At 40.2% G+C, this 144,179-nt stretch overlaps 6 protein-coding genes across 6 annotated transcripts; 4 read left to right on the forward strand and 2 right to left on the reverse strand.

Annotated features, from left to right (window-relative positions):
• Positions 1–13,018: 13,018 nt before the first annotated feature.
• On the forward strand, positions 13,019–20,848 carry skor2 (SKI family transcriptional corepressor 2). Its single transcript, XM_070850925.1, has 7 exons — positions 13,019–15,004; positions 15,752–15,815; positions 16,650–16,727; positions 19,035–19,100; positions 19,227–19,325; positions 19,584–19,651; positions 20,792–20,848. Exons 1-7 carry the CDS (start codon positions 13,019–13,021, stop codon positions 20,846–20,848), a joined length of 2,418 nt encoding a protein of 805 aa, XP_070707026.1.
• Positions 20,849–23,710: 2,862 nt separating this feature from the next.
• ier3ip1 (immediate early response 3 interacting protein 1) lies at positions 23,711–25,255 on the forward strand. The gene is made up of 3 exons (XM_070850633.1): positions 23,711–23,812; positions 24,182–24,283; positions 24,448–25,255. The coding sequence occupies exons 1-3, from the start codon at positions 23,722–23,724 to the stop codon at positions 24,501–24,503; spliced, it is 249 nt and encodes an 82-aa protein (XP_070706734.1). The 5' UTR covers positions 23,711–23,721; the 3' UTR covers positions 24,504–25,255.
• Positions 25,256–26,819: 1,564 nt separating this feature from the next.
• Positions 26,820–31,377, forward strand: hdhd2 (haloacid dehalogenase-like hydrolase domain containing 2). Its single transcript, XM_070850632.1, has 9 exons — positions 26,820–26,851; positions 28,568–28,677; positions 28,819–28,921; positions 29,423–29,528; positions 29,750–29,834; positions 30,062–30,227; positions 30,442–30,492; positions 30,822–30,885; positions 31,152–31,377. The coding sequence occupies exons 2-9, from the start codon at positions 28,577–28,579 to the stop codon at positions 31,253–31,255; spliced, it is 780 nt and encodes a 259-aa protein (XP_070706733.1). The 5' UTR covers positions 26,820–26,851; positions 28,568–28,576; the 3' UTR covers positions 31,256–31,377.
• Positions 31,378–31,962: 585 nt separating this feature from the next.
• On the reverse strand, positions 31,963–38,195 carry katnal2 (katanin p60 subunit A-like 2). Its single transcript, XM_070850507.1, has 16 exons — positions 38,142–38,195; positions 37,190–37,260; positions 36,469–36,635; positions 36,281–36,317; positions 35,991–36,097; positions 35,814–35,908; positions 35,424–35,495; positions 35,156–35,233; positions 34,690–34,788; positions 33,829–33,892; positions 33,542–33,660; positions 33,361–33,452; positions 32,889–32,999; positions 32,542–32,704; positions 32,234–32,336; positions 31,963–32,142 (listed from the first exon to the last, which is right to left on the reverse strand). The coding sequence occupies exons 1-16, from the start codon at positions 38,193–38,195 to the stop codon at positions 32,003–32,005; spliced, it is 1,572 nt and encodes a 523-aa protein (XP_070706608.1). The 3' UTR covers positions 31,963–32,002.
• Positions 38,196–41,414: 3,219 nt separating this feature from the next.
• sigmar1 (sigma non-opioid intracellular receptor 1) lies at positions 41,415–43,472 on the reverse strand. Its single transcript, XM_070850402.1, has 5 exons — positions 43,237–43,472; positions 43,039–43,090; positions 42,567–42,715; positions 42,132–42,224; positions 41,415–42,007 (listed from the first exon to the last, which is right to left on the reverse strand). The coding sequence occupies exons 1-5, from the start codon at positions 43,379–43,381 to the stop codon at positions 41,778–41,780; spliced, it is 669 nt and encodes a 222-aa protein (XP_070706503.1). The 5' UTR covers positions 43,382–43,472; the 3' UTR covers positions 41,415–41,777.
• A 384-nt stretch (positions 43,473–43,856) lies between these two features.
• galt (galactose-1-phosphate uridylyltransferase) lies at positions 43,857–70,056 on the forward strand. The gene is made up of 11 exons (XM_070850683.1): positions 43,857–43,921; positions 44,558–44,727; positions 44,941–45,016; positions 45,249–45,297; positions 49,928–50,057; positions 51,291–51,347; positions 56,429–56,551; positions 61,419–61,551; positions 63,441–63,524; positions 68,952–69,106; positions 69,432–70,056. The coding sequence occupies exons 1-11, from the start codon at positions 43,885–43,887 to the stop codon at positions 69,528–69,530; spliced, it is 1,113 nt and encodes a 370-aa protein (XP_070706784.1). The 5' UTR covers positions 43,857–43,884; the 3' UTR covers positions 69,531–70,056.
• The last annotated feature ends 74,123 nt before the right edge of the window (positions 70,057–144,179 follow it).

Genomic DNA, 144,179 nt, shown 5'->3' on the forward strand with positions numbered 1-144,179 from the left:
GGAGTTCAATCCTCTTTGACCCTTAAACCACAGAGTGTTCTAATGCTGCTTTTCCATTGCACTCAGCTTCACTCTTCTTGTTTGGAACTGTTCCTTTGTGGATAGATAGATTGTAGATAGATGTGCCTAATTTGTGCCTAATCTATTTAGTGGATGCCAAGTTATATCACTGAATGAAGCAAAAGTCTGAAGGTCTCCAAAGTCCTAAGGATTTATCCTCTTGGGACCATGAATGTCCATATAATTGTTGTTGACATATTTCTGCCAACAGACAAACAAATAGATATTCCAATCCCTAGGTCGCTAGATGTTGTACAGATTGTTGTGATTGATGGAACAGGACTAAATAACTAAGACTGACTTGACATTAGCTTCCAGCGTATGTTGTCATCGTATGTGTCAACTTTTAGACTTATGTTACACTGATGTGCAACAACAGGCTTACATCAAAATCCATTTTGATCAAAAGTACTGTATAAAAGATATTTAACTGGACTGATTATCCCTCTGAAATGTAATCAAACTCTAAAATAAGTCTTTTTGATAGTAATATTAATTATATAAGGATAATATACTACATAGGACTGAACCTCAGTAGGTGTCCAATGTAGGAATTAAAATTGTTTTTACGCTCCTCTTTATTCATAACATCTGTCACTGGGTTGTAAAAAATAGATTACATTAATGTTGAGGGAATGTTAATCCACCAAAAATAGATATGAAAAACATCTTGTAGAGTCTAATATTTGTGTATGTATTAAAATGGCACTGTGTGTGTGTGTGTGTGTGTGTGTGTGTACTTATATCAGCGTGCATGCGTTGTGTGCTTGTCAGTTTGCACATGCAGCTCAAGCTTGTTTGGAGATCACCATCAGAAACAGAGAGAATCATATTTCTGTCTCATCATTAGCACTGTCAGATCAGCGTCTCATATCCTGCATGTCTCTTTCTGCCCTGTTGTTAATCCCTTAGTTCACACACCGTTGTAGAAGGGTATTTATGCATCACTGGATCAGCAGTAATTCAGCAAGAGCTCAGGCAGAATAGTAATAACAATAATAACGATAAAAGCTGTTTTGATGTGGGGGATTAGCACATCAAAAACAATACAGATGTAAAATCCATCCATATGTGCTGCCTATGATCCTGTTTGTGAAGTGAAGCTGTTGTTCTGTCAAAGAAACAAGGTTTGTTTTGTTGAGCAAAGTCATCACAGATACATTTGGAGAGTTACTTCAGGGGAAGAAACGACAGTGAGAAATGTAAAAGGACATTTCATCAGTTCTAAAACTGTCAAAATGTTTGCTTACTCAAATGTGAATAATAATTTATATACCATATAAACTAAAACCAGTCAAAATACTTTGGTCCTTCAGTAATAAAAATGATTACATATTTGATAAGATAACATGCTGTTATTCTGCTAAACTTGCTGTGTGTGTTTTTGTGTGTGCGTCATTTTGCTTGCCTCTTGTGTCCCGCATCTGTGATTCAACTTAAGCCACCTCATCCTTTCTCACACACACACACACACACATGCACAGATTCACTGTTGTCTCACAGAGGGAAAAAAAAGACAGCTATTTAATACTTGTTGTTATTTAAACACCAGAGCAGATAGGCGGCTGAGCAATAATTATTTTCTGGAACAATAATTATTACCATTTAATTCTGTTGTTTACCATTTTGCCCGGTGGCCCCTCTTTAAAAGCCAACCTCTATCTATAATGGCCAGCCCTTCAGCAGAACTGCATTTAAGACAAATATCAAATAATTAAAAATCAAATAATTGAAAAATAAAAGTGCTGCTTTTTTATGTTTGAACTTTAATTGCCAGTGACATGTGTACATGTGGTTCTTCATAGAAAACTGTCCTCGTCCAGGTTTTGGTATCCTGTTTCATATTTGTTTATATTTTGTTTGTAAAATTTGGCATGTATTTGTCAAAAAAGCAACAGTTAGAGCTAAATTTCAAACCATAGTAATAAATCATTGTGTTCTACTATTAGATAATGGCTGACATTGTTGCTGCTATTAAAACAACCTACTATTAGATGTTAAGTTGGACCAGTGACTAGTTGTTGATCATCAAATTTGATTTTTCTGTCTGTTTTTAACAGCATGTAAACAATAAATAGAGATCAACTCTGCGCCGTATAATCTGGCAGAGATCTCTGATATTGTACTGTATGTTTGAGGGGATTACATGTCGGATCACGGGATTACACAATTACAGCTTGTCCAGGGTGAGGGGGCCACGCTTATGTGATACTGTGACAACACAAACAGCAGGTACACTCACAGTAACACATGCTGGGACTCAAGTCTGTGCTCCCTGACATTGTGAAAAAACATGCTGATGCAGGAATACACATGATATTTTGTTTTCATCTGTCTCTTACCTCACATTTGAATGATCATTGCCTATGAAGCCTATATTTGCTCGTTGTCTCTGGCTATATTGTGGGTTTGCAACCAAAAAAGAACCCCTCACTGGGCTTCAATGACCACAATGTGCACAGGCCTGTTAAAAATACCCCCCCTGCCTATGGGACGAATTTCTTTTTCACTCCATAATGTCAAAATAGAATAAACTATCCCCTTCAGAATGACCAATGTATGAACAACAAACATGATAGGAATGATAGGATGATAGGATAGAACTGACAATTTGTGGTGCGCAAAAGATGCTTTGACCTTTTAATGATTATTGAAGAATATTTTCACAGAAAGGCTTCCAGGTTTCATTTTCTAGAATCAAAGTTACTGCATGAACCGGGACCCTTTTTAACTAAAGGATGAGATGGAAACAGGGTGCGAATGGGATGAGCTCATGTTTTAACTAATCGTCTCGGGGACAATTAACAGAGGTTTTTATGCATTCACATTTGTGGACAAACACATGTTGACTGATATCATAGTCGATGAAGTCATCCATGCTTCTGCTCCCTCTTTCACCTCCTGTCGTTTCTATGGAAAATCAACTCTGTCCTTTTATTCACTCCCTCCATCCTTGTGTCTCTCCACCACTCTCTATGTTGCCAGGTGATGAAGCGGTAGATTAACCTCCAGTCCGCATTAATAATAGATGAATAGAAAAAGCCCTGCTTGTTCCGCTTCCTGTCTGCAGCACTAATAGAGCCCTTAACGTTCACATTAACATAGCTTTTGTTTACTTGGGCAGATCGACAGACGAGTCAGACACATGAAAAAGTGAAAAGATGAAACTCTATATGCAAAACATTTAGTCAACATGGTCGGTGTGTGAGCACACGAACTTTACACTCATGGACCATAGACAGTAACATGCTATCATACAGTCTCCACTCTCCTGAAAAGGCTTTTCACAAGATTTGGCGCCTGGCTGCAGGGCTTGTTCCCAGTCAGCCTCAAGAGTGTTGTTAGGCCATAAGGCCCGGCTCAACAAGTCGGTTTATCCTGTAGGTGTTGACTGGGTTTGAGGTCACATCAGTCAGATTCTTCTCCCCAGACCCCAGACCTAAAGCACACAAAAGTACACTAACAGGTGTATCTACATACTTTTGGCCATCTACTGCTTATTGCTGCTTGGTTTAGAGACGCTGAAAGCAAAGTAATCGTATAACCAACAGGTTGCTAGTTCAATCCCAAAAGTAGCCAGTATAGGTCCTGCTAATGTGCCCTTGAGTAACACACTCAGCGCTCTCACCTGTCAGTCGCTGCACATGAGCTCCAACATGTAAATGTACAAACACCCTTCGCAAAAACAGGAGAGGGACAATTACTTTCATGCCATTAATCATGCCTTTTCTTTTCAAATGTGCTCATATCATTTAGGAATTAAGCTCTTCACTTATGAGCACATGGTTAATAACAATTTTTTTTTTTTAGAATAAGCTTTCTCATGAACGCACACGCAAACACACACACACACACACACAGAGTGAGAAAATACTGTGTGCAGGCCTTATGGGACGACATTTGTGGTAATTCATTCAGAATCCATTTTAACGCATTGTGCAGGCCTAAGTGCCAATCTTCCTTTTTGGTGAGTTTCCATGATTTTATGTCCCATATAAAATGATGCAGTTTCCTCCGCAATGGCCTATTTAAGTTACATTACCACCGAATATTCCCCAGTAAAGAAAATTAAGCCGTGATACTGTGAGATGATCTCGGTTAGTTATCTTCTCCCCGCCGAGATGTGTCGCTTTGACACCCCGTGGAGAACTGAATGATTCTGTTGGACGAGAGATAATAGTCTTATACAGTGTGTGGCTCGCCCATGTTTCTCTTTTCCTCCCCTCACAAACCTGATCCAAAAAATAAGTTTAGTGTTGTATAATGCTGTTAACCATAATTAGGCACAAGCCTTGTCCGTATATGTGTGAGTGGTGCAGTAACTCATAACTCATAAAGCAGTTAATCTTGTAACAACAAGGTCACAGGGGCGAGGGCGGAAGAAGTCACTCTTTTTCTCTGTTGCCTCTTTATTTATCGTCTAATATTAAATTTGTGCTCCTTAACAGCATCAGATTATTCCTTAAAATGGAAACATTATGAACTCAGGTATTGCATTGCATTGTTATCTTAATTTCATTTGAGATTGTGCTACAGCACACAAACACACTGGTATAAATGTACCATGAATTCTATTGCCTGTTACTGCTTTAAAAGCAGCCTGCACCACAAACTTTCTTGAAGCATCAATCTGAGCAATATACAGGAGATAAAATCTTTAAAGAACCAAACCAGTGATTTAACATGTTTAAGCCCATTAACCTCAAATACGTTACATTACTGCCAGCAGCTTTCTATACCACCAAAATGCTTCACAGCTTAGACTGAGCTTTCCCACAGGCACTTGAACTTAGAAACAAGAAAGTGGTGTCAAAACATTTCAAGTCCATTATGAAAGGATGATAATAAAACTTTCACCACAAAATAAACAACTAAATACCCACTTGAACGGATTTGCTGTGTCAAATACCTTTTAAAGCCGGAATCTGTGTTGTCGTCTATGGGGTAGAAATTGTGGAACTCGTCCACTTGTTAAACCAACAAGTTTCCCGTCATGTCAGTGCTCTCACACTACAAGATTAAACACATGCATGTAGCAGTAGATGTAAAAACGTCACCATCTTCACCACTACTCACTTTTGTAAAACGTGCATAAATGCGTAAGAATAAAGTGATAAAAATATGTGTCCTGGAGTTAACAACCTGGAGTTATGAATTAATTGAATGAAATTCTTTCTTGTGTTTGCTTTACTTGACAAGTATAGAAAAGCACGGTCCAAGCAACAACAACACATGTTCTGTGCTCTCTCTCCTCACACACACACACACACACACACACACACACTGACCCAGCCCCCTCTGACCTTGCAGGCTCTCTGCTTGCCTTGAAAGCGCACTGTAGCGCCCAGCAGTCTGTCTGCACTGGAGCTAATTGGCTTCAGCTCAGTGTTCACTGTTAACGTCTCATTACTCATTCCACTTAGAATAACTTCCACAAGTTTGCTTGTGTTCAGGGGTCATTAAAAGTCAGGCAAGCCTTTAATTACGAGCTTGGATTGTTCAGTAAGTAAAGTTGCATCTCCCAGCAGCTCTGAATGTACAGTATCCTCACTCAGTCCCGTTCAAAATCACTCATGGAATACAACCACAGTGATCCCATGGTGATCGGGTCCAAATGTCACAGCAAATTCAAAGTGATCATGGGAAACATTAACTGATATCAAATTAAAACTACCACAGATACACTGTAGATTTCCAGGATTATTATTATAGTATTGTCAAAGCAATTGTAGAGCAGATAAAAAAACACAGCAAAGTGCAAAAAGGTAACAATAAACTTGCTCACACTAAAACTTCCTTTAGCTGCATTATATTGATATACTATACTATATAGTAACTGCACGACTGGTTGCATTTGACCTTTGACCCCTCAGTTTGCATCTTCAAATTTAAATGCTGAACAATCAAATATGATACAGAGGCAAATCTATTATGAGGATTTAAGTGTCTGCATATGAAGAAGGATAATATTATTGATTTCAGAATATGTTTCAACCCATTTCACTGAGTTTTACCAGTCTGCTCTGTTTACAGGGTGTGCAGAGACACACTGGAGCACCAGTTGCTGTCTCACAGGAGGATTTGTCTGTACTGGGGTCAGTTTGATTAAATTATGGAAGATGGTTTTTCCACATCTCAAAACACTGCAGAGGTAAGCTAACCTTCAGTGTTGTCAACCTACTCTCACATTAACCTGCAATCACTGTGTCTAGCCAGATTATAAACTGTTCTAGTCTATGTTATTTTTTATATATATATTTCTGTTGTAGGCTAATTTAGTTAATTTACTTTCTGCTAAACTGCTCCAGTTTTATTATTTTGATTTTTGTGCCTTCTGCCTTGTCTCAGTTACTTATTTACTTACACTTACTTAGGCTATCTATTTATTTATTTATCCATTTATTTATTTGTGGTGTCATTATGTAATGCCAACACCATTTGTATACTTGATGAGGAACCAGTGACACACACAAAACCACACACACCAATCAGCCCACAAGCAAAAATTCTGACCAGATGTCTGGATGTCATTAAAGGGATTTAAAAAACTAAACATAACCTAAGTCAATCTGTGGTCAATCGCTTCATGTATAGCTTGCCTCTATTACATCATGGTCAAATTAATTATTTTGCAGAAACCCGAGGAAAATACTAATTACTTTTTCTAAAATAAAAAACAATAAAAACAAAATGTAAATGAATAAAATCAGAAGGGGCGTTGGCACGATTAAAGGCGTGTAATGCAGTTATGGCTGATTAAAAAAAAAAAAAAAAAAACACTCAGCACCTCTGAACGTTGCATCATATGTTTTTTAGACTAATTCTGCAATAATTCACTCTGGCTAATGTTCCGGATCTTCGATGAAATGCGGGAATCTTTAGTGGTTGGTCTGCCGTGCTAATTGGTACAACCGCCCCAGGCGAGTTCACATCCAACAAACAGCGTGGGGACAGCAGCACCGTTCACAGCACTGCGCCTGTCTGCGTATGGGGACACTGTAAAAATAGAAACATGACAAATAAAAGCTCAATTAGAGCAGATGGCTCTACGTGCCCACCTTATGAATATTACACATTTGCTGCCTGTAACATTTAAAATAAGATTATAAATAAAACGAAAGTTGACCAAAAATATTCTTATAGAGGAAAAAAAAAACTATTAATAGTTAAGATTAACTAATATTGAGAACAAACCTTTTTTTTTTTTTTTTTTAGCATTTCTTTATCATTAATGTATTCATAAAACAGACGTATCGGGAGAGAGTAATGACCGGCATGCATTGTGGCACTGCACACACGCACGCGCGCACAACCCATTCCCCTCTCCAAATCCACAGAACGGTTTTTCCTCGTTGAGGGAAAAGGACGGACTTAAAACAACGGCAATGACAGTCATTATGTATTTCTCCAATTTGTGTAAGATGTGTGTAAATTGTGATGCACAGTAAATCTAAGACTCCCATTCAGTGAAAGACGAATTAAGTAAGGATTAAAACTGGGGCATGCAGGGCGACTGTGCACCATATTGTAGCCTACATCTGCTTTTAAATCCACAATAAATTAATAAAAGCACCGCTAAGGCAGGAGGGAATATGTCGCTTGGCACCGATTTGTGGTATTTTATATTATTATGTCTCATTTTAGAATAGAAGATAAGTGCAACCGTAGAAAAATAAGACATTTTGTTTTATTAAACCAATCACATATGGTTAAATATACTAGTTAAGATAAAAATTCATTTTGGGGAAATAATAATAAAAATGAAATCGATGCTGTGTAGTAAGTCAGGCTTGCTCCAGTGCGTTTTGAGAAAAGGAGGTGATGCATTTCACTATGGTAATCACTCACCCGGGGCATGTTTCATTTATTGACAGATTTGATGTTAAATGTCTCAAGCTCACTTAGTGTTGTAGCTCTTCATTTATTATGTTTTGAGCTCTCTCTCTCTCTCTCCCTCGTTCTCCCTGGTTTGACCCTGCGAGGTCACACAAGCAATTCTTTTTTTAAACGCATGATTAATTCCTCAGTAGGGCGACCGGCTAATGCATTATGAAAAAAGTGAAATGTATTCCAAAGGGGCTAATAGCGCTATTGTATTCCAATAAGCCTTTTCCTGCTTCACATGGTTTAGACATGCTCCGCTTTTGATAACACGTCAGAGACATCTCTCTCATGGACGAGGAAAGGTGTGCATTACTATGCTCTTTGCACACACACACACACACACACACAAAAAAGGTTTCATTGTTGTCGTTTGAAAAAGGGTGATTTATGGATTTATTAGAGGTGTCAGTGTAGAGCAGCTTTCTTCAGTAGGTTTTTATTATTATGATAGAAAAATCCACATTGCTCTGCGTGAGAGGATCCCAGCAAACGAATAAATAAATACATAAAACATACATCCATATTCAAATATAGATTAAAAAACTATTTTAAAAAAACTGCCCTGTGACTAAAGGTGTGATCCTCACTAACCTTTAAGTTACTGATCGGACATAAAAATCTAAAATTGACTAGAAACTCAGCCTTAACAAAATGGAACAACACATCCAACATGGATTATTCATACGGGGAAAAAAGAAAGATAGTTTATTGGCTTTTAAAGCTCCTCCACCTGCTTTTTGTGTCCTTTTATCATTTCCTCTCATCCCTCTATTGTGACGTCACTCGCCTCAGTCGCTGCGGCCCGTGCGTGCCTCGCGCCCGTGGGCCCCCCTCTCATCCCGTCGCAGCCGTAGTGTTCCCGTGGCGTCCGTCCGCGAGACAAAAGCACGCGCGCTGACAGCCTAAATTGGTTTGAAAAGCAGCAGATGGGGCTCGCGCTCTCTGCCGTGTCGCGTACGCACACACGCGAGCGGAAAGACACGAGCCTAAAAGTGACCCTGTCATGTTTATCGAGATGCAATTGAGAAAAGGAATAAATTACAGCCAGTCTGATACCCGACAGCCTTTTCACCAGATGGAGAATTGGATTTAGAATAAAAAAATAAAAAAAAACAAAGCAAAACAAGTTGGATCAAATACTTTTTTTTTTTCTCAACAGTCAATATTTTTTATTAATAAAAAGCAGCTTTTTTAAGATGAACATTTACAAAAGGAAGTTCTGACGGGCTTATAAATGAATGGCTGACATTGAACTCACCACAACCCTGCTGTTTTGAGTGGAATAAAAATCACATAATAAAAATAATAATAATAATAATAATACTGCAGTAACTTTTATTTAGAGGCTTCATCCTAATTTTTGCCAGTTTATCTCACCTTTAATCTGGGTGCACTGTTATACCTCAATAACAGCAGTGACAACATGCAAAGCTATTCTAACCTCAGCCCTTTATGTGAGCATAGATTTCATTAATAAGGTCCCTGCAGGTCCCAACATGTATTCACACTGTGAAACTGGCTTCCCATGTCAGCAGTGCCATTGCAGGTGTTTTGACGTTTCCTCTATCCTGGGCATGAAACATGGGCCACAGAAGAATTTGTCCTGAAAACAACTTCATTAAGTTGGTTTAATTAACAGGGAGAGGCAGTATTTGGGACACCACTTCACTGCATCCCCACGCAGACTTAAATGAGATCCTTTGCTGCATCCTTGAGACATTTGCTGATGACTGTGAGGCAGCTAATATCTGGGCTATAGACCTCATATTTAGGTCTGTGCCTCCATATCTGTAATTTGTCTGCATATTTTTAGTGGAAGGAGTAATTGAGCAGCAGGAGCAACATGCCTGGTTTAGGATCTTGGAGCAGGGGTGTAACAAGGCCCCCCTGACATCACCCCCCTCCCTTTTATGTTCAAAGAAATAATCTTACGCTGCAATTTTTGAGGATCCTCTTCAGGTGGATTGTCACTGCTTTTTTACAGAAGTGGGTGCTAGCAGGGAGCTCCTCTGACCCTCATCTCCACCACAGGACACAAGCTGCAGCATGCTGCCTGCCATCTCCTGGGAGCCACCTGCACAGGCATACAGAGTTAGTCCTTTGAAAAGCCTTCTCAGCTTTAAATGTTGGAAGGAGCTGTACTGACAGATAGGACTGTGATTCTGTCTGCTGTCTCAGCCTTTCCCTGTTTCCTCCTTGGCCCCCTGTGGTCAGGCTAGTGTCTCCATCCGCTCTGTGTCTGTGTTTAAAACACACATTTCTGATGCCTTTAACATCAGTTTGTTGGTAATTCAATTGCAACTCTTGTTGTATGTTAAAAGTTACACTCCTTCTTGTTTCTTCCAGGGTTTCCCAAACTACTGAATGTCAAATACCCCCCCTCTCTCTCTCACACACACACACCCAACCCTCCAGCATGTCCAGTGACCAGCAGACACCCTGTGATGGCGCCAGCTTGGTCTCCTGACTGCTTGTTGAGCTTTGTGCGGCGTCAAATTAATCCAGAATTAATATCCATTAAGTCACTAATGCAGTGCACAAATTAGGTAAAATTATGCTAATCTTAAATGGGGCTCTTTAGAGTCTCATCCTCTGGGACTTCAGGTGGGGTCATGTCGTGCACGCGCCAGTGTGTGCGCACGTAGTCCAGGCTCGTGGCGTCCTTCCGTGCGTCCGCGCCGTTAGTTTGACTTTTTCTGCATCTGAGTGTCAGCGAGCAGGACGGAGCAGCACGAGGTGTGTGTGTGTGTGTGTGTGTGTGTGTGTTTCCTGGATGGTGGGCTGAACTCGCGCTATACGCCAATCAAACCGGAGGCAGGTGCCTGGTCGAGAGAGAGTGAGAGAGAGAGAGAGGGGGGGAGAGAGAGAGAGAGGGATTAAGAGGGCGCGTGGTGTCTCTGAAAAGCGAATAAAGCCGGCGCGAGCGTCGCAGTGTACTCACATCTCACGAGCAGCGCGCACGAGAGACAAAAAAACCCTGAGTGTTTCCCGGATATAATTCAGTGAAATCTGCTAGTTTTCGCGGTTAAAACAATGAGTTTCTAAAGTTGTGCAGGATAAATCGATTTCTGTGGTGACGGGGATGTTTTTGGACGCCGTGACCGTTTCAGGATTATTGTCGGGACTCTGAGGTAAGGAGCATCTCTGCTGGCAAGTTCAGCTAAATGTTGGTGAAACTCACCTGCTAAAGGAAAATAGGAAAAAAAGATGTGATTTAAAGAGGAAAATGTTTGAGAAGATGTGTGTGAATAACTCCCATTCCGTTGCTTTAAACATAATTCAGAATTACTGTAGTCAGTAGCCATTTCTATTATTGTTATCATTATTATTATTATTATTATTATTATTATTATTATTATTATTATTATTATTATCTATTAGCATTGTCGTTACTAGATAAATAATCCTCTACTGTTCTGGCTGTCTCTCACTGGGATAAGTTAATCATGGTGCCTGACGAACTGACCCGTGAGGCCTGCACTGTTCCTTGGCTAGAAATTAAACTGGTACTGAACGGACATTAGAACAATGTGAATAGTTCGATATATTTTGTAACCTGAAGCGAAACTTTTGACTGGTGCTTCAGTGTTAGTTGGTTCATTGGCTCCTGCAGCCTCCTGCTCCTCTTGAGCCAAACAGGTTGCTGTTCGGCCCCACAATTTCACAATGTAAATCCATTTTGGGCTTTAAAACAGTTCAAATTCAAAACGCCACCTATTTGTTTGATTTAAACAACTTTAAATTCCGTATTATATTTTGCTATTATAATAATGTGTTCTTAATTATAATGTGTAAATCATTGGTTATATATGGAATTATCTATTTTTTAAAAACATTTCCTGGAATTAATTGTCTTATTTTATATTGTTTCTTTGTTTGTTCCTAAATCATATCACACAAATCACAAATGTGATGCACAAATAATGAATATTGATGTTCTGTAGGTAAAATGAGAATTTCTGAAATCTATATTTCTGAAGTTGTCACCTTAATGAAATACTGCATCCTATTTCTTATTTCCAAGCAATGTAACTTAGTCATTATATGCGTTTGACTTTCACTATAAAGTTAAAAATTGTGCTTAATATTGTCTAATCGAAACATCACTGTGTAATTGGTTGAAATAACTGATAATTCTTGCTGTCAGGCAGGAAAGGAAAATTTCCATGCTTTTTAAAATAGTATATTTATAGAAATTAATAGGAAGAATTTTTAAACAGATTAAGTGATTCAATATTTAGATTAGACAGCATGGAACCTGAATCTTTTTTGTAGGAAAATGTGGTTGACACAATTGTTTAACAAAATCCTAGTTACCAAAACTGACCGCCTAAACTGTGCCTGGAAATTCTGTCTGTGATTTTCCTTTTATCTAACACAAGTCATCAAGGATGAACTTTTAAGGTTACACCGTTTTTTAGATATTAGGAATATTTTTAAGACAAAACACAGAATTTAAACATTAACTTTCATGTATACATTTGGAGGTAAATCTGGATAATGTACTTAAATTTTAACAAATGTTTTCAGAGTGTGTAATGCTGAAAACACACACCAGCAAACACACAAATCACTTTAGAGCTATGAATGAAGAGCTATAAAATGCTACAGAGGCAATCATTTAGAGGAAATAAATTAATTCACTGATTTTCCTGGTTTAAAATGTTCTAAATGCACAAACTTGTATTTGCTGCCAACTTAGTGCCACAGAGCGATGATAATTCAGCAACATGATTCAGTTCTTCATTTTTCTGTGCCCTCAATAATTTTATAAAAGTAGTTCAGCATGTTGGAGACAGATCAAATTTTTGAATTTTGTAGCTTTGTATTTCCAAGTGTAGTAATTTCCTTAAAAGAAAAAAGGAAACATTTTGGTGCTTTTCCCTAAATTCGGAATCAGATGCATTTAATTTAAACACATTTTATTTAAAATAATTCTGTATTTCAGTATGCTATGAGAGAGTGTAAACTTTAACACAAGGTTTTTATTTTTATGTAAAGAAATACATTTGTGAATCTTTCTTTCTTTCTTTCTTTTCATGCAGGTCATTCTACAAACTGTTTTAATCCCAGTATGGACAAAACCCATCTTTCAGGCCCTAATGACATCATAATGACAAGTTCAACAGGCGCATACCAGCAGGAACCCCTGACGCCACCCAGACCCACCCATCTCCACTCCTCGTCTTCTTCCTTATCCTCCCCCTCTCCATCCTCTTCCTCCTCACCCCTCAAGCCCAACCAGGTTGGTCAGGTCATCCTGTACGGCGTTCCCATCGTATCGTTGGTCATTGATAACAATGAGAGACTTTGCCTGGCACAGATTTCCAACACACTCCTCAAGAACTACAGTTATAATGAGATTCATAATCGCCGCGTGGCGCTGGGCATCACCTGCGTCCAGTGCACTCCAGTTCAGTTGGAGATTCTTCGTCGGGCCGGTGCCATGCCCATCTCATCACGCCGCTGTGGCATGATCACCAAGCGCGAAGCAGAGCGCCTCTGCAAGTCCTTCCTGGGTGAGAACAATCCGCCAAAACTGCCTGACAACTTTGCCTTCGATGTGACACATGAGTGCGCTTGGGGTTGCCGTGGCAACTTCATTCCAGCACGCTACAACAGCTCCAGGGCCAAATGCATCAAGTGCTCCTTTTGCAACATGTATTTTTCCCCGAATAAGTTCATTTTCCATTCCCACCGCACGCCAGACGCCAAGTACACCCAGCCTGATGCTGCCAACTTTAACTCCTGGCGACGACACCTCAAACTCAGTGAGAAAGTCCCACCTGATGAGTTAGTTTTTGCATGGGAGGATGTCAAAGCTATGTTTAACGGAGGCAGCCGAAAAAGAGCGCTGCCTTCCTCGGCCCATTGTTCTTCCATGGGCCCTATGAAGACTCTTCCAGGTTCAGTGGTGCCTCACATGATGGGACCTGACCTGGGCGCTCAGAAAAGAGCCCGGTATGAAGATGACGATGATCTGGATGGAGGCAGTCTGTCTCCCCGTAAGGCACCACGTAGCTACCCTGTCATACCTGTCCCAAGCAAAGGCTTCGGCATGCTGCAGAAGTTCCCTCCCACGTCACTCTTCCCCTCGCCTTACCCCTTCCCAGCATTTGGCCTCTGCCAGCAGAAAAAAGATGACAGCGATGTTTCAGGTGGGCAGAAAGGAGCAGGGTTGTCAGGTCTTTTATGGCCTGGCCGCAAAGACACGTTTTATCCTCCTTTCTGTATGTTTTGGCCACCAAGAGCGGCAGGAGGAATCCCCGTCCCTACTTACCTCCAGCCACAGCCCAGCACCCTCTCCTCCCTGGCAGAAAACCCCTCTCTCAGGCAGGCCTTTTTAGATCTGTCTGACCCCAGCGAGTCTGGAGCTGTGGCTAGCAACGGAAACAGTGTCAGTGCAACCATGGCCCCCAGCAGTGGGGCTACCACACCCAGATCTGGGCTGTTTGACCCAGAGTGCACAACAGTAACCCCAGACCTTCGCCCTGTGACGTCAGAGGGATGGCTCAAACTCCTTGACACCCCAACCCTCCAAACCAGGAAGCCGAGCTACGGCTCGGCCTTCCGGCCAGTCATTAAGGATGCCGAGAGCATTTCCAAGCTCCACAGCAACAGCGGAGGAGTCACTGGGGCAGCAGAAGACGACTTTGGAGTTGTGATTGCCAGGTCAGACCGCCACCAGCGGCTATCGCCCAGCAGCAGCTGTAGTTATGGAAGTGAAAGTGGAGGCGACGGTGAGGCGGAGGGAGGGGAGAGTGAGGAAGAGGGAGAGGTGGATGTGGAGTCATCGAAGCAGGAAGACGAGGAGGAGGGGAGCTTCACCAACAGGCTGCCTCAGACTCAAACCAACCTGTACATCCCTCCAATGAGAGACTGTTCTGGAGAGGAGAGGGGGAAGGAGAGAGGGAGTGGTGCTATGTATCTCAGCACCTCCCCTCCTTCCTCCTCGGACCCCATCCAGCAGGAGTCCCCCAGCCTGCCTGCATCCCCCCCTGCGAGCCTGCCTCTCTCCAGCTCCACCCCACCTCACCGAGAGGACCCAGCTTACAAAAACGTAAATATCCCCTCAGGCCACTTAAGCTAATTATTATTTAAATGGTGCTGCAGTCAGGCGGTGATGTGATCTGCATAAGCAGATTGATAGGCTGGTTTCTCCCTGTAGAAATTGAAACAGTCACCCCACTCTGATCCTGGCTAATAGGCCCAGGTGTGGATTGTTTAATGGCCACGGCGTGTTTGTTCTCCCTCTGTCGCCTCAGCCTGTTAGGGCAACTCTAATCTTTAACCTGTCGACTCCCACATTAACCAGGCCTCAGAGAGAGCGGAGGAGGAGGAGAAGGGAGGCAGAGTTATGAGAAGCCTTTTAAACCAGAACAATTCAAATCATCCGTCGATTAACATCCTCCAAATACAGCACATCTCACTGATTTCGGAGACGATGAGGGAAAAAAAGGGTGTAACCGCATACTTCAAATTAGATCACTACAAATGAATGTTACTATTGGCTGATAAAAGGCACATTGGGAAGCAATGGAGATTATATTTGCCAAGATACGAGTTAAATCTTACACCAAAATTCCAGATTGATAAGAAAGTATAATAACATAAATATAAATGATATAAAAAGAAACCCATGTTGATTTAAACCATTACATCAAAAAATCAAATCACACAGCCATTAATCTACTTATGCCGCCTAAACTGTCCATTATGTGACTTTTCTTTTTTTCCCCTATTGTAATTGAACTATATGATCCATAACAGGTATATGAAATTCTAACCGACTACATGTTGTTTCCAGGTTCACAAAAACAGAGACGAAGGACTACCTGCATACGCAACCAAAGACAACCCCAACATTTCTGGTGAGCACACATATTCTAATCTTTTCTTTTTAAACCTTTTCTGTTCATATTTTCTGATGCACAGATTTAAAAAAAAGTTTTGAATGGTAGATTACACACTGGATAAAAGACAAAATAATTCTTAGAATATTGCTTTACACGATAGTGTTGTTTGCATCAAAAGTATAATGAAATATATCAGTTTTGTGCAAATTAGACTGCCTTTTTAAAACTGTAAAATGCTGTTCAAGTACATCATGCATTAGTAAGCAGTTTCAAAACCAAAATACAGTTTTTCTTCTTTCATATATAATCAATAAAAATCCCTTTGTTTGCTCTACTGTTTTTATGGGTGGATTGACACTACATCTTTCACCCTGCAGTTATTTTACTATGTCTGTGTTTCTTCAAATGTTTGAACAGGCTTTTACAGTGTTTCATCAAATAGCATTACACAATCTATTTTAGCAAAGTGTTACACACTATCTGTTCCATCAGACGTCTGAGTCGGTTGTATTATAGCATCTTTGTTTCATTTAGTGTCTGAATGAGTGGTTTTATAGTGTGTCTGTGTCCCTGCGAGGTTCATATTCCTGTGACGTTTCATTTGCTCCTCTCATCTCCCACTCTGACCCTTTCACTGAGCAAAATGTGTTGTGTGTGTTTCGTGCTGCCGTGCCCACAAACACACACACACACATAAACACACAGCCACATGGCCCGCTTACGCACGCACACGAAGGACACACACCATGCGCACACTTAGTTATCTCCATGTGTCCGGATAACCAGCTCAACCAATGGGCCTTACTGAAACTCTCTTCCTGTCTGTCTCTTTGTCTCGTTTTCTCTCAGATGAAAACAAAGAGCAGAATAGTTTCTTTGTACCAGAGAGTGAGACGTCAGCGCCCGACTACTGGAGGGAAAGCTCAGGTACAAATACTTGCTTATGTTCTTTTCCTAAGTGGTTGCAGAGCAGCTGCAGACAGTAAACAACAAGTTAATCAGTGAAGACAGCAACATTTTGAAATGGCATGTTAGGTACTCCCAAAAGTTTAATTATTTAGGTTGGCAAGGTTAATTTAATTTCTGCATTTGATTTTACTCTAACGTAATTTGAGGTCTTTCTGAAACTTCAGATTGAATCATGATCAAACATTTACATCCGCAATTAAAATAAAAAACACAATTGATACTAGCAAAGGCAGTTTTTGACTGTTAATGGAAATTAGCAAATGAGAACTACAATCTTAAATAACTTGCCTACACAGCAGGAATATAATTTATTTGCTGGTGGATATTAAAAAAAGTAAATCAAAATTAAAACATTGTTTTGGTTATAAAATTTGTATTATATAATGCCATCAAAAGCTACAGTTGGCCAGCTCTGTTGTCATTTTGATTGTAATGCTGATTAAAACCGTCTGTCACTTAGGAAAAAAACAAACTATATGGCTTCATGTGCCTAAGTTACTATGTCATTTCTTGTTATTTCACAAATGAGACTTAAAGCAGTGAGGGAAAGCTCCCCAGTCTTGAGCCTCATCCACCTCAATCTCCTCCTCCTCTGAGACGGTCAGTTAAGGGATTCATATAAATACACAGAGAGATGAAACAGCAGTGGATACCTGGTTCTGCTCTGCCACGGCTGCTCTCTTTAGCGGCATTGTCGACAGGGCCGTTACTCTTAGGGGGGCCGTTATATGTCAACAAGAAAACATCAGCTCAGAGATAAGCAGCCGTGCTGGCAATCTCCATCCTAGACCCATATCACCGCCGACATAATTGCCTTTTTTTCCCTTCCTCAGCGCAAAAAACTCTTTCCCGTTTGAAAAAGATCACAGCTTATTGCCTTTTTATATCTGTCAGGAAGACATTAAAAGTGCTTTATGACATCTGTGCCAACATTTATATCTACTCCCCCCACTCCCTCACCCCCTACACACACACACCGTAATGATCCCTGCGCATAATGTATAATGTATTTCGAAAAATTACACGAAACAAATTAAATGAGACCACCTTTCCCCTGATTGCCAAATGTCTCCCTGGGCGGTGGGAAGCTCTACGTGATTAGAAGGCCTGATTCCTCTGAGTCCCGCCACCCCCCCCTCCACTGTCTTTAAACTCTCCCTCTGTTTCTAGGGAGAAAAAATAATCTAATTTTCCATTTATGTAATGCAAACCGCCTTGGCTTTGACTATTCACGGTTAATTGACTGTCAAACGAGGTTGTTATCCTCGGGCACTGTCTGCAAATTTGCTTGTCAAATGAGACAGAGAGAGGAGAGGAAAGGAGAGAGGAGAGGAGAGCTCTCTCTCCCTGCTCCAAATGAGAGAGAGAGAGAAGCATAGGGAGGCTTAAGGAGCCAGGATGTGAAATGACTGGAGGAGAATATACATATCGAGACTGCTGGATCGCTTCATTTAAGGCGCACAATGCCTCATTGTCACAATTCAGACGTTAGCACAAACACATACATACACGCAGAACAATATAGAAACTTTCACACTGATGCATTTTCTATGATGAAGATGTTTGTTAAAACAGGGAAGATGGAACAGGGTGAAGTTTTAAAGCAACAAGTAGATTCTCTTCAGCAGTAACAAAGCTTAACAAAGTACAAAGATGACATACACATGAAATGCTGCATAATGCTGCATTGAATGAATTTGCAGTCATGCAGTTTTCATGGGCACTAGTAAATACAGGTCACCTACCAAAGAAATAACATTGCTGACATTATAATGCAGCAGTCTGAGTGAACAATAACTTACCATTTTTTAGCAAAATTAATGGAATGACCATCTAAACTTTCACATCTCTGCACAGACCGTCACTTCGGTTTTAAGAACCACAAATTTGCCTTACTCTAAACTATGTACATCAGGAGTGTTCTTTTGTTTTCTAAGTAGAAAGCAGTACAATCTGACAGCAAGGAGAGACTGAACATATCAGGGAACAAGTGCAGTAAAAGTCTCCATTGACAGAGCCGTCACATTATCACAAACTTGCACTGACACCTAGAGGCCGCAGAGTGAATAACAGTGCTCCGCTATGTACTGACGAGGTAGTTTGAGGATGAGGGGTCAGAGAAGGGGTCACACTGTTAATGCAAAAATAAAGAAAGGCTGTGTAAAACCAGAATCACACACACACAGTCCATACTGATACTGATATACCGTAACTGTGCCTGATATTTCCTGGTGATAAGTATGGCGTATCTCTCCATGATTTCAGGTGATCAAAACCAAGGTGCTACCTCTCCTGCGCCGCTAAAGAAGGACGTCGAGAACATGGAGAAAGGTAAAGATTGTTATTCCTAATAATAAAAAACTAACCCAGTCCTTTATATTGACGAGAACAACATATCTTTTACTGCATTTATCTCTAACAAACAATCCTCTATCATCTGTCTTTCTTCTTCTGCAGAGGAGCTCCAGAAGGTTCTGCTGGAGCAGATCGACTTCAGGAGGAGACTGGAGCAAGAGTTTCACGCTCTGAAGGGCACCTCACCATTTCCCGTCTTTCGTAAGTCTTTTTTTTTTCCTCCCTCACTTCGCTTTCTGTCTTCGTACCCTGAAGGGCAGCCTCTCCTTCTCTGTCTTCCTTTAGTTCTTTTTGATTTTCTCCTCTGTACCCTCTCTCTCTCTCTCTCTCTTTTCACCCCTTCTTACATTTTTCTTCCCCATTTTCTCCTTCATCAGAAGTTTTTTATAGCTGTTCTTGATCAGTTACTTAAATGATATTACTGCTCAGGCTAATCATAGGTTTTTACACTAATTTCAGATAATTTCCAAGACCACATGAAACGAGAGCTCGCCTACAGGGAGGAGATGGTCCAACAGTTACAGATGGTAAGACTAATGACACAATCAGTGCTGAACGCTGATGGAAAATAAATATCTATGCTACGCCTTTAAATGACAAATAAAACATCCCTTTATAGACACATGAATTTAAAAAAGCCTCACTTTTCGCTTTGAAAACCAGTCTTGGTAATGATTTTGAGATGGAATATAATTAAAACTAATTGTGAAGCATTTTGAAATAAGATCTAGTTACACAGTTTGAACGGGAAATGAACAAATCAAAAAGTCATGAGGAAACGTGACAATACCAACTCAATAAAGACTACAACTATAGTAGACCGTAGACATAAATATGAAATGTTAAGACACATCTTACAACTAAAGCAAAAATTAAATGAATAAATAAAGACATCAATTGGAGTCAACCGGACACTTGGGCTGTTGCTTATTTGTCCATCAAAAGACAAAGCCAATCATCTAGTTTGTCTTTCATGGGTGAGCAGCTCCTCTGCAGCCGTCTGACTGTTTCCATCCACATCAATCACCAGAGCAGCCGGCAAACAGGCTGACAGACGGCGTTTGTCTTTGCTTTCTGACACATGCAACAACTGCACGCGCTTGTACGCGCACGGTCGCATACGGCGCACACTGCACCAAAACACATTCACGAGCATGCTGCGTTCATGTAACCACAAAGGCAGTTGACTGAAGTGACGGGTATTCAGGCTCATTCGTGAGCATGCGTGTGTACATGCACACAAAAGTTGACGAATGTGTCTAGAATCAGCAGCATGGATCTGTCTGAGACTAATGACACATTCATTTCACACAGACATTCGAATGAACTTTGATTTATGTTGCTGCATTATATTTTAGAATTTTGTGACTTTCCACATCTTGCCTGAGACTTTTCCTTTCCATTTTATAACGTGTCGTTCATTTTTGAGACAAAACAACGTGTTACTCTTCACATAAAGCATTATTTTAAAGCTTTGAGTGCAGAGATGAATATCATAGTTAAACCATTTTACAATTTTATCTGTCACATAAGAGATTAAGATTTTACAGTTGCAGAACAAATACACTGTATGTATTAAATGCTATGTATAAGTATGTGTGAGAATCTTCTCTATTCTGGATCAACTTTAAATCTAACTTTTGTCTCTAATTTTCATTTCTTTCCAGATTCCCTACGCAAACATCATCAGAAAAGAAAAGATCAGCTCCCATCTCAACAAGTAGCTAAAAGGTGACTGTTTTTTTCTAAATTGATTTAGTAATGCAGCTTTTCTTAATTTTTAAAGATGGACCACATTTAGCCTAGATTTGAAAATCAAATTGGGGGTAAATATTCAGAGACGTATCTGCACATTAAACTTGTTTTCTGTGACTTAAGGTAGTGATTAAATGAAAAATAATGAAATTCAGTTTTACTTGCTTGTTCATCATGCTGGTCCAAAGCACGTTAGATTTCAACTAACTTTCACTAACTAACACACCAGTTTCTGGGCCAACTGTAACAGACTACCTAACTGTCAAGACCCACCAGTGTGTGGAAAACACTTAACCAGAACATGCACTAATGATGGGTTTTTATTCACTTCACAGGAGTCAACAACATCCCACCTAAGAGGAACAAGCTGCCTGGATTTCTGTGAATTGAAGTAAAAAATATAGACAAAAAGTGAGAAATACAGGAGAAAGACAAACTGGAAGGAATGTTATACTACATAGTATACATATACAGCTCCTCACTTCTCCTGGGACAATGACATTTTTTGCCTCTGCAGTACAAGCTCTGTTAATAGGCCTGCACTTAAACTGTGTCTGGTAAGAACACATTGGGAACAGTTTGTACTACCTTGGGGTAGCACGCTGGTAAAGGTTTCATCCCTGTTTCATTTTCCCTGGGTCCAGTGTATTTCCCTAAGTGGCTGAGGTGAAACGGACACTGAAGCTGGTGACGTCAGGTGAAACCAAATGACTCCTTCTCTCTCCTCATCGCTGCACCGACAGCCAGACTCAAAGCTTTACCCAACCAGGACCAAAGCAACTACAACCCTTCCTGTCTTTTGTGAATTTTCGGGCTGTTGAAGACCACCAGGACGGCGGTTAGCTGACTTTGTCAGAAAACTCTGAACTTTTCCAAGCTCTTAAAAGATAAAGAGCAAGAGGAGAGAGTCACAGACACAGTAAGACTGGACGTTATTGTCCATGACTGCCGCTGGCCCAACTGTACATACACCAAACTGTGGATGAGGACGGACTTCTCACAAAGATTGTTACTGTTGTTATTATTGTTGTTGCTGTGGAATCACCAGATGGGGACCCTAAAGAAAAAGCAAACATACCAACCTTTATTTAAGAGCAACATTTGATCCCAAAGGGATTCTCCTCATCTGTTCATTGTGACGTAACACAGACTTCACTGTGAACACAAATTATCATTATCATTCATTAATTATCACCTAAGAGATCATGCGCTGACTTGACGGACTGTTAGGCGTCCCTATATGCCAGATGAGGAACAAACTATGAATGAAGTATTGGTGTTTGAAACCTAACGATGCGATTCGACCAGTATTAATACAGGCTGCTATCTCAAGAAGGGATCATGGTTTATGCAAACTGTACAGCGGCAGAACGGTTTGTAGCTGTAGTTTTAGTATTCTGAGGTAATTTATGAATGTACAAAAACCTGCGGTGTTATGTTCACTGCAGATGTTGTTGCATCTGATTTTTTCACCTTTTATTTACACAGGAAAAGTCACCTGAAAACAGCATCCTGGCTCACAGCTACAGTGTATAGTTACAGCTAACAGTCTTGATCATGTCAAACAGCCGGAGAATCCTTTGCTCAAATGCACCCTCTAGGTATCTTTTTACCCTCTGCCCAAATGTTCTAACCACCAAGCTACAGGCCTCACCTCCACCCAGAGGAGAGGGTAGTGCTGCCACCATCAGCTAAATGTGTTTGGGGCCAAGGCCAATTCCACGTACTTGTTTGCTCTCCAGATGAGTGCCCGAGCCATGAGGAGCAAAAGACTGAAGTTTGTCAGTGTTGTATATGTACCTGTAAATGGTTTCACCTGACTGTATAAAATGTCATACGTGAGGATACAGAATCTCACAGTCACTCTATCTATATGTGTTTGTTTGTTTATTTATTTGAGTATAAGGGCCTAAGACCCTGATTGTGAAGATATAATTTATTATAATGTGAAAAGAAAAAGAACGAGACGTAATGATGACGATGATGACGATGATGATGGTGCAGTCAAGGGTACGTCAGAAAGAATTAAAAAATGAGAACTCGCCCATCTTGTTTGTAGAGTGAAATGAATGAATGAATAAAGTTCTCATTTACTGAGAGAAATGTTATCATTATAAACTGTTAATGCAGATGTATTTAAATATGTTCTTGTAGTTTCTCTACTATTTATGTGTAAATTAAAAGTCTATACAGTAACCAGAATGTGGTTTCATGATTCGGCCTATTTGCTGTTTATGGGAAACAATCCTCGTCACCAATGTTTTTAGTGAAGTTCCTAATTTGAATATTATGACACAGATTATACTTCTAACAATTTAGTGCTTTTGAAACCAAAACTAACCTGCAAAAACAGCTCACTTTGAATATCTCTCTATCTATCTATCTATCTATCTATACTGATTATGAAGGAGGTGACAGCTTTAAGTAATGCCACACTAGTTAAATAAAGATAATATAAAAATACATATACAATACAGCACAAACGAATAAATTAACAGGTACCACTGGTATTCTGACAATGATTAGTCAATAAGAATATGAAAACAGACCATAATAACAATTTTGAATATGGCTTTATCAGTCGATGCTCATTGAAAGAAAAGAAAATGCATGCCTTTTATGATATATTTCAGTATAGGCTTGTTTTATTCTTTGTTTTCCTCACATAGTGTGTAAACTGATTACCAATGAAAAAGAAAAGACTTTAAATTCTCGTGTTTGGCTCATGAGGCAGAGAGCCCTCTGACGTAAGTGTCGTGACGTCCTTCACCTGCGTGTTTCACGACGTCCGCCGCCTGTTTGCGGCAGCTGCATCTCTGGGAGTGGTGAAGAAGTTGCCAGCATGGCGTTTACACTGTACTCCCTCATCCAGACCGCTATTCTGTGCACTAATGCGGTCGCTGTGTTGCATGAGGAAAGGTTTCTCAGCAAGAGTAAGTGTTCTACCGTGTTTTCTACAACATGCATCTTGTTTTTTTTATCGAAATAAGGGCGTTTATGCAGCCAGAGGCAGCTAGCTAGATGTGCAACGTTACTTCCATATTAGCTGGACTCACAGTGAAAAATGTTTAATGACGACTTTTAGTGAGGAAACTGAGGTTCGTTCATTAGAGAGAAAGACACGGTGTGAAAACCAGATTATTTTTTCAAACGTAAAGCTACTAGAGTGGAAATGAAGAAGAAAACTGGATGTCAAAGGTTCATGTTTTCTTTCTCTCCACCTACCAACTGATCCCTCCTGTCTGCTTTCTCCCTTTTGTCCTCCTCCACATGTTGTCCTCCTCCTGTCCCTTCTCCTCCAGTCGGCTGGGGTGTTGAGCAGGGAGTCGGAGGTTTTGGAGATGATCCAGGAGTCAAAGCCCAGATCCTCAATCTCATCCGCTCAGTCCGGACTGTCATGAGAGGTTGGAAAGCCACTTTCCTTTTTTCTCCATAGAAGTAAATAGACTCCCAGGAAATGTTGAGTGAATATCAGAGTGAAAAAGCACTGAAGTTTCATACTCAGCTGAGTATTTAGAGGCTGACACTTTTGCAATATGTTTACTTTTTTCCTTTTTTGGTTTCACAGTTCCTTTAATAATAGTAAATTCAGCCTGCATCGTCCTGTTGCTACTGTTTGGTTGACACCGGTACGCCGAGAGCCAACATGAAGCAAGAGGACCAGACGTGCCGAGGAACAACACACACACTGTCAGATCATTCACAGGCCTCTGCCTTCGTCAGTGTTCTGCAGGGTGGAAACACATTAACCCGTCGCCACGCTGAAGATGTGGCTGGTGTGGACTTCCTAACCTGCTAGTCAGTGTGACATCTGCAGAGTGTCACACTATGATGATAGTTTTATCATTGTGTTACAAATGAGAAACTTGTGGGCTGGACAGTATGTAAGTATTTATTATTATGTGTTATTACATTTCTATCCAGGGATATAGCTCACAGTTTTTAGGAATTTTATTTTATTTGTTTTTTTACTAAAGACTGCCTCCAAATTTTTTGGGACCTCAGTGTTACTGTGTATTGTTTTGGCCTGAAATGTAAAATGATTTAGTATTTTCCCATCAGTGAAGCAACGCTGGGACCATTGGGTAGGATAATTCAAGTCACAGAAAGAATAATCAAACTGTTAACTTATAGTAAAATGTTCCAGTTTGAATAACAATTCAGTTTAATGTGATGGACGTCCAGTCGTCTTCACCAAAGCACACAGCTAAATACACATCTTTTGTATCATCATGTGTAAAAAATGTTTTGTGATTTATCTATTTGCAAGAATTTGGTTTCATGTGTATAATGTCAATTTTAAGCAGTATTGCCAAAAACAACTCAACACAATGTATATTTTTTACTGTTTACACACCAACACCCTCTCAATAACATCAATGGTGTCTTGAAATAAATGTATTAATCATTTTAATGAAATCCATAGTCTTGTTTTGCACTTTCTACATGTGCAGCAGCAGAAGAATAGAGAAAAATCCGTATAGATAAGAGTTTGGTTTGGCTGCTCCACTTCATTAATAATCCCCATATGTTGTGAATTATCACATGTCTTTCCCCACTACACCCCACAAATATTTTTATTAACACTACTATAGTTTTGATTCTAAATACCTGGGGCGGACTGAGTGGGAAAAGGGGATCTGCTGGAATTAGAAGCATATGTTTGTCAGGGAGATTTACACAGCAAAGCCACTTTGATCTGTGATTAGTCAGAGTTTAGCTGTGGGTTCACGCTGAAATCTGAAAGCGATCACAGGCGACTGTGCGTGATTATGTATCTGCATTTCACAGGTCAGGATGTTTGCTGTTTGGGTGTCTGGGTCGTCAGAAACAAATCATAAAAGTGTGTTTGATAAGTTAGTTTCCATCACTTTTCATTTTCATTGTTTAGATGTACAATTTTTCTTTTTTTTGTGCCACAATGAGTTTACTTTGACTTCAATACCAGAGAGACAGGTTCTCTGTTTGAAAATCTAACATCAACTCCAAAATAAAAAATCATATATATATTATGAAAAAAATGTACAATCTATATATTTACATGAAGGCTATCACATGAGAAGGATGTCTGTTACAACAATAGAGATGAATGGAAATAGCTGTATCTAACAATAGAGGACATTATAACAAATAGAAATACAGAATAGTTAAATAAAATTTTATTTAAATGACATTATTTGGTTCTTCACCCATCTGTAACCAAACAGTCCCAGGTTTGTTCAGAATAGCAAGGCCCAGTGAAAGCATCAACAAATAATGAAAGAGGGTGGTAAAAGGAATAAAACAGAATCAAAACATTATGTTAAAACACATTGTTTTGATAAAAAAGGGATTTAAAAGATTTTACTGATTCAAATATTTTGTCCAGACAACAGTTACAGTGTGAGATTAGTTTTCCGACATCATGTTTTTCATGGTTATGAGCTGCACAATATCTATGCGAAAACAAAAACTAAAAAACATCATTGGAAAACAGTGTTATTCACTGGAGGTATATATATGAAAAGAGGATTTGATCGATGTTGACTGGCATCATGCAGAGAGAAGGTTTTTATCGCTTCGATAATACCTCCCACCATATTAAATCTGAATGCCCTAAAAGACCCACTAATGCGATACATCTGTTGGTTGTTAGTGGGATGGGACACATATGTTTTTTTATTATTCTAATGAGTGATTAAGTGGTTAAGGATAAACCTCTTATCTGATTATAACATATAGGTTGAATTGGAAAAAAATATATATAGAGAAGAAGAGAGAGTCATATCAGAAAGAGAGAGTGATATTTAAAAAAAAAATGTTTTCCAAAAAAAAGGGACACGAAACAAAGTACTTAAATAAAATACAGTATTTGGAAGAAGTGTTTGAGCTGCAGGGGGCAGCACTGAGCTCACAGAGGCTAAAACCCACTTTAAACCAGCGAAGAAGAAAACGTTATCAGGAAGCAGGAAGAGAGGCTGCTGTTGTGAAAGGTTAGGTGTCCAGTTTCAGTCTGCTGACTTTCTGGGTTCCTTATTCAGTTATTGTGCAGTTTGTGTGAGTAAAAATGCAACATGTTGTAGCAGCAGTGAAGTCCCTCAGGGTGCAGAAGGGAAACGTTTAAGTTAGCAGCTAAATGGAAGCCACTTTAGTTAACTTTCAGTGATGTCGATGAGGAGCCTGAGTCACTGATAATAATTAACTTTGTCATACAGCTGGAATCTAAAATCTAATCTGTACGTGTATTAGCGTTTGACACGTATTTGCTTTAATAATCTCACTGCAATTCAAACCAGTCGCTAACATGTTTAGCCGGCTAAAGGTGCTAGCTAGCAGGCTAAATGTCACATGGTTACAGCTGAGCTTGATAGACATTTCAATAAAGTCATCATACAATCACTGCTGAGAGCCACAGAATCACCACAAGAATAGTGTAGTAACATAAAACTGTGCCGTGTATATCAGCTCCATGTCTGCTGTAAATATATATTGTTCACAGCAGACAGTTTGACTTGTGATAGCAGGGGAAGGCACAGGTGTGGTTAATGACAGCAACAATGGCTGCATCCCATTTAGGTGGCCCAGGTCCAGAGCCATGCTGCCACTTCAATGGAATGCAGCCATTGTGAATACTGATTGTTATACTTGTGTTCATGCTGCTGTGATAACTATGTTTGTTATGAGGAAGGTATCAAAAATGATGTTGTGGCTTCACCAGTGCATCAGTTAGAAATAAGTGTGTCTTTTTCTACACATTTCCCCTTAAATCTGCCTGACGATTCAGTGAATCATCCTTAATAAACACTTGATGAATTTTTATTTAAGTGACAAGTCATATGTACAATAAAGAGAGAGAGATAGATGAGCTCAGCTTGGCACTTTCCTGACAGCACAGTTCCCTGTTTTTAGCTGAGCTAAATACAAATAATAGGTACTTGACCTATCGGCTGTGTGCTTGTGTGTGTGTGTTTAGGGTGGGTATTAAGAGCATTAATTGTACCCTCACATTGATAACTACATGACAGAAATCCAAGCATGTCTAAATAATAGGGGATCACACAGTCAAATAGCAATAAAAAACAATCCCAAAATCTGTATTTTAGGCAGGAAGTCATAGATTCTCTGGACAAACTAGTCAATAATCCTCTCAGTTTGTCCCGATGCAGGTTTGAACAACGCAGTAATCTGATAAATTCTGCCACTGCCGATGTGAATTATGATTATAAATGTATCGTCTCTAAAATAATACATTATTATGAAAGAATAAGCTTTTTTAAACCGAGTTAAGCTCCATTTACAGCGGACCTTGGTCATATTTAGTAGTTTTGATCATCATAATCAGAGACTGTATTCTAAGCAGCTCTTATCTAACAGCGTACTTGGTGGTTGCATGTTTTTGTGAGGACTGAAACCTGTTGAAAATGTTCTCTGTTGATTATTTGGCTGTTTTATGTGAAAGTAGAATTACACCAACCAAATCCAAGGCGGTTTATTCTGAATTATTCTGAATTCCCACAAACAGCATAGCACAATCTCTGGCAGTAGACAAATCTGTTATCTCAAGGTATGAACTGACAATTTTCCAACACAATTCTTAAGAGTGTCTGAAGAAACGTGGGTCCGAAGCAGGACGCTTTGCAGACATCTGTGTCATCATGCATGCAACATTTTCTGAGCCCCAGATCTTGTCACCATGTCCTCCTCTGCAGGTCTTCAGCATGGCAGGCAGACGGGCTCTGAAGGCTGTGCTCATCGACCTGAGTGGAACGCTACACATCGAAGACACAGCGGTACCCGGGGCACAGGACGCACTAAACAGGTCGGAAACTGGCCCCAAGCCAGAAAAAGGCATAATATGAAACATCTTCTAGGATTATTGATCATCAGTGTTGTTATTTGTGCTTGTTAAAATCTGCTTTTAATCGAAATGTTTGCATGTGTGTTTCATGCTGCCTTTCAGGTTACGACAGGCGTCTGTAGCTGTGAAGTTTGTCACCAACACGACCAAGGAGAGTAAGAGGAACTTACTTGAGCGACTGCAACGTCTCAACTTCCAACTCCAGGTAAAACACCCAAAGTCCTATTAAACTGAGTGCAGATGCTTTTAGTCAAAGGGCCCTGCCCAGCGTCTGTAGAACTGAGCCACTGGTTGTCACACTACAATATGCCCCAACATAAAATATTCACAAGTCTGTTCATTCTGTATAGCAGGACAGTTTTATTGGCGTCATATTATGGCAAGCCACTGCTTACTGTAGCTAGTTCTCCTGTTATTCTGGGTAGCCATTTTCCCTCACTAGTTGCTCATATGATTCAGCTTGTCAACAGGAATTAGGGGGCATCCAAAAGACATGTGCCTACTGACCATGATCCAGACCAGAGGAAACAGGTGCACTTCTCTTACACTGAGATTCTGTTTGGAGGTACTCCAGAGGTCAAAATCAGCAGAGGGATTATCTCCTTAGATTAATAAATTCACCCAAAAGATCCACAGATGAAGTGATTCTTTTGGAGCCCCTTTTTTTCCCCTGATGTTGTCTTTGAAAATGAACTGAACTCGACAGGAGAAAGAGATCTTCACTTCACTGAGTGCAGCGAGGAGCTTGTTGGAGCAGAAACAACACAGACCGCTGCTGCTGGTGGAGGACGGCGCTCTGGAAGACTTCACTGGTACGGACCTGTGTGTGTGTGTGTGTGCGTGCATGCGCGTGTTCCAGTTGGAAGATGAATTCATTTAGATTATTTCCTTTTCTTTAAACCATTCAATTCAGAATAATATAATAACGCTCTGCAGTTGTTTGTTCTTAGGACATAACTTGCTAAATAGATAATCGTATCAAGATTAAAGCTGTTTGACTGAACCTACTGTATGTATGTCTTTCCATTTCCAGGTATTGATACTTCAGAGCCGAACGCTGTCGTTATCGGACTCGCTCCTGATCACTTCAGCTACCAAACACTCAACAAGGCTTTCAGGTGCTAAACTCATTCAGTCACTGAACGTTTCACTTCCAGATATTTTGTGAAACGTTACACGATGTCACAGTTTTCCTGGCTGCTATGAAAAAAATCAAGTCTTAAATTTGCCTTTTCTGTTTTCTCGTTCTGTGCCGTTTTGAAATAGCAGAAGTTTCCTCCTTTTTTCTGATTATCATTTTTGATAAATACAGTACAGCCTGTTGATCATGTGTTTTTCTCCCCAGAATGATTCTGGATGGAGCTCCTCTCATCGCCATCCATAAAGCCCGTTACTACAAACGTAAGGATGGCTTGGCCCTCGGCCCCGGACCCTTTGTGACCGGACTTGAGTACGCCACAGACTGTAAAGCTACTGTGGTGGGAAAGCCGGAAAATACTTTTTTCACTCAGGTTAGAACTTGATATTTTAATGTTGTTCCTACATTTTTATCAAGTGAAACAAGAGAAGAAGACTAATGGTTAACACACATTATTACTTGAAATGGATTGGACTGAACCCACCTCTTGATAAGCTTCTGTTTTAAGTTTCTGACCAACTGTCGAATCCATTTATAGATTTCTGTACTTGTGCTTTTTGTTCTAACTGGTCGTTTCCTTCCAACAGGCTTTGTCTGATTTAGGATGTAGCCCAAATGAAGCCGTCATGATAGGAGATGTAAGTATTTTGTCAATTGTGATTTATTAAGAGCAGGTTTATTGTTTTTAACATTTAGCAGAGGCCCTGAGAAGTAGAGACTGAGCAAGGAGTGGCCTAAGGAGTGTGGACTGTTGTTGGGAATCAAACCAGAGACTGTTCACTCCAAGTAGACATTTATTTAGCAGAATCATTGGATGTTAATTTGATAAAAAAAAATATTAAGCAGTTTGCAGAGAAGTTCTTTCTGTTGGAACACTAAATAAAGCTTGAGTTAACCATTTCATCAACATGAGTGTAGTAACTCCTGGACCAGTTATTAAGTCGGTTTGGCTGCTGTTTTCCACCAGGATGCCAGAGACGATGTGGGCGGGGCTCAGAACGCAGGAATGCTGGGAATTCTGGTCAGAACTGGTAAGAAGAAAATTCCTCCACCAGTTTCACTTCCTGTTCTTCCTTTGTGTGTCTCCACTTAAACTCACCTGGCAGCAACTGACTGCTGCATAGTGACAAGACCTCGTGTTTCTTCTCCATCTTCTTCTCTTCTTCCACTTTAATGTTAATCATCAGCATTGACATCATAACCTACAAGCTGTGGTGTTTTCCTTGGGATCTTATTTTTCTAGATACATATTATGATAGCTGTTTTCTGTGGTTGATGGTATTCCACCTTCTCTCAGGTAAATACAGAGAAGGAGATGAGAATAAAATCAACCCCCCTCCTCACCTGACATGTGACAGTTTCCCAGACGCTGTCGAACACATCCTGAAGAACCTGCTCTAAGTACCAACAAAACTCCACTCTTTCATTTTCTTATAGAACCTTTCACTTGCACGAGACAAACAGCCAGTTATCACTGTTGTAGACTATTAGTGATTTAACAGAAAGGGAAGGAAAGGACGATACTAAATGATTCCCCTCATCTAGCACATCTCAAAATAATTCATTCATCCTGGTTAAGGAAAATGTAACCTTATTATAATGAGTCTGACTGTCTCAAAATCAAAAAGTAAAAGTATAGCATGCATTTCAGGAGAACCCACCATCTATTGCTACAAAACTAGTAATAGTAAAACTATATCTGATAACTATTCTTTAACTATAACGATTTCTTTGTTTTTATGATCATTGCACAGATAAACAAACAGTAATACAGTAATATTGGCTCAGAATATCAAAGTGTTCAGAAGGTTTGTATTCATACATGAAAAAATGGTGAATGTTCCACCAGAGGTTATATCATGGGGACACATAGAGGTAATGCTAAATCATAATGTTAAACTTTTGTTTTTTTTTTAATTAATGATGGGGGCAGTGTTTTTGTAAGTCAGATTAGATATCTGGATGTGCCAAAATCCTAGAGCTTAATGTAAATGATGTATAGTAGTAAGTATAAGTATAATCCTGCCATGCCTCCAAGTGGAACAGCAGTAGGTTAATTTGCATACAGGAAAAAGTTACTTCTCATTCAGATATGCTGTCGTGTTTGTATGAATTTATTGTCTTCTCATGTTAAAATGTGCGTGTGTGTCAGACAGATTCGTACTCTCTCTCCCAGGCTGCATATCTGTCCATCAGGTTTCGGGCTGAGGGTTTGGTGTGTGCGATGACTTCCAGGAAGTCAGCAGTCCTCACAGTTTCCAGCTGGATGGCAGGCATGTCAGTGTCTCCTGAGAAGGAGAACCCCAGTGAGGCTACGGTGTTTTATTCAGGGTCTGGCCTCTGTGTCTGTGTGTGTGTGTGTGTCTGTGCTGTTGTTACCGTCCTGATGTGACTCCAGAGCATCAAAGATCTTGCGGACTGGTCTCATGGCGGCCTCCTTACACACCAGTCTGATATCAGAGCCAGAGTAACCCTCCATCCCCTGAAACACACACACAAATGAACCAGACCACACTGTGTTGTGATTGTACTGTATATTATATATATAGAGACACACGACAGGCAAGACAGGAGTATTTTTTTCCAGAGGACAAAAAACACATCTCAAACATGGCAGTTATTAATATATAGTTGACAAAGAGAAATGATTAAACACTTGAGAGATGACCTAAATGAGTCTCACTCACCTTCGCCAAAGTTTCGTAGTCCAGCTCAGTTCGTAGCTCCACCCCTCCTGTGCAGCTCAGAGGAGGCAGCCAATGGGAGATCATGGCTTGGCGAGCCGGCGACGATGGAAGACCAACTAGAATCCGCTTCTCTAACCTCCTCAGCATGGCATGGTCCAGTTCCCTGAGAGAGGACTTACTTGTAGTGGAGTATTTTCACAGCATTGTCTTTGTACAACACTGTTAGTAGTAAGTAGAGCATCTGAATACTTATTCCACCACTGGCTGTCGTTAACATCAGGAAAGATGAAATACTAGTGGCCATAGAGGTTCATGCATATACGTTTATGTGTTTGTTAAAATGTTACCATGGCAGGTTGGAGGCAGCCAGTACAAACACCAGGTCCTCTGATCTCGCCAGTCCGTCCATCTGAACCAGCAGCTCAGTCTTCATCCTGCGACTCCCCTCGTGCTCTCCTCTGAAAACAGACCTCAGACATCAAAACCTTATTCACCACCGCGATCCATCCAATGCTCTTCATGGTGCATAAGTAAATAATAACTAAAGGGTCAGCCTTGTCTGTCTTTGTGCAGTATTCTGCCCATTGTTTACCTTAGTTTTATTTTTATCATGTATTTTGTTCACAGTCTGAGAATAAATTTCCTTGGTTCACAATTTACAGACGTGTCACAGCGAGTTGTCTGTCTTACACAGGGACACTTTGTTCACCTAAAGCCATGTGTCCTGCTCGATACATTGGCTATTGTAAGGAGTGAACCGCGAACCCTCAGCTCTGGGAAAAAAACAATTCCATTACCCCACTTTGTGGTTCAGCTCACCCCATGCTGGTTCCTCTCTGGCTCATCACGGATTCCAGCTCATCCAGGAAGATGGTGGATGGGGCGTGGTATCTGGCCAGCTCAAACAGAACCTGCAGACACATCGATTTACACTTATTCAGACGGCAAAGTACAGGAAACTTTTTTCTTGTGTGTTGCATCTGTGTGAAGAATAACCCACCTTGACCAGTTTCTCAGAGTCTCCTCTCCACTTGCTGACGATGCTGGAGGCTGAGATGTTGAAGAAGGTAGTTTTACACTCTGTAGCCACGGCCTTGGCCAGCAGGGTCTTACCTGTACCTGTGTGTACATCAGTCAGACATTCACAAGAGGACATGACAGGAGAAATTCCAACATGGAAGAATCAGTGAAATACTTTAAAGCAGGCCACTGAGAAAGACCAAGCAAGCAAAATGCTTTTCTATCATCAGCGACCTTGACGAAGATTTACAGCACTGGAGGTCTCACCTGGGGGGCCGTAGAGCAGCAAGCCCTTCCACGGAGACAGGATGCCTGTAAACAGCTGGGGATACTGTGAAGAGAGAGGAGTAAAACATGAGAACTACAACAGCACAGACAACCCTCATATTATAATTCAACATAAGACGTACTGCAGACATCTTCCAGCAACAAAACATGCGTTTCTATTTTGTGCAGGCCAATCAGAAGCTGAGCTGTGTGCAAAGAGACCCATTCGCTTGATGTATCGCTGACACAGTACTGCAAATACCACACACTGCAAATTAGTCTGAATTTTAGGTGACAAACAGTCAAATCACCAAACTGACCTTATACCCCGCAGAATGAATAATAATGGAGACAGAAGTTGGGGATTGTGGGAAGGTGGAGGTGCGGTGTTATTCAATAAAACAGGCCAGCGGAATAGAAGATAGACACATCAGTCCTCATCTCTGTCTGTAAATGTCAAGAGGATGCAGACAACATGATTTGTTGTCATCATATCTATGAGAGAGGTCTGGATGATGATGATACCTACTTTGTGTGTGTGTGCCCTCTAATAGTGTGTTTGAATGGCAGGTTTTTATTTGTATGCGTCATGTCTGTATGCAGTGGCAAAATTGTGCAGAAATGGCTGTGTATGTAAATTCTACATGAAATTGCATGTGTGTATGTGTGTGTTCCAGCCTACCCATCCATCTGTGTATGTGTGTGTTACCATATTATCCCAGATATGGATTTAATGTCAGCCTAACAGACTGGCCTGACCCCGCTGCCCTCATTCTCTTTAAGCCCTTTAAAGGAGATGTATTCAGAATCGAAGACGGGCGACCGGAGCTGAAATACCAGCGTGCCCAGGCAGCGCCGCACCTTAATGGGATAGACGACGGCCTCTTTGACTAATCGCTTTGCGTCCTCCAGGCCGATGATGTCCTCCCACCTCACATTGGGGCTGTGCAAATAGATGTCCTTTAGGGGCGAACACACACAAACACACAGAGTGAGGGATGCATGTGGAGGATATCAGCTAGAAATGGACACACACACGCTTCCTGGTGCGATTATGCATGTGTAAATAGGTGTCCTTTAGAATGAAACATCAGATAAGGGAAATAAATAGAACCTGGGCCTTCATTAATACAACAGATCAATTCATTCCTAACAAAGCTCTTGACTGCCCTCTAGTGGACATATTTGGTATCATATAAATCACCTAAAGCACATTTTCAGTTAAGATAAAATCAGCTCCTCTACATGTGTGTTTTTGAACATGCGTGTTCCTTGTTTGTCAGTGATTGCAGCATAGCATGTAAGTGTGTGTGTGTGTGTGTAGTACCCTGCTGATGATTGCAGCCAATTCTCTCATCTCACCACTCATTCCAGAAAAGCCACTGAGGGGCTTCAGCAGCCGCTCCTACAATTCAAGCATAAAGTCATCATTATTAGGAGAAGTGTAATAATATTGGTAGTTCTGGTTTTGTTTGAGCTGTTCTCATTTATTCTGCACCAGTCAAATGTCTTAAAAATACTCAAAGACCAGATTAACTGCTAATCATGAGGATTATTATTTCCTCAGTGTTGTTCAGAGGCTCCATTGTAATTACCACGTAGTCTGAGTCACTGCCAGATCCTTTCACAGCTTCATGGACTGCACCCTTACCGTTAGTCAACTGGCCCTAAGACAGGCAATACAAGGTTTGTAAATATTTAGGTGAAAATAGGCATAATGAGAACAAAACTGACAGCAGTTGTTCATGTCTACTTCACAGCACGCAGAAGCAGGTTTAGGTAGTCAGAGACTTTAGAGTGAATCCATCCATTAAAACCACAAAACTGATTCTGTCACACATTTCAAAAATAAGTAAGTAAATAAAACATATGAGAGATCATTTGTATAAAATAATCACCTATGAAAGCTAATTCTAGTTTACTGATAAAGTCTGGAATGTAAACAAAATGTGTACTGATAAATAAAGGCAATCACTCCCCAGTACCTTTCCTCTCGTGGCCGCCTCCCCAGCTGATCCATTTCTGATGGAGGAAACATTGAGACCAAACTCTGATGACTCTGAAGGAACAGAGGAGCCATACTCCTGGAAAGTAAAACACAGTCATCAGGATGTCAGCATGGTGCCTTTTTGTTTTAATATTGTGATCTCAGTTGTTCTGTGTCTCATTTGTGTGTGAACTGACAACTGTCCTCTTGGCTCCACTTCCAGACTGTGGGTTCTGGGATGGATTGATTTTGGGAAGAGGCCTCACAGATGAAGAGGGACTCCTCAGGGACAGAGAGGCACAGATGACATCTTTAATTGGTTTTACATCGGCTCAGACAAATGTTCTGTAGTTTTAGTTCTGCAATTTACTCCTTTTGTTATTACTGTATGTGTGTATGGACAGTGTATGACTATAAAGTCCTGAAAAGGAAATAAAAAGAAATATGTGAGACATGGAGACTCACTTCTTCACTCCACCACTTCTTGCATGTCTGCTTTCACCTCGACATAAAAAGACAACAAAAATATTTATTGACCATAATTAAGACTTAATGAGTACGTCCCAATTATTCAGAATTTAGCAGCAAATCTATCCCACTGAGCACGAGATATGATTCTACTGTGTCTCAGTGTGTTGGCAGTGGTCACATACCTGGCTCTGCTGTTCTTCTGATAAGTTTGGGATATTTCTGGAACTTGACGTAGTGATAACTCTCGTACTCCATCAGCACCATCTCCAGATCGATGTTGTCACAGACCTCGAACCTCCTCGCACCTCCATTCGTCTCCTGGTCCAAGGCTACAGCTGCAGCCACATAGCTGGTGAATGAATGAATGAATGGACACACTAGAACTCGCACACACGCACACAGATTGCAGAGATCAAAAAGTAACATGAACAAGGTCGACTATGGCAGCTGTCTTGTGCAGTGAACTCGGGAGGGGGGGGGGCAAATGATTTACTGTTAATGTGTTTTGGTGATGAATTGCATGTAGCCAATAAAGCCAGAGACTTTCCGTACTGACACACATGTATGGCCTTCTGGGGGCTTGTTCTGTTGCTGTTGCTCACATAAGTGCATCTTCAGTAATGTGCATTATAAGTAATCATAAATCAATCCATACATATTTCATCATGTCTTTTCTTGAATTGCATTCTTTCATTTGCAGCTGTAAAATTTACGGTAACAGAGAATCAAAAATGCATTTGTGTGCATCAAACAAACCCACCTGTGCTTTTATTTTCTACCTGTTCTTAAAAAAACTCTGGGTAAGACCACCATCTGAATGCTGAAAAATGTACAAACACATTTTCTGGCCACATGCCACTGCACATCAAACGTACACGTGCCAGCACACAACTTAATACTGACCCTTGGCCCAGCAGGTGTTGGTAGATGAGGATGAGGAGGCTCTTCTTCCTCATCTCAGTCCTCAGCTCATCCTGTTGGACAGCGACACAGAACACACTCAGCACCAAGACTTAGTGGCACCTTAAACACAACTGCTGCACCGATCGATGTCAACAGCGATAATTAAAAAGTTTGGCTCAGTTGATGTGTGGTACTATCTGTGCTCTGATTGTAGGTGGAAATAAGTAACTAATAACATTAACATTGGCTGAGAAAGTGAGCCAGCATAAGCAATGCTCTTTTAAATAATACTTCACTGAGATAATACAATGGCAGAATTTACATACATGATTGAGAAGAAATCGATAAAAAGGGCACAGCCTATAATATTACAATAGTAACACAATACAAAAGCAGAGACATACAATGTAATCCAGTGCCACGGTATGAACCTCTTATCTGTTTAGTATTCTTTTTCTTGTTTTAGTTTATTATAATGTGGTACCCTTTCCTCCACTGCTGGTCTGAACACATGGAGTACTCTTAAGGGATGGGGACAAACAAAGCTCCAGTAGAGGGCGACAGATCGCCATAAATGATGAGCACTGACTGGGTATCTAGGCAACCAGTGGACGCTAAGAGTAATGGCGGCTGTAGATACAAACAAAACTAGCTTGATTAGCTCAACTGCTAACTGCTCAACGTTTAAATGTGACACTTTAACTGCTGTTCGCGGAGTAAAAGACGTGTCAAATACACTGGCTTGGCCCTGGACACATGTTTTGATCAGTACAACGTTACTTGTCACATAAGACGGTTAATTTGGCCATAAGCAGTTAGCTAAACACACGCCCCTCTCCCAACTATCACTGCTAGTGAACGTTAGCTAAAGTTGTTAGCTTTTAGCTTGCCAGCAGCTGCTCGTCATATCTACCTATAAAAGATAAAAACACAAAACCCCTTCTTCACTCACCGCCTCCCGGGCTTGATGGGCGATTTTCATCGATTGATATGAAAGCTCCATCATGATTCTGAAAGTTTTAATGTTTCTTGAAGTCTGTTGACCGTGTTTGTGCGCGTGGTCTTCTGCTTGTCTCCTCAGGGCCACCGTACATACGGGCCATGTGTGTTTGTGAAAGCCAAACAACTAAATACTGCTGTACTATTATTACTATGCATTATAGTAAGCTTGTTATCAATAATTAGCACTTCTGCTTGGAAATGTACAAAACAATTCTAATAAAAAAATAAAAAATAAATAAAGCCAGTAAGTACACCTCTAGCTGAATTAAAATGTTAAGTGACCAGTAATTAAAACTGCAGAGTCCTAATAATCTCTGATTAAGTAATTGAATAATTAATAAGGTTGTCCATAAATAATATTACATACAGAACACCAATTGCTAAATAAAACTACTGTTGTGATATTCCAGTTTTACTTCCTCTCACTCACAAATAGTACCATCAGTTTAATAATTAATTAATTTAATTTAGGGATCACATGATGTGCCTGCTGAGGTGATTTCTGCAGAAAAATACAAATGGTGTAACATTAAACATGCCCACTAGAGAGCAGAGAAGAGATATGTTGGGAGTAATTTAAAGCTAGTGATAATGGAGGCCCAGGGGCTCTGTCTCCTTTCTCTGATGCTTCATTCTAAAGGACACATATTTATGTAAGCCTAATTACACAAGGATGTGTGTGTGTGTGTGTGTGTGAGAGAGAGATGTACACACACAGTTTTGTATTATTTCCAATTGTTTGTATCCATCCTCTATACTTCTTTTGTGCTTGTATCTATAACTCTGTGTTTGCCTGTGTGTTCACCCCTAAAGGGACATCTATTCACACAGCCCGAGCGTGCAGTGGGAGGACATCATCAGCCTGGAAGACACCAAGCAATTAGTCAAAGAGGCTGTCATCTATCCCATGAGCGCACCCGCTGCCTGGGCACGCTGGTATTTCAGCTCCGGTCACCCGTCTTCGATTCTGAATGCATCTCTTTTAAAGGGCTTAAAGAGAAGGAGGGCAGTCTGTTAGGCTGACACTAAATCCATATCTGGGATAATATGATAACACACATACATGGATATAGAGTATATAGAGTTACCCATTGCTAGAGGGAATATACAGTATATAGTAAAAACACAGACAAACCTGCAGTATGCACGTGTACAACATACACCAGCATGTACACACAAATACAAGCAGGCACAAGAAAACACACACACCTACACGAAATAAACACGCCTCTACCATCACCTAGACCTCTCTCTTGGATGTGATGAAATCAGGTTGTTTGCATCCTCTTGACATTTACAGAGATGAGGACTGACGCGTCTATCCTTTATTCTGCTGGCCTGTTTTATTGAATAGCACCGTCTGTTCACACAGGATCTCTCCACCCCCACGCTATCCCTAACCTCATCTCTATTTTCATCAACTTTCCAGACTATATAAGGTCAGTTTTGTGATTTCACTCAGCTTGTGTGTTTACCACTTAAACTTAGTTTGGATGTTTATTTGTTTGTTTTGCAGCACAAGGGAATCTGTGATGGATTACACAATGAGATTATAAACCGCTGCAATGCAAAATGCATTGAGATGTAAGACTTCTGTGATAAATAAAGTAAACCTGATTCCAGCATCAAGTACAACACAATTGTTTCACAGCAGTGGACCTCTATGTGCCAGTGGTGCTATGACTTTAGTAAAGTAAAGAGTTCTATGAGATTGATTTGTATGTAATAAACAAAAAAACAAACTTGTATCATTTCAAAAACATTTATTTCTGTATTTATGTCAGTTTTCATCTATACCTTACAGTAAATTGCACATCTGCTCATCGTTTAAGGTACAGTGATGACGTTTTTTTCCTTTGTTTTCCACCCTTGAGACCACACTGGTAATGATGCTGACGTATAGAAACCAAATAACTCCAGTTTTCGGCTAGTTAAATAGTACAACTTCACGCTCACAGAAACCGTACGTTGTCCTTGATGTGTTCAGGAATCAGTCTGAAAATAAGGCCGTTTTATCTGAAACTGGGAGATTGTGGATTGAGCAGCAGTGATTTGCTTGGATAGTACTATTTCAGGCGAAATGCACAAATATTTCCAAAAGGCTTTGCTTTACCGTCTTGTTTTTGCCCTGCTGGGCTAGTGCAAACTTCCACACAATGAATGGAGGCTGAGGACACTGCAGCCAAATAGTCTCACTAGGTCAAGTTTATTACTACAGTTACATCTTAAGAGTGACACCAAGTCTATTCAAGCTCATAAAACTCCATCCACCCCAATAAATGAATGAATGAAACATGTGCAACTACAGTTTAACACAGCAGAGGTCTTAAGTACAGACCAGCTGTGTTTTGTTTCTATTCTCTTAGCCAAATATGAATTGCACAAACATTTCAAAGGGCTGTCAGACCCTTTCAGAAGATATATCTGTTGGCAGCCCCATGCAGTATGTAGTGTAAATTCTCTTCTTTATAATTTTTTTTAGAGTTACTTCCTTTTCATTGGGGCTTCAAGAGTGATTAGATTTAATGGGACACCTCTACCAGTTTTGAGAGAAAAAAGGATTGAACCCCATTACAAAATAATCAATAAAACATTGCTGTCTCCCAGCTGGTGTAAATCTGAAACGGGATCCTGCACACACATCGTTCAGGCAGTTTTCTTCAGCATATCCTCTCAGATTTCCAACATTTTCAAAAAATATTTAGAATTAACAGATCATTGATTGCGAGTGAGGAAATGGAGCCAAATGTCAAAACAGGCTTGATCTTTGGAGCAAATGTGCTACTTGGCTTGTTGAAGTTGGTTTCTGTAACTGGTTTCAGAAGTTAGACCTTGATAAAAGACCCTCATTTACCAAGAGTCCACATGCATATTTATGTGAAATGGGTATTTTACTAAGAAAATAGTGGCTTTGGCTTTGTATTATAAACATTTTTTTACGAGCAAAATTAAGCATTGCATATTTGTTTTGAAAGTAATTCCTTGGTCCCCAAATTTGATGGTTAATAACCAGCTTTTATAACACAGCTTCAGCATTTCATAGTCTTAGTTTTGAAAGTGGGTGTTCTCTACAAGAGTTAATAGTCAAAAGCCTGGTTACAAATATTGCCTTATTTTTCCCAGAGGAGCCCAAGATTCAGCAAGAGTAGAAACTACGTGTGAAAAAGCTCTTTGGACTCACTTCTTTAAGCCAGATTCTAAAAAAATAAAATAAAAAAAGATGTGGATGTCATATTTTTAATGGATGATTAAGACCTCACTGACTATGTAGGCATGCTTATAGTGTGTAACACTGAGGGATTCAGAGTAGCATGTGATGCAGTTAGAGTCCCTTCAGCTTTACCCTGTGACAGCAGACGCTTTCATTGAACAGCCTTAATGAGAGGCAAGAACCTGAATGCAGATGGGATCAACTGTACTGATGCAAATGCGGATTGTTTACAATTCCAGCTAAAGGTATTTGAACTTAGAGTGATCTGGCACAGAATTTTCCCCAGTGCTAAGTTAGTGGTAGAATGGTGTGTGATGACTAAGTGAACTTTTGATGCAATTGTCCCCGTGCGGGCGTCCGAGCCTCAGCCATACCTCAGAAAACTCCGGCCTCTGTAAGTAGTGTACCAGCCTCGAGCAGCAGACCCTTGACATAGACACGAACGGTGTAGAACATTGTAAGGAAGTCCTGGGTGCTGAACAGGGTGTCCGCCAGGGCAAATCCCAGCGTGGAGGGGATGAAACCTCGGCCGTACTCCACCATCCACGTCCCGGCGCTCCACTGGACCGATGTGGCCTCACCTACACCGTGCACGATGGTGTCACCTGAGACATAAAGGATTTGGAAGTAAGGGAAAGACACGTTTACTCCATTAATTTAAGTTAGACGGAACACAATTCAAATACAATATTAAAATTAAATTAGGATTTTTAAATATCAAGGTTTTACCAGGGTAGTATATTTCACTCTTGGTTGTCCCCTCCTTCCACTGTCTGAAGGTGCCTGATATGATGGTGTCAGATATCTCAGCCCAGTAACGACCTGACAGAAGAAGACAACCGTCACATTTCTATTGTTTCCTATACAGACTGAACACAAAATCCTCAGAATATAACAAACATTCAGTTTAAAACACAAGTGCTAAGAAAAAGGCTCCAAGTATTCATGTTGGCCTCTAAAGGCAAGAACAGTACTTTCCTTCACAGTGTGAAGATGGAAAAAGTAAAGTGTGTGTGTGTAGTCCACCTCCACAGTTCAGTAAAACCATGACACATTTCAATAACTCAACTATTACCACTGCTGGAACTGAACTTTGACACGGTACATGAAAAGTCCACGAAATACACGAGGACATGCAGACTTTCAGCCCTGTTCTTCCCTCACCCGAGTGTCCACCTGTGTCCACCGCAGTGCCGAACAGCAGCAGGTACTCTGTGAGTGAGGCGTGGAGGAGACACATGGAGCCCATCCAACCTCCAGCGTTCACAAACACCCACTGCAGGTCCTCGTCTGGCAGGATGTGGCCGGGATACCTGGTTCACATTTCATTAGCCGCTTTTCAAACACACACAACACAACGTGCAAGTGACTTTGCAGCACATACATGCATCGCAAAGTAAGACTAAATCATGACTTGGTTCTATTGAAAAAGTTGGAGGATAATAATTCATTTGATGCAGCTCTATCTGCAGGTGAGTGAGTGAGACAGTCTGGTCTGGCTCTTGCAACTGGCTCAACTCTGCAATACAACATGGCAGGAGTATGAGATCATTTTATGGTTGCAACTGTTTTAATAGTGGAAGTGCTCAGCTGCAGCTACATATGTATTTCTCATGCAAAACACTGTTATCATTACCTCTTCCTGAGCTCCACCACCACTTTGGAGAAGGCCTGCTCATGGTCTTGTCCTGAGAATACAGACATTTAGTTTATATGGAAGGCAGGGAGGGGGGACTACTTTGACTGGTTACATTCGTGGGGTTTTACTCTAAGCTGCAGCTTAGTCTCGACCTAATTTAACGTTAGACATAAAATTCTTCAGCACCAAACGCACCTGCGTACTGTTTGGCCAATTTGGCGACGTCTTCCTTGTTGAAAACGTACTGCTTGGTGGCCATCCAGTGCCGCAGCAGCAGCACGGCCAGGACGGTGGCTACGGCGAACACGAACAGCTTCAGACAGGCTCTGACTACACACATGGCGGAAACAAAACGGAACAGACAGGGACGCCGCAGCTGAGGTGACTACACGTGTAAACACAGACGGACAAGCTGCTCCAGGCACGCCATCAGCAGAGGAGGCGTGGACACCAACTGACGGCTTCTTCCTGGTCAGGTGGGGGCGGAAGGTGGCCGCTCAGCCAATCAGAGGACGACTCGGTGACGCAGCCGACAGCAACGTCAGGGTTGCCAGCAAACAGTAAAACCCCCCTCAGGTAGTTTTTAATTATGTACATATTAATGTAAAAAAATAGGCATCTTTGAAGATACATTTTAAAATGTTGTATTAAGTGCAAACATTTTATGTTTATGTTGTTATTATTTGGTCGCTCTCACCCTTATCTTAAGGTTTTTAGAGGTTTGTTGTCACATGCAGATTTATCCCAAAGAGCACGCTGTTTCTCGCCTGTCAAAAAACAGGAAGTGGCCCAAGACGTCAGTAGGCAGGGGATGATGGTTCAGAAGCTGTTTGTGGTTCAGACATGAGCGACACAACAGAAGTCAGTTTTGATCCTAAAGGTAGGGCAGCTGTGTACATTTACCGAAGTAAAACGCTAGTTTCATTCATCCAGCATGTCGGAAGTAATTCCAAGCTCCATTTACAGTCTGGCACTTTTACCTTTCTGTACCTTTCTATAACAGACCTTTCAACTACAACCAAACAGCTTAGGTCGATTCATTTGCTGTTCTACTTATATTTTAATCTTACTGTTTCCATACACTCATCATAAGGGGCATCACGCTTGCAATCGGTGTATTATTGCACGATTTAACTAATCAAAAGTGATGCTTCGTAGATTGTTTTACAAGCCGAACTTACTCGTAGATCCTTGTACTTCATGCTGTCTTTAGATATGTTCTGGTCCGCAGGTGGCTTTTTCAGTATGAGTGGAACCATAAAATTAGCATATTTTTCAGTGGAGTTCGGTGACAGTGTGCTTATTGCTTACACACAGCCAAGTGTGTAGTCTCGTGACTTGCAAGTTGCAGCAACAGCAAATAGTCATTCCTCTTGTGACAGATACACACCTTAATCACCGACCCCTGAATGTTTTTGGCTGTGACACTTTATAGACCAACCGATCTATTCTTTCAAAAAAAAAGTTTAAGTCACTTTATGTGTGTGTGTGTGTGTAAAATTCCTAAACCCTTCAGAGCACCAGCACCTCCGTTATAACCCTCTGCGGGACACCTGGGTGCTGGTGTCGGCCCATCGCATGAAGAGACCCTGGGCAGGTCAGGTAGAGAAACCTCCTGAGGAGCACATACCCAGACACGACCCCTGCAACCCTCTCTGTCCTGGGAACACACGTGCAAACGGAGAGGTAAGAGCAGGTAGATGCATGCATGCATACATAGGGCTCATGGGGATCCTCTGCAGTGAGTCACTACTGATGCTTTGGACATAAACTTTTTGATACAGGACACCTGCAGCTGGCAAACAACACACGCCAAATGGTGATCAATTTGCACGACAGAATATTTGTTGTGTTTTCTCTCCCATGTTTAAATATCTGTGTCTGCCTATTTGTCTCCAGGTAAATCCAGAGTACGACAGCACTTTTGTTTTTGGAAACGACTTCCCCGCTCTTCAGCCAGATGCTCCAGATCCTGGTGAGTTCCAATGTTGTCAAAATACAAACCGTAACAAGTTGTTGTACTGCATAATAAGTATTTAAGCCACTGACTGGAATATCAGAGTGTAAACATACCTTTTTAATGGCACAATAAACTGTTTGACAATGGGCTAATTGGTGCACATGGATCAGTGTAGTCCTGAATATAATTACAAAGAAAATACATTGTCGAAAATGGAACAACTAACATTTGCTGTTGTGTTTCTCAGGTTCAGATCAACATCCATTGTTCCAGTCTAAAGCTGCGAGGGGCGTCTGGTAAGAACAAAGCTTCATGTCACATCTTACCGGACCAATCAATGTCTTATTGTATGATGTGTGTATAGTATCTGTAAATGCCAAAATTATTATTTAAAATACATCAAATAGCAACATTTATGTTTGATATTGTATGCGGTCCTTTACCAATAGACTGTGTTCCAGTGTTAAAATGAGCTAAATATTAAACACATGCATATTACAAATAAAGATGTGGTTGGAAGGTTAGAATTTATTCAAGGATGCATCTTAATCAGCGTTCCTCTTAAAAATTATGATGCATTCAAATTTATGACCAATTTAATCTGAACTGATGAGTGCAATCAGAGCAGTCATGCTGAGGCAACTCTCACTCATTGTTGTGATCATCATCATCATCATAATCAGCTATTAGACAAAGCTAATTTTGGTAATCAACACTCTGCATGCCACCTGTTTTTGGAACATCTTGAGCCACGCAAAACAAAATCACAAATCCGTACCACCATATATATATATGTCCTGTGTATTTCCTGTAAAACACCAGCAGATGGGGATGTTCTCCCACCACTTCCTTTCACAGGAACTAGACCCTTTGATGCTACAATAACATGGATCTCAGTTCAGTGATATCTGCCTCAAACCTTCCGTGCTGGAAAAATAGGGAGTCTAGCTCAGTCCTGGGAGTGTGCTGTGTTCAGTCATGAAATGTGGACTCGAACCAGCTCTGTGGTCTCGAACCGACTTTTGGATTAATTCACTGTCAAAGTTAATAGACGGTCTGAATCCTTTGTTAGCGCTCACTTATCGAACATACAGAGTAGAGAATAATCACGACATCCAGAGGGAGATAAATTACACAAAATCTTTTAACCGTGCCATGGCTCAGTAAGTGAAGCGTCATGGCAGCAAGCACAGAACCAACCCACTCACATTTCATTTCTAAGACGTGTTTGTCAGTCTGTTTTCTTTTTTTTTTTTTTTATCTTTTTAAAGACGTTCCTGAATACTTGGATGATTCTGCCTGACAGCAGAGTTGCACAACAACTGAATAATAGATTAAATGAAAACACTGTTCTGCATGTGTTGCTTGAAAACTGAACTTGGTGTTTAAATCCCGTGTGTTGGCAGATGTTGAGGCTGTCAGTTATTTCTTGCCCACAAACTAACAGAGTAATGAAGCAGAGAAACTGCACTGATTGATGTGTTGCGCAGTCTTTGTATTGATTGTTAAATTTCGGGCTATTTTTCTTCCGTGCAGATTCAGTCTGAGTGAATCTGTGTGTTTTTCTTTTCACCATGCAGAGGTCGTACGCATGTTTGAATCGGTGCTGTTGTTGTTGTTGCGCGTTTGTGGTTCGCTCAGGCTGAAGAACTTGGAAACTGGACTAGTGCTTGTTGCCCTGCAGCAACATTTAGAGAGCCAATTAGAGGGAAAACAAAATGGGAAATGGGATTTTCGGGATTTGGGTCACGGGAGACAAAAAGAGAGATGGGGTGAGGGAAGAGTTCAGATGGTAATACCACCACTTCTCTGTCACGCAGAATGATCCTGAATCCTGCGACAAATTAACCCCATTACAAATGAACTTTTATGTGACTGTAATTTCACAGCAGGTTTACTGGATATGACTCCATAATGCGGTGCAAATTATAGGGAAAATGTATGTCCCTCTGGAAATCAACAACTGTCCAACGTCTCTCCAAGAGGCATTGTTTCCACGGCAATGGTTGTTATGAAATTAGTCTTTGAGACATTATTCAAACTGCATTAATAAAACAGGGCTCAAAAAGGAACACTAAATTCTGGGGTAACTTTGTGGCCTTTTGATTTTAACCATGCTATGATGGTGACTATGTAGATCAGCTGGTCTTTGGTCCAGACTTGGCACCGAAATTGCTGCCCTCCTCGGGATGAGTTGGAATAACTATTGCGATGCCCTGACTTTTCACATAGCACCATCATCAGGTCAAATATCCCAAACCAACATTAACAGTCTGTTTAGAGAGCAGGGCTGAAGGTTTTAAGTGTAATTCTTGTCTTGTTTTAAGTATCAAGGTCACATGATTTGGTTCACCACTGGCACCACAGTTAGCTGATTTTATTGCAAAAGAAAGGTGTGTAGTGTGAATGAGAGAGAACATATGAGTAATTGATGTCCCTGCAAGCTCTTCAGACTCCGGCTCAGACTCACTGATTCTGTGAATCAGGTGTATTGGAGCAGGTAAACATCCAAAACAGGGCAGGGCAGGGCAGGGACTGGGATTGAGACTTGTTTTTTACTAAGTTTGTTTCCTTTTAACAGTTCTTACTTACCCAGTGGGGGGGCATTCCCTTGTCCCATGACCTGGATCTCTGGGAGCTGAGGGCCTTCTCCACGGGGGCTTCATGGCTCAAAATTCCACCCTTTCTAACCTCATCCTCATCAATAACCCTAACCATGGCCACCCACCATCCCCATACACACCCCCAGCCTCTCCTTCCTGCTATAATCTACTCTAGCACTAATTCCCAGGGGGCCGGTAGCTCACAGACAGTCCATGGGGACTTGTGTAAAAGCTAAGCACGACTGAGTCTGGTCACAACCTGGAGGTGAAGCCAGAATAATAACACAATGAATGGGAGAAGCTGGGAAATATTGTTTTATTTCCATTCCACCATTAAGCCTAACTCACACTTTCTTTTTGTGATTTGTATAAGCATATGAAATCATCAGAGGAGTTTTCTATTAATCTCACCTGTTCCAGTGCACCTCCAGCTACAACTTCGGGCTGTAGACTGCAAGCTCTTAAACTTAACCTAAACTTTACCCTAACCTTAAACCAAGTCTTCACCCTCAAATTGAATGATTTATGTTTATGGGGACTTGCATTTTGCCCCCAAAGGTAAGTCTCCAAAATGTGACCATGTAAAGAGATTTATGTCCCCACAACATGAGTAATACATGGTGTACACACACACAAACACACATAGGAGTGCTGACAGCTTGTATAAAACTCATGAACAATTCATAAAAACGGTCATTCGGTTTTGCTCAGAGCATAAACACCAATGTCATGTTCAATTATTGATCATGTACTAGCTAGTTGGGCTCTAAGAAGAGTCTGTTTGTCAATGTTTTTCTGAGTCTGACAGCTGAGCTGGTACCCCCTGGGTACTATAAGTAAGGCTGAGAGCAAACATACACATGGACACGGTACCTTCTTGAACACACACACACACACACACTATACTCAAACAGACTGTGGACATTTGTAAACTCTGTACAAAGTGTTAGTATAATTACACCCTCCAGCCATGTTTTGGCCGTGCTCACGTTTACCAAAATGCTCAGGTATCACGAGTAAAGCTCTGACCATATAAACCGGATGTTCTGGCTTTAAGTCAGTCAATTCCTGTCCTGCCTGTCTCTTATCATTTTGCAAATGAATGTGGAAAAACATCAAATATCAATTTATTTGATAATTAAATCTCTCTTTGGGATTTTAAAGTACTGTACTGTGTTGTTATCATAGATGTGTCTGACTCCGGTCCCTTCATAGCGTCTGAGATAAGCTTTGGTTGCACAAACAAGGATTAAATGATAACCACTCCACTGATATTTTCGTTTTCCTTCACCTCTCATGACACAAGGAAAGGCAGGTATCTAATAGAAGTGTTTGTATTTGTTTAGTTCCGGCTTGCTTCTCCAGTTATACCTTTCACAGCATCACAAGAATGAATCAGTGAAATCTGGTTTAATGCTGAAGCTTGGTCACATTTTGTTATGACTTTTTCAGAGGAAAAAAAAAACATTCCTCTGAATCTGCAAGTTGTCGGTTGCTTGATCTACAGAGCACCGCCAACAAGAGCTCTGACAGCTAGTCCAAAGAAAAAGATGTCGCTGATCCTGACAAGTGGTTTCTAGGAAGCACAGAGTAGCAGTTTCACAGCATTCAGCACTCCATGCCACAGATACTAAAAAATACAATCTTTCACATCATCACTTTTACATTTATTACCAGGCCAGGCCTAAACACAGTAGATCAAGGCTCTTTTTAATGTATGTCATGGAAAAACCCAGGCAAGACAAGACATTAGCACATTCATGACTTATTAATCACAACCTGAACAACAAGACATCATAATAAATAATAGACACACAAAGAGAAATATAGAGCCAGACAGAGCGATGACCGAGTGAGAAGTGAAGAATGAACTTGTTTTGAAAAGCTTTTGCTTCCCTGGTTTAACACCTAGGATTGGTGCCAGACTAAAACACGAGAGAAAAGTAGTTTCACACACTCACACAGTTGCGACAGTCAAGATGCCCATTAGCAAAGCATTCAAACGCCAACTGTGTGGTTTCTACGAGAGCTGAGAAACAGAAGTTACTGTAGCATTTATATAATAAGCGCTGAGTGATCATTAGAGACACTTTATATCGAGCACTGCTTGGCACTATTTTTAGCCATGCTAGCGACGTGACTTTAAGAGTGGCAATGTGAATCTCTGACACACTGGAATATCTCAACTATTTATTAATTTAATTACTGACCAGTACATGGAATTGTTTGATTCACTGTGCATCTTAAAGTTTGTGAAATGAATTCTATGTACTATTACTGTCCTAACATCGTCCATCTCTCTTGATCTCCATCTCTTTTTCAGTAAGGTCATGTGTTTCCATCCCTGGTCAGACATCACCCTCCCTCTCATGAAGAAACAAGAAGTTGTCAAGGTGATTGACAAGTGGGTGGAGCTTGTTGAAGAACTCGGCACCACGTACCCCTGGGTTCAGGTATGTGAGTTACATAAAGTATACATTTCATCTGGTGTTTCCTTTATTTCCCCAGAAGTTATAGTAACTGGAGAATCTAAAGGGGTTATGATGCCAATGACGAGCGAAACATAAAATGTACCATTACTTTAAATAACATTACAGATTTCTCCATGTTTGAACATTGTAAGGCCAAGCATTTGGAAAAATGAGAGTACATAACTCAACAAAACACAGGTCTGAACATAACATATTCCTATAGTCGTTATTTAGACATTTTAATGTGGAAATCAAAGTCCCCAAAATGTGACTGTGTAAAAGATTTATGTCCCCACAACAGGAGTAATACATGGCACACACACACACACACACACACACATTATTGATCTGACCTCTCCCAGAGCTGGATACCTGTAAAATTGCAAACTTTTAACTCCAAGCTCTAGCGCCACTGATCATTCCATTTTCTGCTCTTTCCAATTTTTCATCTTAATGTGTCTTGTATTGGATTGGATTAAACTTTAATGATGCCTCTGGGCAAATTCACAAATTCAAACAGCAGCAGCAGAGATGGAAGGATATGGATAAGATAAGATTTTGAAGTTTATACAGCTAGCAATAGAATCCTTCCTATATCATACGCTGAGATTATGACAGCAAATAAAGATACTGTGTTTCTGTTCACACATTTAGAGGTTAGAAGCTGACGTACATCTTTACAGGTTACAGTACATTGTTAGGCTTTCACATGGAATAATCAAACTGATAGTCAAACTGAAAAATAACACCCTTTTTCGTATGTTCACTGTGGTGAATGGCACTAAATACTAGTCTACCCAAGACCCCCATAAGCCACTTGCTAGAGCTATAAAATCATGAACTAATCACTGTTAATCACTGATAATTACTATAATGAGTTCCCAAGTGCAGGCATCTTTTGAAGTGTCCTAGAGTAAGGCAACTGAGCCGCTTGTGATCCTTAAAAAAATCTCCCCAAATAGACGAATGCATCCATGGCTGCAGGGGAACTGAAACAGCATTAACTAGCAAACATCAGCACCAAGGACAGGACCATGCTCCCAGATTAGTCACTTAATCTGTTCCTCTTGAGGTAATCCTGAGTTGTGCATCAGCAAGGACTTGCTCTGTTCAAGAGTCCTTGAGAGAGGCCTCTCCACATTGACACTTTTGACTTTTGTAGAGAAAATTCCCCTACGGTCTGCACTGACTTTCCCTCTTATTTTCTGTTTTTAGATCTTTGAGAATAAAGGAGCTATGATGGGTTGTTCAAATCCCCATCCCCACTGTCAGGTAGGAAGTACACACACACACACACACACACACACACACACGGTATTAAGTTGAGTTATACATACATGCAAATGTGTAAACATTGAGCAATTTGACTACATGGATAAATTCAGTGTCTTCAAAGTGAGAATATGAAGTTCAGGAATACATACAGACATTAACACACATCCTTTAGCCACTTCTTTCAGTGCAGCGACTTTCAAGATGCAGCATAAACACAAAATAACAAACGCTTTTATCAGTTACATGCAATACAAATTGTTTCACTGCTCCGATTTGCACATCAAGGATGGCTGGATTTGCAGATTCATTATGATAATGACGCCGGCATTTATTAGGAAGACTTTGAGCGAGACATTTCATTCACAAATCACTGTAAGTGTGTATTCATCCTTTGATATTTGTTTGATTACACCTATACTGGTGTTTGTGCATTTTCTTATCTTTCCATGTTTGCCGTTTGTTAAATAGGTTCAGGCAAGATTAACAACTCAGAGAGAGGAGAGAGATGCATTTCCTCTCAAACTGTCACTTCAGTCTGATGCTGAGAGAGGGCACAATCAGGGAGACTGACAATAAAAGAAAGATGGTTGGTGGGGAAGACAGAGTGTTTTAAACAGCAATACTGTTATCAGTATGTTCAAAATAATGAATTTGCTATCCAAGCAATGTAGAAAACAAATAAAGCTGCCTAAAACCTAAAATGAAAAGACCACGGCGAATGGGAGGTCATACAAGAAGGAAGACAGGCCCATCACAAATGAAATTTCTTTCTGAGAGTAATAAACTGGAGGTCCGTGCATTTTACTGTAGTGCTGAGGAAGATGGGAATGCATTTGCATTAAGAATAAACAACGATGAGAATTACTGATTGAAGCGTTTCAGAAAATGCATTTGAATGTAGCTAAAGACAGAAAACACATGGTGTAATCCTAGGTGAAAGTGGTGAAAGACCTTTGGCTTTGGCTATCGGCTTTGTCCAAAGGTCAAAAAACTGCATACCAACACTTCTAAAGCTCATCAGTTAACAGGTTATGTTAAACTATTCCTCAAAGAAGAATGTCTTAATTATTTACTGCAGTCCACAAACACAACAGTGGTTTTGCCACCGTCCCTTTCATATTGTGTTTGTGAAGAAATCTGAAATGGAAAAGTTGCAAAAGTTTACAGTGTCCGAGGAGAGGAGCTCATTAAAGACGTTCTTGTGAGCTGACAGTCCTGCAGCTGATTACATTGTTAAGTTACTTTGCCTGGTTGATGAGTGACATTTTAGGCTTCTGGAAAGAAATAAGAATGTGACCACCTACAGGACATGTAGAAAGACAGGCTTACTTGAATGTGTGCTGTGTATTTTCATTTCTATATTACAGCCTGGTAGTATAGGAATGAACAACAGATGGCAGTATGTGCCCTCAGAATGACATGGTTTTAACACTGTCATCGATGTTCCACAGCTGATCTGGTTCCTTGTTCAGGGTTGTTATTTGTGACTTCACAAAGCTGCTTTTAGTAAGTAGTAGGAAGTTACAACCACTGGGAGAACCTTTCTGATTTAATATGTTTAATAAATGCTATAATACATTTATTCAGTTGCTGTCAAAGTCTTGTTTGTACTTGTATAACTACTGCCAGATCAAAAAAGATGTTTTGTTTTCATGTGGTCCAGATTAAAGAATGTCAAGGATCCAGGCTTTGATGGAGCTTTTTAAAAGTTTTAGTAGTTTTGTTTCTTCTTTCTTTTTTCCTCCAGTCCAAATTTCCCTTTCTTACGACATAAAAGTCATGTGTAAATATGAGTGTGTGTGTGTGTGTGTACAGCCAGACAACCCCTCCAGGCCAAAACGTAAGAAGCAAAGATCTAAAACATTGAAGAATAACGAACAGAAAATGCTAATCGTGTTCTTAAGGCAGCATTGCTTCTGATAACTTAGGTCTCACAGGAAAGGAGCTGTATGTATTTTTATGTAAGGAGAGGAAGGAAAACTTATGCCTCTGGAATAGTAATATCATTCTTTACGTAAGTAGCACAAACTATATACAGTATTAATTCTGTGGAGTGCTCAGAATGTGTTTGAAAGCCTTTGCCTCTCAGGCGCAGGCAGTTATTGAGTTCATATTTGCTCCCTAAGTATCTATTTCACAACACTTGGAAGCTGAAGTTAAAAGGACCAATGATGTCATAATAGCTGATAGAGTGATACCTGTTATTTTTAAGTCTTCCCTTCTGGGAATAGAGTATATTATTTGCTTTCCTCTTGTGTAGAGAAAAGTACAGATAGAATCAACAGTGTGCTGCTGGATAGATGATAGATCAGTGTATACAAAAACACAGGTGTGCACGCAGACCCACAGCTACAGATGTTGGCAGGCATGCAAAAATATTCACACACACTATTACACACGTCTGGAGAGATGCACATGCACAGTATTCCCACACAGAGTTCAAACATTAACCCTGTCTGCCTCTTTCGGACTTTTCAGGATCACAAACATAAACGTGGTGCAGCCTTTAACCAATATTCAAACTACTTCATTTTCAAATTTACGCTAAGCCGGTTTCTGCCGAATCTTACCAAGGCTTAGGGCAAAAATGCCAACAAACATTGATAATTTGCTTTATTATTTGCATATTAAGCATTTTTCATGAATCTAAACCCAAGATGATACAGTCATATGACATGTGCCCTAGAGGCAAGGCCAGCATGATGCTCATAAGCTCATAAACTGCCTCAAAATTAAAAAATGATGAAGCTTTTGATCATCAAGAGGACACTTTTTTTACATTTCCTTCATGAAGTTAATGCAGCTTTTTCCCCTGTAGTAAAAAAAGAAAGAATTTGTAGGAGCCTGTGACAGTTCCTGCACTGCATTCTGGGTAAAAAAGTGGAGGAGTGTTTAATCAGAAAACAATTTGCCATGCAGCCTGAAGCAGTGCTGCTTAAAGCAGCAGAGAATGCCTCTGATTATTACTCTGTTCATGCAAAGGAATATTATAATTGGAAAACCTACTCGTGGTGACACAAATATTTGACTTTCAGTAAAACCCCACTGTAATAGAACTAAAAGCTCTCTAACAATTAAGACAAAAGGGAAATAATACCGCCTGAAAGCAGTTTACAGTGATTCCGAGCCTGGACAATGTGAGCTATTGTAAACACACATCACACACAAACAGGTTTTCTCCCCTGTGCAGCAGTGGCTAATCAGTATTCTGGTGATGGTCTCACTCATCAGAGCATGAACGCATATTGCCGACTTTACATTGTTGCATCCCTGCATATACTTGTGTCCATTAGTTTGGATACTAATTATGACAAACCCATATGGCAGATAGATGGGAAATGGGCTGTACCTGTGGAGCACCTTTCTAGTCTTTTCGACCACTCAAAGCGCTGTAACACTACATTTACATTCACTCATTCACACACCATTCATACACTGATGGGAGGTTTCCACCCCTACCATCAGGAGGAAACTAGTAATGCATTCACACACTGAAGCTGTGCAACGTGTAAATACATACCATTGAAAATCCTGGAAACTGTTGTCTCAGGCACTGATTTATCATGCAGTGGTGGCTCAGTCTGCTTTTAAAGCCATTAAAATACCATAAAGTGAAACATAAATTATCCAAATATGAATGCACACTGTTATCCATAAAAGCTTTCTGAAAAGCAGCAGTACATTATGGAGCTAATTCTGCAGCCTAAAAGCGTTTACTCCAAAGTGTGATTGAAAATGAACTGTAGTGCTGTTTGTGGAGGTGTGTAACGCAGATGAATGTTTCCCACAAATGAAATGACCTACAGAATCTCATCTGCTTTTACTGTCTGCTGCTGAATGCCAGTTGGTGGCCGATGAGAAGAAAGTTTGAACAATGTCTTTGACGCATTCAACACTGCTGCTTTAAACACGTAAATCTTTTTTTAGAGATGTTGTTTATCACAATCGGGGAGCTAATTTTGTTAGTGAGTGTGTGTTTTTGCCCCTTTGGGCACTCGGATCATTGCTCTGACATTTGCAGTATATTAACTACAACTGAATGAGTTGTGTTGGTTAACTAAAATGTTTCACACGAAGTACAGTTGTAATTGAATGTGCCTTTGGAAGTGATAACCATCACATCTGCTTTTACATGAGTAATCCATCGAATTTACCTTCAGCTGCCATACCAGGACATGAAAGCACATACTGTCACAATTCAAGCTTTGGGCAACAGGGATGAGAACTTAAATGCAGACACACAGGCATGATTGGCTGAGTTAAAGGCAATGTGCTAAGACAGAGGTCAAACAACAGGCCCAACCAATTCAGGAATGGGTGAGCAGGCAGTAAGCACAGCCCAGCAAGTCCAAAAGAGCAGGTCACAGACAAGCAACAGGACATGACATGACATGAGTTACTGATTACAGGCAGGTAACAGGTACAGCAACAGGGAAACAAACCAGCCGGCAGAGACAGGAATGGCTGGAGCGCTGCAGCAAATGAGCTTTAATAGATGATCTAGCTGAGAGGAGTGCAAAAGTGGCTGGGGATTAATTAAGTATCCGAACAGCGAGTAAAGCATTCGATTTTTACAGCATCTGGAAAACACTGAGGGCATTCGATAGGATTAGACAAATTCCAAAGAAAATGCAGGGGGGGTCTACAGGGGAGCACAGAGGGAGACGGAGACAAACATTGGGCCTGTTTCACCGACATTAAACCTGGTGTTCTACCATTTTCAATATTCATCTACATTAGATGTTATTTGAATTGAGGACTAGGCTTAAAGCTCCTGAAAAGTTGGTTTAAAATCCATAATACAGAATTCAACTTAAAGTTTGTGGTTGTCCGCTGTACTGTCTCCAATCTGAGTTGATTTTTACAGTAGTAAATGTAAATGAAAGCCAGCTGCTGCAGGGGAAAAACCAGGCACTCAGAAATCTTTGCACCTGTGAAACATTCATTGATTGAGTAGTATCGATAAATAACCCACGATGTATTACAGATGTATGCATAACTCTAAGGCTTTTCTAGATTTGTGTTCTGTGTCATCATTATCTTCATCCATCTTCTTCTTGCATCCTGTTACATTACAGGTGTGGGCCAGCAACTTCATGCCTAATGAGCCAGCTCTGTCTGACCGCTGTCAGAGGGCCTACTATCAGAAATATGGAGAGCCGCTGCTGCTGCAGTACGCCAGGCAAGAGGCTGAGAAAAAGGTACAGCTATACAAGTTTAAACACAGAGGCACACGACTTCACCCTCAGAGTCATCTCACTGAAATTTGGGTTTGATGACCATGAGTGATATCATCAGTGAGTCATATTAACTAACTTAAATTGAATTAAACTTCAAAGGAACACTGTAGAAATGTCTCTAAATGTGTGGTTGCTCCAAAATAGCTACATCATATTTTTTTTTTTCACCATGGCTGCCCTCATTGCGTCTCCCATCATCCATCTACTTCCACTCTTTCTCAGCATGCTTGTCTCTCATTCTCTTATTTCATCTCTCCTTTTTCCCCCCCATCAGCATCCCCTGTCTGTCTTTCAGTCAGTGAAGCGTATGATTGGACAGTAGAGACACTAATTAGCATAATGCTGTGGCATCCATCTTCAACCAGTGTGAATATTAGGAAAACAAACTGTGTGTGTGTGTGTGTGTGTGTGTGTGTGTGTGTGTGATTTTTCAGTTGTGTGTGGAGCATCAGCAGCAGTAACCATCAAAGACAGGGTTTAACAGAGCACTGAGCACATTAAGCATGTAGGCAAAAGTCTTATTAACAAGCAGACATTTGGTGGAAACCGAACTCCATACGGGAGAATTGAATTGAACTTGACTTTCTTGTTTCGCTTCCTTGAGCTGTAGCGAGATGGCTTATTTATGTTACTTTATTATTTAATGCACTTAATCATAGGTTATATTCACAGCTAAAGCCCTTCTTGAAATTAGCTTCACTTGTGTTTATTCAGTGGTAAGCCAGTCAAATGAGTTGCCAGTGTATCTTTTTCTAATGGGATTAACTGGTGGTACTTTATCACCATACCTTTAAGGCTTCCACCTTTAAGTCATCCTTTTGAGTCTTGAGTAATAATGACTGTATGTTTTTGGCCATACGATGATCATTTCACATCACTTTTTGTCACCTTTCTTCCCACGTTTCTTGTGCTGGTGTGATCCAGTGTTGTGCAAGGCTTTATGTGTTTTAGGCCGAATGGAAAGCCCTCATCCTATTACCATTTGGCATTGCATTGCAGTCTTGAAAAACAAACTAGCTGTTTGCTCATATTGCCTATTAGGAAATATGAAGCTGTCTTATAGAATGGGGAAAAAATAGAAACATGTATTTATTTATGAGATGAACAATACCATTATCTTGTCTGTACTGTAGCATAAATACATACCATACAGCCATTAGCTTAACTTAGCACAAAGACAGGAAACGAGGTGAAACCCTGCTCTGTCTGAATGTACAAGTTATATCTTGGATAATCTACTTCAGTGGGTCTCACTTCTGCAATTGGGAGTTTTTTTTTTTTACTCTTTTTCCACTCTTGAATTAAAGCTTTCCTTTGACTGACTAAAAGAAAAGCTGGAGAGGGAGACTGAGCTTTTTCGCAGAGTGTAAAATTAAGCAACAAAGATTGAGCACAGAATAAGACAGAGGAAGTGAAGCAAGGAGGTCACCAGAGGGGGAGGGAGAACCACAGAGGGGGACAAAAAAGTGGACAGAGATGACTTTGGAGAAAGCCAGAGAGAGAGTGATGTCCTGGTAAGGAGGTAAAGAAATCAGATGATCACTGATTCATTCAGGGAATGAGCAGATACCTGTTCTGCTGAGTTTGTGTTTGTGTGTGTGTGTGTGTGTGTGTGTGTGTGTGTGTGTGTGTGTGTGTGTGAGAGAGAAGAGAGAGAAAAAAGCATTAGGTTTTCAAGAAGAGCAAAGTAGACACTTGAATCTCCTAGACAGTTGCTCATGGGGACTGACCTTTATAAAATCAGAGTGGAGGCAAGTGTGTGTGAGTGTGTGTGTGTGTGCAAGAAACCCTGAAAGTACTTGTTCTTGGCCACTAGTGTGTGTGTGTATGTATGTATGTATGTATGTGAGTGTGTGCTCCTGTCTCTGTGACCCATGATTAGGACCATAAATTGGCACACTGCAGTGTTTGCAGGAGTTTGAAATGGAGTTTGGCTCCTTGGTGACACTCTTGACTTTGAAACAAAAACTCTCTAAGCTAATTGAATAGATCTCTTTGGGATTTGCAGTCTGCGAGGTGGACATCCTCTCGCTTCACTCCACTCTTCCTCCTCCATCTTCCATCTCTATCTCTCTTTTTCTATCTTCATTCTATTCCTTTATAATCCTGTTAAAGGAAACAGAGGACAAACACTGTGGAAAGAGTTGAGAATATATGTATATAGGAAAGGGTATTATATGTAAAGTCAGTGTTAAAGAATGGATCAATTCATTGATAAACAACATAATGGTTTTACTTAATACTTTGGAAATACACATAATAATAATTTTATTTTTTTATGTCCTCTTTTTCATCCCCTGCTCATTTTCTTCCTTTCAAAAAATTCATTCCAAGAGAAGCTGTTGTCAAATTGTTATTGCAGCAGGCACAAAGTAGAATCCTATACTGCAAGTACAGTTCATTAAGAGAACTGAACACTTTGGGATTCTGGTAGATTAGTCTGTGTTTTCCTCCAATGTTATTAAACACCACTGCATCCCCAGTAGATCCCTTAATTATACCCTAATGCCTGGACAAGTTTGTTCAAACCTCTGGGAGATTTATAGCTTAGGATACCCCTGTTTTTTTAATTAGTTTTCACACTATGCACACAGAACGGCACAAACATGTATCAATACAACTGGCTGGCATACTGCATAAAAGCAAGATGAGAAGAAAATCGAATGAAATGAGAAAAGTAAGCCAAAAAAAAACATACAATTCATCCACCCACGCAGTCTTAGATACAATCAATATTTCTAACACCAAAGGATTGTAAATAGAGGACACCCACTGATTAAAATAGATGCCCAGATGTCCATCTAACTTTAAGAATATTCTTAGCTGCAGTCAAGCTTGAAAAAAAAAGACCTTGTGCTGATATCTTTACATATTAAGGAGTGACTTATGACAGTGGTAAATACTGAGTCACCATGCTGCCCAAGACATAGGTTATGTTGTCATATTGTCTTGGCCGGCACTTTGTAACATCTATTCTGAAATGTCACATACAAATAAAATAATTATTATTATAGTTATTACGTAATAGTAGTAGTAGTAGTTATATAGGCCTCAATTGCAGGCAAACTGGAAGGGTGTGTGTGACTAGATATTAAGAATTACACAAGCCTGTAAGTTCAGTCTCACCACTGTCATTCCTGGAGCAGCAGGTAGCTCTGATAAGTCCACTGTACTGCTCCCCACCCAGCCCCAAACTGCAGACAGACAAAGTTAACAAGTAGCTGGTCAACTGGAGCTTAGAACAGCCAAAGGGGAGTTTTCAGAGGATGGTGAAAACCAAACCTGAGCTACAAGGAATGTGAATATTTGATTGCATTCGTCAGGTGGACAAAGCATGATTGCCAACATTGTTTTCCATCTGCTGTCTCTTTTACTAACACCTATGTAGTATCATACAGTAATTACCTGCTCCTACAACAGCACCTACAAACAGAGCTGCATTGGCTATTTTAGGATATCTGTGACTTACACACACACATATTAAGTAACCAACAAGAAGAGGCACACTCAAAGCATTGGATGTGTGAGAGGAGAGAGACTGAAAAAGAGCAGACATGAACAGAAAACGAAGAGAATGACATTAGAAACAATGAGACACAAGTCAGGTAGTGGAAGACGGCTCTGAGACCTGCAGTCATCTTTATTGTGAAATATGACGTTTCTAGTTGATTGATTGATGACTGATTGTTTTGGAAAGATGAGTATTGACACTTAGCTTGTACACATTCATTTCTGAATTTTTGGGTCAGGTTCACTGGCTCTCATTGACTTCGACAATTCTGAATACATTTAGAGACTTTGGTGAAAATCTGCAAAACTCAAATATGATAAGCCTTAATTATATCAGGGGAAATTCTGGTTTGACTTTGCCATTATAATTCAGAGTGATACTGCTCCACAGAAATCATTCCTCATGTCACTTTAGCTCAACACTTGATATGTATTCATTGCTCCGTCAGGATAATATACTGCCACGTCTAATATGCACCTGATCTGTTTACTAATGTGGCATAGAATAATCATCACTCTAATGTCATGATTCCGACTTTAAGATGTAATCCCTGTGGTTTGAAAACAAGACGAAAAGTCTACAGCCTTGCTAGCAACTGTGAGTGGTGCTTAAAGCTGAATGCTAATCCTATCATCGCAACACGCTCACAATGAAAATGCTAAAATGCTGATGTTTGGCTGGTGTGGTGTTTACCATGTTCACCATTTAAATCTGTTTTTTGACATCAACATTTGTGCTAAATTTCACAACAATCCATCTAATGATTATTAGCACAGGAAGAATGTCAGCAGGATTCATCCTCTGAGAACAATGAATGTCGTGGCAATTTCATGGCAATCCAACCACATCCAATACGGAGCTGTTTCAGTCTGGACCAGCAGACGTTGCTATCTTTAGAAACATTATGCCATCGTGGCTAAAACTGTTGTACGGCCTTCTCAGTCCATTCTCAAAGCTGGCTGGCTTCAATCTATAAAGCTGGTGACATTTAACCTGCATTAGCTTTGGTTTCACTTTACAGTTTTAAACAATATTACATTATTTTTTAAATGTATCGTCCCTGTTGAAAAGTACAGAGTGAACCACACTATATACTATTGCAACAGGTTAAGTTACAATGGTTATGTAGTAATTAGCATTATTAGAAATGACATGTGACTTTTAATTCTGTTCTCTTCCTTTTGGAGTTGAACCTGAAAATTATAGTTTCCATTAGTGAGTATTTCTTCATTTATAGCAGAAAATCTATAAAACACCTCATGCATCATATTGCTTCCCTGCACATTCAAAAATATTTTCATTTTGCCTTTCCTCCAGGAGCGTGTGGTGGTGGAGAGTTCTGATTGGCTGGCAGTGGTTCCATATTGGGCAACGTGGCCCTACCAGACGCTGTTGTTACCAAGACGACATGTCCTCAGAATCACTGATCTGACAACTGAGGAGAGGGAGGGTGAGTTTGTGAAGATACAGAGTGAGTGACTGAGAGAGCGATAAGGCAATTAAGACTAGTTTACGGTGACTCAGCGGCTCAGTGGGAAACCTGCTGCTTTGATTTCCGGCCAAGGTGCCTCCTTTGTGTGTAAGTGTGTGTGTGTGTGTGTGTGTGTGTGTGTGTGTGTGTGTGTGTGTCACCCTCCATAATCATTCACGGCTTCCCTGGGGAGGAAACTTTTCATTTGACACCCTCCATGAACTCACACTGCATGGGGGGTATAGAATGAAAAGCAGTCTTTATGGTGATTCCAAATTAGCTCCATTAACACTTTGGAAAAACTATTAATTACATCTAAAAACTAATCAAATTAATTAAAAAAATTATCCAACTTACTACCAGTATTTTAGATGATATAGTTATATTGTATAGATATTCTCATCTAAGTATTTAAATGAATTAAGAGTGGATGATGTGTAGTGTCACGCCTGCCCCCAAAGCTAACATACTAATTAAAAGGAGGTACACTGACGTTATGGTGGCTGCATGTATTGTTTCCCCGTCAACCGTCCCGACATTATATAGTTCAGAGAACAATAAAATGCTTCGGTGATAGTGAACTAAATTAGTTACTTACTGCCATTCACTTCCCTTTCTTCCTAACATTATGGTGTTGAAATGACTTTAGCAGATGTTGTTGTTGTTGTCAGAGAATGAATTGTCTGAAGATTGAGGGGATCTGGTGAAATTATCTACCATTCCCTCTCAAGGACAAACACCATTGCATCTCGAAATTAAATAAGGGCTCATTTGGAGGACTTTTGTTGACAGCTGAGAGTCTATTTAGCTGATTGAGCTTGTGCGTAATGAAGGTGTGAAGCCCAAGGCGATAGTTAAGAAGGATCAGTGGGATAGGTGTCTTCTGAGACGCAGCCCATTACCACTGTTTCACACTGAGCATGGGAGATGAATCCAGACAGAATAACAAATCAAAATGAGCCCCTGCAGACGGTAGATGCCAGAAAGGATGACGTGTTAGTCGTCTTAACTTCTAATTCAATCTCATGCAATGGAAAGTTGGCTCAACGGTGTTTGTGCATCGCTGGCACATTAGTTCATATTTTCAGATGGTTTTCAGCAGAAACTTGTGTTCTTATATAACAGAAATGGCACAGTGAGAGGTGTCTTGTTGGAAGGTTGAGTGCAGCTTTAGACCAACTCAATTTACTCCTGACTAAGCAGAGATGCTTATTTCATATCATGTTAAATAAAATCCAGATCAGAGTTTCTGTTGGATAGAAATGATTTGTGTTGTTGTTACGAGAATGGGTCGAGCTTTATTGGAAGTATCTTGCCTGTTATTCTTTTCAATAAAGCCTCGACTGTACACATATAATGTTTAATCTCGTGTAATCAGAGTTTAGTTCAGCCTTATATTAAAAATAACTTTGTTGAGTAATAGAGGGATTTTTTGTTTTGTTTCTTTAATTAATTGACTGAACATACTGACACTGTCAGTTATTAATTGTGGCAGATAACTGACCTTCATATTTGAATCTGTGTTCTGATGCCTGTTATCTGTCCAGGGTTTGTAATAAGAGAGAAACTTGATTGTGTGCATGTTTGTGTAACTGCTCCCTTTGTTTGTCTGTCTGACTTGTTCCTTTGTATCCTTGTGTATTCAGGCATTTCTTCTATATTTAATTTCCCCTAAAGAATAATACAATTTTCATATTCTTTACAATGTACAGCTGTTCTAGATGTACATTTCTCTCTCAGCTCCTCTTCCCCATGCCATTCATTATTAACAATAACTCTCTAATACATTTTTGTCTTTCTTCCCTCCCACCCACCTTCCTCCCATATTCTCACTTTATCTCCCTTGTTTCTGTGTGTTTGTTTATCAGGTCTAGCTGACATTATGAAGCGACTGCTGACCAAGTATGACAACCTGTTTGAAATCTCTTTCACCTACTCCATGGGCTGGCACGGTAAGAAACGCTTTGGTATAAATGAGATAACCTGTTTAAAGTCTCTTTTGCAGAGTGACAGTAAGAGCGAGGGACAGATGGTGGGAAAGATTAAAGATCTGTGGAAAATCTGTGGATGGATTGGTGGATTGGAACACAACCACTGCTACGAACAGGAGGCTGCTCACATACCAGGCCAGCTATAAACACATTCACTAATTTGATATGTGAACGAGCTCCGGTCACAGTAGTCTGAGGGCAGTGTGCTCATCTGCAAAACTCAGTCATGAAATATGTGAGTTTGACTTCTATAGAGCCGTACCAAATTAAACAGGAGAGACAAACGATAAAATGGGAAGAGATGCGTTAAAATGGTTTCACACCTCACCTCTAGTTTCTTTACTCCCCTCTCAATCCTCTCCGTTTTTAAACACTGTGCTTTCTTCATCCTCCCTTTTCTCCTCCCTGTCAGCATTCACGCTATCAGCTCTGTCTTATAACAGTGATTCTCTGCACATCTTCCACCATCTTCATGATTGCATAGCTAGGGGTTGCAATATAATTTCAAATTAGCTCAAGTCCTGCACCAACATGGCATTAATAACATATATGAATATTGATTAACTTGTCCAGAGTCATGGGAAAGATGTATCCAAGTTAAGGTGCGGTGTGCGTTCCCTGCGAGTTAGAGAACTCCTGAAGATAAATCATCTCCGCTGTCATTGACATATGAGAATCTCAGCTTTGATGTCAACCACTTATTACCACTTCAATGCACTCTCAAGACTCATCAGCATATTTATTGTTTTGTCACTGCGGAGGACCGCAGGAGTTCTCACAGGTAAAGAGCACTCGTGGGGTAATTCCAAAATGTTACCAGGAGTTAAAGTGGTGGTCTGTTTTTCTGTTTTTGTTCCAGGGATATAAACACTCCTATACCCATTTCTCACCTTTAAAAAGATGCAAGAATCAAATAGGCTTTTAGTGCTTAAGAGGCATAATTACACAGTCTATAGTATGTCTATAGGATAGTATGATGATTACATTTTTCTTTTGAAAATTGAAGAAATTATAGGCTTGACATGGTGAATTGAAGATTAATTGCAATTCCCATTACTGTAAATTTTAGATTACAGTGATTTAAGCATGTGAAAAGACTTCTTTTTACACTATTCAGTACAGAACCCACCAAAGAGGTCAACTTTTCCATGTTTAGCTTTACTAATTGTCTCCTGTAACACCACAGTCAAAGAAAACAAAAGAACCAGTGACAAGACAACAAGTACCTGAATAAGCAAACTGACACTAAAAAATGCTGGATAATGTCACCTTTCCCACAAAGGCCAAATCACCTTTTAATCTTGACAGAACATGCAGGTTGAAATGCATTTGCAGAGATCTCAGACACTAAAATCCGAAATAAATCTATTTTGAAATTACTCACATCACAGCCATCGAGATGTGGGCGTGAATCTTCTTTTAAATACGTCCAAGCAAGTGTTTTAATTGGTTTGCATTTGAAGAAACAGCCGGCACAAACACAGAAGACGGCCCGCTTTGTACAGAAAGGTGTTTGCCCAAGACAGCTGTTCCTTATGTGAATCTAAAGCTCAGCCCAGACACCGGCTGATATTTACCTGTACTGAGGCGCTGAGAGGAATAACTATTGAGAGCAATGCCAGAGAAACACCTTGCAGCAGATTCAAAGTGGAACCAAGGTTAGCAGAGAGCAGTGATGCATTGAGCGATGTGCGACAGAAAGGAGAGGAATGTCATCATGGCTGAGTGGTTAGAGTGATCCTTGTCTAAGCTAAAAGGTTGCAGGTTCAATCCCTGCAGCTGTTGTGCCCTGCTGAGTTGTTCAGAGAAAGGAAGCCTCACCTGGGAATAAAAACACTGCAGCATGGATCTAGATGCACTTTTGACACGACTTGTGTGCATGTAGGGCAGATTTCTCTGACAGGCATTGGGTCTATTTCTGTGCTTGATTGGCATTTCAAACTAGATTTTTATCTAAGGATGACAATGTCAGTGTGTGTCGCTTGTTCCATCACTTTGGTCGGGATTGAAATATATCAACAAATAGTGGATTGGTTTCCTTTAAACTTGATGTTCCACTAATTAGGATGTTAGCCTCGTCACTGTGAGCATGTTAACATGCTAAAGTTAGCATTTGATCACTTCATGATCTTTGGAGTTTGAAGTTTTGTCGCATTATGTCTTTCTGTGTCTTTCCAAACTCTCCAGATCTCTCATCTTTTGTCGACAGTCTCAGGACACTGAGTCAGTGAACTACCAATGAGGTTGAAATGCATCTTGTTTGATTTAGCCTTGACCTTTATAGTCAGGAAGCAACTAATCCAAATTTCAGTCGAGAGGCAATTTTTAAGATGCGAGTATATCATCTCAGATACCTTTCACAGAGTGAAGCGATAGCTGTGTGAACACTTATCACCTGCCAGGCTGTTATTTTCTTTGTGTTTTTTCCTTTTGGTCAAAGCAAGGCATCCCACATGAAAGATGGTTTATAAAAAGAGGGATGATAAACTCAAAGCGTACTGCAGAGAGAAGGACAAGAGGGCATGAGAGGACACAGTCATCGACTCACTTTCTTATTTTATCTGATATCAAATCTTTGAAGTAAAATCTCAGTCTAAAGTTGCCTGTGGTTAAAGCTCCTACAGATCTTGTGTTTAGTTCTGGCTTTAATCTTCTAGTCTGTTTTATTTCTTAGTGACTAAAACTCATAGGTCATGTTACAGCAATATGTTGAAGGTTATGTGCAGGCAGTTAGTAAGCTCGCCTTATTTCCTCTGGCAAACAGAGTTATTTTTTGGCTGGGGTAACAAAGGAGAGGAGGGACATCTGCCATAAGAGGTAAATCCATTTAGAAGAATTTCAAATAAGAATGATCTTGAAACAACTAATAATATATTAAAATTAGGCCTCTACAGGATCAGTCACTAGATTTGCATACACTGTATCTCTCTCTCTCACACACACACACACACACACACACACACACACTAAGAATCCCCAGTATAGCCACATTATAATGAAAACATACAATACCAGCAGATGGGGTAATATTACACACATGCCAGTTTCACACTACCTCCATCTTTTTCTAAGTTTTCAGACTACACCTACCTGTCTTATCATCTGTGAAATATCACAGTTTGGTTTATTAGCACCCTCCTGTTTTCTCATTAGATGAGATGAGATGCTGAGCAAAGATAAAAACAAGGATGCCATAAAAAGATGGTGAAGACCCAGAAAGACGTGAAGCAGCCAAGTTAATGTCATGCTGCATGTTTTTGTTTTGTCTTTCAGTGTGGTTAGGACAATGGCAGCTTTCTACAATATGGACAATAAAGTTTCAAACTAACACACAGCAGATGATCCACAGTGTCCTTGGTGAAATTTAGGATGACACCCAGCTGGAGCAAAGCCAGGACATTGCTGATATCACATCTCTTTCATATCAGAAGTCTGCCCCTGTTCATTTTCTGGGGGATGCAATTTGCTTTTCTACGTTTTCTTGATATGTTCTGTCTAAGGTCTTTTCGCATGTTGAGGCACGTTCATTCTCAGGAAAGCAGAAGTTTTTGTTAATTTGCTCCCTAGTTGGATGCATCTCGGATACTGTCCCCTGCCGTCCAGTGCGGTCTGTGGACTCTCTCTGAAAGCCATCTTCAAGTAATGCGGAGAGAAGGAAAGGTTTTGGAAATAAACTACACAGCTCCTCCAATGGATCAATTAGTATAATGTGCTGCCTCTAGTGGGAACACAGGCTAACATTTTATTATATCCCCCTGTTGCAACAAATAGCCCTAGATATTCACTGCCAAAAGCAGTTCCATGATCCTCTGACAATGTGAAATGTTTTTTTTTCATGTAACATCATACCCGTGATAATGGACTGTTAATATTTTCCTAGGGTTTTTATTTGCTCTTCTTGAAGTTGATAGAATACCTCCAACTGTTTTTTAATTGGTAGAAGAACACTAAGCTCCCAAAATAATTGTGTTATTTAAACCTTATCAAGGGGGATTAAGGGAAAAGAGACTGCTGAGATTAGAATAGATGTGCTGCAGCTAACACACAGCGTGTGCTCACGCATACACACACAGACATACTGCACACAATGACCACCTAACTTTGGAACCCACACTCTCATTCACATGCACATGCAGATCTGGCCCACATAATGAGTTGTGTTATCTCTGCATCTGTGCATGGGCTTTATTTTAGCCCATTTAGAGGCAGCCAGCTTGTATTTAGGGCTAGGCTTATTAGTGGCAGTGTGGAGATAGAAGTGGTTGGATGGTGTTTGAGTCATCTGGGAAATCGGATAAAGCTACCTGCTTACACACTAACTAAAACACACAGCACACTGTAGACCGTATTAACTGGTTGGATAAAGGACTAGAACAAAGAGAGAGACAGATAGACATGTAGGGACGCAGACAGGGTGTACTTATATTTGCAGTTGTAAGGCTAAATTATATTAGATAACACTGCAACAGATATGTCATGTTTTGACTCTATGTAGCACTGGGACCAATAGTGGTCCCTGTACCAGCTTATATCTGTAAATTTATGTCAATTCTAAAATATGCACTCTCCTATATGCTCCCATTAATGCAGCCGAACAAACACACCCGAAAACAATCTCAAAGCTGGTAATTGTCCGCTAATTGGACCATCTGTCTCTATTCATTCCTTATCTGGACTCTTCAGTCTTTGCTTTGTTCTATCTCTTTCTTTGACCATCCATTACTTTCCTTTACGTCGACCTCCCATCGTCTCTATCTGGGTCTGATCAGCCCCCACTGTCAGGAGGCAGACTCTAAAGGAAAAGCTCTCCTTGTGAATACAATCTCTCCAGGGAGCTGTTTTTTTTCATTTCTTTGTGTTTTTTAAAAGAGATGTGTTTCTACTTTTATTTCATTACCTTCCACTAAGATCAGAAAGCAACACAGGCAACAAACACAGTATTCAAATGTTAAATACAGTCACAAATCACTGAAAATGGTATCTTGGTAATGACCTTCATTTTCCATGAAGCTGCAGGTTTTGTCCAATCAGAAATGTAAATGAAGACAAATTGAAGAAAAAAAACTGAATGTTAACAAGAGGAAAAACCTGAACAGAAAAACATGATTAATGCAGATGGTACCATGAAGGGAATGAGGATTGGAAGGTTTGATGAGTATGAAAATGATAAGAGTCACATGCCATGGCCTTCACAGTCAGCAGATCTCAGCCTAGTTAAAAATCTCAATATTTTCTCTCATAAATTCTGTACAACATACATTTTCTTTCCTTAGACCGTTTATTCCTCAACCCATCTGGATAATATTTGCCAATGAGCCATCCGTGTCTCTGATTGACTCTGATTGACCCTGATTGTCTCCAGGCTAATGTCTTCCTCTCTTAATTCAGGAGCCCCGACCGGCCCCCATTTAAACGAGGACAACTCTCACTGGCAGCTGCATGCCCACTACTACCCTCCCCTTCTGCGATCAGCTACAGTTAAGAAGTTTATGGTGGGGTATGAGATGCTCGCCCAGGAGCAAAGGGACCTCACCCCTGAACAGGTCATTAACGTAGCATACGCACTGTGCAAAGACAGCTTTATACAATAAGGAGACTGCTGTGTATCTGTTGTAGCATATAATATATATTGTAGGTACTTTTCCTTCCATACTATCCTCTATCAGTTAAATTCACAACCATAACCTATATAGCAGCTTTAGAGATTAACCTTGCAACCCTATAGTTTGGTATTAGTGTTTTGGTAGTTAGTATATTATTAGTAGTATTAGTAACTAGTGTGTTATTCACTTGTTAATTCCACTAAATTACAGATAGATAATATTAATACAAACCCAGGATTGCAGTGCTGTGTTCTTGTGTTTATAGGCTGCTGAGAAGCTACGGGTCTTACCAGAAGAGCACTATAAAACCAGAGAGGACTGTGAAAAAGGTGCTGGAAAAGAGAAAGAAGATGGAGGAAAGTAAAAGTGAGACAAAAATATAGCTTTATCTAAACAACAGTATACTTTGTATGAAATACACAGCTGCTTTTTGGAAGTACTGTAAATATTACATTTAAACTTCATGATATGCAGCTGTAACACACTTCTTTGAACTGGTGCAACGTGTTGAAGTGCCTTTACGAACTCTGGGTTTTCACATAGTCTTAGGTATGTATGCATTTTTAATACATTTCTGTCTACACAAAGCTGGTACCGAGCTTCTTGCTGCAATTATGAAATGGACTTCAAACAAAGTGCGCTATGGAACTCTCCCATGTTTTAGGGAGATAATGAGAGAACATTATTCTTCCTAGCTGTCCCTTCAGTTGAATTTAAACAAACTTTGTTTGTTGTTTGGTTATGTTGGAAACCTTTCAACTGCAAGGCTTTCTCTACCAACAACACAATGAGTTCTTTGTTATTCAAATGAATGCCTTTGTCTCTTGTAAATGTTTTTACAAGAAAAACAATTCTTGAATGAGTTAAGTGTTTGACAGCTTTCAGCCTCAAAGCTGGCAGTGCAGTGCTTCATTTTATAAAAACCAGACACCATGTGTCCTGTTTACATTGACAGGAAGCATTATCCTGAATTAACATTTTACTTCGTGGCGTTCTTATTAACCAGTTTTCAGAGGTTGAACTGCTTAAAAAAGACTGAATGGTATACTTTTGTGGTCTGTACACTGCTCCACTGCACTGACAGATGAATTAGTAGCACACTACACCTGCCAATAGTGACGTAAAGTGACACTGAATCACGAGTGTTTCAAATAAGATAAGAGGAGGGGAATCACTAATTAATGAATGAGGGAGTGGTTGGGGACAAAGCGTGGTTTTGAATATTTCAGCACCACGGAGAGAGGCACAGATTCTTGGTCTCAGTGTTTCAGCACCACGGAGAGATTCAGAGACTGGATCCAAATTTGAACATTACATTGAAAGGTTGAGCTGAGGATAACATGAGGCGTCAGCCGTACAAATTTCCTTCTTGTGTTTTAACAAGCAGTGGCTGCTTACTTAGTCACAGCAGTTACACTGTAGCCCAACATGAGAATTTTGTATAAAAGGAACAAAAACTCTGAAAGACATCTACTCGATTTTACTACGCTTTGCAGTGCATTCTTTCAAAGAAATTAGACTGTGGCCGCAGAGGACTGTATTTTAACGACTGATGCTGGCTGTGCCTGGTAGCCCTTGTCCTGACCTGGACAAAGACCTAGTGAGGAAAAGGATTCATGTGGCTCAAGATACTTTTATTCTGCAACCATATTACATTACTACTAAAAGTGAATGCATTAAGTCAAGTTCAACTTGTGTTTCAGGTGATTATAAACCATGCACACATAAACACACAAGTTAATTCTTGACATTTTGAATGATATGTGCTCTCACTGACATAACAGTAGATGGTGTTGTTGCTTAAAATGGACAGAATGTGACCTGGAGTTAGGCTGTGACTCTGCTTTGGCCTAACCTGTAGATTTTCTCTCCCTCAGCAGGGTCAGTAAAAGAATAGTTCCCTTATAGCATAGAACACTTCAACAGGATCAGAGAGGGACGGACCATAGGGCAACTGTTTGGGTTAGGCTCATTGTCAAGATAGTTGCAGGTTTACAGTCTAGAAAACTCCTAACATTAGGAGAAATACAAATATGTATGTCTTGGTCACATTTGAATTCAGCCCCAGCTGTCTGTCAAATTAGCCAGATGGTACAGTAAGGATTGCTAAGGACCATATGGTGATTTCTTCCAAGGCACACCGCTCTTATAACACTTTATTTCCATCGTTCCAGGATGGCTCCAGTTCATTTCAGTATGATGTAAAAATCAACTCGCAGAGAGTTAAGGCTCTATTTTTGTGTTGGCACACAGCACAGGATGCAGTGTTGTGGTATTTTCCTGGGAGGGGAGGCGCTGTAGAGGGCGCGCTGTGCCAATCCAGCAGCGTACTGTAATCTTGGTAACAAGAATCAGTGTGTCTTGGTCAGAGCTGGTGGACAGCACAGTGAACATTTACTCCACAATATACACTAAATAACTCAAGTAGCTATGGTTCCTTTTACACATGCATGATTACGGTAAAGAAACTAAAAAAGTAAAAACGTTTTAGCTTTCTTGGTATGTGAGGAGGAGAAATGACGGAGTGGAAAGGTCCTGAATTTCACCATAAGAGGAGGAACTCTCTCTCTGGGCGACTCTAGCCCATGTAGTAACTTATGATAACGGTTGTGATTGCCTGTTGATTCATAACAATATTTTCATCATGATTGTGGCTGCTGTTGTCTAGCCAGTGGATCAATACTCGTCTGATCCCACAGCAACAGCACACAATCATTTTCCTTCAGGTGGCTCCAAAACGAAGTAAGACAGGAAATGACTCATTAACTTTACTAAAGGTAAAAACTTCTTTAAGTCATAATGGTAAAAACAAACAACCCACCATCCAATCAATTTAAAGTACAGATTAACTCAGTGATATAAAGAAATATCTTTCCCAATACTGATTATCAAAACATGCAAGTGAACAGTAAAAATGAAGGGTAATAATGGGTTAGCTGTATCATAGTCACATGAATCCAGCAGCATTTCAATAAACTACAGTACTAGGTACCATTTTAAGGGGAACCATTGTGTTCAAAACACAGGCTACGCCTACATATAGCATTAGGTAGGATATCTTGTTATGAGCTTAATTTAAGTTGATTTCATGGTTTTTGAGAGGGAAGCTCCTCTAGGAGCTGAGGAGCTGACAGAAGCAGCTGAGTCAGAATAAGGCATGGAAACTGCTGACAGCTATTTGATGTGATACTCTGTGTGTTTGTGTGTCATAGAGACACTGAGTGAGGAACACATGACAGATCTTAGCGGAAATCTGCTCTTCCAATCAAATTAAATGGGATTTTTCTCCCTAACTGGTACCCCATTGGTTTACACTTATTAATGATCCCTCCCTTTCTAATAAGGTCTACCTGTGGTACAAGTTACTTGTTTAGAAACGGACGTGTGATATGCTGTGTCCTGTAAATGACAAGATAACTATAAGCCAAAAACCTGCATCCTGCTTTTCCTGAAGGCTCTTTGGGGATCAAATCTCAAGTAAAAAAATGATGTTATTGCTAGCACAGTAGGCTTTTCAAACTGGAAACAAGCTTTGACCACCTTTAGCGAGCATGAGGCAAGTACAGGACACAAACTTGAATGCTCACTTGGAGGAGTTACAGAGCCAGTTTTAAATAAGCCAATGTCATTGAGAAACTCAATGTGGCAAATGCTGGCCAGATTACTACCAGACATAAATACCTGCATTGTATTGTAACTGTCATGAGCTTATTGGGCAAGTAAAGCATTGCTTTCAGTGGCCATGATGAGTCCAGTGACAAACAGGGAAACTATAGAAAATGACAAAGCTCCCACTCATTCCACTTCTCTCCTTTTCATTTCCCAAAATGAAATGAATGAGTATTGCGCAGGTGAAATTTCTGAGAGCATTATTGATGAGATGAAAGAATCAAAAATGTATGCGATGATGGCTGATAGGAGGCAAGCGATAGCTATGTTGAGCAGCTTGCAGTTTGTGTGCGCTATGATGGACCTGACAGCACAGCCAAAGAGTGTTTCCTTGAGCTTTGCAACCTCAAGGGTTTTGATGTGCTATCAATCACAGATGCAACTGAACGTGTTAGAACCCAATGGGCTGAATGATGTTCAGTGGAGTACCAGTCATGAATGGTCCAGTCAGTGAGGTCAAGGCTTGTTTCCTAGGGAAACATAGCGGTGTATGTGTATTGATTTGCACATGAGCTGAATTTGGTGCTCTGCCATACTTGCAGGGCTGTGCCAGAAGCCACTGATCTCTTCGAAACATTGGAGAGTGTGTATTGTTTTTTCAGTGCTTAGTGGAAAATGAACTTGTTCAGCTGTCTAAAACATGATGGCCATGCCAGCTGCAAGCAGCGAATGCTGTGATTGTTAATCTCACAGTGGTCTTAAGGTTCCTGGAAGAGATTGCAACATCAATAGCAGTTGGGTGGCTATAAAAACTCCCAAGATTTTCCCAAGGTGCACAAGCACCACTGTACAGAGATGCTGCCCTTGATGCACAGAAATCAGTGAGAAATGATGAAATTGCAGAGAACATCTACAAGGAGGCAAAAGCAATTTCAAAGCCAACAATTTTGCTTCAAAAGTTCCCCAACTACGATTGGATGATTGGGCACAAGAGCTGATGTGAGCACTGGGGACGAGCTAAGGTGCAACACCTTCTTCCCGTGTCTTGACAGGACAAGAGCTGAGCTCACTGGGAGATTTTGTGGTGTGGGAGCAGAGCTGATGACAGCATCCAAGCTTACCATCCAGATGACTTCCTAAGTGAAGACCCTCCTGCTTATTGCTAAACACTACAAAATAACAGTGAGTAAAGAGAGGATTGTGGCTGCTCAACAGTTCCTGACCAGAAGAAGTAAAGAAGGTGCCATTTCGGACATGGGAAGTGTATACAAGCTCCCCAGGCCTGAGCTCAGTCCTTCAAACAGCGCTAACAGCTCATGTTAACAGTTTATCTGGTTAAAGATCGTACAGCGTGCTGCGCTGGTTGGATAACATACATACATTTTCTTTTCTAATTCTAGCTAATAAATGACAGCAGTTGTAAAGTACTCTGATTTTACTTGAAACTAATACTAATTACTAACTTCTAATATTTCTACATCACTATCCATAATTAATCTGGAAAGTAAATTACAGCTGGAATTAATGTTTTCAAACAAGAAAAAATGCCTCACACTCTGGGTTACATACAGTTTTGTTTGCCCCATCTCGACAGATGAATATTAAACTAAAGTACCTCTGACTTCATGTCTCTGAGAGTTCATCATTCAGTCTGTCATCAACTCTTTATTTCACCCAGATCAAGAGGAACTCTTGACTCAACTCTGCCTTTCCCAACTCACTTTCAGTATGTTTAATAAAGGTGGATTTCACTCCTATGGCACATAAACAATGTGTCAGATCCGACTTCATCCACTCTGCTGCGTTTAATCTCCAGTTCAAGGCCTGGCCCTCGAACAAACTCACAGCACGAAACGTTTTTTGTGCGGTGCTTGACTTGAAATCAACTGTGATCTTCAGTGATAGCCTACGTGCTATCCTTCTGCCATCATTCATTGCTATCACTCAAATGTATCTCAGATTTAGAAAGGAGTTAACATCATAGTTGGTTCTATTTAAACAGTCAGCAAATGTTTAGTAGATTTTGGAAACTGGACTGTTACTTGAATACTCTCAAAAGTATATTACAAAATGAAAAGAACACCTGTAAGTCTTTTTTTAAACTCCATTTATCTTTTCTGTTTTCCACCCACTATGGCAGTTATTTCACTCAACAAATGGAGCTTGTATAGCGCTCTTACCCATTGTTTCTTAGATTTCTAATGACGGTTTGCAGCAATGTTGTATTTACAGAAGAAAAAGCAAAAGCAGATCCTACAATGGCTTTGTTTATTAGAAAAATCTATTTCCATCAGACTTTATCCCATGTTCTTTTTATTGAAACACCAGCTATTCACCCTCGGGTAAGAGTAAGAACTTTTTGTGCAGTTTTCCAGCTTTTTGGGGGGAGGCTGAATTTCTAGCAAGCACATAAAAACCGATGGACAGAAATGAACTTGCAATGGCCAATGACATATATCAGCCACACTCACATACACTCACCACTTACATTATTTATAGTACTTTCAGTGAAGGTAAATCACAGTTTCTCTATAAATATTAATATTGATCCAGGTTTTGTTAAAATATATGGTTGAACAGTGAGGATGTGCAGGTGTAATTTACAGACTGAGAGGTTCTTCAAGGATATGAGTGTATCGTCCCTTTTTTATGTACTGTGACAGACCTCATTCATTCAGGTCAATATTTATCCAGTCCTCCAGGCTGACTGTGGATCCTCTTCTCATCTATTTCATCACTCCTTCGAGACTCTGTGTGTGTCTGTGTATTCGAGATATAAAGTATATTTCTGTCCTCGCACAGATAGCGAGTGTGTTTGTGTGTAACCCCTGTGTATCTCCTCATTGGCAGAGGGAGGTAGAATCTTTGGCTCCTTTGCCAAAGTCTTGTTGCTTGTCTTTTCCAGCAATGCTCTGGTAGAGAATTGTTCTCCCACTGCTGCTAATGATGCCAAATGTGCTTTATGAAATCTGATGAGTAAAATGTTCATGTCCACATTGTAACAACATGGTGTGCAGTTGAAAAGAAGTGACAGAAGGCAAGTTATTTCAACATTCAACATCAGTCATAGCCCCTTGAGGAGTATAATATGTTGCATATGTATAGTTTAAATGAAAGACCAAGACATGAGACAAATATTTGTTGCATTATGTTCAGATTTTTAGAGGTTTTATGGAAATGAAGTGGGTAATTCTGTACTTTTTATGGTGGTTTTAGCATCGACACAGCTGCAGACACCTGCACACACACCTCAGTGTTTCCCCTACTATTATAACTATGAATCCTTGACAAGCAAAGTCACATTGGGAGTGATAATTAGATGAGCACTGTGGTTGTGTTATGTTGTGGTAAAATAATCAGTATGCTATGATCATTAAATAGTTAAATTAACTGTCTGTAGAATGATGATAAATCCAGATCCTCTGTTATCCATGCATCTTTCAAGAAGTTGACCAAATTCCAGCTTATCTATCACACAGGCATAATACTGTCAATGACACTGGCAAGATTTGCACCTCCAATATGCTGACCTTTTCAGTTCACTGAGTTTGCGACAGTCAAGATGGCAATAATTTAAAGGGATTTATTAAAGAATTTTGAACCAGAACTCCACGTCTGTCTTCTCCTGATCTATTCTGTCCTCTCCTGTCTTGTCCTGTCCAGTCCTCTGAGACAGACGCAGGCAGAGCTAACAGCTCAGTAGACTAAGAGTAGAGGGAGGCATGAGTGAGCCTCCGTGACACTAATTTGTCACCTCACTGGGTGCTATGGATCCTAAGATGAGAAAGAGGGAAGAGAGGGATAGAACATCAAGGTAAGAGAGCAGGAGATACAGAGAAACGCAGTAGACGGAGGAGGGTGTGGTGGTGGGATGTGAGGACACCACAGGGTGACTTTATTTGAATTTGAAAGAAAATTATTTAAAATATCCACCCTGCACAACCTCCAGCCTCAGATGTTTCATAGTTGTATCATGGCCCAATGTCGGGTCCAATTCCAGTAACAATTTAATGTATATAAGGCTGTTAATCTCAGGACTATAGTATTGGATTGCATTATATTGAAGGATGTTCCTGCAATTTGTTCCAGTTTATAGCCTGAGTGCCTTTTTTTATGAGGCTCTGACACAGCACCCTCCCACTCCATCTGTGCACCCTGATTAGATCAACCATGCTCCCTTTTGCACTTGGCTCGCCACTTCAACTCAAACCACAGCTCTGACATTTCATCACCTTGTAAAGTTGCTGTAGCTATTGTGTTAGCAAGCAACTACCTACATCCAGCGAACACAGTGCTACATATAGATTTATTTGGATTTTTTGGAAGATCAGGATTAAATTTTAGTGCTGGTTTCATCTCCATCAACTCCTGTCCCCTCCGTTGTCCACAAGGGAGTCAACACAAATGAAGGTTCAGTGTAGCTGCTTCAAGAAGCCTAAACTGTAGTGAAAACAAATAAGAGATTCAAAGATGGAATTTGTTTTGGACCAACTCCAATGTTCGGAATATGTTCAAATTGGGCATATTGGTAAATGATCTGTGTTTGTAAAGGGTCTTTCTAGTCATTTTGACTACTCAAAGCGCTTTTACATCACATCCTCATTTACCCAATCACACATCATTCATTCAGGAGGAATCTAACTTGGTGGAGATTATTCTTTCACACACATTGACACACACAGGAGCAAGTTGGGGTTCAGTGTCTTAACCAAGGACACTTCGACATGCTGACTCATAGGAGCTGGGGATCAAAACTGACCTTCCAATTGAGGGACGACCCACTCTACCTCTGAGCCACAGCTCCATATTATTTGAGTATATTCCACTGTGTAAGGTAAAGTGTCTAATAATGTAGCTAGGTCGTCTGCTTCCATGAAAAATGGCGCTGAGACTGCAGAGCTGAGTCTTTAAGAGAAGGAAGACTTAGTGAGGGTTAGCTCACCGGCTATCACATCTTCACACTATATATCCACACCAGATCAATTTACTGCACTCCTGTGAGAAAAACAAATTGGAGAGAAGGCACAAGGGGTTTTTCTTTCTATCTGAAAAGGCAAGTTAAGTACTGTAAACTTGAAATCAAACTTCCCCTTGTGTGAATCAGTTGTGCATGTGTTTTTTTTTTTTTAATTCTCAGACCAACCACAAGTTATCTCTGCCCTGGAGCACTAGATCAAGTCAGATCAGCAGCAGAGTTCAAATGAAGCTGAAAACTTTCACAGCTGGCCCCTGCAACCACACAGAGCTGGTGTAATGGAAGTAACAGAGAATTGTTTTCTTCTTGACATGGGGAGTCTCTCTAGAGAGCAAAAAGTGAGATTAAAATGCAAGCAAAACATGATTAAAAGGACCATCACAGCACTGTCATTTCACAGAAACTTTCTGAAAAGTCAGGGAGAGCCTAGCGAGGGCACAATCTATCTATCTATCTATCTATCTGTCTTGCATGTATCATTCTCCTCTGTCAATGTTTTTCGTTCTGCCTTGGAGTTCCATTTTGAATCAGACCAGCAGCAGACTTCAAACGAGGCTGAAAACTCTCACAGTTGGGTCCCGGAGTTGTGCTCTGCTAGTGTAAAAACGAACAAAGAACAATGGCTTCATGTCATGGGGAGACTCTCTAGTGCGACAAAGGAAAAGCAAATGCTTTGAAAACAAGACACACCCCAGAGGCAGAGTTATTGCTTAAACAGACAGAAACCCATGCTGAGGGCCCACTTCATTCTATACATTAGACATTAGTGTCTGCCCGGTGCGGAGCAGAGATATGTAAATGAACAACAGAGGGCAGTAAGACACTTTAAAATAGCAACCGTGATGCACAAGACAGATTACAGGTAGCATTAATAACAAAGCACCAGTGTAACACTCGTGGGAAATGAATTGGTCCAACAGCGCTTGAGCTTTTGTTAAAATGCCTATGAGTGGAAAAACATTGATTTGAATTACTGTGTTAGTGTGAAGGCAGGACGTTCTGAATAAACCGTCTCTGGATAAATAAGATGCCATGTGATTCATTACATTGCAAAATATGTGGATCCAGTCAGCATGCTGGAGAAGACAAGATTCAAGAAACCTTTTAAAACCATTTATCCAAAATACAAGCTGCCTATGTGAGAGAAGATTACCCAACAAGAGTCACCCATCTCTCAGCCTCACCAGACCTGTGGTCAAGAAGTATGAGGGACCCCCTCATCGAGGGTGGTCTTGCTGTATGCAAGAGGGTTGTGAGCAGTTTCTCATTCAGCTGAAAGAAGAGACAAGACCTGGCCACAGCTCACACAGAGCTGAGTCTCCCAGCACAGCAGCTCAACACGGAGTCAAAACCAGGTTGGACTCCAGACAGAAAATGATAGAGAGAGTGCAGGAGCCGGAGCGAGCCATTGCCAAAGTCTTGGCCTCAGACAAAAAAAATACAAAACCTCGTTCTAACCTGGCAAGACCAGTCCACATGGCTCGAAGCCCACTCCAGGAATTCACAAATGCATTAACAGGTGAGGACTATGTCACTGTGTCCTATGTTAAACATTCTGGATTGCCTGAGTAATAGATTTGATGATCCTCCCATCAACAACCTGTTGGACAAGGCGTCCCTCATGGATCCCACGTTCTGACAACTTAAATCAGAGTCATGTCAGAGGCAAAGGTTATTCTGGCAGGCCAGGGCACAGCAATGCCGATGCTTAATGAAGCAGTATCTGATTCACCAGTGGGAAAGAAAAGAAAACCTTTAGATGCTTCTTTAGGAAGGCAACATTCTCTACTAACGTCACACAGGGAGGAAATTAATTTATAGTATATATATATATAATATTTACAGACTGTTGGCACACACAGCGAGTCAAGTCCCCTGCAGCAGTGGGAGGACCGCAGTCAGTCAGAGCTGCTGCCCAGTGACAGACACAGCTAAACTACTGAGCTAACACCATTGCAGTCGTGGGGTTGGGGGATGCCAGGCCGTGGAACTGTGATATTAGGGGATGGGGGAGGTATGCGTTGATTTTGGTTAGATATTATATAGAGAACCTTTAAATAAACTAGAAAATGCAATTTCTGAAGAAATTGTGGTGTGAATGGAGACAGCTGAGCTGGATTCCTGATGAATTAAAATAAAATTGGATAATGCCCAGAGTAAATGAAAGATGTGGAAATGTACAGAGTTCAAAAATCAACTTAACCCTTGTATAAAGTTGATTTTTAATAGTTCTAATATGATTAAAAATTTGAATGGTACCCAGAATGTATGTACAAGGAGTTCAAATTGAGGGGAAGGAATGAAGGATGCAAAATATAGTGTAAGCAGGGAACTAAACTGCATTGCTTTATTGATAGCTCTGAGCTAAACTGCACTGCTGGCTTAATTGTATAAAGAAGCAGCTGAAGGAGAATGAGAAGTTGGAAGAGTGGGAAAGGGTCTAATTAGTATGAATGGGGTTTAAGAGATGAATAAAATTGATATTGTGTAAAAGATGTGGAGCATTTTATGGTTTAAATGGAGTATGTATCTGTAAATACGAACGAGTAGATACAAATGGTGCAAAAAAAAGGCTATATTGTGTGTGTGTGTGTGTGTGTGTGTGTGTGTGTGTGTGAAATGTCCCGTGTAAGCTCACGTCTTCTAGCTGTGCATCCCCAGTCGTAGTTCCAGGTTGAAGGCTCCATGGTTCTGAGCACTGGGACTTCGTGCTGTAAGTGTTCAGTCACATCAGTCAAGAATCAACAGCTGCTAATTGACTAATTGGTTTATCTCAATCAGCTGTGTGTCCTGAGCTGCAGTCAAAGGTTGCCATGGTGACGGTAACAGCTACGCACTCCTGGCTCGGAGAGTCACAATAATGAGTCTAACTTCTCTTATACCATGGTGTGATTAATAATGGATTGTGATGGGCCGCTGAGTGTCTGTTAAAAAGTGATTATGGAAGCCTACTAAGTAGCTCTGGTTAACACTGCTCTAAATTTATGTGCTGGCTACTTCAAATGAATAACAAAAGCACCTAAGCTAACTTATTTCCAACAGTGAGTGTAATGGCGCTCCTTCAGTGTCTCATCCTGCACACCACAGGAGAGAGGCTAACACAGACGCTGCAGGAAGTACACTGCCCCTCTGATCTTACTGAGACTTTGGATAACATCATCATCAATCCTTTAATTAAACTCGCTGCCTCAGGCAGCGGCCAGCAGTTACATTACACATGGCCATCCATTTGTTCAAGAACATCTTGATATCGATTTGGGGACAATGTTGTTGTTGTTAAACATACGGTCAGATGACATTTATTGTTTGACTTTGAATCTTCCTTAATTAAAGACTTGTGTTATTTTAGAGAAAATGTGTAAATATACATTGTGGCATCGCCTGATTAAAGGGGGTTTTCTTGCTCTCCCTATTTTGCCGATATTGCATTAATGCAGCATGAGGAAAGACAACACCGAGTTGAGTTATTGAAAGTGTAGTTTTTGAAGCGGGAGTCATTAAAGTCAGGATATTGATCTAGACCATCCTTTTTCCAGTCAAATGCTAACACTTTACTAAAGTGGCTATTCTGAATGTTACATGGCATTCCCTCTACAGGACTATATACGCAGTAGATATTCCTAGATTTTCTACAATAATTCCTTGTGGAGGTGTATCTCCTGCTCATGTTCACATTTCTCTACTTGCACAGTTTCTTCTCCAGCTATCTCCATCCTCCCCTTCTGTCTCCCTCCTCATTCCTCCGGTATCCTCCTTGTTCACTTTCTGTTACATTTTCCCCTTTATCTTCATGTTTCCTATTCCTCTACATTCCCCCCCCATCTCATTTCCCACCATCTCCCTCTTCTACCTCTACTAATTTCCCCCTTCATCCCTTCCTACTCCTCTACCCCCAGAATAATTTATCAGTATAGGCGCTGACGAAGCAACTGTTAGGCTTATCGTGCTTTTTTTTTTTTTTTTTAACATTGACAAGAGAAACAGATACAATCGATAGCCCCACAGGGCCACGTAGGAGTTTCATAGCTACCAAGAGAATTAGCAAGCAGATGGATTTCAGAGACTGATTATTAGCTGCTGTAGCTCAGCACAGACTCAGACTCCCTTAACTCCACTTCATGAAACAGTAGAGAGGGCTGTTGAGTTATACTTTGTGCAATTGTCTGCAAGATAAACAGGATAAATATGCAGCTATATCCAAAATCTCCACAATCTCAATGGAGAAATGGTTGGATCCGGGGGGAGACAGATACGTCTTGATCTACCATCAGATATTTGGTAAAAAAAAAAAAAAAAACGACACAGGTGTTACTTTAGTAGATAATGAAATACACACACACATATACACACACACACACACACTGTGAGGCTGCAAGTGATAACCTCAATGTTGGTCAAATCAAGATAGGAAAGATTGAACGCTGTAGGGCTTCTGGAATCAGCCTCCAGGTCTCAGAGCAACAAGAAAAAAATAGCATAGTCTTTTATCCTGTTTGCCATAGCATTGTTAAACAAACACTTGTTAACCTGCGCTGTCCACTGCTGTTCTGTGGATGTTATCACACTGGCCTCTCTGTTGTTTATTGTACCATTTATTGTCTTGTAGAATTTGTTTTATCATAGCAGCTCTCCAAAGCAAGCAGATGAAACCCATCTTTACCTCATGGATACAATCTGATTAGTTTTAATTCCCAAATCTATTTTATGTTCTCTATCTGGTGTGGAAAGCTTGTGAAAGGCTTTGAGCTTTTTTATTTGTATAAAGGAGGGATGTCCACTCCCTGTGAGCTGCTCCCAGATTTATTTATCAAGTGTGTTGACAAATGTATTTCAAACCAACATGTGGTCTTCACTGTGTGTGATAAAGAAAATCACACTTGCAAACATTTCTCCTCGTCTGTAATTTATTTCCTGTCTTTGATTGTGTTAACCCTCTCTTCTTTTATCTCACACACCCTGCAGGGACAAATCAAAGAAAACATATCTTAATAAAAAAAAAAGAAAACACCTACGTTGCCCTGAATGTACAGCCTTTCTGCTTTTGAATTCTACTGCAGTAGAGAAATGTGCAGCTGATTATCTTGCCAAATTGTGCTGCCCAAACACCAAGAGTTGAAAATTGAAGTTTGCTCATAACTCTGTCAAAATCCTTTTAAACAAAAATGAATGTACAGTGTTTCTACTGTAATTAACAAAGCGATGAACAAACAGAGGTAAAATAGGAAGAAAACTGTTAATCAGACTTAATGCAGCAACAAAGAGGGAGCCAGCCTTTGGAAAAACTCATTATCCTTCTCTGCTTGTCTAAGGCCAGGGAGTCTATTTCATAGTCTGCTGCTGTGACAGCAAGTCCAACTCATAGTTTGAGTTTTCTCTTTCTGCGACACTCACACAGCCCCAGACGTCAGAGGTGGTGCAGAGGCAGATGCACCTGTCATCAGTTGACCTTCAACCTGCTACAACTTGTGCTGTGGACTTTATTATTCTATGTTACCTCAGCATCATGTAAAATGTTCAGACCTTGTGAAGACGGAGTCACCTTAAAACATTTGTTGTTATTTTCACAGTTGTTTATTGGTGGTATTTTTATATCCCTGTGGATAAGAAGCAAATCCAGACTGTTTGACATTATGTCTCCAGTGAAGCTGCGATTGATTTTTATAGCAGGACATATTTTTGCTTCCTCAAACAGGAGCTGTAAATGTCAGGTTTTGGTGTCAGTCCCTCACAATCAAACAAGACCAGCTTCTTTATAGACTGACCATTTTGCACAATAACACAGGGAGAAATTTACTGTTGATGATATTTGAATAATTCAAATCATCAAATTTAAAATTCTAATCATTTTTTTAAAAGTAGAACAGCAGAGAGCAACAGGAAACGGAGTGATAATGGGTCAATGTAGAAATTTTCAACCTGGTTTTTCAGCCTAAGGCTACACAGCTAATACCAGATTATATCACAAGGTGTTGGACGTGACTGAGCTGCTCCCAAGTGAAATGAGAGACCATGAATGACAGTGTAGTGACACCACAGTCAGGACAATTTCATCTTTTTTTCTTCTTAAGTTTAACATCAAAATTTAAAAAAGACAAAAAAAAAAGGTGTTGAAGTTTTAAAGGCATTCTGAAGGGGCATGGTGAAAGTGAGCAGCCGCCGTCTGATCCACCTGATCTTTGTTTTTAGCCACAGAAGATAACTGAGCTAACGTTAGCATCAGCCAGATAAGACCTTGTATGGAGCTTTGTTTCTCTAATTTGTCTGCTTATTGTTACCGGACTGGACTTAAGGTGTTTGTACACATGACACTTTATAGCCTTGTTGTGTTAGCCTCAAACAAAGATCAGTACTCACACTGGTGACTTTATAACCTAAACAAATATAATATTATGTTGACCATTTTGTCATTACGCTCATTACAAATGCAATACAAGGAAGGTTTAGTGCCACTGGCACAAGTTGATGTTGGCTGCTTTCTAATTTGCCAGTTCAGTCGGTCCGCATAAAATCCCAGTTTGTACACCGAGCTTGTACACCAGCAAAACCAGAAACGGACCCACCTCTATATAGAGAAAACCCAGAGCAAAACCAAATAACTAAAGACCAGGCAAGCGTTACATCACTACTCACTACCTTTATTATTCACCTTTCATTCTCACCTTTATTATTATGTAGAATTTCTGGTAGATAAACATGACATAAATATTTCAAGCCTTTGTCATTTGCATATTTTCACCAAGTGTGCAAACAAGACTACCAAGAAATAAATACATCATGGGAAGATGGTAAGAAATCAGCCAAAGCAAACATGCAGCCACAAAGCAGTGTCTAACAACATATTTGATTGGTATGAAGTAATGTAACAGACTGTAATTCTAAAGGGAATTAAATATCAACAGAAGGTTGGGAATTCATTTATATTTGTATTCCCAGAAATAACAAATTCTGCAAAGTCTACTGATTTGCATTACACAAAGGATACTACAATAATTAGCTGAAGACAGTGACATTTCAATGAAAATTTCAAAACAATCCAGAATGCAGGGGTGCGAGTGTTGCACAAAATTTCCTTGGAGACACCTAGACCTCCTGCTCTATATGTGTCCTTGTGTCAAACTCTAGATGTCACACTTTTAGCTAAAAGGGAGGGAAGCAGACAACAAAAGACACAGAATGACAGCAAGATAATGACTGTTGCATTACACGTCAAGAAAATAAGAGCTTTATTTTTGTTGTGCTTCAGTGAGTGCAATAGAAAACAGACAGAGGAACAAAAGGGATGAAAAAATGTGTAAACTAAAGAGGAGATGATAACAGAAGGAAGTCAACCAAGAAGAGACTGACTGGATGAAACAAAATAACACAAGAGAGACAAATTGAGAGACAGGAGAGGGAGAGAAAGGGAACTGAAGTGTAACCCAGAGAACAAAAAAGTGCTGGACATTAGTGATTAGTACGGGGCAGAGAGCAGCAGACTCAGGAGACTCAGTATGTGTGCATGCGTGTGTGTTTGTGTGTGTGTGTGTGTGTGGGAGTTTGTTCACAGCTGCTAGATGAGATCCTACATTCATTCCATTTGGCTCTTATGAACACAAGTGCAGCATTACAAACATTGAACTTGCCAAAGCTGTTGCAGCAACTTTAATTAAAGTCACAAGTTTGGCCCCATTCTGTCTACCTTTATCCAGCTTCCAGTTCAAAATAGCTCTAACTTCAAAGTGCCTTTCTTAACATCATGTATCGTGTAATTCAATACACATCCTCACACCATCATATTTTTTTTTAACTCCTCTATTATGTGCTCCTTTATGGACAATAATGGTTGTATCGCTGTCCCCAGAATAAAAACTTTCTACTTATACTCATAATGGTGAAATTAATTTCCAATAAATTGATGCAGGAGTAGGGAGGCCAAGGTGACATCCTAACACCATCAACTCCACACAGTAAATAAATGCATCATCAACAGGACTCTCAAGGAGCAAATACCCTACAGTAAGTGTTGTTCATGAATCTCAGCAAACCTCTGAGAGATAATCAGAGACTCTGTTGTTATTGATATACGAACCACATTGTTTTTCAGTTTGCCAATGCATGTTCTTGGGTTCAAACCCAGCACAAGTCTGACTAACTTGATCTAAGAAGGTTTTCCCTCAAACCACCAGCAGAGTAGTTGGATAGTCGATCAGATAAGTAGTAAAAAAAAGAGAATAGGTCAACAGTCTGATTTTCTAACCAAAAAGCCATGCTCTTAAAAGCCATGCTCTCTCCACCCAGAGTGTCTAGCAAACACCCTTAGTAACTAACAATAGGCTTAGCAGGAAAAATCTGGTTGGCAAGATGACAAGTAGCTAGAAAACTCAATCACAACTGCAAACACCGTTAGCCAGACGACTGACCTTAACATCATCCAGCTTAGTACCGACAAAGACCTTAGGCAGAATTCATTGACAAGCTACTGTTGGGAATCCAGATATTTCTTGTACTTACATGTTTCATATCACCAACTGCTGGCTGTCTTTATGAGCGCACCTACCGTACCACTGTTACACTGCACATTATGCTTTATCGCACAATATTTTCACCTGCCAGAAGACAAAGTTGTTAGCCTCAGCTGATTCAGGAAAAGCTGTAGCTGCCATGGATGCTGGTGCTGGTTAAGCTGCATCAAGTCCCATCTCACTCCCTCATTGCATTTCTCTGTCTTGTTTGTTTTCTTGTATCTCATTGTCAAGATTCATCACATTGTTGTTGTTATTGTTTTTTCCAGGGACCTGCTGCAAACTCAGTTGTACCAATAATCCCTCTATGCTCCTTGTTTCTAGGGCTTTTCAAACTTGTGTTTGGCATTATCACTGGGTTATGATATTCCTGAATTAATTAATTAACACCCAGATTAACAATTTATCCTGGATGTTCACTTTTGCTGGTCTTTTTTAGTTTAGCTTTTGTGTTATTTTCCAGTTTATGCTACACCATGGTTTTATTTGGTGACTGATTGTGGCTGACTTAGAGTCTTTTGCATGCACAGGTGCGTCTGTTTTACTGTGCTGGCTTACAAGACCAATAATGATTCACAAAGGCACGGGTCAGTTTGTGCTTTGTGCAAAGTCTGTTGATAAGTGATGGCCACTCAGTCTATATTGAATCAATATAAGCCACTCAGTGGACAGAAACACACAGAGCATTATTGACAGAAAGCGACAGAGATGTTCTCTTTCTCAAAAATCTCTGCACATTTACAGTTTTAAAGATTTCTGTTTGATCTGGCAACACCTGTGATTATGTGTGGTAATGTGTGTATTAACAATCCAAAATAATGTGTTGAACACTGACGGCAGCAAACACGTCTGAAGAAGCTACTCTATCAGCAATGCATGAAAAAGAATAGAAACTTGTCTACGTGTATTGCAACCAAACAAACTGTGGGCTGGGAGGACTCACTGCATCGTGCTGCTTTAATGAAGCAAAGGTTGACTCTTTGCTTCAATGCTGTCCCACACTGGTTCTTTTCTTCCACATCAAGTCCAGTCTTTGTGTAACATTCCTGAGCAAGTCCTTTGTGCAAGACAGACACTGACAGTAACATGAAAGGCACCACATAGAGAGGCAATTATGGAGTACAAATATGTTGTATGGATATTGCTGAAAAACTGCAAAAAAGAGGTTTGGCGTAGTGAAACTCATGAAATAACCGTCTATTCCTCTAAAAAGACAATTAGAAAAAGTTGGAAAGGGAGATTGTTGAGAACATTTTCATGTAATTATTTGCATTTCATGTCTTTCTGCTTTCTTGAAGCGTATATAATTCCGTTTTATGTAAGATGAAAGTGTCTGATGACAGCGGTAGTTCTTCATTTAAACTCTGCACCATTCACTGTTAGCTTGGTTTGTTTGGGTAGTTGAGATCAATGCCATTCAAATAACAGTGAAGTTACACAGCACTGCAGGCAGCTAATGATTAGACAGCATGTTAACCCAGAACTACATCGATATGCAGTTAGCCTAAATAGCTAATCGAAAGGGTTCATTTCTGTTTTTACTTGTATAAGTATTATTTTGAGGTCATCTGTTAAAAGAGTTGCTAATAAGTGTCTCACACATGCAGCCATGAAAATCTCTGGTTGTTTTTCAGGGTCACACACTCTGATTTCATTTTATGAAACCATTCAGTCCCTCAAGGTGAGAACAAGCCAATCAATGTACCAGCAGCCAGTCTCCATCCCACAGCCTGGCAGCAGCAAGCAAGCAGCCACACAGCCAGCCAGCAGCTGATAGCTATTGGGACAGTGGGCCAGCAGTCAGTTAGCAGCCACCTGGCCGGCCAGCAGCTGGTGACCAGCTCCTGAACCAGCCAGACATCATCAGGCAGCTACCAATCTGTTAGCCAGCAAGCCGACAGGGAGTCAGCCATACCACAGACGGTTCGCAAGGACGTTGAAGACCGAGGTGAGAAAAAGTGAGTTACTACAGCTGTTAGGTGCTTTTAATCACGGCATGTTTGTCCAGGGTGAGAAAAGGGTAATGGATGTCATGATCTTCATCCAAATCTTTCTTCAGGCACGTGTACGGTCCATCTGATATGTCTAAAGTAACCAAACGTGTTCCCAGTTAAAGCAGTAAAGATTTTGAAGGGTGTGCAGAATTATATGACACTCATGCAAAGTTTTCACGCTCTTACTACAGACATACATATATTTCAAAGAATAAAGGGAAAGATTTTTGCATGAGAAAAACATTTTGTACACTTTATTCGTCATGTAAGTATATTTTCTCAAACAAAGCCAGATAAAAACTCGAAAAAACAAACTTTTAACAGATGTGAAAATGAAAATGGGAACAACATTTCAACAACAATGGCAACAAACAAATGTTGTCAGTCAGAATAATGGAGACTGAGACATAAAACAGCTGGTAGTCTTAATTATTTGCAGCAAAAGTATCTATCAATCAAAACACCTTGTTGGTAAGCAATGCTTCTCTGTGTAAAGAGTGTTTGATGGTAGTGTCTCCTTGGCCATAGAAATTACATTTGTTTTCATAATTACCTTTTGCTGACAAACGTAATAGCTACCTTGATTATGCTCATATGAGTATGATAACATATGATAACAAGATGGCTCTGCAGTGGAAGATGTCCTCAAATCAGAGACGCTCACTTCAATCTTGTTGGTAATTTTCTCTCGCTGTGTAACACTGATACGTGACAAAGAGCACAGTGAGATGGAGGAATGGAGCCTGTTCACAGCACCAAAGTGTTTTCTAAAATATCTCGTCATGTACTGCATCTACAGCTCCGATTTTTCTCTATGACAATAAAGTCCAATCACAAACCAGCCATCTGCTGACATCTCTGATAAAGTGGGCACTTAACAAAGTTTAGATTTCATTTCACCTCTGTAGTTGACTGACCGCCTCAGCAGCAAAATATGAATAAGAACTTGAAAGGGTAGGTTAAAGTCAAGACAACAGAGGCCATTAAGTGAAAGGAGGAAATCACTTCATGGAGGATTTGATAAATAACTGTATACTGTATTTTCTATTTCTGCAAACACTCAGATTACAACACACACAGAGGGAGTGTGACTTAACTCTCTGCTCTGGTCGCTGGTCTTATCCCACTGTATCTTTACATAGCGAATGGCTGTTTCCTGAATGAACCTTTGACCATCCAAATTGACTACAGTAGATTTCAGACCAACTAACAAACTAGAAGGAGGCTTTTCAATGCTAGCCAGCCAATGAGTGAGCAATACTAGGATAGGCAGCCTCTAATTCTCCTAATCTGCACGCACTTTAGGAGGAAAGCAAAGCACTTGAAAGTGACCCTTTAAAACACAGGGAGTACATTCACGCATAGGTTGGGTCAGGTGGAACCCCTTTCTTGCTGTGAGGTGACCATGGTGCTAACCACACAGTGTTAAAAATACAGGCATTATTATTAAAGTATGTGTGTACAATATGCTATCCACAGTAATGAATGAAAACTGGCCTTCACACTGCCCGTTAAAGCTCCCAACACTATTCCAGTGTAGCACTGCAGCACAGGTCCTTGTTTGTTGCTTTTGTCGTTTTGTAATCTGCACGTACAGGATTCAGCAGAGATTCTGAGATGCCTCTTCATGTCACCCCGGGTGGCTAGAGACACCATCAGTGCAAGCAAGTTATGCAAGAGCAAAAAGTTCCCCACGTCCCGTCTTGGCACACTGTCTACTTGTGCATTAGATCTGCATTTGGGTCCACATGACAGAAGTAGCTGTTGGGTTTATCACCTCCCCGTGCCTCTGGTATACATTACAGACATTAAGCTGACAGCCCCAAACCACTAACTCTCCACAGCAGCTGTTAGTGCTGCTCAGAGCTGAAATGCTACCACATTGCTGTCCAGGTTAATCAACCACTAAGTGCTGTAAACCACAATATCTGCCAGAGTGCTGAAGGGTACATTGGGTGCACCTATGGCACACAGAGAAAGCTTCAAATTTAGTCAGTCTATTTACTGTTCTCCACTGATGTCCTCACAGTGAGAGTATCGATATTAACACGACTTGTTCCTTCACTAAATCCTTCATGTAACTGGCAGATGTTGAAAGGTGTTTGTGAAAAGCATCACGTTAAATCATGGTATTTTGTACCTTTCACCAACTTAAGTGTTTCTTTGGGCTTTCTTGAAAAATATAAGCAACAGCTATTTAACAGCTATACTTTTGAGGGATTTAATTAATAAATGATTCATACTCAAGGATCTTCCTTTGGCTGTCAGTTCATTTTCCAAACGTCTGGACCTCTCAAACACAAAGATTTGAATATTGAAGGGACTGTAGGGAAATTAGTTGCCAAATGTTTTAAAGTTGCATGACCTTCCCCAGCCTTTTCAATATTTCATATAGAAGCTACCCTTAACTGCAACACCCTTCTCCTAGTATCTCAAATATGCTACAGGGTGAAAATAACTAATATAAAAAAGGGCAAAATATGTAACAGAGCCTAATCTAATGTAAACCAATGTAAATCTAATATTTTTTATTGAATCATATTCAGCAGCCACCAGTGCCTAAAATAGAAGTTCAATATATGTATTCCAGTTTTATAGCAAACATAACAAATGGCGGAACTTATGATATAGGCTAACTTTAAATGTATCTTATATGTTAAACTAATTTATGTTTTGTTACAATACAAAAAGGGAGAAAATGACCTGATCAACATAACATTTAACAGGATTTTTATCAAGGAGTAGTTCTCCCAAAAAAGTTGAACTACCTTTCCCCTAGCAAGGCAAACAAAAAAATTCTCCCCCTTTCCTTACCTCCCTTCACCCCCTAATAACTTGGATACAGTCCCTTAGACAGCAGTACTTCTGTGTACAGGCTACTATGCAGCAAAACACAACAAACCCTACAGAAAGCGCACTCCCTAAAACTGCAGCCATTGATCATTGACTAACTGGAAATCAAGTTTGCATAATACTTATAATTGGCAGACATGCAACTGCAGAACACAGAAAAGCAGGGGGGGCACATGATGGAGAGGAAAGGAGGGGGAAAAGGAAAAGTGACAGAGAGCAGAAGAGAGTTATAACCACTGTATGTACAGTAATTACTGCAATAACAATCTATTCACCATGTGTGACCAATTTTTATTGGGCAATGTGACAAGAGGGAAGGATGGTAATTGCTGTCCTAAGAACAATGCAGATTGAAAAAATGATGTGCCCATCAGCTTACATAGTGTAAACGTGTGTGTGTGTGTGTGTGTGTGTGTGCTGTGTGTGTGCAAGACAAAGTGACACTGTGTATGCAGTGTATCAGCAAAAAGGTTGACTTTGAGTGAGTGTTCATAACAAGTTGTATTGGTGTGTATCAGAAAGTCAAATGGTGTGTGTGTGTGTGTTTAGAGTGACAGTGCATGGGTGTGTAATTTCTGAGTGCTGGTACATTAAATGACAGTAAATGACAGCGGCTGAGTGTTACAGGGTCTCAGAGCTTGTTGTAGACAGACCGAGGATAATGGAGTGGGTCTGCTGAGTGCACACACACACACTCACACACACACATAAACACTCAGTATGTCAGTTTCTGTCCAGAGTTTCCAAATTATCAGCACTTAATGTGTGTGTGTGTGTGTGTGTGTGTGTGTGTGTGTGTGTGAATATGTTCAGATCATGTATTCTTTCTTTCCAGTAGTTTCAATGTTTTTTTGACATTTTGACCAGTTCTAACTTGTTCAAAGGCTGTTTCAGGGTCAAGACTTGGCGAATATTGTAGGTTCATGATCAGATGATTTACAGTGCTCCGTGCCTGGGTCTTTAGTTTCTTGTCAAAATTAAAAGCCTAATTAAAAACTAACTTCTGCAAACACATTGATGCATCCTGTAGTTTCTGCTGGTGATAAAAACTTAATTTTGTAACTTATAAAATTGTCTATCAAACCATTCAATATAAAACTACATGTCATTATTTTCATTTGGATATTAGAATGAATCGCAGTGAATGAGGAAAAAAATCACAAGGTCATGAAATATTCATTTTCACTCACATTTCCCCCTTTTCACGCAAAAACATTTCACTCAAACTGGTGTGAGTCTGTAGTCATGTTTTTTATAGCGAACCTACATATACATATATATATATGTGTGTGTGTGTGTGTGTGTGTGTGTGTAAAAGAGCAATGATGAGTAAATTTAATTTCTAAATAAACAGACCATGAAATAGTTTCTCAAAATCTGATGACTCTCCAGTTGTCTTGAATGTTATGAGTGGATGGATTTCAAGCTTTTAAGCAGTGTATGAGTGTACGTGTGTGTGTGTGTGTGTGTGTGTGTGTGTGTGTGTGAAATTCTGATACAGTGCAAGACTGGGACTTAAGTCCCACAGTAGCTGAGTGATTTCACATTTCTGTATGTATCTTTAGGAGCTGTTTGACTTGGTTTGATAATATTTGCACTGAAAATATATCTGTGTGTGTGTGTGTGCGTGTGTGTGTGGGGGGGCATTGAACAGTATTCCATTTGCTGGCTCATTTACCACAGGCGTGGTCAGGTGGGCTGTAAATTTAGCACTATGAGTGTGTGTGTTTATTTGTGCGTGTGTGTGTGTTGGCTCCTTGAGTGCAGTTCCTCCCCCCTAAGAGCATTAATTGCAGGTGCTTAGACTCAAAGACAAATCAAGGTTGAACTTCTCAAAGATGAAACCATAACTTTCCTTTTCAGGATTAGGTGTTTTAGATGTTTTCCCTCTGAGACTCAGATGTATTTCCAGGGGTGGACCTGCGTTTATTCACACTGTGTCATGTTGAGACCCGACAGCAGCAGCTCAACATGGACCAAAAGTCAAGATATACGGCTGTAAAAGAAAGGACAAATAAACTGTCCAAACATATTTAGTGATTTTCGAGTGTCAGTTTTTGTGGTGTGTTTAACTGCTCCCATTATTTCTCATTATTATTGTAACTCCACCTGTGTTGAGCTGTGCAAAAGGTGCTATATAAAATCGTCTGATGGATTTTTTGGTTTTAGTGGTTTTCCAGGATATTGGCAGGACAGGATATTCTACAGGATTACAATCCTTTTTTTATGTTCCAGCTGTGTCAAACCAGGGTGGCTCATATAAAGAGAATTAGCTTTCCAAAATGGGTTTTCAGGTGATAATAACTAATCAAAACCTTCACCGATCACACACTCACTGCCAGATTCTTCTTCACTCCTCGATGCAAGACTCTCCTTCACTCATTCCCAGACTGATTGTTTGTTTGCCGACCCAGCCTGCCTCTGTCCCAGTAACCAGCTCCCACTGAACTGTCCTTTGTGAGTGAATTCTCCTTCCTCACTCCACCTACTGGCTCGCCCATCCAGCTGGAGTCCTGTGGCTTCCTCCAAACACACAGGCTCTGAACCACGTTGTTGTTCTGAACTGCACTCACCTGCTTGCCGAGCATAACAAAAGTGACTTCTCACTGATGCACTGTGTGCTGCACTTGGGTTGGAAACATTCCCGGTACGCTATGGTTTTATAAATTCTTGATGACCACCAGATGTTATATCTTTGTATTAGAAAATGACTGAAGCGTGTCTGCTAGAAAGGGGAAGAGAGATAAAGGAGCACCAGAAGAAGTTTTACAGTTGAAGTCCCATCTCTTTTCCTGTCATACAATCCCCACCCCAGAAACCTCGCCTTCACTTTTGCTTTCTCTCTGGCTCTGCTCTCTGCCCATCTGCCCCTTCCCTCTCTTCATCTTGGCAGCATGCCTCTCTGGTATCTGGGATTGTCCTGTAGTTCTCCTCTGCCAACTTTCTTTCATGGCTTTGACAGATTGTCCCATGGCAGATGATATCGCTCAAGTAGATGCTGTCACCGAGGGACATGTCCTTGCCTCTGTGTGTGTGTCTGTGTGTGTGTGTGTGAGAGAAAATGAAACAAGAATTAACAGTTTCAAAGAGGGGAAGATGGAGACAGAAAAACAATCCATGAAAAAGTTTCTTCTGAGGGAGTTAGAGCACACAATCAAGAGATGACCCAGCTGCACATCTCTCTGCTCATTTCTGGGGTGGAGCTATCCATGGTGCTGAACTGCAGGCTCTTCTAGAAGAGAGATCCACTGAGTTCTAAAGCTTTTGTCCCAAATAACTGCATTGCATTCTGTAGGCACAGCGATTGAATCTGCAACTCATTGTTTGCTTCCTCTTCCTGTCACAATATTATTTAATTTTGATTTCTAGGCTCAAAAATTAAGCAATCCCTTAAAGCAAGTATTACAAACGACAAGTAGAGCACCTTTGGTTTATGTTGTAACAAGTCAATGCTTTTTCAGGCATAGAATTAAAAATGTCTCTTTATGTGTTTAGAAATTAAGGAAAATAGAAACGTAAATTCTCTTCCACCCCTGAAACAACTGCAACAAGCATTTATTTAATCAATTACAATTTAATTCAATCACTTATTTTCAATGTAGACAATTCACTTTGCTCATATAGCTGTCTGTTCCCTGATGAACACAGCGCGATGATGTACATCAACTCCGCCGCTAAAAACAAACCCTGAATTGTTGTCACTGGGTAAAGAAATATGGACACTCAAAAATGATTTCCACTCCTATTCCTCTCTCCTGCCAACTTTTGTTCTGGCATTGATTCAGCACTGAAATGAAGTGAGGAAAGAAGCGAGACCGCAACCTCCAACACACACCAAGGGATTAATGGCTCAGGACCAAAGGATACCATTGATCACCATGTAGTTGTTTCTTTCCATAGTTCTGAAATATAGAAGCAATTTTGTCAAACATCAATAAGGCAACATTGCATAAAAATGATTATATTTAAGAAAGAAGAATTGAAATGTGGTACCCCATAGATCAACTAAGAAGGAAGTATAAGCTACAATCAGGAGCTATAAAGCTTACATATGAATAATGTCTGTGAGGATCCTATGAATACACAAAAACTAACAAACTAATACTGTTTAATTAAAGCATTGGAATACTAAACACACCACTGATGAAGTAATATCTGATAAATTGATTTGTTCTTGGCAGCAACAATGTTCAGTTGCATGGTATCAGAGGTGCATGTTAACAGCTTAGATCACAAAAGACCTTTGCTGGACCAGGGCCAAGACCCAAAACACTGCTTGCATGCAAAACATGTTTTTTCTTTCCCAAGTGCTATAAACAAGCTCATCCCATGAATGTTGATGCAAGTTGAGATATTCAGGGGTTCGACAAAATAACGGTAAAACTCGTGCAATACATTGCAAGGTAATTCAAGCATTATAATGAGTGACAGAGAAATATTAAACCTAATTTCATTATATTCCACCCCATATGAATGAGAGGGAAAGAATATTAGTAACAATAAACAACAGCACAACATCGACATGCTGAAAAACAAAATGGAACATATTTACTTACTATATAACTTACTATATTTGCCATAAAGTAATTACATATGTTGTCGACAGATGAGCAATATCTATTAGATTCAACAGTGGATCTGTATTAAGCAGAGGGATCCCATCAGCCTTCTCATTTGTTAATATTGTTAATAACGTTTTCAAACAAGCATACTTAAAGTTAAAGTGGTATAAGAAGCCCTTTTGTGCGCCTCTCCTGTCAACCAGCAAGTGCTGAAATGCTTTATCGGTGCCTGTTTCATTTCAGCCACACGGTGTGTCACAGATATTGAAAATCAATTACTAAACAGCAGCCGTGAGGAATTCACACAAATCGGCAAACACTCAAACACACATGCTGTGCATTGTCCTGCTGGCAGTGACAGAGAATAGGCCACTGGGAGAAGAGAAGTCTTGATCGACCAGCAGTCAAACTTTTAATAAACACATTAAATCCTTATGGATCCTCCCACTGAGCTGCCACTAAATGGCACTCATGAGGAATTAGCGCTGGGCAAGATTAATTGGCTGCCTGGAGAGGAGAGGAGAGGATGTGCTCGATGAGAGGGAACAAGAGATGGAATAAAAGAGAACAGGTGAGAAAGGACAGAGGAAAACAAAAGCGAATGGGGAGAGCATGGAGGAGGGAAGTAAGAAAAAAGGTTGGTTGAGAGGTGACGAAGGATGAGGGAGGATGAGAGAAGAGAAGGGTGAGAAGTGAGAATAAGGGAAAAGATGGTAAATGAAGAGCAAATGCATGGTAAGACTTTTAGATTCAGGGTCACTCCAAGGAAACCTGATGGAAAATTGATAACAAAATGTCCAAATTATCATTAAAGATGGATTAGAACAGCTTTATGTTCACTAGCCGGTAATTCATCAGCCTGCTGCTGTTTTGTGCAGCTGAAGGTGGCAGGAAGTAAAAAAAAAAGTCATTATAAGTTATTCAGACACGAGTTTACAAATGGGTCCAAAATGAAACAGACGTCTTTTATTGATCACACCTACATTTCTCAGAATTCATGAAAGTGCCCTGTGAATGAGCCTAGGTGTCTTTGAAGGCAAGCGGAAAAACACTTTTTCCTTAAGAGTGGGCTCGCAGTATCTTGGCACTGAGGTTGAAACGCGCTGTGGTTGAGATCTGCCTACAGAGGCTTGCAGGTGACAGTTTTTATTTAAAACATCAAGAACTGCAGCGCATCTGTGCCTCGCTGAGTTTGTTGCTCGGTAGGATGCAACTCAAAGTTCTGAAATGCTGTTGATTTTTACCCAAAGGAGAAAAAAATGAACCGTGTCTCACAGATGAATTTTAAATTGTAGAGTTGTTAAAAGTCTGGATCATGTTTAACATCATTGCACGGATGGTGATTCCTGTTCAGATGACATTATATCTCGAAGTAGAACTTGAAATGTGGGTGGCTACCCTTGTGAAATCATGACTCAGATTTGAACTCAGTGTGGGTTCAGATATGACTCATGAAGCTTCATTGCACCTCCTTGTCCACCTTGTGATCAGTTTGAGGACACTGATAAAAAACGACCATTTAACACTTACTGTTGACAGCTCATAATGCAGCTCACTCTGTTATTTGTGCCTCTTATGCTCTTATCAAACACAAAACTATAAATAAATAAAACAAAAACAACCCTTAATAAAGTCCCATTAAGAATCATAGCAACACATGATGCTGCAGGCGGGAGCAACTCAGTGACATTTACTGTTGTCAATGTTAAATACTGTAGTCAGATGGCTTGGTCACAGGTGAGCGACCTGCTGTATTGACTCAAGATCATCTTTGTTAGAACGTGCGGTGCCCTAAAACTCGGAGAACAGATGGCGCTACCTGACACACACACACACACACACACACACACACACACTTACATAAGCTCATGACTTGCTGGGTCAACAATGAAACACATGGTGAAGTCTCATTTTGAGGTGTAAATATATACACACACGCAATCTCAGTATAAAATACACCTTGTCTGGCAGTGACAGCTGTGAGTGTGTATCCTCTGATCTTTATCAGTGTGTGTGTATGGATTACACTAGTCAGCATGTGTTCGGAGATCCTTTCCATCCAACAGATGGCTAATTGCTTTATCAATTAACCATGAAAATGTTAATGGAGTCTCATTATCAATTATTCAATTTCATATATAAGTTATTAATCAAACAGAGTGTAAATTACCATTGAGACAAGGGCAAGTGTGGTTCGAGGTGTAAAGTGTTTAAGCAGTCTTAAATAATAATCTAAATGTTGCTATAAATTCCATAGTTTTATACACTATGGTCGGTGTGAGTAGCAGTAATCCAATTAAACCAAACTATTATTTTCTTATTCATTCCTCACCTCTGTCATATTCTGAAAATACTGTTTTTTCAATATACTTCAGGTTCAGTCAGACTGTTGTTTTTCATCCTTTATTCCAAACTTTAAAAGATCATAAAATTATGCTGCAGCACTTGAAACACCTGCTTACAAATCATATTGTTTTCGACTGTAATTGCATTGCCTAACTGTCAAGTCAAACTGTTTAACTACTGTTTAATTATCCTCTACCACTGTTTGATTGTTCTTAATTGCTCTTTATTTATTTTGAACCTCGACAACTTAAGGACATAGCACCATACAGACCACAATGCTTTCACTTTTTAACGCCAATTAGAACTTGAAAGAGCTACAGAGCAGAGCAGCACGTTGATGAGGAAGAGTGTACAGTAATGGTGCAGCTGGTCTTGTAGGGTATTTGGGGTCAATGAGCACAAGGAGTGAGTGATGTGAACCCCACCCTGCCAGACTCTGCTAAAGCAATAGGGACCACTATGAGCATCTCGTCTCATTAGGACTCCAACATCTAGTTATAACCTTTTCAAATCAAAGCGAGTCAAGACGTACCACAACCCATTCAATGCCTTAATAATGGACACACGGCTGCAACAGTCATGCATCAGTACAAAGGTAAGGAACCTCAAACATAGACTCTCATCTTGCCATCATCTGTCTGTGAATACCAGTATTGAGGGTTGATGACCCTGATTCATGATTTCAATCACAAGCTTTAGTCCTCAGTGACAGGCTAGCAACAGTTTGCCTGTTGCCTGTGCCCTGGCACCATTGTCCTTGCCAACAAGCATGTAGATCATTCAAAGATCAGACAATTCTCCACAGTTGCTAAATTCTAAAGGAAATAAGTGGACTCCTGCTGACTTATGGACTAAGTTGCTTGGCGAGGATCAGGCCTACGAGGGGAGGGAGGGAGGAAGAGAAGGGCCAATAACCAACCCTGTTTCCTAGAAATTACATTTATGTACAACTAATTTGTTTTCCTAATTTTGTTTTGCTGACAAGCATAATTGCTGGATTATATTTCCTAAAGTAACCAATGAAATACTTCCAGACTCCTTTCAGTGATTAGATTTAGACAACAAAAGTACTTTGGTTAAGCTTAGGGAAAGATCACCATTTTGGTTATTTTGGCAGAAAACGAATGAAAACTAACGAAATGTGAATAAAATGAAATGCAGAAAAATTAAATGTGTTGTCAATGAATTATTTATTGGTAGGCACATTCATTGACGACATTTCCTCATTATGTTAAATGAAAACATAATTTGTCAGTTTCCATCAAAATGCATTTGTTGTTGCGAATCATTTGTATATAAATGAAATCTGTAGGAGACGACCTCAGTAGCTGAAGGTGAAAGATGTAATATAGAAACCTACACTGAACAAGCCTGAGTGTATGTATGTACAGAAATGGAACGCATATGCAGTGGCCTGTATGGCCTATTATGTGCACATACAGTATTTGCCTAATGATTGCTGTGTTAGTCTTTCTGGCCGGCAAGGACTCAGAGGACTGCATCATCCAATTACAGCGAGCCTGCTAAAGGTCTCAATCCCACGAGTTCTGCGGCTGCCAGCACAAGAAGCAAATGCACTACCAGTGGAGCTCATTTAAAAGAGCCTCTTCATGTAGCCAAAGGCTGACTTCTCTACCATAGTGTTCAGACAAATTCTTCCACAGTGTTCCACTGAAATACAGTTTGTTTTGCTATTCATCCCATCAGGAATGAAGTTTATATTTAATATAAGTTTAATATTTAGTTATTTCCCATCACCTTAAGATGTGATTGAGGTTACGTGTCATGCTTTGGTGCATGCCTGTGTTTGTCCCCTGTGTCTTTCCCCTCCTCTCTCCTCTTTGTATAAAGGTTCCTCTTTCATGAAATACAGATTTTGACAAGACTGAATCTGTCAGAACAAAGGTGCAGGTAAAATCAGGTTACACTGCATGCATGTTCGATTGCTGTTTTATGTCAGATGTAAGCGCCACTATCTGTGTTTTGTTATGGACTATGAGTTCTCTGTACAATACTCTGCTTTTTAGTTGACTTTTGCTTGGTGCAGTTTTGATTTAGCAACACCTGTGTCTTTTTTCCCCTTTAGCCAAACATTTGCACAATTCTAAGAATGGTCACCATTGTAAATACACATGCTCTAAAATACAAAAAAGCCAAAAGCATACATTACAGAAAACACTAAAATCCCTTTAGTATAGGACCTGTTTCTTTATTAAAGTAACTGGTCCCCTCTGCCTCCTTTGTGTACTATATTGGTTGCAGCAATTCAGTCATAAATTGTTGCTTTCAGGGAAGGCAAAGCCTGAACTGGGACTCTCTTATGTTAGACTGAATTTATGCTTTGGGCTGAGTTAATGATAGAGAGGTAAAGGTTATGCTTGGTGTAAGGTAGACACTGTAGCAGTGTAAGTTTGCGGTAAAGGAAAAGCAACTCAGCTGTCATTGATTATCAAAAGGTGAATGTCAACTTGTGTGAATGTGATGTATGCATCTTTAAGTGTGTGCTACATTACGTTTGAAACCATATTACCACTTTCTTTGCAGTCCGGGACCTGGTTAATGACTTGCAAATCACATATTCTTTACATTTCCGTGAACGCATGTATGGCTTTGTATGTGTGTGTGTGTGTGTGAACACTATTGTTTGTTCATGTATTTCCTCTCCCACAATGTGGCATGCACTCTGTTTTCAGAGGAGGAGGAAGGAGGGTGTGCGTATGTGTTTGTGTGTGACAGACTATGCAATAAAACATGAGTAAAGTAAGAAAGAAAGAGAACAACAGGAAACAGAGAGACGGAAATTAGCCACGTATCTCTGCTGAGCGATGCTTGTACAATCCAGTAAATTGCTAACAACACTTAGTTTGTATCAATCAATCACAAACATACACACTAAGCAGACATCAAACAGTTGTCTGCCCTGAGGTCTACCTATAGTAAATACAAACACACCAACCTGAAGGGTATTATTCCTGAGGTCCTTATTATTGCACACACAGACTCTCTCTCTCGCTCTCTCTCTCTCTCTCTCTCTCTCACACACACACACACTAACACACACACACACACATGCACAGAATGATGGTGCTATCAAACACACTACAAAAGGCTAATTAAGAATATGCATAGCCTGGACTTAACAACCTCATTTGTCTCTCGCCATTCACACAGTGCTAACAAGGCCCTCTGCTCATTAAGGCCTTTAAGCTGCAGGCCAGACAGCCCCCTGTCAGTTAGTTAACAAGGTAAATGAAGGAGGCAGCCAGTGTTGACTTTGCTTGGGAGGCTGGAGGTGGAAGATTAGCCTGCTTGACTCTGCACCAAGACAGCAGGGCAAGGTTGGGCTGACCTGAGAGAAGCGCTGCCCAGCATTAGCGCCCAAAAGACAGCAATCATGCTGATGGGATGACTCATGCATAGTGTAAGAGGTTAATTAGCCCCCTTGACTTATTGCTGTGATGGTAAGGTTCAGCCAAAAAGAAACAAAGTCAAACAGTATAATGGCAACTGTAAATAGACAGTGATCACACTGGAAATAAATTGAAACACACACACACACACACACACACACACTTTTCCTTGTTGCTGCAGGACTTTGAAACTAAGTAATGATCTAAAATAAATTAACCAAAGATGAGGGGCCATATTTTTGATAAATGACCACAGCTTGACCTCAAAGTCTCAGACCACTGTAGTAAGATGAGTATTAAGACAGGATTTTATACAAATGAGAAAATTGGGATACTTATTTTTTAGTCAATAGTTTTCAAAGAACTCCTCACCAAATAAACTACTTGAGCCTGTCTAGAAGCCGGACTTCAAGCCAGACACGTCTGGAAACCTCTTGTGATCTCCTTGTATCTGTAATCATATTCTCTTTATCAATCTCAGCCTTATACAGCGTTTAAGGACCATACAAAGATGGACAAGCAAATCAAGAACTTGCTCCAGCTGCCTGTTTTTTTAGACACACAACTGCAGCTGCTGTTATCTCTTTTATCTCCTCATACCTGCCTCTCAAGAGCCCTTTACTAATATAGTACAAGCACATCTTGTGCATTATATTTTCTATTTTATACTTTAGTTCCATTTTGCAACAAATCCATCCATCCATTGCTTATCCTTAAGGGATAAGCAGGTGGGGTGCTGCAGCCAAGCTGACTTTGGGTGAGAGGCGGGGTCCACCCTGGACTGGTTGCCAGCCAATCATTCACACTGTCACTCACCCCTACGGGCAATTTAGAGTCACCAGTTAATATAACCTCCATGTCTTTGGATTGTGGGAGGAAGCCGGAGATCCCGGAGAAAACCCACACAAGCACGGGTAGAGCCAGCCAGCAGATTCGAGACTGGAACCTTCTAGCTGTGAGGCAACAGCGGTAACCACTGCACCACCATGCTGCCCTATATCCAATGTCTAAAGTAGCAAAAAGACATTTGCTGTTCTACCAGGCCTGTAGGGAAACCAACCAAGTTATTTACTACTCCAAAGTAAACTTCTAGAGCTAGGCTATTACTCTGAGTGATGGTGTAGCAAGACATGCGTCTAGTCACTAGTCTGAGTGCGTTTTTTTTTTTTCTGCACTGACACACTGGTTGAGTGAAATAAGCTGCTGCTGCCTGTCAGAAAGAGGTAGAGTTAATGACAAAAGATACAGACCATTTTCAGACAGACCGTAAATGATCTCAGGGAGAGTCCCTTGGTCGTATCCTCTGGTACTACCCGTGAATATCTAACAGAGAAAAAGCTAAGTTTTGTAATATGAACAGTTGTCTGACAGATGGATTGGAAGCCCTGTGGCTTTCACAAACCCATAATCCCAGGGATATTAAAGCTCCTTCAGTCAGGGACACAAATGAGAAATGCACAACCCATGAGTCTGAGATCAAGATTTATTAAAGCATATTGCCACTGCTGCCACCAGAAGTAAGCCTAGGACATGTTTTTTGGCCATGGGCCTATTTTTACTCAGCTCCCCATATGGCAAAAGTTCCAGCATGTCTTAATGAGGCTGGGATCCAAGGCAAGATAAGGTAAGGCAACATAAGATTAACTTTATTGATTCCTGAGGGCCAGGCATGCCAAAGGGGAAATTGAGTCATTACAGCAGCAAAGCATGGAGGTGTAGGATGGAGGACAGAATAAATGGGACAACAAGTAGGTGTATTGTGCAGGGAGAGTGTCTTGCAACCAACGTTACTGAGTTCAAGCCCTCTGCAAGCAGTAAGGGTAGTGGAGCTGGCAGCAAAACACTGCCATGCTCAAGATACTTCAGACATTTGAGTTACATAACTTCAAACAGGGCCTCCTCATGCTGAAGGGCAGTGATTGCTGGTCCCCATTTCCTCCAAAAGCCTAAACTTTGACGGTGCTTGACGGTGTTTCAGTAATTAAAACTGTCTGCATTCCACATTGTATATAGATGCTAATTGTGTTTTAGTATATACGTTTCATTGTGTTCATCCTGCAAAATCAGCGAAGTTAAAATCACTACGTGTAGAATTCCTGACTTGGGCACATCCCAGCGGCAGAATGGAGAGACTCTGTATCAGATAGCAACGCATGATGTTACCACCCTGCTCACAGATCCAACCCGGGCACATTTAAGGGTTCAGTGTGTCTCACACAAACTGCATGCTGGATGGAACAGTAGCTGAAATCCAGTTTAATTATGCATCTCGTAAAAGGATGGAATATAATGGCTTAAAGTCTTTGCTTCTGTAATGATAAGGTGCAAGTATTGATAGCAGCATCAGATGTTAATTGGCTACTCAGCCAATTATTGTCGAATCTCTTTGTCTTGTTGGTTCTATGGCACCATTATCTGTGCACTGTTATGCCAGGTACTGGTGTTAGATGGAGGTGGGATCAGGTGGAAGCTCATTTTAAATTAGCGTGTGCAGCATGGCTGAGCAATAACAAGAGAATACAAAATAAACTTTTTAGCTTGTAAATTTATACTGTATCACTAAAGTAATATTAAAAGGCTTAAAAAGTAAAAACTAAATCATTTTCTCATTTCAAATATTTAGTTAAGCTCGGAAACTAGTTGAATGCAATTAATTCTTTGTCAGGAAGTGTGTGTTGTGATTACTGAGTCTTTGGCTGTTTGGAAAAGCCATAAACTCTTTTACCTCACAGAAAAGTTGGGTGAAATTTTGCACAAAATAGTTAGATTCAATTATACACTGTCCTTGAGAACGAATGGGCTGGAAGCCACACAGACTGCACCAGTGTTAACCAGGAAAATCTAATTACTCTGCAAACAAAGATTACCACAAATTTACCAGATATTTTCATTGTGCTCTTGATTGTGCTCCACAATACAATGCATACAGGAACATGTTCTGTAATTAACTGTAAGTCAATTAAACATTGTACTATTTTTGTTAATGTTGACTTTCGGTAGGGTTCCAATGTAGCATTTTAAATGATCATTTCTGTGAGCGCATGTCATATTTAAGTACATTGGAAGCAGTGTAGTGGGCACAGTATATGATTTCTATGCATTTTGGAATTGGGACCTGGTTTAGTTCACGGGAAAAACTAGTTGCCAAATATGTTTTGGCTCAGACGAAGTGCAAACGGAAATGTTTTAGTTCATTTTTAGATGTGTGTGTTGTTTGAATGTGATTGCACTTTCTAACTCTTAATATTTTGCTTAAAGATCCACTCAGTTTGGTATAGAGTGTGTGTGAGACAGAGAGAGGGAGAAATAGAGTGAGTGTATGCCATGGTTGTCTATTTTCTCTTTCATCCCGACTTGGCAATAAAGTAAGGTATTCATAAACCGTTTCGGCACACAGCATTCTGTGATTTAATTAGAGGGAGCAAAATGAATTTCATTACTGCTGAAGAGCATGGAAAGATTTCCCTTGTAAAGGACAGAAGTGTGTGTTTGCACGAGGGAGGGGGTGTTCGACTGAGAGACAAAGGCGAAGAGACGGACACGGAGAGGTAAACAGAGAGGCTGGATGAGAGAGGGGAAGAAGAAAAAGAGAAGTGTGGAGGGAGAGCTGATAAGGAGGGCTGCGTGGGGAGTTTGTGGTGATGGGGAGGGGGGGTGGTGGGGGTGTTGATAGCCTCAGGCTGTGGTAAATGAGCTCCGGTCAAAACAGGACAGCTCCTACGTTGAAGAGAATGTGTGGGATGCAACCTGTGTGTTTCTGAGAGAGTGTGTTTTCTCATACATGCCCCTCCATAGAGTCCTTCAGTGCGCTTGTGTGTGCATATCACGACTCGTCTTCTTTCCGGGGCAGCTCCTGGGACACCCCACGGCTGAGCTGGCTGCAGCACATGCCCTGTCCTTCCACTGATATGGGCTAAAACCAACTTACCAAACTAATCTCTCCTGTCTCCCCCTCACCCTCCTGCACTCTAAAAGGAGGAAACACAGGATGTTTGGTGCCTTCACAAGTACATGCAGTGTGGCTCAGGTCCACAGCATTTTATTCATAGCACTTTTCCTAAGTTGAACATTTTCTCATCCTATAAAATAAGATAATGTAACAACCTGTGCTAACAGAAAGTAGACTGGTGTAAGAAGCGCAGAGGAAAAGTGAAGTAAGGGAAGTGGGAAACAACAGATTAGAGGAGATATACAGTGACTGAGGTTCAAGGTTTTAAGTTATAAAAAGGAAACAGATGAGATTCATTCAGCTCACATTTCTCACGTGAGTGCATCCCTGCGGCCTACAAAGTCACTTGAATGCATTTTCTTCTTTCTAAAATATTTGCAAACTTTCCATCCACATTTATATCAGCTGGCCATCTTCTGCTTCTTCTATTGCTCACGCACTACATTCCTTGACGCAATACCACCATGCTACCTAGTCTGAAGCTGACTAAAGGTATAGCTTGTTTCCCACACAGTGGACAAGACAGTCCCATACAGGACTAGAACCTGGTCGCAGCAGCGAGACCCTCATTTCCTCCTGCTGATGCAGTCCTTAGGCAGCCATTTATTCAGACCTACTCAGAAATCAGAAAACAGTACATGTGGTACATTACATTTTCTAATCAACTTTTCCACTTGAATTTTCTCAGTCCTCTGTGGTAGTGAGCTCCAGCTATGCAGCCTGATCATGTGACCTATAATTAACCGTTAGCTCACCTTTACATATCATGAAGAGATGAAAATGGCTTGTCCAATTCCTGCTATTATCCCATTACCCTTTCATGGTGGAGGAATGTAATTCTCACATTATTAGTATTCATTAACCATAATGTAGTACTGACGGTGACAAATGAAAGGACAATTTTTAAATCAATAACCATAATTTCGCTCGAGCTGACCCGGCCAGTGCGAACACTGTATTATCACTCTTGTTCAGCTCATGAATCCTGTGGTTACTTGCTTTATATTGAAAGGTACTATGTGTGTCTGTTCACCCTTCACCAAATGATGAATGGCAACGTCATTTAAATGATACATCATCAATGATAGCACGTGTGCAAGTGTTGCACATTGGAGTTATAAGATTATTTGACGAGTTTTGTTTGTAATATACTGTAAGTATTGTATTCCTGTCCCACATTGCGGATTGTTAAATCAATGTTCCACAGAATGTACAAATACTTGACATTCACATGCATATGCAAATTTGCAAACTTGCACTGTGGCAACATTCATACATAGGTGAGAAATTTCAGACCAGACAACCAGCTGAGTGTGCTCTGATAACTATCAGGGGTTTGAACTAAACGGCAACATCAGCATGCAAACTTGCTGACAATGACAATGCTAACACGTTCATATGAAACAGGTATGTTTTACATGTTCACCATTTTCATTTAGGATATTAGCGTGCTAACTCTTGCTTACAGAAATGTTATTCATTTTGCAGGTATTTGGTGATAAGCCAAAGTTTTAAACAAAGGTATTGCAGTTCACCCCGAGGAGGATGTGAATGTAACATAACAAATTCCCTGGCAGTCCATTCCAAAGTCGTTCAAATCCAATTCATCTAACAGATGTTGAGATATGTCACTGAATAAGTAAAAACTTCGTCCTGCTGGTGGTGCTGGAGGAAATTTATCACCAAAGTTAGGAGGCTCCATCTTCTAGTGCAAATAAATGACCGTCCAAATGTCACGGCACTCCATCTGATAGTTACGATATTTCAATCCAAAATGTTGAATCAACTAACCAAAAGACTGACATTGCCATCCCTAGAGCCACACCACTACTGGAAGAAAAAGAAAAGGAAATGTTAAAAGTCATAGCTTTGATCCCTGCTAACTGTAACTAAAGTGTCCTTAAACAAGAGATTCTCAGATCTAAAATATGTAATATAAAACTAGAATGAAGTTGAAATGAAGTAATTAATAAAACTTTGAATGTAGCATTTTCTAAAAATAACACAGTACATTAGCCATCATCATCATTTCACTGATTTTTTATTTCAATATCAGTTTCAGTCATGTGGAGCAGTAATCAGTCTGTCAAAAAGGCATCATGTGTTTGGCGGTTCTTGGAGGAATCTTGAGAAAAGAACACCCCATAATGTCACCTGAGTTTCTTCAACTGATCTTGACAATAATTCATTTGTCAAACTCAGCAACTCAACTCAACTCAGAACTATAAAGTTTCATTATGTAAACTGACCTTTACTTATAATGTGGCTAAACTTCCTTTTTTAATTAGTCTTTTGTAAGTCCCCAAGCTTTATGGTAGTAAAATACCAAATCACTGGTGTGCTATTTGAATTGATGATGTAGTACTTTGTCATTACAATATCAGTTACTACTTGTCTAAAATGTTATCTGGTCTAGACAGATGAACTGCATCATTACATTTTGTGCTCCATAATGCTCTCAGAGGACACACGATCCGTGTGTTATAGACAAAGACCGCTGCCTGCTGTGCAGCACTTGCACTTGAGGCAATTCAATACATATATACAGCTTTGATTTGCTTTGAATTTCTTGCACTGTCAAGCTTTCTTCTTTTCATCGCTGGCAATATTCTAAATGTTAGTAGAAGCTGTGTTCCTCAAAACGTGGTGCAGCCACAAGTACAGCCTTGTTAGCAACACATTCGTTAGCTGAGCAGATAATTATATTGCTTGTCAACACTACAGTCTGTGCTCTCCTTTAACTAAACACGCACACATCAATGGCTATGCAAACTTGCAAATGCTCACAGAGAATGGACAAGCTTGTGAATACAATACAAATGCACATGCAACACAAATGTGTCAGCAACAGCCTAATTAGAAGTAGTGAGAGGTAAGCGGGTGAGTGAGAGAAATGGCGGAGATGAGGAATAAAGTAAAGAGGAGAGAGGAGCAAAAGCGATTCTTTATTGATTGTGACTTTCAGCACTTAGAGCCCAAGGATTTTTGGGACTCTCACAGAGCGAATGTTATCCTCTATCCAATTATAACACTCCCGCTCTGAAAAGTTGTCAACCACAGAAGATAATACGAGCTCTGAAAACAGTGCGAGAGAGAAAGAGAGGGACAAACAGAGGGAGGAGGGAAGGTGACATGGGCCTGCGGGGAGAAAAAGTAGGAGAGGAGGGAGAGAGGCACAGATGGATGAAAGCAGAGTGGGAGATGAGGAGGGAGGTTGGTGACGAGAAAAAACTGTGCATGAACATGCGTGGAGGAAGAAGGGGAAGACATAGTGGTACAGAGAGGAGGACAAGAATTAAGAGCAGACAGGTCAGACAAGAGGGAGCAAGGAAGTGAGAAGGCAGAGGGACCTATTCATAATATATCATTATGCTAGCAAAGAAAGTCTTGAATCATCAGTTCTCTTAATAATCCTCTGTGCATCAGCAAACAGAGCAAATGAAGCCCAGTTTGCTCAATAGATCCACAGCCATGAGGACTTAAACTTACACCATTTTTGCAAAGTTGCCCCTGTGGGTTATCCTGCTGTCCCTCTTTGCTCAGGAGTCATATGTCTATATATCTACACAGTATATCGCTGATTATCTATGAACAAGATTTTTCACCAATTAAATGTAGATGATTCTCATTTGCAAGGGAAAAGGTTGCAAAAATTCCCTTGGTCATCTGACTGACAGCATTTTTGGACCATCGTCGTCCCCCTTCAATTCAAACAGAATGGGTACCAGCATGCGAGAACAGCTGCATTTTGTGGAAATTAGGAAGTCGCTCCATATTTGGAAGGTCAAGACTAATTAGTATCGAACCAAACCTCGTCAAAGGCTGACAAAATACAAGCTAACAAGCTAGCGAGTGACAAAGTGAACTAAACTGCTGGGTAGCAGTTTTTAGCTGCTTAATGCAAACCTTTTCCTGGATATCTTAATGGGCCATTAACTACAAGACATTCGTAATACGGAGCAGGTTCCAATGCCAGTGATGCATGTTCGCGGAGAATGAAAGACATCAAGGCCAAACAGGAAGAGGAGACTTATATCGGGAAAGCAAGCAAAAGAGGGAAGAGGTTGAAGAAAGTGAGGGCTCGTTTAGGATTGGAAGAAGAGCACAGGGCAAGTAAGGTAACTATAAACTATAAATGCCCCGGGGAATGGAAATTGAACATCATTAGGGACAAAAGATGCTTCTGTTTGATCTTGGCCCTCATTTCTCTCTGTTCTTTCAATTGAATTAAACTCAAAACATGGACTACCAGCATGTTTGAATGAACTCCATAACTGTGGCAGTTAATCATCTTTCTGAGAATACAGACTTGAACAGATGTTAATGCAAAACAAGTCTGCACATAGTAATCTTCAATTATTTCTGACTTAAAGAGACATCAACTGAAACCTTGGTAGGATTCAACAAGCTCAGACAAGTCATTAATTTGATGAATTTTGCTGTATTTGGCAAAATGTATTGCAATGCTATTAACACCCCATGTTAGTGTAGTATCCTATATATCAAACACATTACATACATACATTTTACATACACAGTGAATTATGACAATTCAACAGCAAAGTAAATTTGCTCGGTTTTCCTTTTCAGAAGGACTGGATAATCTATGAAGAGAAGTTTAAGCAACAGGTTTAGAGGGACAGTTCTTGTCATTCTGTCCCCAAACCATTCATCCAACCATCATCTGGAATACGATCTCCTCCTGGTATTCATCATTGTTACACAAGCCAACATATACATTTGCTACTTAGCAATAAATAGGAAAGAGCACTCAAGATGACATCTTCACACATCAGCTTCACACATTGCCTCATTCAAGAACTATTTTCTTTACATTGCCCAGCACAACCTTGTTCCCACAGGAAATACATCCTACAAAAGGAAAGCAATCCCATGATGCTAACACTAGGTAAAGAAAGTCATAAAGCCAAAATGTCCTTACTTCAAAGGTCTTAATGCTGGGTTCATAGTGATCCCAGATAGAAGCATTGGAGAAGCCCTGTATGATGATGGTGTCCCTTTTTGGTCAAAAAGTCCCAAGACTAACTAACTAAGAATTAAGAGTCCCTTCTGTACATACCTGTTTCATGAAAACATCGTGAAGATTAGGAAAATTACCAGTGATGGATTCCTTTGTCCTGATCTGACGTTTGAGTTGAATGTAATGAATGAAAATGGGGTATGCAGAGAAGGGAAAGGAAACGAGGAAACATCTGTCGGGTTATTCATTTCAGATTTAGGATATAAACTCCACGAAACCACAAATTAACAAATAAAGTTTTATCTCTCTTGTTCACTCACTTTGTTCTCTCTACCTCTGCTCCACCTCTCTCTTTCACTCTCTAGCTCAGTCAACAACTGCTCTTGGTATATTTCAAAAGAAAAAAAAACAAAGCCCAAACTTGGTTTTAATGCAAATTAACAACCCACTTCCTAAAATTGAGTATTTCCTTGTTTTATGACTGACGCAGTACATAAGTTGAAGCAGCCACAGTGCTGTGACCCTTTGGAAAGTACTACCCCTAGAAAAAAGGGCTTTTCAGCGTCCTGGAACTATCATACAAGACTTAAATTTAGTCCCTGGTTCCTCCAAGATACATTTTTAGTTCCTTAGATCCTCAAATGGATTTTGGTCCCCTGGGAAAGTTCCTTTGGTGGAAATACACCTCTAGAAACTGAATTTTTTTTTAATATATTTAATGTGTATTTGATACAGAAAACATTAGACGTCTCATTGGACAGAGATTAGTCCTCTTACTTCATATCATTAACTATAACCAAGTGGCATCAGTATGAAGGTACAACTCACTACACATGGATGACTTTAGTCACAGTTAGATTAAATCTCTCAACAGCTAAAAACCAGTTGCTCACTATCTAATTTCAGAGTGAAACGTGAAAGTCTTTAGTCTTTTGTAACGGTGCAGGAAGTTTAGTAAGATATTCATGGGCGCTACATTATTTCTTCATGGAACCAATTTTTAGGCCCAGAAACTACTTTGTAAGTGCACCTGTGAGATGGAGGTTTGACAGTCCCCATGTACTATTCAACAGCAAAAATTAACATTCTACTGATCCAAACCCCTGCTTCAGTTTTTAAAGTTGCTTCCACAGCTTAAATAGGCACAGTCAAAACTTCTGAAAGTCCCAGTTCTGATTATGCATCGCTGGTTATCCAACAATTCATTATCCAGTATAGAAAATCCAAAATGTTTCAATCCCAATTTTCACAGGTGAATTTGCATGACAATTCTTAAGGAACAATGAAGAAAAATGTGAAAAATAATGATAATGTGAAAGCACTAAGCTGCAGAAAAATTGAAAAGCATTAATTCACAAATAAGTTTTAAAGTAAACTCAAGAATAAAGGAGAGAGAAAAAGTTAGAGACAGTCTGTAAAATCCAATTAAGATGAAATTTATTACTGAGAGGGAGTGATTTTAATACTGCATGCACTGACCAGTGAATTTAAATGGACAAACACTATTGCAAGTTTAATGGAATATCAAATTTGGGAGGTTTTAGCAGACGAGCCTGTGTATTGCATGCATATTACCCAAAACATGGTGCAGACTTATCCAGATACATAATTACCAGCCATTATCTTTTTAAACTGACCGTCGTTATGTCCCATTTTCATCTCTTCTCACTAAACACAGCATCAACAAACTCTTGCATACATGTCTCTTGGTGCACAGGTGCACTACAGAATGAAGTTTTGGAAGCAAGAAAAGGTGTTTTAGGAACAGAATGAGGAGTAAGGATAAGTGTAAGGACATTATCCTGAGTTCAGTTAAAATCTGTACTGATCAATGTGATTTTCCACCTTGGAATCAAAACAATGGACAATGGATAGCTGGATATTTCACTTCAGGAGCTGAAACTAATTGCTAATTGATGCTAATTGTTGCTTTGTCACTGCTGATGAGACCAGCAGGCTCTCTGTGGGGAGCTTTGGGCCCATCTCTTCCTGCTGTGAGCCTGTGGTGGCTCCGGCTGGGACTAACCAACAATTACATCAACCTCCCTGTGCGGGCTGCAGTTAAATTAGCTGGATGGACTTTACAATAATGAATTAAACTATGGGACCGCTATGTACCACGGAAGACTGGAGAGGAGAAGAGCGAGAGAGAGAAATTACTTACTTTACATAGACCCAACAAGTAGCAGCTTCCAACTTTCAGCTTGAAAAAATGTGCACTAAACTGTAGTCTTTGTGTGGTATCAGTTTCAGTGAGATATCTGAAAAGCGGGACACGTATACTACAGCTGTCTGCATTAACTACATAGTTTTCCCATAGTGGGGTGCACACCTTGAGAAGCGAAGATCAAGTTTAACATTTCTAAACGTGGTCAAACAGTCATACATGGATAATAAATTGCTTTAGTGGAAGCATTTATTTTTAGAGTAATAGGACTTTCAGCTTCACAGAATGCTGCTGTCCCAGTTTAGGCTGTCTGATAGAAGCTACGGCACCATCTATCAGTCTGGGCAAACTTACAACAATATGAGATGTCTGGCATAAATGTATTGTTTTTTCCACTGTTTGCGGCACTTCCTAGGAATAAGACTTCACACGCAGTCCTGCGGCCTCATTAAATCCACAATGCTGTTCTCTTTCTTACATCACAAACCACAACGTGAAGCCCCGATTGGCCCCCGGAAGCACCTGGAGTATTCCCAATGGAGGAAAAATGGACAGTGCAGCATTAATGTGGAGCTAAGAGAGAATGTATTAAGATTAAAGAGGCCCTGAAGGAAACGGTAGATAAATGCACCAAAATTACATAAATGTTCATAAGGGACATGGTTTCTAGCAGGTCCTGACATCACAACTACCCTTCCCAAGTTGATTCTATGTTTTGAAAACTGAATAACGGCATCAACACTTAATCATGCTATGTAGGTAAGCAGGAAAAGTGTATCAATGGAAATAATGTAGAAAATAAAGACCTGCATGCTCTGTACTGTCAGGTGGACTTCCAGTTACTCAGAGCTACCAGAGCTTCATGATGAGCAACAGAAGCCCAGTCAGAGCTCTCAGGGGCAAAAACATTTATTCTTGTTGCCTTAATAACAGCATCAACTGTTGAAACTGAACACACTTGGCTGTCCTTGACTATTTTGGTTTTTTGAAGCAATACTTGTGCGTAGTAATAAAACTAAAAGATATGTTACTGACGTGAACTGTAAACAGAAAAGTTTCAACAAAATGATTTCAGTTGATATGGTCTGTTGTGATTGTGTGGTGTTAGATTAGACTGAATTATTATCCATGTACGGCCCTGCACAAGGGCAAAAACTCATCACTGCTCTCTGTGGATACAATATCGAGCGCTGCCAAAGCGATCCCTCCCCACTGGCACTTCACTAAAGAGAGTCTCTCTGCAGGAATTCACACTCGCAGCAGAGGAGAGCTCTATGTGCTCAGGAAGTCGAAATTAATAAACAGTTTAACTGTGGGATGCGCTCACCAACCTCCGCCATCCGTCAACAAGGATAATGATGGGCATCACCCAGCTGTTGTGTGATATTATGTGCTGTTTCTTGTCTAATAATCTCCAAAACAATCAGATGCTAAAAGTAAACTGACTATGAAAAGGAAGCATTAAGATAAAGTAGCACAGGTTTGCTCTGAATAACCAGACTGATGCTTGATGAAGTAGCAAACTGGATGGTTTTCATACTTTTCTCTCAATTCCTAGGCATGCATACTACTAGTGGAACTGATTAGGGAACCGTGGTTAACGCTTGCAGTTGGAGAGAATTTTAAAGAACTGTCTTTAAGTAAAGATAGTACAATTTTTATAGAGATGTTTTTTTAGCCTGGGAACCAGACAAACGTGCAAACACATATTTTAATATTTAATTTGCTCTGGCAGATGCGTCTGGTCCCCCTCCTGTTCAGATTGATTTCTAGCTGACCTGGATTAATTATGAGCATTTACATAATGAGTGACGAGTTTGATACGATGACTGTGTAGAGGAGTGTCTTTTTGAAAACAACCAACATGACTAGTTGAATGCGTTACTCCAAACCACCAGCTACACTTATTGCTTTTGTTGATAAAACAGATTAATTGCTGCACTTCCCACAGGATTTGGCAAATGACAGTTTGATGTTTGATGGTAAAACTTAAAGAATGACACTTCCTGATATAACGCCCCTATTGACAGGATGACCATCGGTCCTCTGTGCCTTCCAGCAAATCCCTTTATGATGTGACAACACTATGGTTGGTTGGATAAGGTTCGGTTAGCTTTCAGGGCAAAAACAACTTGGTTAGGTTTAGAGATGTCGTGGTTTGGGTGAAAATGAATGCTTTGCTACAGTTAGGGGAGTTTTGTCATCATGGTGACAATAATAAACACTCAGGTAAGGTTAAGAAACAACCATGGTGTGAACCTAAACATGTCATTTTGAGCCATCAACACTGATACTGATCGTCTCCTTAGGAAGACAGTCTTGTTTTATCCTACACTAGTCAGTTCATAGTGACTGCTTGATGATTGTTTTCACTGTTCTGAGCGCAGTGTACCACCACAATGCACAGCCTCTCCTCTGTAAACTGCATGCTTTAGGGATTGGAAATTAGTTTGGAATTTGGAAAGCTGAGCGTCCCCTCAACCTGAAACTCAGTACTTTCCTGCCATATGTCAGGGAGGCCCAAGAGCAGGCAGGATTTCATTCCATCCAACCAAACACAGCAGCAGGTGATTTCAGTGATTACATCCTCCTCTCTGGTTGAAGGTGCTAATCAGTGTAATCAGCTGCTGTAGTGTTTGGTTGGAATAAAATTCGGCAAAATGTTGGCACTCTGTGTAACATCATTGGGCACTGCAACTATAGATAATCCCACCTAATGGTGATGTGTCCAATACTTTAGGCTCAAAGTTGTAGCATGGCACAGGTATAATTTCTGACATGAGATAATGTGATTCGCACTGCTTTGACGGAAATGCTGTTGTATGATGACTTGGTGAATCAAAACTCTATGGAAACTTTTCCCTTACAACTTGCATTGAGACCAGGGATGGCCACAGTATTCAATACAGCTGTGATTTTCGGTGTAACATATACAGTTTCAAAAGATTTCCAAGGCTGCGAGAGGTTCAGCAAACAGACCCCTAAAACATGCCTTCACAGAGTGTTTACATGTGTTCCTGCAGAACGTAGTCATGTTAATGTGAATTTATCTTTGCATATACTCAGTTATAAAAGATGCACACAAATTGTATAAATCCAGTAACAGATAGTTAAATTACACGTGTAACCGTCTACTAATGAAAGTATACTGTATATCTTTTTACAATGACAATTGTAATTGTTCATTCTCTTCTCTCTTCCCATCCTTTCGTTTCGATTATGTCGGCCTACGATTGTCTCGGAAAAATGATTCTAAAGAAAAGCTCCTATTATTAATACAAAGCCCCCAAGGATGTAACTGAGTTTTTGTTCAGTGTTGCAGATTTTAGGGCCACATATTCTATTCTTTTACAAGAAAGATATTCTAACTCCATTCATACATGTCTGGTTGTCCTGATCACAGCCTTGTAGCTTCTGTTGGCATCAGTGAGCAGCGCAGGCAGCAAGGAACAAGACTTAAGATGAAATATCAAACACACTCATTAGCATACAGATTAGGACACGGAGCTCTGTCATCATTTGAACACTGAAGCAATTCAGTGCCCATAGCCAAATCTCAGTGGAATCCATTTTAAAGGGAGGAGTGATCAGGAGTCAACAGCACAAAGACTAAACCATCTGCTGGCACCTTTAAATCACACTTTTAAATAAATAACCCATCATTCTAGTTTGGCTTAATTTTTCTATCCAGCAGTTGGATCAGGAATAAAGCGCTGTGATACAAATGTGTGGCTTACATTAATGTGTGTGTGTGTGTGTGTGCTCAAATAACCCAGTTAAAAGTGTGTTTGTCCCCACGTGTGAGCAAATGCATCATTGTAATCCGACTGCAGCTCAATATGGGTTATTTTTATTTGTTTAGCACAGCACTAGTGCACAGCTAGTTTATTTAATGCATGACTTGTTACGGACACGAGGTAGGCGTGGACCCAAACGCAGGGTTACAAAGACGGTTTATTAACAAAAGAAGAAACAAAAAAAAATCATAGCGAGGGGAAAAATAACTAAGGCAGGTGAAGCGTGGCAGGAAGCCGGAGACCGATCGGTAGCACTCACAAGAAACATGTGGGAATAGTCTGACAAAGGAGTCAAAGGGAGGCCAGCTTAAAAAGGGGAGTCTTAATGGGGAGGATTAGGATCAGGTGTGTCCTGCTGCTACTGAGGAGGTCGGCTCCGCCCCTGCCACACTCCAGCACTGCAACACAAAAACAGAACACAAGAGTTGGAAAAACACAACCATGACATTACTAACTGACCTGGCTTTGGGGCAGATATAAAGCCTGTAAACTTCCATTTGTCCAGTTTATTTATACAGAGGATGGAGACAGGATGAGGGCAAAGAATGAACTCTGCGTCTATTCATGAAAGAGTCTGGACATCACCTGATACACACATGGAGGGATTAGAAAAATGGGTCACTCTTTTTGGTGATGGAGTACTACTACATTTATTGATCGTGGTAGTGGCATTTACTTTGGTTTACTGCTTTGTTAGGCTGATTTAAGATATGTAAAAGCCAATAGAAACAAAAATAGACCCTAAATTGCAAGTTGCCAGCAGTTAAGTGGAACTGAACTTCTTTTTCTCCCCGTTTTTCATCCTTATGGTCCTTCTCTTGTTTCTCTCTCTAAGCTTGGGCAGTAGGTGCACTTTTGTCATTATTTCTGTCCTCTTTTCTGTTCTCCTCCTCCCCAAGTATCCTCTTCTCTGTGGGCCTCAGTAGGAGGTCTTGTCAACCATGAAGCTGTGTATTTGTCCTCCTCTAATCTCCCCTTTTCGTCCCTGCTTCTCTACTTTTCCTTTTCAATCAGCCCCCTTCCCTCTCCCTTTTTTTCCCTTAAGAGCTCATATTTTCATGTGAAGCTGTGCCTCTGTTTGTCATCCTCTCCAACACCCAAGTTTTCCCCTCTTCCTCTTCTCCTCAGTACCTAAATGGGAGGTATTGTCAGCTACGAAGCCCTGGATAAGCCTCTCCTCTCCACTCCAGTATAACACAATGTGTCTGTCATCAAGGGCTGTCTAGAAGCCCTTCTACCAGCCTTTGATAACATCTGTGTTTATATAAGAGAGAGAGAGAGAGAGATTGGCACAAATCTGCAAAAGTAAAAGCAAATATAAAGCAAAAGTGCGCTGTATGTTTTTTCAACGTTTGTGTGAGTAGAAGAGAAGCCATATATGCATCCATTTTATAGGTTTGCATGAAAATGATTTAGATGTTTTGCTAGTTAAAATATTATTTCAAACTTAATCCATCTTCGGTTTTACTTGACTGGTTTGCATTTTCAACCCACATAATAAAAATCAAACAAACTCAGTTTTGGAGTAGTTTGCTTTTATGTTTGATCAGTTGGAAATTCAGAAGCTAAATCCAGGGCTTTAGGAAAACAGAGCATTTTTCCAAAAGGTCTATTTCACAGTAGACATTTTGTGTTATTCTAATAGGAAAAGCACACATGTTAATAACATTAAAAGGAAAATTCCAGTGTACTTAAACCTTGCTCTGCTCTGTTCCAGTGTCTTAGTGAGCCATGGCAGTGTGACAGTAAGCTAGCATGCACAACACCAGGACCCTGAAACCAAACACCTAAATTGAACCCAGGCAGTATTTCTTTTATTTACCCATTGGATTTTCCTACTACAACATGCTCCCTCTAAAAAGATGAAAACTGGCCTCTAGATTGACTGCGGGGTTGATTGCGAATAAGGAGCAGCTGGGTAGGCAGGTGACTGGGACAGGTGATCTCTAGAGGGAAACTCAGTGAAGGCAGGCGAAGCAGGGCACAGCTTGAAAAGTTCACACATAAATGCATTTGGAGGGGGAAAATACAGAGTTTGAGGTTGAATAGAAAAATGAAGGACGCAGCGCTCTATGGTGTGGGGTAACAGGTTACACTTTGCTTGTACTAAAAGCTGAAAATGCTTTGTAAAAACCAGTGATTAGGGAAAAGATCCTTTCCAAACCAACCCCATCATACTCTCCCACAGAACAGGCCTGCCTTATATGTGGAATATGCAAAAGTGAAGGGCCCTGTGTTGTGTAGGGCCTCATGAATGAGCATCTCCAAAATGCAAGTACTGTAGAAGAACAGAACCCAGCTGTTGATGTGATGTTGCAGGGAGGTCCTTCTTAAAAAGCGTAGGCTAAATCCCACACCTATTCAAACATGGTGGAGCAGATTTGGGAGAGTGGACGTGGATCTGTTTGCCTCAAGAGAACATGCACAGTGCACGATGTGGTGCAGGATGTTCCTCTACTGGGAGTGGATGCCATCTTCTTCACTTTTCCCCTGATTCCTCACCTGTTAGCGTTCACACAGTTATTCTGGTTATTAGTTATTCTACATGACAACAGTAGCGTATCATTTAACTGTACGCCCACTTTCAGTGCTGCTTGGGTCGGGACAAGCATGCAACGTGGTCTTATGTAGACCCTGAATGACCCTCTCACTCTCACAGAGAGGGCCAGTAAAGAGACAGACAAGGACAGACAGCCCGGAAAAACCTTATGGTATTTTGCTGGCTCACCACAGCCCACCTGTCCTGGTATGGCAGATGACCACTGGAGTCGGGCCGAACACGGCATTGGTTGCTCTTGTAGGAGCATTTTCTGGGGCAACACATGGGGGGTTTGGCTGAAAGAACTGAGCTGAAACCTCCGGAGAGAGCGCTATGCACAAGCTGCCACTAAGGACTGACTGGATATCAGGCAGAACTGCTCTGTTGAGCTGGCTCTCTGTACAGATATTTATTTTGTGTGCATGCAATAATCAAAATGTGGCCACAAATTAATTAGAGTGTCGCCAAAAGTAAGGAGGCCCACCAAACAAAATCTTGCCCAGGGCTCCTGGCCCCCTCACCCATCATTGCAGAGTACTTTACATAAAGTCATAGTCTCAGCTGTGGAAAAAACAGTGTCAGATAAAAAGTTTATGAACAAAATAGTATTTAGCCAAGTAGCCAGTTCAAAATAAAATTTTTATTACTTCCATACAAAATTGTTCCAGCCACTTGAGCTTAGGTTAATGGAAGTCCAGCACCAATACGAGCCCCCAATATAAAAACAAGTCTAGTATTTTGGAGTCAGTGCATGTATACTAACACTGAGTTGGTATTTAAATGAAAAGTGTAGTAATGTATTAACAAGTAGCTGTACTGTAATCAACACACATCACACATATACAAATTCTCCCACTGAATATAGCTTTTAGACTCAATGGAGACTGAGATGCATTGCTGCTATCACATGAATCTATATTTTATCTATTAAACTGTCAAAAACTGCTCTGAATATAGCTGGGTAGGAAGGCAAAATCAGTAGGCAAGTAAAGACAAACTGCAGGACACTTTTCCCTCAAGTCTTGTGCTTGTGTGTGTTTTAATGAAATGGATGAGCGGGTGATCTTCTGCTCCCTCAGCACAATCACTCATCTACCACATCTCTCCATCCATATCCACTGGTTTTCCTTATTAAAAGTCTCCATTGTTCAGCGTTAGTGAAAGCCCTCATTAGCTACTTATGTCAATGCACTCCACTGGTGATGAATAGCTGCTACATCACAGGGTCAATGCTGGAAAATTAAAGCACCGGTGCTTAATACAGTCTCAAACAAAACTCTTGACCTCTGGGACAAGCATTAGAAATAACAAGACCACTGCTCTTTACCTTATAGATCATACAAATGGGAAAAAAAATAAAACAAAATGGAACCAGTAATACAAAGAACATCACAGTAAATTTACAGCAACAGGTGAAATATATAAAAGAATGTATGTCTGTGTGTCTGTCTGTACATACTGTGTCTGCAGCTAACCACAGCTCATACACTGAATTAGTCCCCCAATGTCACTTGTGCATTCTCAAAGCAGAAAAGGTTTAAGATTCACACAATATCCTCTTGTAGCCAACAGTGACAGTGAAAATATTACGCGGGGCGAATCTCTGTTAGATTGTTTTCTTGCTTTTGCCTGCTATCACCACGTGTTAATCACTGGGATCTGTCGATTAGACTGATCACTACACTCCTGTGGGGGTTGTCAATAAGAGGCTCAATAGCATCATTGGAAGACAAAAGGCGATCACCCTGATGCATACAAACTCATGCAGTTTGGCCGCCAGCAATAGAAGGCTACAGAGGCTAGCTAGATAAGCTGCAACTGATAAAATCACTTATCAGCTGGTGTTGAATGGTGACGGTCGACTTGTTTATGGGTCCAAAATTGTGGACCTGATCTAAAACCCGCTTGTAAAAAACCTCCCTGAACCACACATGCATCAAGGAGAAATACTAGATGTTAATTTTTATATAAATATGATAAGAGGATCCAAAATGTGATCAATCTTATCAGACCCAAAGAGGGTAATCTCTCAGTAAATAAATTGTCTGAATGGCATGTAATTAAACTGAAAACAACTTTAACCCTTTTTGCAGACGGGAGGAAATGACAGCTAACTAACAGTTACCCAGTTACCAGCGTTGCCCAGAATCATTAATTGGTCGTGCTGCATATTTAAAAAAAAAAAATATTATTACATTCATCATTATCAAGATTAATATGAAAATTTCTTGTGGAATCGCTTTTAACCGTTTTTGTTGTGCTGCTTTTCTTTCATAGCACCTCTTCCCTCTCTCGTTACTGCTTCTGAGTTTCACTGCCTGTCAAATGTGCTTCTCATAAGCTGGTGGCGCAAAACAGATATTTGGCTGAAACCCTGGTGGTGTCTGTCGTCGCTAAGATAACTGTGGCTGCAATTCTCCCGAAAACCCATCTGAAGTGCTGTGTTTGTTCGCTTAAAGCCGTTCAGCTATCAAGTGAATCACGCCAGCAAATCAGCTTGGCCGGGAGCTGAAGTACAAAGCTGCATATTCGTTTTGACATAATGATTTATAGGTAAATCAAGACTGAAAGCGATGAGGAGAACAGACCGTTTCCAAAAGCTTTCACTAGATAGAACACTTCAAAGTTTTTCTGTGTGTGGCTGTGTGAAAAAGAAAGCAAATCAAAAATGCTTTGAAACTGAGATAGTATGACGAGCAGTTATGACAAAACCACACACACACACACTCATACACACATACACACACACACAGACACTTTAAATTGTAAATTTAAAGTGAAATTAAACACATTGATTTTGCTGTGTTGATTGCATTTTGCAGCTGCACTAAAACTGATCATTTTGGTGAACAGCTCAACAAGACAGCAAACAACGGAGATGAACCGCATGGTTGCCTCGCTAATGATGTACACTCTGTGTTATAGGTTACTTCCTATTTATGCAAAAATACTCATTAGTTGCTTGTGCTTTCCTGACTCCCCACCAAGTTGGAGACATCAAGTTTCCCTGTGTAAAAGATTTAAAATAATATCGCTCACCTTATAAAAAAGGCCTGTGAAAGATAACATGAGAGTTTGTGGGGGTAATGTACTCATACTAGATTATTGCTCAACAATGTAAGCTGTGCATGGTATTTCTTCCTCTTGCTGAATGTCTTACATATATGCTCCCTGTTTTTGTTCTCAATCTCAAGAGATCTGGTGAAAAAAAGGGATATTGGGGGTGCATATTTTCAGTCCGTTGATTTGTTGCTCAGCTGATAAAACAGAGGAATCCAGCTCACTGGTCTCTTCTATTTCACACTTTTAATTTGGTTTGATGTGGTTTGGTGGATTTTTTCGTGTGTTATCTCAGTGCAACCCAGGTCTTTTTTCTATTATTGTAATTCCAGCCAGTCTAGATGAACAATCACAAGAACACAACTCTCAGAGCAGGACATTCAACGTGTTGCCGTACTGACTAAGTTTATTTGTTGGAAGTGTATTGCAAGAATTTTAGCTCCAAATATGTCACAACAACAGGTAAAAGTAAACTTAGATTTGAAATTTTGCATTTAAGATAACATTTTCACAATCACAGAATACTTTATTCCATTCATACATAATGCTGAAGAATGAGACTGAGAGAGAGAGAGATGAGCATGAGAAAAACATTTTCAAATGCCAACACCATGGTAACAATGTCAGTGGAAAGTAAATCAGGATCCTCTGTTATGGTGGACACACCTGGAATCCGCATAGCGAGAGGGTAGGGGTGGATGTGTAGCTCCATGGCTTCTTGTTTGTTGTGTCACTTTAGTTAAGGATGATACTGTCTCTTAGCTCTTGCTGACTCTTCTCTTACACAGTTGTACAGAAAGCAAGAGGAGGTGGACTTAACCTTTCTGGATTTTTATGTAGCCCTGTATCCTTTTCACTTCACTTATAATGTGTCAGCCTATGCAACCGCAATAGACTTGACTTCCACAAACTTCTACTCTTTTTCTACAACAGTTCATATTCACTTTCCTGCTGTCCGTGTCCTGTGTCAGTCAACCATCCCAGTGTAAGTTGTTGACTTACTTTAGCCATCATTGTTTTCCATGGTGTCAGCACCTAACAGAATATATATGGTGCCACTGACCAAAAGCCTCAGCTGTTTTTCTTTATTCGCACTGTCTAGCTTTGTAATGTCCTGTAAGGTTCTGCTTTCTTTTTTTGTTTTCTTTTATTTTACCTGTCTTTTTCTGTATTTCTTTTGCCTGTGTATGTAATTGCCGATCTCTGTGAGGAACAGCCCTTATGAGAAAACTGACTGCATAGGTCATTTGTTCAAATACCTTAAACTACCTGCGTATAACCTCTCCTGACATGTCTTCTTGCAGCTGTGAGAGCAATTACTATGCTTTTAAAGTAGCACAGGTTGGATTAGTGTGACTGTTATTTGATCCTGAAAGGTGTAAAGGAGAAGGTTCTGGTGGATGCTTGGATCAACCATGTGTGTGTCTTCGAAAGGAGAGATTTCTAGTGCTCTACCAACAGTAATGGTTCAGTTGACCTATTTTCACAGTTCAGAAGACCCTCATGTAGAATCACAGGGCAGAGGCAAGAGTAAAGCAACACACTGATTTTACTGAAGGATTAAAGCAGAGTAAAGTACAGTCTGTTCCAGAAGTCAAAACCGAAAATCCAGACAACCGTGCAGAGGTACAAAGAAGTCAAGCAGAGATTCAAACCAGGTAACAGACACAGGTCAAAAATCCAAGAGGCAATACAAACAAACTGGTGGGATTTGAAGCAGGCAGGAGCAATACCTGCAATCTAGCGAAGGAACCAAGGCAAACTGACTGGTATAAGCTCTGAAGGGTTCATGAGCAAAGCAGCAACAGGTGTGTGGCTGAATAAGCAGGCTGGCAGCTGATTGGCTGACAGACAATACAGGGTTGGATGGTGTACTGGCAGGAAAAGCTGGCAGGTGCTGAGTGAAGGATGAGCAGGGGTGTGTGTGCAGGACAGGGGGGGTTAAGAGGAGCAGGAAGCTTGATTGTTCAGTTCATCACTTCCAGACTGAGATGCTGTTGAAACTGTTTCTAACATTGTCTGCAGACATTGATGGTTCCCTGAGGATGAATCCTGCTGACTTGTGTCCCAATGGTGCCACCAAGAAGTTGCCTTTTGTGGTTTTCACAGAAATATCACAACAATATTGGATGGATTTTCATGAAATCCCCCTTCATTGTTACAACTATGGTGATCTCTTAACTTTTCACGCAGTGCCATCATCACTATCATTAAGTCAGAATTTAAATTTATAGTGAGCTGCCTTTTGATGACACTGAACATGAACACCCTGAATGACAGGCATACAGAGAAAGAGGCATGCAGGAATGGTTGACTGCCAGTAAATACTTTATGGATTTTGACGGTCCACTGATACGGCAGCCCAACGGGATTTGTTCTGGTGGGCCAGATGGCCACTACGCCACTGCTTATAATGAGCCTGCCTGCTTGAAATTTGCACGCAGGAAGCCAGCCACAGCGACAATGGCAAAACTGGTTGTGGTTCCGAATGTGAAAAACCAGCAAGGAGATTTATTTCAGCACTGTATATCATGGCTAACTATCTGTAAATAACTATCTAATAGCCTAGGCAGTTTAACCAGGCGTGTAAGTGCTATGTGCTAATGTCTGTGACTAACTGAGTCTCGTCACTTCCTGTGTCCTCTAGTGTTACATATGATGTCTAGTCATGTGAACTCTGACCTCATTTTGATGGACTTTTTATTATAATTCTTTTATTATTATTTTTTTCCTGTTACAGAACGACTAACAGCTAGCGTTTGGTTGACTATTAGTGGGCAGCCCTACAAATATCCCAAATGTTTCTCATCCTCGTCTCATGTAGGTTTGCGTATTAAGGAAAGGGGAAAATGTGCCAAAGTTTGATCGAGGCATTTGTGGTTGCAGTATCTCAAATGGTAATGCAAAGCAAACAAAAGGTGCTACAGAATGCTGTGGAGAGATGAGCAATAATTGCTTTAATCCATTCATTTTCACTCTATGTAAATGTCCTGAAATAATACACCAATTATCTGCAGTAATTGGGTTCTGGTGTGCATGTTCTCTCTCTAGTCGTAAACCACTTTTTTGTGAGTGCCTTAATGCATGATGTTAAGTGTCTGTTTTGTTTTTTTTGCCTGTTCTAGCTATTTGCCTCACTTTATTTTATTATCTGTCTCATTATTTGACAGATTTTCAGTCTGCCAGCATATTTATGCATCCGTCCCCCTGCCTGCCTATTTACCTGCCACACTGTCCATCTATCATTCATCATAAGTGTTTATGCTTTGCTCCACAGTTTGACTCCTCTCAATGCAGTCAGTTAATTACATGCACAAGTAGCACACAGTTGATGTGGTTGTATGCCAGCCATCCATCATAAGCCTATTACATATTCAAGGCTCCAGCTTGATCCGAGATGTCTCTTTTGTCACAGTCTCTCTCTCCTCTTCTCCATCCTGCCTGTCTGTCTGTTCTTTATCCTCCTTTCTGTCTATCCCTCTCTCCTTCAATCCTTGTCTTACACAATCTCTCTATCATCTCTGCATAAACCACCCTCCTCTTTCAGGCTGTCTGCTCTCGTGTATTTTCATCCCTCCTTCCAGTCTCTTACTGCTAGCAGCTTTTGATAACTTACAGCTGGCAACCTATAACCAAAAGGAAAAGCTTGGAGGTAAAATTATTAAGCTGTATATATATATATATATATATATATATATATATATAAAAGTAACAGCATAAAATTGTATATACATTCTTTTTGCTGCCATGCCTGCTGCCAGATCATTCATGTGGTAGCTTTGCTGTCTCCTGCTGCGACTGCTGCTGTAGCATTCATAAAAGCCCTACATCCACCCCAGCATCCACCTCAGATCTGAATCTACATTCATTTACAGTGGAAGTTTTTTCATCACTCCCTACTCCCTACATAGTTTTTTTTTTTTTTTTACTTTACTTTTTTACTTTTAGGTAAATTCTAGTAAAAAAAAACAGGCACATACATGCAGTATGGTCATTTAATGAGTTTTGTGTCCAGCTGTTGTTTATTTACAGATATGATTTAGAATCATATTTCTGGTAAACTGTTTATGCAAGTCCATTATTCAGTCTCTTTTTCACTCCACTAGTGTCTACCAGCCCATGAAAAAAAACAACTTTTCAGCTGATGAATGCTGAACTATGTTCTCAAACTCATACATTGGGTTTTTCAAAGCTTTTTAGCTGAAAACAGCAGTCTGCCACTGGAAACAGATTTGTTTGGAGTGACTGAACTAAAACAGTAAAGTTGCAGACCATACCAAAACAATTACACTAAATTGTGCTAAAATGGTCAGAAAAGCTATGGGAACTGCAGGGTTGGGTGATAATTCTCCTTGGGTTTGCCACTAAGAACCCCTTGCACATGACATATAGTCATTTGATCAGTTGTTAAAGACAGAGTGCTGATTAGTGCACCTTAAGAGGTTATTTGCCCCTGGGATAAATTCAGAGAGGAAAGAGTGAGCGAAAAGTCAAAGATAAATACAGGAATGAGGGGAACAACGGAGTGAGACAGAGACCAAAGAATGATGGCTTTGTGCTTACATCCAGCTGTGTGTGCTGACTGTACAGAACAGATGCAATTATCAGGAATTATCGTTTATTACTCCAGGAGAGGTGTACTGAAGGGAAAGAGGGAGAGAAAGAGATGGGGGAGGGGGGGGCAATGTGACAGAACAATATCTCATTTTAGCAATAATGTCCGCAAGGCTGCTCTTTGCTGTAATTATTGGCCTGATGGGGCGCAGTGATGTCAGTGACACAAAAGTGGTGACACACATAACGATTTGTGTTTTTGCACTTACGTTTAGTTCCACACTTTTAATGTGTAAAAAGTTTCTTTGGTGACAGTTTATCTAAAAAACACAAATGAAAGCAAACAAAATATCTTGTGGTTATCACGAGATCAGCATATCTACAAAGTACATTTTTCATAAAACAATGTTATCAGATTTGCTTGTTTGGCTCAAGCTACACAACTTATTCCATTTTTTCTCTTTCATTATCTCCCCTCCATGCCTTATTTTATTGTCTTAGTCCTTTTTTTATTTTAATCTTTGCTCCACTCTCTTCTGTCTCCCTGTCCTTTCCTGTCCTTCTCCTACCTGTACCTGAGTGATGAGCAATCACAAAGCATCGCGCCTTAATTAATCAAAGGCCCCATAATGATTTTGGTTGTCTGTGTGTGTTTATATCCTTGTGAGTGTGTCTGAACATGGCTTACTTTTGGCTTCATTCAGGGCTTGGATGAGTCACATTTGGGCACTGGGTTTTCTCATTTAAGGGATGAAACAATTTGGCACACAAGCAATTTAGCACAATAAGAAGATTTGGAGTCTGTGACAAAGTACTGTCAACCTAATGGGCAATTAATGTCTAATTTTGAAGACAGAACATGAATGGTATGAATGAACATTCATTTTCTCCTCCTTACACTACTTTAAACTGTCTGCAGAAAAATTATTTATTTCCATAAAATGGTGCTCTTTAGCCTCAGGCAATTCACTAGAATATGAGGCCCCTGCATGAATGTGAATGTATTTTTTTGTTTGTGTTTTTAAGAATTGTTTATTTTCTCTCTGTGGTCAAAGCAAGTAAAAGTACGCTTAACATGAGGCACTAAAGCAATACATTCACCTCATTTCTTGAACAGAATATGTTAAGCGGAAATCACAAGCACGCATGAAAATGCTCATAAATCAGCTAAGATTTACCATCATGCAGCACCTACTCAGGTAAAATCCAAGTTCAGGAGCAACTTGGGTCTAACAGCTGTTGAGTATCAGCCACTCATTCCCTGAAGGCTTGATGGTTACTCCTTTTATGGAGAACAGCAGGTGTAGCTTGGATTCACAGCAAAACAAAAAAAGAAATAAGTGAAAAATCTACTTAAAGTGCTCCTGCAGCATGGCTCATTCTTTGAGAAACATCCACGTCAGTGTCACACTATTGCCTCTTCATTGCTTTGACGCTCTACTAGTATCAAGCACTAAGGGATTTATTAGTAAATCAATGACTGTTTATGCTTAGACGGTAGGGTTGGTTGGCTCTTGATTTTACTGTAGCTGTGGGTGGTTGGTTAATCCCTAGCTCCACTTGTTATGATAAACTTATTACAGAAAATACAACCAAAATATGGATTCTTCTCACTTGTCACCAAACAGCGGTATACAACAAAGAAAGATAAAGGAGCCACACTGTTTTAACTGCCAGCAGACTCGGCAAATATGGTAAGATATTTCTAAAATAAAATAGTCTTTTATCAGTCCCACGACAATAATTTTAAGGTGTAGCCCCTAAATAGCCACCAGGAAAGATTTCCCTGCAACTTGGCCAATCAAATGTCTACCAGTGTAGAACAATGATCAGCCCACACTGTTTGAACTACACAAAAAGTGCTGCAAATGTAATTCCAAACTTTTCACCTCAAAAATCCAAGCACGGTCATCAATAGCTCAATTTAGGACTGGAGGGGTAAATATGACACAAAGTCATCAGAAATGTTGTTCTTCAACTTGTAATTTTACACAGTCCCTGTATCTATACTGCAGGTAAGGACAGAGAAATGCTTTGTCCTTTCTCTGGGAGAAAAAAAGTTCATCTGGTGGCAGAAAATAGGAAATTCGATCTGGTGTCATTCTGTTCAAATGTTTTTCAGGAGAGATGTCGTATTCAGTCATGGCGTGGTTTCCATGAGTGAGTGTATGCTTGGGGCACAGTGATGTGTTGTTCTTTCAGTGCCCGTTGCATTGAATGAATGAGAAACACAGAAAAGCAGAAATACAGGGAGAAGGAAAAATACACACAGACAAAATCAAATCAGTGCCATCAGTGCCAATGGACATGACCCCACTTTATGCCAGGCATTATAATGCCACTGTAGTCTCTATAAAGCTGGTGGTTTAATAGAGACTGTGAACTGATTTAGCACCAACCCATGTGGAAACCGAAGGAAGGGCATGAAGAAAGATTGATATCAGTCTTTTCGAGACTTTGGCCACAGGTCGTTTAGACACATCTCTTATCCATGTGGAGTCGAATGTATAGTTAAACACAACTCACACAAAGTTAACATATCCCAAGTATGGCCTTCTTTGTCTGTTTGTGTTCAGATAAAACTTTTATGTATCATGTCTTGTAAAAATGTGGCTATCCATCTACTGTAGGCACCTGCCAGCTTCCATCACTTATTATATCATTATACTTCTCTCTACCTTCTTTGGTATACATCTGCGACAATAATTCAAAACCTCCTGTTGTAACTCTAAATCCAGGTTAAAGCAGGATAAACTGTTAGCCTAGTCATTTAGCCATCTGAGGTCAACTTTGCTGGAAGTTGTGTGTTTGTTATCTCGTCCTGATAGAGAAATCTCTCTCATCAACATTGCCCCCTACCTGCCCCCGCCATTCTGTCTGACTGACGAATCTCTTGGTGATGTCTGCCATCTGGAGTCTGATCCTTTCATCATCAACCCACCTGGCTGTGAAAATCCAGCTGCATCCTGCCCCATCTGCAGACCTCAGTGCTTTACTGAGAACAGAATCGACCATTCACCAAGCCAGGAGTTCTCCCAGCAGAGAGCCATGACAAGCAGCCTGGCACTGCCTGAGAGCGCCATCTTTACTCAACTTGGGAAATTTCCATCTCCAAACCCAACCAGTGGATGCTAGTGCACTAGCAGGCTTTTTTGTTCCCTCATTTAACATTTTTTATCCGGTCAATGAGCAATACAGTTGGATCTTGGCTAAAATCCTCTACATTGTTGCCATTTCAATTGACTATGAGACCATTTTTCCCTCCAAGCAAACAGTGGATTGTCCAGGACATTGAAATACCAATCATCGTCTATCCTCCGTGACACTTAAGGTGTTGAAAGACATCTAATAGCTCTTACTGCCAACGCCATATTCTTTTAATTCTTTCGAGCAACATCCACCAGTTCCTCTGGCGAGGTGTTACCTGAACAGATCAAACCCACTTATTGCTGTGTTTTTGAGTAGCCTCCTAGGTTTCATCAGTGGATGATTATCTTTCAGAGAAACCAGTGGTTATCTCTTCTGTGACCCGAATGTATGCTAAAACATGAGGCACAAATTGGGGCTATCACAAAGGTAACTTCATCTAATTCATAATTCAGCTTACTTTCCTTCTGTCTCAGTATCTGTCTGTCACCCAGCTTGGAGACACTGCGGACTATAATATGCACAGTATTTTCATCCCAGAGGAATAACCTGGTACCTTTAGACATGCTTTGATTTGTAGTCTCTTTATAACAGTACCCCGCCTGTGTCCCTACATGGCCGTCTGACTCACTATATGTCTCTCTGTGTCCAAGTCCTTCAACCAGCCAGTTAATACTATCTGTAATGTGTTACTTCCCTCCAGGAGGAATAGGCAGGTAGCTTTATCTAATCCGTGATTTCCCAGGTGACTCCTGACATGATGTTCCCTTTTAAATTAATTCATTCCTCCATCCAGCCACTTCTACCTCCACACTACAACTAACAAGCCAAGCCCTGTGTAAGAGCTGGCTGCTTCTAAATGAGCTAAAATAAAGCACAAACACAGATGGGGAGGTATTGCAACCCATCATACCAGCCAGATCTGTGTGTGTGTGTGTGTGTTTGTGTGTGGATGTGTAGCCAAATAAAGTCTGTTGTGTTAGAGATAGAGAATATGTTGTGTTAGTGCCCCCCCCCCTTGAGTTACACAATCTTTTACCTCCAGTGGACAAATCTTAAAAGTCTAAAATCTAAAAGTATTTCAAAGTTTAAAGTTTCTAAACTTCAAGTGAACGTTGTTCGTGATGTTGAGGTCTGTCTTAATACCTATCATTATCACTTGAAGAATAATGGGGAATGAAACGCCATTAGTGTGTATATTATGGGAAAAACTGGTGTTACAGGCCAAAATACCGATGTAAGACCAAGAATAGAGAGGTCCAAATTTGGTAAAGCAATGCTTTACTAGTTGCAGAGCTGGACAGAATCTCCTGCCAGTGATAATAAACTGTTCCAGATGTGTGGAGTTTTGTGTAAAAGCTTGTTGGTGTAAACAGGAAGTTTATTTCCCTCTCATGATGTAGAGATGGGAGGAGGTGGTGGGTGCGTAAAATCTATTCATTGACCAAAAAGATTCCCAAAGCAGTGCCAGTTAAAATAAAACCACAACCAAAAGGTACACTGGTTGTACACTGTCTGGCATGAGATGAAGAAAAGCTGGCGCTACTGAGTGATTGAGTTACAGATATTTAACCTGTAAATGACCCTTTATACTCTCCTCAGAGGTGACAGGCCTACTCACAACTCAAATGCCATTTTGCAGGCCATTAAAAAGAGAACCTCGATTCACTGTCTACATTTGTGCCTGCTGGATTATGGGCGGCAGTAGCTTGCTGCGGTCAGGATAAATCTGGTGGAGAGTGATAGCACCACTTACCTTCACTTAAGTATTACTGTTGAGGGTTCTTGAACAAGGACCTAAGCCCCCAACACTTCCATTTGATGAGCTGCTCCAACACTTGAGAAAGATTTTGGGTCAGGTCTGTGATAGGAATGTCAGATGTTCCATAAGCACATCCACCCCCCACCTCTACACCTTTACACCTCTACACACTGAATTACTTAACTGACGCTGAATGTTGGGCATAATTTGTGTGGTGTGTATCCATCCAACGTGAACATTATTAGGCCTCCTGGGCTAAGTTCTTCAATGGTCAGAAGATCAGACTGCTGCCATACTGGGCAGCTCCCATGTTTGAACATCTTTGCTTTGCCTGCAGCAGCAGCAGGATGGAGGAGTCATGTTGTCTAATGAGATCATATGTTCTACCTTCAGGTTAATGACCGAAGCTGGAAACTCTGCTTCAGTCTACCTCACTTTTAACAAGGAAATAAGAAAAGATGAAAATCATTGATCTTGAGTGATATTTAATGACATTTATATTTTCGATTTTGTTTGCATGAATTATATTCACTCAATTATATTTTCTTATACCTTTGGTTAATGACTTGAACCGCTTATTAACCAAAACAATTTCATTGACTTCATTGAGGTTGACATTGGGGTGAAAATCTGTTATAAATTAAATAATTAATTCAAATGTGTTTTTTTTTTTTGTCTCACCCGGAGACCAGTTTCGTGTGTTTACAATTCTCTTTGCTAGTTCAAGTGAAATGTCAAGGTCAGGATGCAAAAATGGTCAAATGGTTCTGTGCAGCAGTGATAGTGGACAGCATGTGACTGAATGATCCAACTAATTCAAAAACAAACCTCTTAACAGCAGATTAATTAGTCGCCCAACCTGTCAGCTATTTCTCTATCAGCAGAGAGATGGCGGCATAATTCTTACAAAGGAGCCCTTTGCTGATTTAAAGCACCATTAAAATTTGCCCTTGAAAAGGAAAGGCAGGTAATTCCACCAGATCACCATCTCATTCTTAAGTGAGTTAATTCTCCAACAAAAACAACAACAACATCTGCCAGAATCGTTAAAACACCATAATGCTAGGAGTGAGGAGATGAACACCCCTGGTTATGTACATACACACACACACACACACACACACACACATTAATGTGTAAGTGGAAAAACAATTTGCTCTTACCAACAGCTGTGGCCCAATATTGGTGCTTTAACAGACATTGCTTTGAATTGAGGTAGTTTCAGGAGAACAGAAGTTTGGACTGAAGTAACCTGAGATTGAACTCGACATTTTTCATTTCTATAGAGCGTCATTTTGTCCGTCATAATGTTAAATAAAAAGTCTAACTTCCTCCTTAGCTGAGATGTATTGTCTAGTTTATTATCATTACACATGTTGGAGGTAAAAAATTAACTGACTATTATTGTTAACCAACAATAACTATATCCACACACACACACACACACACACACACATTGCAGTTGACAGTGATTGGCATCATCCAGCTGACATATTTCTAGGGTGGAATGAGGTTGTCAGTGTGAAGGCCAGAGGTGCTGACAGACAGACAATTGTGTGTGTGTCTACCAAAGTGTGTGTGTGTGTATGGGAACACACTGTTCGAGTGGGGACATTCTGGGGACTTACCTCTCATCTTGAGACAAAGTTAGTTCCCCACAAGAAACTTTGTTTTTAGGCCAAATCACAATCATGATAAAGTTAAGATTGTAATTTAATACATTGTTTTCCAGAGCTGCATTGGGATACTAAGTGCAACACCAACTTTGAGTAGAGATTGTTCATAAGGATGTATAGTTCAGAATATATATGAGAATGCACACACTTGATGATATAAGTTGGTGCATTCATACACATATTAATGGAGTGGAAGGCCCTAAGACCACTTATATGCAATAATCTCTTCTCGTTTCTTCTCTTTCATACAATAAATAATGAACATCTATTGCCATAGCTGTTTTTTAATGTGGAGCATATAGAGTTTTGCACACAACTCTGATATTGGAGACGAAATCAATCAAGCTTTCCCAGATATGTCTGAATTATCAGTTATCCCTCTGCAGTTTTCTCTCTCTGCTGTTGGAATTAAATGTTGACCGTGGGTGTGTGTGATGAACTTGGTGTTCTCAAATCCTACTGTTCCTTCCCAACTCAGCAGATCAATAGAAAAAGAATGTCAAATCAAACCAGACTAACGCTGTCTCCAGCCCTATTCAGGTTCAGAAGAGCTGACATTGGAACATTGCATTTACTCTCTTATACACTCACTCAGTCACTACTTATCTGTTCATCGGAGCATGGCAGAACATGTCATTCTATGGCCATAATGAAGTGATTATGCTTCCTCTCAGCTGTGTAATATATATGCATGCTGAGAGCTGTGACATTTCTGGTTGATTCAATTCAAACTATTTTATCTGTATGATTTGTGCAGCACTGCATGAAACTATTACTGTCTGCAAACACAGACCCACATGCAAAAAAGTAATATTGTAAAAACAATGCAATGGTGTCCTGATATGCGTACACTGCAAAACAGACACATACAAAACTAAAACAAGTGTAACTGTACACAAGAACATTTGCATGAGACAAATCAGAGGTTGCACTCAGTCCCCAGAGGCTGCGTCCTCCATCTAACGGCCACCAGTGTCCCAGGCTCAGCTAGTTTAAACTGACTTGACAGATTTCAACAGTTCAGATCAGTTTAACCACTCGAAACCTAATCGGAACAGAGGTTCTGGTCTAATGAATTAATATGCACACGAGTTTGCTACTTCATGACCTGTGATGTCGATAGTGTTTTTCCTTATACATCATGAACAGTCCAGAGCTGTAAATCTAGATCGGATGCAGGTCTGCCACTGGATCACCTCTACCTACACTAACAAGGCATTTAGAATATGTAAGAGTTCTTTTGTTGTCATATTCAGTTAGTTTGTGTTTTTATCTATGGATTTATTTTTTACAGATTGTTTGACTTTAATGCTTTAATAACACTGTTTACCCCCAAACCTTGTCATTATGTTTTTGTGTTGGAAGCCAACTACGGTTTCATTGCATCGATTTCAAAATAACCTTTCCAAGAGCACATTTAGAGTGTGACATGAGCTCTCTGTTTCCAACTATAAAAGGTTCAAAATGCAGGTCAGTCAGGAACGGCTGTTTTCAGCAGAAAGCCTAATTATCATAAAGTGTTTAAATGCTGAATGTGTTTCAGAGTGAGATTTAACAAGCTGATGAGAAGACACAGACATGACCTGACCTCAGTATTACAATCCATCAGAAATAGATTAGCTCAATGTGTGGGGGTGTGTGTTTGTGAATACTTGATGATGCAGTCCTAAAGTAGAGCAGAATCTGCTGGAAGTCAGCACGAAACAAAGCTCAAAACACGACCTGGGACCTGTACCTGTCTACTCTGGTGCTTCGTCTTTGTATTCTGTCTTTCAATGTGTGTTTGAGTATGCCTGTGTATTTGTGTGTGTGTGTCTGCTGTTGTATTGCTTATTGATTATTATCATTTTGGAAAGCCAAGTCCTTCCCACATGCTCTCCCCTTCATCCTGACCCATTCAAGCCATAAAATGGTTTAAGGTTCTATTACATCCTCATCGACAACTGCTCTGCAGAAAGGAAATGAAGCACATTCTTCATCCGTTAAAAGTCTGATGGTTTTTGAGTGGTAATAGCATTGTTATCACAGTTCATAATTAATGCAGTAATCAATACTGCCCACATGCTTTCCATCTTATGCTGCCTCTAATAATACTTTGAACTGACTTTGCAGCTATTTTGCCAAAATGAGAATTGAGTGGGTGGAAAAAGTCATCTCTTACCTCACTTTACTGTTTTCTTAAAAATGGATTTGTCTGATAGGGGAGCTATAATTAAATCTCCCACTTTAAGGCCTGTGAAGGCCAAAACTGTTACAAAACCAGACTGATACTGATAGAACCAGGAAAGATGATGGCTCTTGCAAGACATTAACCTGATGGGACTCAAACATCACGAGTGATTGACAATATGCAATGATCCATTTATTTTGTGTCAGCTTAGATTATGGACAAGATGAATATATGATAATTGAACAACTGCTGTGACGGCCTGTCACTCTGCTGAGGGTATCTACCAGTAATAGTTTTGGGTAGTTTTAACTACCTGGTGCTAAATATTTGCAAAAGAAAATGTATAGAGGGGAGAAATAAAGCAAACAAGTGTTAATGAAGTGTTTTTTCTTGTTGAGGTGAAAAATGGTCTCTTTCTTACTTTCATTATACTTTCTACAGAGGCTCCAGCAAGACAAATCAGTGCTTAATTAAGAGATTTACAAGGAACAATGGAGTGTTACCAACTAACCTTGGAGGTAAAGCACAGGGACTAATCCAAAGCAATCTCAAGGAATCCAATTCCGTAATGAGATGCACTGGGAACATCTATCTCCTCTATTAGTTAATGCTCAATGGAATTATACAAATGTATTCTGCACATTTTTACGGAGCCCAACAAATATCAACTTGATGATTCATTCATAAGTTTGCTTTGGTTTTTCTTTTGCTGGCCATTTACGTACGATTTGTGTTAGATTGTTGCTCTCACAAATGGTAAAAGTGGCTTGCTGTAGAGTTTACCTTTGTTCACATCAAAATGTCCAAACTCTCCAAGAGTGAGTCACCTCTGACCATTTGAGGCCTTATGTACAGAACAGTGTGTCAAGTGGAAGGGGCAGCATACAACTTACACACCTCAGTGGTTTTGGTGTAGTTTGCGCTGACGTTTGGTTCCCATAAGTACCATCCTGAAGTCTTTGCTGTTAGAGCAAAGACTTATAGGCTCTGGAATGATTTGCCTGAGGGAGTGCTGGAGGCGCTTCTAGGATGTACAGGGCAAAGGGCAGAGAAACAACACGAACAGGTTGGTGCTCCACCACAAGCAATAGTTAGAACCAGTTACATTCTATCCATCCATTGCCTGAACTTATCCTTCAGGGTTGCAGGGGGGCTGGAGCCAGTCTCAGCTGACTATGGGCGAGAGGTGAGAGGGGTACACCCTGGACTGGTCGCCAGTCCAGTTAAATTCCATCACATGTAAATTATCGTACAAAACCATGCAAGTCAGAGGTAACTGGTGACTAATTTGTTTGTAGTGTGTGGACTGTTTGAGTAAACCAAAGAACCTAAAGGTAATCTTACATAAACATGAGGATTATATGCAAACCCCACAGAGATAATCGCTGAAAGCTCGTGGTCTTGGTTTTCATCTTCCTATCTTTCTATCAGTATGTGCAGTGTGTGTATTCAGCAGTGAATAACCACTTTAGATAAATGACCGCAGAGAAGTGTTACGTGACAACAAGACTATCCTGAAATCTTTTAAAACGTATATTTGCTCTGTAAATATAGACCGCAAATCCCTTGATCTGATCTTTGGCTTGTGTTTTATTCAATTAGCTTGGAAAGTTTTCGTTTGAAAGTCAAAAGTTTCTCGTACGGGTCTCACCTCAATTCAAACTCCACTCCACTGTGCCAATTTACTGTCCTTGCCTCAGGTCAGAGAGAGTCAACACAGGAGTGAAGACACACTATGGCATGCACATGAGAGCTGCTATTACATGCTCTCATTCTCTAACACACACACACACACACAAAGAAAGGTGTAGAACTTAACTGAAGTGTACACGCAGAAAATGACACACGTGAACAACAAAGAATGACGGCTCTTGTGCAGTGAGGTAGTTCACCTAAATTATGACATTTTCATTATTACATTTGAAAATCTCAAAGACAACATGCCTCTACAGAAACAATGAGCCAGTGTTACACAGAACAATACTGCTGTAACATTTTCAGTACATGGTTTTTCACTGAGAAGTATTTTCTTTACAAGGTAAATGATACTGTCCACAGTATTATCTAATTTGTTTTTTGATAAAAGACAGAACACCTTGGTGGTGGAGATCTCAAAACCTGGTCAAACAAAACAACTAATTATGACTAAAGGATGGTTGTAATGGTTGGGTGGATATTAGGGGATATACATGCACATATATATATATATATATATATATATATATATATATATATATATATATATATATATATATATATATATATATATATACATATATACACCGGTACTTCAACTTTGATCCTGTAAAGGTAAGTTCCCCAGAGCAGTGGTCTCTGGAGATCTGACTGTCTGCTCTGCTCTTCTTGAAACCTTACTGCTATCTTCTCTATCTCTCTCTCTCTCACACACACACTCCCTGAAGAGAGGTTATAAGCTCATTCCTTTAAAACATTTCTGACCTGTCTGGCTTCTTCGCTCTGCGTCTCTGTATCAGTTACTCTGCCTGCATCTCTGTCTCTCTGCCCTTCTGTGTTCCCTCTACCTCACAGCTCGTCTCTACCTCTGACTGTGAATCTGTCTTTGATTTATCCTACCGCTTGTGTTTTCATTGTATCCCTTCCTTCTCTTTCATTTTGGACTGTTGGGGAAAGATGTATATTTGCCTTCTGTGTTTGTGACGGAGAACTTGTTTTTTCATTCTTTTGAAAAGTTATGTTAGCTAACGGTATGACTGCTCGTAGATAGTATCCTCTTTTTCCTCCATCTTTTTAATGTCATCTTTATAATATGACATTAAAAAAAACAATGTGGCAATTCAGCAATTTTACTTTTGGGATTTTCATAAAACAGTGGGAAAGTGTGTGTGGGTGTGTTGGGTTGTTTAGCTTTTCATTTCATCTGAAGCAGAACGTTCTCCCTGTTGGTTATGAAGCGCTGGTCTGTTGGGCACTTACTGCCAACACAAACAATGCAGAATCTCATAATATTATTTTATTCAGGCCGAATGAAATGATTGGACAGCTGCTGGAATGCTAACAATGAATATAACAAAAATATTTCGGGTTTAAAAGCTGCCCCAATCAATACTTTTTATATTAACAATGAATGAAAGGAGGATGTCTGCATTCCACATTAGCTCTTCATGCTGTCTTTCAGCTTATTCTTTTGGTTTTTGCAAACCACATCATCACTGATTTGATCTAGTCTTACTGGTATCATCAAGTGAGTCTCCAACTGCAGCAGGCATCGTTTTTTTAAAAAAAAAACAACAACACATAGAAAGTTAGCTGCTAGCTGGGTACCATAGTGTAGCGTGTAGAAGCCAAAGAGCCAGTAATTTGACTCAGGAGTTGGTGTAGACCAAAACAGAGCTAAAACAAGAGTGAATATTCCACTGGCCAGAAACATGACTCCAAATATCATCACAACTTTATATTAACAGATAGCACAACATACTGTGTATGTCTGAAAGCCTGTCTGTCAGACACAATTAATTCATAACACAAACTAAAATTAAATCTATGCTGCATTCAAGTGCCTGTTGGTAAGATCAGAATTACAAATGTAAATGAGACATTTCACTCTTTCATGCCTAGGTGGATGAACAGCATCGTGGTGCAATAGAGGTTGTTCTGCACAGTTGAAATTAAATCATGTCTCCAGTCTTTAGTGAGAAGCATATAGTTAATAGAAAGAATGAGTTGTGTTATTGTAAAAATATAACATCTATAAATCTTCACATTTCAGTTGTCAATCTAATCTCTTATGCTCTGCTTTATGAGTTGCAATCTGCAAATGCATTGTGAGGATGTCACACTTTGGGCTCATATATATATGTATATATGTATTGAGAGCTGAGTTTAGTTGAAAGTTGTGATTTTAATAAAATGTAAGTTAGGCTTGAATCACTTCAGGACCGTCAGTGTTCCTCTTCTGTAGCTTTCTCTTTATTAAAAACACTATATGGACACAAATAGACCGTATGGTGCATGATTCTTTTTCATGACTGGCGACACTTACAAAGAGTCTTATGTGAATTATCAAAATGTCACTGCTCTTCACAATTCCCTCTTTGAATCCAAGCCTGTAAAAGAAGGAAATAAAAGATTTTAACTGCACTCAGATAAGTTCTCACCGCTCAGCAGGAGAACATTTCAACAAAAAAGGAGCTCATTAATAAGCTGCCGCTCGCTGCTCCAGATATGACTCAGATTCAGAATACACCTGTTGTGCTTTAGAGCATTACTTTGATGAAGGCAGACATACACAGAATCTGAGGAAGGATGAACATTGATCAGACATAAATTTCCACACCCGCAGAACAGTTTATTGACCGGGTTCGTACACACACAAAAACACACATCAAATTGCTGCCAGGTGCTGATTCATGGCCTGAGTGTGTGTTTTCATCACCTTAAACAGTCACTTATTAAACATTTTAAGCAGAGGCCTAGCTTTGATTCAGGGCCCATATGGCCACAGGATAAGACTCTTGCACTTACACTTTCTGGATATCTCTGATGTCCGTCAGGCTTTGAGCACCCCCGCAACATTTCATTAACCTCCCTCAGATTTCCAGTATGAGCATTTCTTGCCTTGGAACAAGAAGGTTCGTGGTTTAAGGCCACACTCGTTCATTTGAATAAGTATTTTCTGTTGACATTGCTGGCGGCTACAGCAAAAATGTTTAAACTCAGCTGTGAAAAAACCCTGTATTTCATTATCTCAGAGCTGTTTTTGGTATGAGCACTCATTAAGCTCTATTAGCTACAACATTAACATGTTTTACTATGTCCTTACTAAGACAAAGGCTCACTGATTAAAATACCACAGCATGAGAACAAGAATTTCCCACTGCACTCAAACACTCCACCAGTAACTAACTTCTGAGGTGAAAGTATAAAGAAGTAGATGAAGACAAAAAATACAAACAAAAGTAGAATGATAACAATGATAGCAATAGAAAAAATAAGAGAGCTTTAAAAGTAGCTAATAAAGAGTTCCGTATTTCATTCTTCACTTGTTTTCTTTGCTTCAACCAGTTAAGACAGCAAGTTGGAGTGAACAAATAAACCTCCAACTTCAAACAGCACAGCACTCTGTTCAGTTTAAATTAGTGCAAACCTCAGTCATAAAAGTTTTTAATGACATTTCCTTTCTTACTTTTTACTGGTTTTCCAGTTAAAAGTGAACTTTATTCTCTCTTGCCAAACATTGTCTTTGTCTTGGAATGGAAAACTTGGTTTTGAGCTACGGTAACAAACCTTAAAGCAGAGGGTAAACTTTATGCCTAAGGAAAAAGGTTGCCTTTTGAGAGAAATGATCGGCAGAAAAAAACAGAGCTCCGTCACAGTCACAGAGAAATGCTATCAATCACTTCATCCAATCATATTTGCCCCAAGCTTGAGTTTCAAAACTGAGCACCTCGTAAATAATGTGAATGTAAATAGGAGCAGTTCAACCCACGTCTATTAATCAGCAGTAGACAAACAAGCAGGGAATATCAATGAAATTTAAAAGAAAGGAAGATAAACAAAATTCTCCACTTTTTTCAGATTATTTTTTGCCTTTATTAGATAGTGACAGTAGAGGGAGACAGTAAATGGGGTCAGAGAGAGAGAGAAAGAGAGAGAGAGCGAGGGAGAGATGACATGGAACAAAGGCCACTTGCTGGAACTGCTTCAGCAACAGTTGCCACCATGTGCTGTAACCACTGCCCATTTTTAAGCACCATACTGAATATGATACCTTTTGCAGGAAAAATAAGATAAGCTAAGGGTGAAATATCTTTTAAAAATTGTTTTGATGGCGTGTAAATGTTGATATATACACAATTAGTAGTATATGAAAGGAACCTAAACTTGTCTGTCTCTACGTGTTGGCCCTGTGATTGGCTGGCTAGACAACGGATGCATGATTGAATCACTATTAGAGTATTCTGGTGTTTGTTTAGTAGCTAGCCTTGTTCTCTGAACCGGCTTGATAAACACAAGAGTATTTCCCATGATGTCATCAGTCCAACGTAGGTGGCAGACATGCTCAGTCCACCAGATCTGCTCGGTGTCCTGCGTTTACAGATGACGTTACACATGACTTGTATTATGTATATGTACAGAGGCTGCCTGTGTGTATACTACCATTTAAATAAGCAAATTCCTATTCTGTGCATGGCTTTGTGCACTAATATTTAGTAGGACAAAAATCAATGCTTCATTTTAGAAATATTCCATCATTATGTCAGTGAAACTAAACATCAAACATCTTCAAATCTGATAAATGACTATATGATATATTAACACACTGTAAAAATATAATATATTGTGATGACCTTAAGGCTCGTATCTATGACCAACATCTAAAGACTGATTTACAGCAGCAAACACAATAACATTAGTCCTTTCTTATTTGTATTTTCAAAAAATGCAAACACAGATACAGACATGTGAAATAATTACATGTGAAGTTTGGCATTTATGTTTTATTAGAAGGGAGGCATGAATACATGGCCTCCGAACACTTTCCAACAAACAGCCAATCATAATGTCATAATATGTGATGTCATCTGTAAATATAAGACCCTTAGTGGATCTGGCAGGCAAAGCACATCCGGTAGTCACACCAGCAACAGACTACCAGGACAACCCAACAGCCAAAGTCTTGATTTCAGCAGGTTTGTGGTTAGTAAGCCACTGTGGCAAGGCAAAAAACAAAAACTAACAAACAAACAAAAAAAAAAAGAAAAGAAATTCTTCCTAAGTGAGAGGACAGTGAAACTGATGGATGACATTTCTGGAAGGTTCCAGGAGCTCCTGGCAGGCCCATGAGGAGGATATTTTGGCTGTAATTGGCAGAGCTGACAAGTATCAGGAAGACGTAGTGAAAGAAAGCGAGTGTGTGTGTGTGTGTTTATTCTTGTAGTTCTATCGTTCTGAGGACTTTAGATCTTGAGAAGTATGGACATTTTGGCTAGGACTGAGGGTTTGGACGTGGTAAATTGTCTTAAAGTTAGAAATACGCTCAAGTCAAGATTAGAGAAAGGCTTAAATATAGATTATGCTGTCGGGGTCAAGGTGAGGGAATGCATTGTCTTAATGTGGGTCCTCACAATGTGGGTCCTCACTATAGAAGTGCATCTATATAGTGCATGATTCTATGATAGAAATATTTATATATACAGCTGGAAAAGAAATATTAGACTTTGCAATTCTTTTCACCCTCTCTCTGTCTCATACACACACTTTCACACACATCAAATAATCGAATAATAATCGAAGTGGAACTTTACCAAATTTAGCTTGGGTCGTACTAATGATCAAACTGACGGATAAAGCCTACTTTTAGTGTCTGTGTTGTGCTCCGGCACCGCCGTTGGAACTGATTGTACCCACTCTAGTTCTAGTCCTATCTGAAGATAGGTGACATTTTTGATGGAGGTCATGGACTGGCTTCCTCAAGCAGCACAGAGCAGATGATGCCCGCCTCATCTGAAGTCAGGCACATAAATGGCAAAATGAATCCACTCAATCTTCGAAATAAAACATCTTTTGATCATATATTCCACCACCACATCAATATAATTATATAACTGGTGGCACCAGGCCAGACATCAACCAGTCAGAGGGCCAGAGGTTTTTTAACACCATGGACAAAGAAAGGTTCGTCTTAGAGGTGGAGAAACACTTTAACCTGCTGTGTGTCGGCTCAAAAACAGCAAAGTAGTAGATATCTACAAATATCTACAACCCCCCCCAAAAAATTCATCACATTTTAAACAGACAAAATAAGAAATGTGTGAAAATCAATTATAAAAAATTATCAACCAGACAAAACGCTCTGCTTCTGAAATGCTTCTGAGACAGTCACAGTGGGATATGAAACTGCACGGATGATGGAGCAAAACCAGACCACACCTGAAATGCTACTGTTATGGATAAAGAGATGAACATACATCGCAAAACTGCTTGTGACCTGTTTTCAAAATCTGATGGCTTGAGCAAATACGCTCTATTAGCTAGAATGTTTTATTATGGTGACTTGATAATCATCATCTGAGAAATGACTCTTCCTAGGGCAGCGTTAATGCATAAGCATTTAAAATCACATGACACTTCATCATTGGAGCCATCACTGTCACAGCTTGTATTGTGCATTCACCCCAGACTCTGGCACCGGTGTAAAGTTGAAGGCAATTGCGGCATTAAGAATGCAAAAAAAAAAAAAAAAAAATCTGTGAAAGCCTGAAAAGAGAGCTAGAATTATTGATGATTTGCATTCTCATTTTATCACAGATACAAACAACAAGTTGGGAAAAAGGCAGGTACCTGAGAATGAAATTACGAACAACCATGCTGGTTTTTTGTCCTTAAGTATCACCTAATTAAAACAGAACATAGCCTAATCTGATGTGTTGTTTTTACTCTTGCAAGAGACCTTGAATTGATCTACTTTGCTCCTACCACTCACTGACTGCAGTATTGATTCTGCCTTTTAACATTATTCAGTTGTCATTGGAAACTGTCACATTATGCTGTTATTAACTTTATGAAGAATGATTGTAGTCTCAATATTACCTCTCTCCCGAAACTGCAGCAGAAGAAGGATTTGCACTTATTTACTTTAACTATCTGTTGTCCTGTTGGATCTCATGCAGCATGATAGATTTTGAGTCATATTCTTCCTGTCTGGTAAATGCTGAAGTGCACTCCCGGAAAGTGACCGTTAAGCCAATTGCTCCCCGTGATGCGGTAGACACCCATCTGCCATGGTCATACTACTAAACAACACGGCCAGAAATGCTGTTTTCAATACACTGAGAAAGATGTGATGGCCTGCTTTCATTTCAGCGACATCTGTGGGGCTGCTGGTTGTGGGTAGCAAAAACCACACAGTCTTGTTTGTGCATGTTGCATGTGTACCCTCAGCATTATCATATCATGATGAGTTCCCCACCTTAAGCATTC

The sequence above is a fragment of the Pempheris klunzingeri genome, chromosome 19 (genome assembly GCF_042242105.1).
Source record: "Pempheris klunzingeri isolate RE-2024b chromosome 19, fPemKlu1.hap1, whole genome shotgun sequence".
NCBI classification, from domain to species: Eukaryota; Metazoa; Chordata; class Actinopteri; order Acropomatiformes; family Pempheridae; genus Pempheris; species Pempheris klunzingeri.

Bases quoted from the DNA above. Each gene is read 5' to 3' on its own strand.
- ier3ip1 (XM_070850633.1), top strand. From the start codon at position 23,722: ATGGCGTTTACACTGTACTCCCTCATCCAGACCGCTATTCTGTGCACT. The intron at 23,813-24,181 runs GTAAGTGTTCTA...CTTCTCCTCCAG, and splicing joins GGAAAGGTTTCTCAGCAAGA to TCGGCTGGGGTGTTGAGCAG. The intron at 24,284-24,447 runs GTTGGAAAGCCA...TTGGTTTCACAG, and splicing joins AGTCCGGACTGTCATGAGAG to TTCCTTTAATAATAGTAAAT.
- katnal2 (XM_070850507.1), bottom strand. From the start codon at position 38,195: ATGATGGAGCTTTCATATCAATCGATGAAAATCGCCCATCAAGCCCGG. The intron at 36,318-36,468 runs GTATGTGACCAC...TTTTATGTCGAG, and splicing joins CAGAAGAACAGCAGAGCCAG to GTGAAAGCAGACATGCAAGA. The intron at 33,453-33,541 runs GTGGGTTATTCT...ATGTGTCTGCAG, and splicing joins ACTCTGAGAAACTGGTCAAG to GTTCTGTTTGAGCTGGCCAG.
- galt (XM_070850683.1), top strand. From the start codon at position 43,885: ATGAGCGACACAACAGAAGTCAGTTTTGATCCTAAAG. The intron at 45,298-49,927 runs GTAAGAACAAAG...TCTCTTTTTCAG, and splicing joins AAAGCTGCGAGGGGCGTCTG to TAAGGTCATGTGTTTCCATC. The intron at 51,348-56,428 runs GTAGGAAGTACA...GTTACATTACAG, and splicing joins ATCCCCATCCCCACTGTCAG to GTGTGGGCCAGCAACTTCAT.
- skor2 (XM_070850925.1), top strand. From the start codon at position 13,019: ATGGACAAAACCCATCTTTCAGGCCCTAATGACATCATAATGACAAGT. The intron at 15,005-15,751 runs GTAAATATCCCC...TGTTGTTTCCAG, and splicing joins AGGACCCAGCTTACAAAAAC to GTTCACAAAAACAGAGACGA. The intron at 19,326-19,583 runs GTAAGTCTTTTT...CACTAATTTCAG, and splicing joins CTCACCATTTCCCGTCTTTC to ATAATTTCCAAGACCACATG.
- sigmar1 (XM_070850402.1), bottom strand. From the start codon at position 43,381: ATGTGTGTAGTCAGAGCCTGTCTGAAGCTGTTCGTGTTCGCCGTAGCC. The intron at 42,225-42,566 runs GTGAGGGAAGAA...TTCTTCTGTCAG, and splicing joins GGACACAGGTGGACACTCGG to GTCGTTACTGGGCTGAGATA. The intron at 42,008-42,131 runs GTAAAACCTTGA...TTTATGTCTCAG, and splicing joins GAGTGAAATATACTACCCTG to GTGACACCATCGTGCACGGT.
- hdhd2 (XM_070850632.1), top strand. From the start codon at position 28,577: ATGGCAGGCAGACGGGCTCTGAAGGCTGTGCTCATCGACCTGAGTGGA. The intron at 28,922-29,422 runs GTAAAACACCCA...TGAACTCGACAG, and splicing joins GTCTCAACTTCCAACTCCAG to GAGAAAGAGATCTTCACTTC. The intron at 29,835-30,061 runs GTGCTAAACTCA...TTTTCTCCCCAG, and splicing joins ACACTCAACAAGGCTTTCAG to AATGATTCTGGATGGAGCTC.